Here is a 140,771-nt window from a genome sequence, read left to right on the forward strand (position 1 = left end):
GGCATGGGGAGATGAGCAGGACTGGGGTGCATGATTTGAAACTCAAAGAATAAAAAGTTCAGAAAAATTACATTTGGTAACTTGCTCTCACAGGGAAAAGAATAATGATGTTCTTTGTAAATTTGACTCTTGATTTATAAGTTTTAGTATTTGTTTAGAGGCAGGGTCTCACTCTCTAGGCCAGGCTTCGCCGCCGCCCCCTTCTCAGCTTTCCGTGTGTTGGGATTAAGGTGTATGCCAAAAGACCTAACAGAAATTTCAAATTTTTATGTTAGTTTTTTTCTCAGTGTAATTACAAAATATTTCAACAAATTACTTACCTAATGTTTTATTGATGTTCTATCGCTATACTGATTTATTTTTACATCTGATCTTGCCGGCAGACCAAAAATTCAGCATGATCGGTGCTTTGTTTTTTATTTTACATCTTTTATGTGTAGTCTGTGTGCAGCTGTTCATGTGTGCACATGCACAGGGTCCAGAGAACATCTCAGGCACTGTTCACATTGTTTTAAGGCAGGGTCTCTCTGGAGAAGTGGGGTAGGCCACCTGGGCAGCCAGCCCCAGAGATGCAAATGTGGGTTCTGGGATCAAACTTAGGTCCTTGCAAGGCAAACACTTTATCAACAGTGTCGTTTCCCAGCCCGGAGTTTTGCTTTTTAAGTAAACATGAACACTTGGATTTGCTTATCACTAGCCTGGTTGTGCTAGGGTGTGTGTACGCCCTAGCCTGTGCTCCCAGCCCTGGCTCCATCCTGCTGGTCCACTGGACTCCCCTCAGTCTCCTGTTTACAGGTCAAATGGCTACCCTGAACATCAGTAACTCAGTATTCCCTCACTCCATTCAGCCTGCCTCATCACCTCCCCAGTAGCCAGTAAGATTCTTCACAGAGTATATGGCGTGTGGAGGCACATGCTGAAACTGATTGAACCAAATAAAAGACAAGAGTGTCCTGCCATGCCTGCTGGTGCCCAGGGGCGGGTCCACATGCAGTTTGGGAACCTCGGGGGCCTTAGTTATGACACTTCGATTGCCAGATACAAAACCCAAGTGAGTAAGGGTGGAGGAATACTATTTCAGGGTCACGGCAACACATCGGCACTCCTGTCTCATGTGTGCATTGTCCACAGTGTGCATTCAGGACCCCTCTCACCCTGGGTCACACACGAACAGACCGCCACAGTTCCAGATTCTCCAGGTGAACCCATCCCAGTCAGATAAACTCTAAGGGGAGTGTTGTCTTAGAGTCTAAGCTTGGTTGCATGTCATCGCTGGGTACCCCCTAAAAAATGTGAACTTTAAGAACACCTGAAAGATGGAGCAGGCATCAGAAGTTCCTGTGCAGTCCTGGAATCCTGAGATTTCTTTGCTACCCATCTGCCTTACCATGTGTTCCTTGGTGGACTTAGCTATGCTGCGGGAGAATCCTGATTCCCAGGCACTCAGCTCTCACTTGTATTTCTTCCCTGGAAGGGCAGAGGGCGCCAAAGACACACGCCGCTACAGGTTTGCCTAGGACCAAGGAAGTGTTTACTCTGGCTGGGTCAGCTAGTACGTACTGAGCTGTCTCTGTGTCAGTGTCAGATCAAATGCACATGATCACCAGAGGAACTAACAGAAGTTTCAAAGTGATGAAAAATGGTTATGCTAACATAGCCTGGGAGAGAATTCCTCCCACCCTAGCCTAAAGGTGGTTTACAGAAAGGACGCACAGAGGCAACAGCATAGCAGACAAGCAAAGGAAAAAGGAGGGGGAGAAAGGACAGCTGTTTCGCAACCTGTCTGTGGGTAGAATTTTTCACCTGGCTGGGAGGGACAGATTGCCAGGAGCTGGTATCCTCTTGGAATTACTCAAAAGCTGGGCCTACCTGGGATGTCAGCACAAGCATGAAATAGCTTGGGTGACCTTTCAACCAGGAACAGGGGCTAGTTGAACATCTCAGCCTTTATGAGTCTGTTCATCTCCAGACAGCAAGCCCGTGAATGTGCCTGATGTGAATGGATCTCATTTTGTCTGACAAATTTGGCACAGAGCTTGACACCTAACAAGCATTTAGAAATGGATGGATGGGTGGGTGGATGGATGGATGGATGATGAATGATGAAGGTGGTTGACATCTGAGGGCTGCAGTTTTCCCAGAGATGTAAAAGATGAGGCCTTTTTCTGGCAATTAGATTCAAACTGAGGAGAGGGGAAGATGTAGGTAGTTGCCTTTGGGGAGGCACGAGTCAAAGGGTGCTGCCATCGTCCACATGATCACAGGACTTGTTGCATCAGACTGTTGGGGTGACCCGGTGACAGTCCAGTGTAAGGACTCGGGGTATGGGCTGCATCCCAAATACAGGCATAGATTCTGGCAGACCTTGAAGTTGTTTAACTTAACTAGGAGAGCTTCATAAGCAGCGGGGTTCAGGAGAATCGAGGATTAACCAGAAGTCAGGTTCATGGGCAGAGATGAGTTATGTAAGGGGAAGGCCATGTCCTGAATGTGGGATACTGGAACCGAAGGTAACATCTGTCGCTATCAAACTGTGATGTCACCAGATTGCCGGGCACGTCGGGATGTGGGCGTCAATTAGACTCCGATGGTGAGATACTGGATGTGGATACGGGTGTTTGCGGAGGAACTGTGTCTCCATTCCAAAGAACTGGAAACAGACCAGGATTTCTGCTGAAATGATCAAACTCCTCTGAACGGACATACCAGTGAAGTGCACACATTTCTGTTCTTATGCTATCAACATTTCCTTAACCCAGGTGGGAAAGAATTAGGTGGGGAGGGTGCTGGAGGAGGGAGGCAGTCATCGGCAGAGAAGAAGCTTAGTTGAATTAGGGTTATCCAGGGGGCAAAGATAAGGAAAATTCACAAAACAGCTGTGGGCCATGTGGAGTGTTAAAGTCCACGTGCCGGGGAGAGTGACCCCAAACACTTCTGTACTGTTCCCATCCAGCGCCGAGTTAAGGGTTGACACACACGAATTCACTTTGTCCTTCCAGCCGCCCATTGGGATGGGCACTAGCATCGTCTCCACTTCATTGGTGAGAAAGCTGATGCCCAAAGAACTCGAGTGACTACAAATCACAGAACCAGAGTGGAAATCACAGCAGTAAACGATTTGCCTTTGGATTAGGAAACAGGCTGATCACTCCCTCACCCCAGGGCACGAAGCTGTGGACCACTTAAGGCTCAGCGATTCATGTGTCTAGTCACGACATTTAGTTGTGAAAATTGTCTCTGGCCTTCTCTCCTTGTGGAGCAATGGCTTCAGAAGCACAAGGCAGCGACAGGGAGGCGTTGCTCAACAGGTGTTTGTGGAATAAATAAATGAATGAGGATTACCACACTCCTGGGTGTCACAACTGACTGAGGGGATGCCTTTTCCCAATTCCCCTAAAGAGGGGAACGTGGTCTCTCTCCAGACAGAAAAGGAGAGAACTGGGGACCCTGGTCAGGAGGGGTGCCGGCAAGGCCTCAGACTTCCAGGGCAAGACACCGCTGGCCTTCCTACCTACAGGGCTGCCCTGAAAGTGAGCTCTCCCAACCCGTATCCCTCTCTCGCCAAAGGAACACCAGAGGCCGCGATAAATATTTGTTCAAAGTGTGAATGAGTAAAGGCGAGGGAAGGGGTGTGTTTTGAAAGTCCATTCTCGGTCTCCCTGCCAGCCACACCCCAGCAGGCACTCCCCTCCCTGGCAGGTGACAGATAAAGGCTCTCCCCATCAGGGACTGCAGGGAAGGAGCCAGCCCCGTGGTTGCAGTGGCCTGTTGCTCAGAAGGGCTGTTGTAGCTGTGCCATGCCTAGGTACACGGTCCACGTGCGCGGGGAATGGCTGGCCGTGCCCTGCCAGGATGGGAAGCTCACCGTGGGCTGGCTCGGCCGCGAGGCGGTGCGGCGCTACATGAAGAATAAACCGGACAACGGGGGCTTCACTTCGGTGGATGAAGTGCATTTCCTTGTGCGCCGCTGCAAGGGCCTGGGCCTGCTGGACAATGAGGACCTGCTGGATGTAGCACTGGAGGACAATGAGTTCGTGGAAGTGGGTGAGTGGTGCTCAGGGGAATGGGATGAACTGCTGTGGCATGGCCTGGAGGAAGGCAAACCCCTCCCCCCTCACCCCATGAGAGAAAATGAGAAAAATAGTACTTGCCCCAGGGGAGCCTCAAGCTAAGCTTTACCATCCACCTTTCCCCCAGCCTGCATAGACGTAGCGAGGCAGGTCGTAAGCGACAGAGTCTGGGCTTGAACCCAAGGCTACACAGATCAGAGTCCCCTTGCAATTATAGAATCCTTCTGTGACTGCCAGAGTGGGGATGGAAGCGGGCTAGAACTGATCGCTTTCCTGTATAAAGACGCTAAGGACCATGGGAAAACGTGGGAAGTCACGGTCCAGCAGCCATTTCCATGAAATGCAAGCTCAGTGCACGGAGGGGCCGTTCCTGGGGCCACCCTGTGACCTGCAAGGTCCCTCTCCCCTTCTCGTTTCAGTCATTGAAGGCGATATAATGTCTCCCGACTTCATTCCCTCACAGCCAGAAGGCGTTTTCCTGTATCCTTTCCGCATCCTCTTTGGTCCGTGCTTGGGGGGAGAGGGGCTGGTCCTGACATGGTGGGCCTGGGGCTTTTCCACACTGCTAGTAGGTTCCTTTACCTGGCTTCAGATACAGCAAATACAAGGAGCCTGAAAAGGTAAGCTAGAGCTACTTTTCTTTACTTGGGGAAAGTGAAGTCCTGTCGTGTCTAGTGTAAGCCGCCTCCCCTCTGTCGCACCCCTCCCCTTTAAAAAGGAGGAGGATACACCTGAGTGAACGCCACACTAAAGACAGCTTTCGTCTAGTTCAGATTGGTTCTGCAGGGGGCCTGGCCTCTGCTTTTCTTGCCCAGGGCTCCTGTAAGCCAGCCATGTTCTTGATTAGCACACTAACGCCTCAGAATGATGATAATAAAATATCACTGGGGCCAGGCTGCCTGCCAGACTACCCTTTACAGGCTCCTCCCACTCACTGAGATTCACTCCTTCTGTGCAGTACATCTCCTTAGATGGGGACAGTCTGAGCACCGAGGATCTGGTCAACCTGGGAAAGGGACTTTACAAGATAAAGGTATGCGGGGGAGGGAGGGAAGGACTTTCCCTTCCGTTTCCGCCGGATGTGGACAGCTTTCATGTGTTTGCTCCAATGCTTTCCTAGCTCACGTCAATCGCCGAGAAGAAAGTACAGCAATCCAGGGAGGTCATAGACAGCATCATAAAAGAACAAACAGGTATCTTTACACCTCCCCCCACGTCCTAACATTATTTTTACGGACAAACATAAGACTAAAACCCCTGTTGCGTCTAACCACTAAGGTGTCTGTTATTTTCTTTCAGTTGTTTACGGCATCACCACAGGTTTTGGGAAATTTGCCAGAACTGTAATCCCTGTCAATAAGCTACAGTAAGTCTCAGGTGCATGCCCACTTGCCCCAACCCTGAGATTTTGCTTCCATGAAGATCATTCACTTTTTTTTTTCTTTTAACCACAATGACATTTGTTGAGCACTTGCTTCAGACCAGTGGTTCTCAGCCTTCCTAATGCTATGTTCCTTTAATACAGTTCCTCATGTTATGGTGACCCCCAGTCATAAAATTATTTTTGTTCCTAACTGTTAGGAATCATAAATATCTGATAGGCAAGAGATCTGCTACATGAACGCCCTCCCCACAGGGGTCGAGATGCACAGGTTGAGATCCACGGCTTTAGACCTTGGGTAACAAATTCTCACACGACCCTGGAAGACAGCCAAGTTTCTCGTGTGCTTTGGTGAACAGTGTGAGGCTTGCGTTGCTGGCTTGTACCCAACTCATCATGAGAGAACAGGACCTGCTGTTAGGTTTTACTGCGTGCGGCTGCCCACCTAAAGTCTGAACTGTTGCTCCCTCCGTATTCCCAGCCTAGGTAGCATGTTCAGCCATGGTCTAAGAGGGTTCTCCTCTTTCTCTTCCAGGGAGCTTCAGGTCAACTTAGTTCGTTCTCATTCTTCAGGTAAATAGTTCCTAGCATTGACTGCCTCCTGAGCCATGTAAGATCATATGATTGACTAGCATGGTGTGAGTCCTGGGCCACCAGCCACATCAACTGCTGTGTCCCAAATGTATTCTAAGGGCTGGGTGCTGGGGCCCCAGGAGGCAGCATCAGACCAATCTTCTCCGGCCACTTAGAAGACAGAATGGGCCTGGTGGAAGGATGGGATTGAGGTAGAATTGCATGTCCCATCCTATGTAAAGAGTGGTGCCTTTGGGAAGGAAATGAAGGCTAGCACTGGGGCATGAGCTAAGTCGGATGAGCCCTGGGTCCATCACACTGAAGGACCTGTGCCAAGACCACTCTGCAGTATTCTGAGGGTGTTTGGGAAGGAAGGAATAGAGGAGAGCTGGTCCTCTAGCTTGGTCTGGACAAGGCTTTGAGAAGCAGGATGGGCAACAGGGAGTACCATCCACCTAGCTTCAAAAAGCCAGGCAATACTGGCAAAGTAGAGAAAGACCTGAGGGGGGGGCAGGAGGTGGAGAAGTTTTTTTTTTTTTTTTTTCTCAAAGAAAATGATCGTTCTGCTTTGTAGGTGTCGGGAAACCTCTCAGTCCTGAGAAGTGCCGGATGCTCCTGGCTTTGAGGATCAATGTCTTAGCCAAAGGGTACAGTGGGATTTCCTTGGAGACCCTGAAACAAGTTATTGAAATCTTTAATGGTAAGTCAGTGAATCCTTAGCCTGGCCTTTCAGGGAAGTTGGCTACACCCAACACGGTAGACTTGGATGACTAGAGGCTGAGAGTAAAAAGAAAATAATCAAGATGAATGCCAAACAGAACAGGTTTGGCAAGAAGGAGAACCAGCTGGCAGCCTGGTGGCAAGAATGGCAGCTCTAGTTATCCCCGTAAAGGTTGGCCTGTCTTGTAGCTTCCGTGTAGCACCAGCATGCCTGTGAGTTCAGGTCTACACAGAGCTTTCTATTCAGCGGTGCCCATACGCGGTCAGTGAAATTGCACCAAGTCATCCATGAACATAATTCCTGGATGGTGCCCACCCCTAAGACAATGGTTCCAGTTGGTACCTGGGAACCTGAACTCTTAATGCTCCCTGGATGATGGACAAGCTGTACTTGCACGTGGAAATCTAACTTTGTAAAAAGGTAGGTCAGAAATGTGAAAAGATTAATAATTGACCTAGTCAGGAAGCCTTTGTGGGATAGGACGTGATGCAACGAAACTCAATCCTTAAAGGGAAGACTACATTTTTGCAAGGCTCAGGAGGCTGTCTCTCCACATAGCTGAGGATAGAACATCGGGTCCATGGCAACCCCAGGACTCCTTGGGGGAAAGGAATGGGAAAGGAAACAAAGTCTCTCTCAATCATCCAGAGACAAGCAAGTGCTTGAGTTGCTATGCTGAGGGCACAGGGGACTTATAAATGTGACGTGCTGGCCGGTGAAGGACACAAAATATAGGCTCAAAGGCTATCTGCACAGATCCACCTCAAACCCGAGACAGTAGAACTCCCCCTTGAGCTCACCAGTGCTCTGATAGATAGAGGGTAAGGCACCTGTGGGTCCCGATGCTCTGAAAATTTCTCTGTAAGCTGGCCATGGTTTGCACTGGTGTGTCTACCTGATGTTATTTAGCAACAGCTAGGGAAATGCAAACACTGCCATTGGGGCTTTTATTTTAGGAAACAGAAGCCTCCCTTTTTGGGTAACTTTCGGGGGAATTTCTAAAAAACATAGAGGCTGCTTATGCATAGATGGTAACAGTGTGTGGGGTGATAAACTGAGTGACTGGAGAGAGAGACAGAAAGAGAGAGAGTCCGTGTATTTTGCTTGTCAGTTTATTGCCCTTAAAGAACTTTGTTAATAATACTTTGGTGCACCACATCCTTCTAGAACAGTCCATGGTTAATAAGATAAATACATGTTTTTAAGCATTCTCCAACAACTTTTAATAACTTTATATAATCTGACCACCTGGGTGTCCCTTAATTCTCTATTTTGGTGATTTCTAACTTTTGGGTCTTGTAAAGCAGGAGGCGATGATCAACAGCTGGTTTATAGTTGTGTTTCTGAGATGTTGCTGGAAACCTAGGAGTGGAGTCAGGACAGCCTGAGCACCGTGTCCATCCCTGGATGCCCGCCCTTGCCCAGACACCCACACACACATTTTCTCTGCTCCCTTATTTCTTTTAATCATTCCCTTCCTGCCTTCTGTCTTTTCTTCTCTCCACTCTCACTCCCTTCTTTCATAACAGCTCAGCTGGATATTTTGTTGTTGTTTGATTATTTTGTTTTTTGGATTTTTGAGACAGGGTTTCTCTGTGTAGCCCTGGCTGTCCTGGAACTTGCCCTGTACAGCAGGCTGGCCTCGAACTCAGAGGCCTCTGAGTTCCCTGAAAGCTGGGATTAAAGGAGTGTGTCACCAACACCCAGCTCAGCTGGTTCTCTTAGGCATTACTTGTGCCTGAGAATTTATCATTCTTGGATATTTACTCTACAAAATGACTCTACACTCCGTTGGAAACAAGGGATGACTTCACTGGCAATGCCAAGACAACCAAAATGGCAAAAGCACACTTGGGGTAACTGATGCCTGCTTCTCTTGCAGCCTCCTGCCTATCCTATGTTCCAGAGAAAGGAACCGTTGGTGCCAGTGGAGACCTTGCTCCACTCTCTCATCTTGCTCTGGGACTCATTGGAGAAGGAAAGATGTGGTCCCCAAAGAGTGGCTGGGCTGATGCTAAATATGTAAGCCTCACATAACAACTTCATCCACAGCGATCCTCCTCAGCTGGAGCCAGGAGGCCCTTGCACATGTTGCTATGATGCTTCATCTTTATGGCTACCCAGTCACAGATGAGTCAACTCAAGCCTGGGAGTTGACTCTCAAACTAGGAGATGATATTCACTGGCTTCCATGTCCACCTGCCAACATCCAAGATATGTGTATCTAGGGAGTAAAGTACCATCATTAGTTTTAATTTCAGGAATGTATTCTGGCTCCCAAGACTGCTAGTGCCTACTGGGTCACAACTGTACTTGGGAGCTTATCTCACAGGTACAGAGTCTTGAATGAGTGAAAGACAGCACTTGTTGTGAGGTCTTTAGAAAACATGTTTTCTTTGATGAGCTCTTCGCAAATGCACACTTTATACAAAGCTTTTAATGTTTTCTTCATGTACAAATCCCAACTGAGCAGCCCACAGCATCCTTTAAAGTGTCCTCTCTGAGCAAATGATGAGAGGTAGCCTCAGAGTAGGTGAAATGGATAGAGGACCAAGGGCAAGGAAGAAGAGGCTAGATTGTCCTTTGAGGGACCTGAGTTCAAAGTCATCTTTCCTCCATGCAGCCATCTTGGTTTTGTCTCAGTGGACAATGTTTTCTCAACTACATTTCCATGGCAGCCAGCTTGACATTGGTCAACAGCAAATCCAAGTACATCCTGGTTAAGCTGCTAGCAATTTCCTCATCTTTAGGATAAAGTTCAGATGTAACATGCTTTCAAGGATGCTGTTTCCTTGCTGGGTGGTGGCACATGCCTTTAATACCAGTACGTGGGAGGCAGAGTCAGGCTGATTGCTGTGAGTTCTAGGCCAGCCTGGTCTACAGGGTAAGTTACAAGACAGCAGGGCTACACAGAGAATCCCTGTCTTAAAAGAAGAAAAGAAAAGAAAAAAAAAAAAGAAAAGTGTTGTTTTTTTATGTGATTCCCACGGTCCCTCCTTCCCAAGGCTCTCCATGGTAGAAACTAGAGTTAGCCTGCTGCTATGTGCTCCAGCTAAACAGATGTCCCAATACTTCCTTTTCTTTTCTTTTTTTCCTTTCCTTTTCTTTCTTTCTTTCTTTTTTCTTAAAGCTCCTCTAGGAATCTACTTTCTCTGCACCATGATCTTTTCCAAGTCACCCAAATATGCAGTTCTTTTTTATTTGTTTCCTGTATCTGCCCTCAAACATTCAGCTTGTTAATGGCCTGGTTCCCCTGAGCTCATAGGTCTCTTCTCTTCCTATCCCAGCCAAGACCAACACCCTGCAGTGAGAAGTACTCTGGCTGGAGAAATGGACAGAATGAAGTGACAGCGCTTCGTCTTTCTGTTACTTTAGCGCCATCTTCCTCTCCCCAATCAGACAAACCTCGATTTAGCAAAACCTTTTACTTCTGCTACATAAGAGAAAGAACATCCTGCCCCTTTCTTCTTGGGATTCTGGATCTACTTAGTTGAGGGGGACCCATAATCTCCTCATTGGGGTACACACATTTGCCTCCTAAGGCCTGCTTTGAGGTTGAGTCAGTGACAGCGGATGCAGAAACAAGGGTAGAGGACTATTTGGAGGTCATGCTTTGGATGTAGAATGCGGAAGCATATGGGCAGCTATCTCTGAGCACAGCCTTACTCAAGAGTAGGGCTATTTGGGCCAATCTCAAAGCTTGAGTCCCACTATAGAGGAACTCGAAAGCATTTTTTTTTCTGTAGGTAATTGAGTCCTTGGTTCAAGAGTCCAAAGTTATTTAAACACTAAATCTGCTTTCAGACTAAATAGAGGTAGATGCTGGCCCCAAGAACCTGGTTAGAACACTTTGTGTAGGTTTAATCTTTTATGGGACAAACTTTGAAACTGAAAGTATTTCACTGGGCTCCATATGGAAGAAAAAATAAACTGTATGTTCAGTAGCATCCATGTTCATCCTTTTAATCATTCAACAGGTCCTAGAAGCCCACGGACTGAAACCAGTTGTTCTGAAACCCAAAGAGGTAAGTCAAGAAAAACTTGTTTGTGTTAATAAACATTTACATGCGCTGTTTTCATCCTCACTACCAGCCTCGTTGGTTCCTTAAGATAAATACAGCTTATGTGTCGATTGACAGCTGCTCACTGAAGAAAGGGCACATCTGTGAACATTTAAGTTCCTGCGGGTCCTCCAAGAGCATAAATTTCAAATATAGTTTTTGAAGGAGCCTGATAAGATATGCCCAGTCAAGGCCCGTTAAGATGCTCTCAGCCACAAGTATGGACCAGGATAGTTTTAGGATGTCTCGACTGTGATGGTGAGAGGCTGGTAAACAACACAATCTAGAGGGCTGAAGATGCTGCACAGACGCTGCACTGCAGGGCCACATGGCTGCAGGAGGAACAGTCAGCAAGGACCCTTTGGCCAGATCTGTTCGGATGATTCCAGACATGCTGCCACTCAAGTTCATGAATATGCACGCCTGCCCCCATGCTTTCGCGAACACATACAGAGCTCAGCTGACGGGCTAGTTCCTCTCCGACAAAAGCAGGAGGTACAACATCTGCTTGTCTGCTCTTTACAGCACGAAACCTTGCTCCCTTCTCCCACAGGGCCTGGCACTCATCAACGGGACACAGATGATCACTTCCCTGGGCTGTGAAGCTGTGGAGAGAGCCAATGCCATTGCCCGGCAAGCTGACATTGTGGCTGCCTTGACCCTTGAGGTGCTGAAGGGCACCACCAAAGCCTTTGATACTGGTCAGCAGGTTCTCTTTGGTTACTCATTCAACCGGGGCGAGTTGGTTGATGGTTTTAGGCACAGAGGAGGTGGGTGGCAGAGAAGAGCAAGAAGACCCAGGTGCCCCCAGTATACCCAAGGACTGTCACAGCTTCTTCTACTGCCCTCTAACAACTACAATCTGAGGACAGATGTTGACCTGGAGAGTTAAGCTACCGGCTCCAGGTCACCCAGTGATCTGGGCATGCTAGGCTAGGAATTGTTTTAGGAGGCAGTTTGTGAGACATGATACTCCAACGAAAGGGGTTGAGGAGAGGTCAGCAGTTTATACTTGTGTTGCAACTATAACCTAAATTCAAACCCCAGAACTGACTTTTTAAAAATCAGAACTGGCAGCTGGGGCAGTAGTCACACATGCTTTTGATCCCAGAGCTTGGAAGGCAGAGGAAGATGGATCTCTGAAACCCAGGCCATCCTGGTCTACGGAGCGAGTTCCAGGATAGCCAGAGCTGCATGGAGAAACCCTGTCTCAAAAACCAAAGAAAACAAACAAATCAGACGTGGCAGTGAATGTTTGTACTCCCACAGCTCAGAAGAGGGAGACAAGCAGATCCCCAGGGGTCCCTGGCCAGCTAGCTTACTTAAGGAGTTTTAGGCCAATGAGAGACTCTCTCTCAAAATGAAAAATAAGGGGGAAAATGTGTACAGTGCCCAAGGAATGACACCCACACTTATTCTGTGACTTCCATACATGCATTCATATTCGCACACTCAGGCAGCTATTCACGGGCTCGCACATGCGCAGACAGACAGACAGACAGACAGACACATACATACATGTGCACACATTAGGATTGCCCTGATAAGAAAACTGGGAAGGCAAGAATAACATAAGTATCTGTATCTTGTCTGGAAGTTAATTAGTGTCAAAGCCTCCACATTAATAATAAGTAAATCAGGAGCTGTCCCACAATGACTTGGGTAAATTAATTCACTCTGCATGTCCCTTGTTGTCATCAGGCCAGTTCTTTTAAGGGTGACCCTGGAGCCTTGAGTTAAATTTCTAGTGTCCTCTGCAAACAGTTTGCGCCCCGATATGGACAGTAGAGAGAATAAAGTAGATAAAGGAAAATTTGCCTTTGGGTTGAAGCATCTAATTCTGCATGATGGGTGAGAACTCCCAGGACTTCAGCATCATGAACGAACCATCAGTGGTTCATTCTAATATCACAACTACTCAGACTCATTTTGCCTCCTTCAATTCTAGACATTCATGCTGTCCGCCCTCACCGGGGACAAATTGAAGTTGCTTTTCGGTTCCGGTCACTCTTGGACTCGGATCACCACCCGTCAGAAATCGCAGGTCTGGACAAGTTTGTTTGAGTAGGCTCAGTGGGGCCATGTGTTCTGGGGTGATCGGTAATGTGGTGCCTGTTTTTCTCCCCTCGCCTCTGCTTGCGCAGAAAGCCACAGGTTCTGCGATCGAGTTCAGGATGCGTACACCTTACGCTGCTGTCCACAGGTAAAGTCAAGAAACAAGGAGACCAACAGAGGCTCCTTCCCCCAAATTCAGAAAGGAAAAAAGTAGAAAATCACGTCATGGCCAAATGCAATCCAAACCTCTCTACTGCTACTGTTAAAAAGAGCGTATTTTGTACTTCCATTTCTCCAGTTTTTGTCAACTACTTACTAGGTTGGCTGACTCTCCCACATCTTGACCTCCTGTGTTGATGGACTAAGACAGTTAAGTAGCACTGGAGAGTCTTTCTGGCTCTTCCAGGAGGGAAAAACTGTAGCCAGTCTGAGATGTTTACAGGAAAGCCTCATTCTGTCTCTCAGCACTCAAGGCATACCTTTGTCCTCACTGTACAATTGAGTATAATCAATAATAAATGAATCTCTGAGACAACTTTAAGTAAGAAATGGGTCAGCTTTTTCACATGACCTGAGTGATGAGAGATTACAATCATCTCAAGAAACGATTTGCCAGTCAAGTTCTGGTAGAGAGAATAAAAGGGTGTTTTCCCTAGAGTAAATACCTTCATTTTCTATGACTCAGCACAGAGTCCTATTTAACTGGCTTATTGAACAATACTTCAAAAACATCTATGGGAAAGAACTGCTGGATTCACTGAACCAAAAGAATAAGTCCTGATTTAAGAGCCCCTGCTACTCTAAGAACAACAACCACTGGCTCCAAACGATGGGCTCCATTATCTGTGGCTTCCAAATATTAACTCGCTGAGTTTTTCCAACTGTGCAGTTAGCACTCTGTCTCATTTTCAGTCAGGACTTGTTGAACAGGGTTCAGTACCTTGTGCAAGATCACACCATTAGATCATTATCTCCTGGACTTTTGGGAGAAACCCAAAAGTGCACCATGGCTTTCCCAGGGCAAGATGCAGGGTGGCTACTTTACTCATGAGCATCTTTAGTGTGGCACTTTGTGCTTCATGACGACCATCCCCTTGATGGCTACCATCTGTGTGATCTCTGTGACTCGCGTCCGAGAGATGCCTACAGTATCTTACTCCTTATGAACAGCAACGTAGCCTCCATTGTCTGCTTTCCAAATCTGCTTCTGTTTCACCCAGAAACCTACCTTGCCTTCATCCTACTATTGGCATGGAAGTGAAATTCTTTGTGGCTAGAGCATTCACTTTCCTATATCACAATGTTTTGCATATTAGTCTAATATATTTTTGTATTTATTTTTATGTATTTATCCTAATTTGTTTCACTCAGAACTTATCAGTTGTTTTCATATCCTAAGTAAGCCAATTATACTTTTTATGATCATGACTGCAAAACAGTTACAAGTTGCTGGCTATGGTAGTGCACGCCTCTAATACCAGCACTTGGGGAGGTAGAGGAGGCAGGAGGATCTCTGTGAGTTTGAGGTCAGCCTGGTCTACAAAGCAAGTCCAGGACAGCTAAGACCACACAGAGAACGCTGTCTCAAAAAAAGAAGCAAACAAACAAAAACAAAAACAAACAAACAAAAAGCCACAAGGAAACAAAAACAACAACAGTTATGAGGAAAAGCCTGAAGGTGATATTTTATAAGAATATTAGCATTTTTATTGAGCATTAATCATGTGTCTTATTTTGATTATACTTTAGGTTCATGGTGTGGTGAACGATACGATAGCATTTGTGAAGGGCATCATTACTACAGAACTGAACAGCGCCACAGACAATCCTGTATCTTTTGGATGTTTGCAGTTTTCTCTAGCTGGCTGGGTTAGGATTTGCCTATGCAATCCTTTTGAAAGTGTCTGTGTCGCGCTACTCTGTTTTGTAGGTTGATGAGTTAGTCCCTGAGGCTGAGCCTCTTCTAGGTCAGAGCTGGTAAGTGGCAGGAGCAGACCTGTGACGCTACTCTGAGGTTCTGAGCCTAACATCCTAAGCTTTTGAAATAGGCCCATAAAAGGTTAAAGCAGCACTTCCAGTATTTGTGGATATGTTTCACAGAGATACTGGCTGAAAGCCTACTGCTGAGGCTGGTGGGGATGTGACTGAAGCCTCCTGGGCTGGCCTGGTCATAGTGCTGCTGGATGCTTTAAGCAGAAAACAACCATCAAATAACACATCAAAATGTTTCCAGTGAGGTAAGGCTTCCCCATTCTCAGGTTTCTCTCTGACGTAGGCTTGACTCAGTCCACAGTTTATCTATCTGTACACACAGTAAAGATGCTTTCATTCCTTGTGGAGGGAGGGAGTTCTTAACAGGATCACTTTCCCCCAGAAAGTCTGTTCTTTTCTTTGAAGCTGAGATAATGAGTCAGGGTACAGTCTCCACAGAGGCATTGCTGCCTCGGAAAACAGGCAACCCTCTTAGGAACCCTTTGGTCCCATTCCACAGCTGCCTTCATTCTAAGCACTGGAGAAAGTGCTGAGGAGGCAGCTGTGAGGACAGCTCACAGCCTGGGAGAGCCGGTGGCTGGTTACTCAACAGCTTGTCGGGCTTCTAACCCAGGCTTTGAAGGCACCTTTTCCGTAAGCCTACTTTCAGATTCATTTCCCACTTACCTCAACACTCCCCAAAAGGAACAGTGGTTTCATGCATGTGGTGTGGTCTCAGCTCATGAGTTTGTTCTTGAGTGGTAAAGGAAAAATTCTATACTGGCACAGTTAGACCTCAAAGGGTAACTGAATGGGAGAGGATTAACATGAACTTCCTGGATATGGATGACAGGTTTCTATTTAATTTTTCCCCTGGCTGTAATTTCAGCCAAAAAAAAAAAAAAAAGTCCTCTAATTCTTAATAAAAGACACTTGACTGTGGATGAATTTGCAGGGAGTTGAGAGTCTAGTACTTATGCTGCCTGAGGAAACAGGTTTCTCAGTGTTCCACCACAGGTGACGCGCACCCAGGGAGGTTGAAAGTTGCTGAAACCTAATGACCAACAAAGTTGGGAAACAAGAGGTTAATACAAGTTCAGTTTCTAAATCACAGCATCAGGCAGTCAACGCAGGGAACCAGATGACAGAGAAAAGACTGTTACGAGTCAGGGACTGATTGCAAGACACTCTTCCCGTTGCAAAATCCTTCTCTGCTCAAGTCCCTTTGATGCTTCTTGTTGTCTACCTTAACTCCTCACCTGCTTGCCTGTTACACCCAATACAGTGCAAATGCCACGTCAGCGGTTGTTCTACTGTACTCTGTAGGGAACAAGGACAAGAAAAAGTCAGCGCGCACTCACTATAGACACAACGTTTTTTTCTCTTTTTCTGAGCACTGTCATTCAGAGGTTGGCTGATGCCACAGGTGCAACCTCTGGTGACAAATAGCTGAATACATTAGTTATAAAACCCAGAAGGAAAGCATTAATTTCCAGAACCAGGAAGGAGGAGCTATTACTGTCTTTGCTCTTGTGCCTGCTGGCTTGAGCAAAGTACGTGACAGACTGGGACTCTCTCTGAGGGCAACCACGCTCCGTGAGTCCAGACTCCCCCCCCCGCCCCCCCCCCCCCCCGCCGAAGTAGGACCTGCTGGCTGGACCTGCGGCTGAGCGCTAGTGTAAGCTCTCAGAGGACAGAGTGGGGAAACAACCCAACACTGCTCATTTCAGACATTTGGATGGGTGCTTGTCGGCCGGGTCTTCTCTTCAGCAGCTTCTTCTGTGAGCAGGGGTTCACAGCTCCATGGAGGAAGTAGAATTCAACGTCAAACAAGTGGTTCGTGGTCATAGAGTTAGCTCTTGATTACAAGTGTTAAATTGGCAGATTGGAAAAGCCATGGGAGTTGACATCTCTGATCTCAGGAAAAACATCTCACGCCCCGTGTTTTTTGGCCCCAGTTACATGCGCACAATTTAACTTCAATGTGTATGTTTGTGTGTGTGCATGTGTGTCAGTGGTTCTCAACCTTCCTACTGCTGTGACCCTTTAATACAGCTCCTCGAGTTGTGGTGACCTTCAGCCATAAAATTGTTTTCTTTGCTACTCCATAACCATAATGTTGCTATCGTTATGAATCATAATGTAAATATATTTCTGACAGTCTTTGGGGGGTTGCGACCCACAGGTTGAGAACCACTGCTTTATGAGCACACCTGCTCATGGGAAGATGTGTCCTTCTCCCTGTATCTGTACAGTGACAGTCACCTCAGTACTAAAAGTAAGCAGATGGGGATGGCAGCTACCTTTGAAGTGGCCAGCAATGTGACATGTAAGCCTTAACCTTTTTTGAAAGATGGTCTTTGCCAGTCGAGGCGAGACAATTTCGGGAGGAAACTTCCATGGTGAATACCCAGCCAAGGTAAGCTTTCTAAATGTGCTCCTGACCCCAAAAGTGCATTCCAGTGCAGGCTGCCTGAACTGAGGTGTTCTTTTAGGCCCTGGACTATTTGGCTATCGGCGTTCATGAACTTGCAGCAATTAGTGAAAGAAGAATCGAAAGGTTGTGCAACCCCTCCCTCAGCGAGCTGCCTGCCTTCCTGGTGGCCGAAGGAGGCCTGAACTCTGGGTTCATGATAGCCCACTGCACCGCGGCCGCCCTGGGTAAGGACACTTCCCTTAGCCGGATCGCAGCTCTGTCTACCAAGGGCCTTCCCTGTTTCCTCAGAAGTATCAGCTTTTGCCTTGAAATGATTCCTGTTTCTCCACTTTCATGTTTATTCTACCTCTCATGCTTAACATGGCAGGTAGGTTGAGTCTGAGTGTTTTCTAGAGAAAAGAAACCCTACACAGTGTGATGCTGGAAGATAACAAGGCAACAGTCAGGTGGAAATGGATAGTTGCCCCAGAGAGAGGACTCTCACCTTGCACTTGAATTTCATCTTTGTACCTTTTTTTCCCCAAAGACTATCAGAGGGAAAAAACAAAACAAAACAAAACAAAACAAAAGATGATTATAGTTGACGGCAGAAGTTCAGCCAAACTGAATGATTAAATTTGGAGATATTCTATTTGATCCACTATCCGTTAAAAGATTAAGTTGTTCTCAGAACTTATACAAAATACTTCCAAGAAGCAATATGCCTACTGAAAAACTGAGCTTCAGTGTAGCTGGTTTCTGATTTGAGATTGCAAGGGGCTCATCAGAACAAAGCCTGCCACAAAGTTAGTGCCAATGGCTTTGCTTATTTCCCCTCACTTAATCTTAGCTACCGGAGCAGGTGGTGGGCACTGTTAATCTCCACTGGCCAGATGGGAGGAGACCGAGAGGCTAAGTGGCTTTCCCAGTATTGTACAGTAACTGGATGAAGAGAAGAACTCAAATACAGACATATTGGTACCCAATTTTGTGTATTTACTTCAGTGAACTTTTTACCATTGCCAACCACTGCCACCATCATCATTTAAACAAGAACTTTCAGTTTGTTCACTTAAAAGGAAGTCAAGTTCTAAACTTGTTATAAATGAAAAAATGAAATTCTTAAAGAATCTTAACCAGATATGAAGCAACTTAAAAATATTTAGTGGCTGATTGAGAAAAACAAGGCATTAAGAAAAAACCAAAAATGAACTAAGCAACCAAGCCTATATCTGTCATTACCAAAAAGAGACATCTTTAGGTAAAAGTAATAAAAACTGCATACTTCATAGACAATGCAGATAGTTCTGTCTTATCTGGCCAACTGTTAAAGAAAACTGACCCTTAAGGTCTTCAGCTCCCATCTTCTTACTTCCTGTTGCTGGAATGTCATGTTAATTATGCTCAGTTTTTTCTTGTTAGATGACTAAACTGGTTGATGAAATTGTTGAGTAAGCCGACATTTATTCAGGCCCACCCTGCTTTGCATAAATAGATGAGTCCTCCGTTGCCTGCTTGTATCTCTTTGCTATTTTATGGTTTAGGATTCTCTGGGTGTTAGGGTTGTAGCTGAAGTTGCAACACTTTGAGGTGGCTGCTGATCTTGGATCTCATCTCCTTGAGTCTCCTTCCCATCATCATTGCTGTCTTCTCTAGGCTGTTTTGGGGGAGAAGGGCCCCTACAGAATCATGGCCCATAACCCCAAACACAGTCTGTCTTACTGGTCTACCTTGCTGACTTGCTCTCCAGCTGCCATCACCTTCTGTCTATTCTTCCTGAACAGGAGGGTTAAAATAAGGCTGTCCTAGCATGTAAGGGGAGAATCCCTTTCTAGAATAGGGTGGGTGTTGTTGGGCCTAGCCTTCTAGAGCACTCTCTGATCCGTCAGTCTCACCATTAATTTCATTATTCTGGTAATGCTGCAGGAAACCAAGGGGAAGACCTCTATCACATGAAGGTTGTAATAGACTACATATGTACTGCCTTGGGCTCAAACTCCACCAGGGCCTGTAACATTTACTTCCTCCACACACCTCCATGTCATTCCTCTTGATGAAACCATATCCATTTCTTATACTGAGCCATTTTACTGCTCTGGAAAACCTTCCTTCACAGGTGGATATTAGGGTATGGATATGTCTGCCTGGGGTCTCCGCCTAGCTGCTGTTGGTTGCCATGATGGTGGCTGTGCTGCAGCAGCTGTGGCTTTCCCAGCTGTGAGGGTCGTTAGGCTACTGGGGCCGGGGGACTGCTCAGGGCTCTATGGGTTCCACTCTCTGCTCCTGCTACTGGCTGATATCAAGAATCTTGTGTTCATCCGTACATAGTCTTAAAATAGAGTGGTCATATTCAACAACAGAAAAAGTAGGATGCCCGGTTTTATTTGAATTACTTAGGATCTACCTGTGCTAAAAAACAACAACAACAACAAAAAACAAACAATAACAAATCCCCAATCAAACACTGTTTTTATCCCAAATCACAACTTAGCTGAATATCCTGCATTTTCTTTACTAATGCTACCTCAAAGGGCTAGGTAACAGAATAGTTAATTAAAAGCATCCGGTGGGGCTGGGCAGTGGTGGCACATGCCTTGATTTCAGCACTTGGGAGGCAGAGGCAGTTGGATCTCTGTGAGTTCAAAGCCAGCCTGATGTACAGGCTGTAGCCAGGGCTACACAGAGAAACACTATCTTGAGCAAAACAAAAACAATGCAATCCAATGCATTCTAAAACCCAGACCTGCCATTTATAATCAGTGTGCTTTCAAGACTCTCTAACCTGTTGATACATCCTCAGCTCTTTGCTGCCTAGAGCACAAATGACTTCTTACCTAACAGGGTTGTCTTGTCGTTAAATGAACTAACTCTACATATAAAGTCTTGGGGCTTTGCCTGGTGTCATGAGCACTAACTAAACAGTAATTTTTATTTAATAATATTACCTTTTTTGGAGACAGGTTATATAGTTCTTATGTAGTTCTTCTAGCTAGCACAGAACTCAGACAGAGGTAGACCAGACTGACCTGACAACCTGTACAGATTCACCTGCCTCTAACTTCCCAGTGCTGGACTTAAAGGCATGCAGTACCATGCCAAACAATTCTTAAGCCCTTCCTTGCTCAGGCTTCTTACTGAAGCTCAATATAGTCAACTAAAGAAAGAACCATTGGGTTCGCCTTCTTCTCTGGCCCAGTATTGTCTATTTGTTCGTGACACTGTCTCTAAAAAGCATCCTTAACACAGAGATTTCTCATTTTATGGTGCTAATTGGGCAACAATAATTGGTTTCTAGAGAAAATTATACACCTTGGGAGGACTGGCTTGAATGAGTTCTGCCTCATAAGCTCCTCACTGAAGATGGCTTCCTCATTGAAAATGTTTGCTTTCTTATTTATTCAGCCATTTGCCTTTTGGGTACTATAAGTTTGCTCTTTATTGTACCAGAGCAGTTTGTAATGGCAGAACCTGAGAGATCTTGTACAGACCAGGACAAGCTGCTCACCCTAGCCTAACACTGGGTCCTTGCAGGGTGCTATACCTTATAGCAGCAGCGATCAACCTTCCTAATGCCGCAGCCCTATAATATAGTTCCTCATGTCGTGGTGACCTTCAACCATAAAATTATTTCTTTGCTATTTCATAACTGGAATTTTGCTACTGTAATCAATAGCAATGTAAATAAATACCTGTGCTTTCCGATAATGGTCTTAGGCGACCCCTGTGAAAGGGTCATTAGAGATGCACAGGTAAAGAACTGCTACCTTATAGCACAGAAAAGAGCAGGAGCTATTTCTAGATCTGTGGAAGAGGAGGAAAGACTTCAAATTTGACTTTTCCTAACATCTAGAGCTGGGGACAAGGAATTTGGCTCCTTAAGGTGTAGGCAATCAGATCAACAACATGGCATCATGTAGGAGTTTATTAAAGTGGTGGGAACTCAGAGCCCATCCCAAACTCAGTATCTGCACTGTAGCAAGATGATTAACTAATGTGGAAACTCAGGCTTGAGAGACTCCATTATAGAGGCCCCTCACTCCCCAAACATCACTGGCTATCATGAAGCCTTTGTTCAAGCCAAGAACACCTACACAGTGTTGGAACTGCCCCAGCCACTCAATATTGCCCAAGATCTACAAGCCCAGAATTGGTTCTCGGTGACATCCCTAAATTCTAATCCGCCTCTTCTCTCAAGGTAAGTAAACCATTCTTGAGTAGCCAGACTCATCCATCATCTTCCGCCCCACCCTGTCCCTATCCATCTTCCTGGCATGCTGAATGCTTCCAGCATTTTTGGCATGGTTTATAATAAGGGCATTCCCAAATTCTCATCTTCATCTTAGCTCAGAACTCACCAGGATCGTAGGACCTTTCCAACTTTGGGAGAAAATCGACTTTGGTGTGGCTGTGAACCAGCGAGTTCTTGGTCATGGTCAAGAGCCCCTGGAGAGGGCCATTCATGCTGTGAGACTTTGGGGGAGTCCTGTATGATGTTGGCATCATTTCTTCTTAAGGTTACTGTGTCGTCTGCACTGATCTCTTGCAGTTTCGGAGAGCAAGGCTCTGTGCCACCCTTCATCTGTGGACTCACTCTCTACCAGTGCTGCCACGGAGGACCACGTCTCCATGGGAGGGTGGGCAGCCAGGAAGGCCCTCAGGGTCGTCGAGCATGTGGAACAAGGTAAAGCCAGCAGCGGGAGGTGTGGCTCACTGGTAAACTAGTTTTCTGGGTCTTTCTCGAAATGGAATCACTGCCCACAGAGTCAGTATTCTCTGGAGACTCATTTGAAATGCAGATCCTCTGGCCTCTCCCAGAAACACTAGGGAGGAGAGGGAAGTGTGGCTAAGGCAATTTTCTAGGTGATCCTGATCCTCACTGAAGATTAAGAATGGAGGAGGTCTATAGAGATAATCTGGCCCCTTATATAGCTTTATTTTAAATGGGGTGGGGGTGGAGTTTTTCTCTCCAAAAATGGAGAGAATTGCACCTTGTGCCCTCACAAGCTTTAGCCTGATTCAAAAGCTTAAACATTTGCTTCCCTTTTTGCTTTCCCAAATTAGTCTTGAGCAAATCTCCATATTGTTCATTTAAACTTTCTCTCTTGAATATAAATGGCTTCAGGGTGAGAGATCAATGGGGCATGAAGAGCATCCAACACTCTTGTAAAGAACCTAATTTCAGTTTCCAGAATCCATGTCAAGTAGCTGCCTATAACTCCATCTCTGGAGGCATCTGCCACCTCTGGCTTACACGCGTCCCAGTGCTCATGCATGCATGCATGCACATGTGCAGCACCCACATGCGCACACACACACACACACACACACACACACACACACTATTAAAAGTAAATGATAATAAGTACAAGTATTTTCTTGAGATTATAATTACATCTCTCACTTTCCTTTTTCTTTCCAAACCCCCTCATTCCTCTCTTTCAAACTCATGCTTTCTCTTTTTTTATTGTTATTACAGGCATATATGTCTATGAATATGTATATACATATATATTCCTAAGAATAACCCGCCAAGTCTGAGGTCTGTGTAAGGTCAATTGTATTTATATTTTCAGGCTGTTTGGTATTGGACAACCAGTTGGTGTGGTCTTTCTCGGAGAAGACTTATTTCTTCTGTTCTCAGCATTCCTTCGTGGCCGGTAGTTCTTTGTGTAGGCTTTACCCCCAATCCACATTAACATGTCTTTTGGTGGCGTCCTTATTCAGCTCTTGGATGCTTTCCTCTCAGCCAGGATGTCAGACCACACCCAACAAAATTAACGGCTGAGCCCTGGTATCAACACCAAATACAAATTCAGAATTACCCAGCTGCAACACACCAGCCTTTCCATTGGGTTTGTGTAACCATAGGGTTTTTCCACTTGAGCCCCAGCTCCTGAAATAATGACTCTCAGACTCATAAATGCCTAGGCCATAAGCTTTGGCCTGTTCCCTGACTATCACATAAGTTATAATACCTGTTTATTCTATTATATGTGTGCCACATGGCTGGTTACCTCTCCCCAGTTTCATGCGTCCATCTTCCTCAGAGTCTGGGATGAATCTCCCACCTCTCTCTATCCCAGACATCATCTCTCTCTGCTAGAACTACTTCCTGCCTCAACTAACAGGCCAGCAGCTTTTATTGACAGGTGATGCTTCCATACAGACACAAGAGATTCTCTGTACAGGTTTGTTCAAGCAGGATCCAGACGTGGTTTTAAATTCTGTTGTCATGACTCTAAACATCTTTTCATCTAGCATCATCCTGTGCCTCCCTGTTTTCCTCTGGCTTTTGACTCAGTGGGAGACCAGACTAGATTTCCTGTAGAAAGATGGGTGTTGTGGTGAATTTTCTAGTAGCTTCTTTGGGATATCACTTATGTGTTTTCTTTTCGCTAGGCATCTATGATGCGGTGACGTTGACTTGAAAGGTTTCATGACATTTAGATTCACCCTGCTGTCAGATACCTCACTGGGAGAGTCGTGTTGGGTTATCTTCTCTCTACCTTCACAATTGCTATCTTTGATGACAGTGCAATCACCTTCCATTAAATATAGTATCACTAAGTTCCTGAGATGTCACAGAATCCCCCAAGTCCTGTCCCATGAGGAAAGAATAGCCTAGGCTAAAACGAAAGTATAACTTTTCATTTATACTTCACCCCTCTAAAATGCAACGGTTTTAGTGTATTCACTGATGTGGGCAACCATAAGTCTCAGAGCATTTTCATCAATCCACCTCACACACCCCCAAAAAAAAGCCTCTGAAGTCTTCAGTTTATCACACCCCATTCTCCCTAATTCCCCCAGTGTCAGGCAACCACTGTTTTAGGTCCCTATAGATTTGCCTGTTACAAACATTTCATGTAAACAGAATCACACACTGTGCTCCTTTAGCTTGGCTTACTTTACCCAGCACGCTGCTTTCCAAGTCCATTTGTGTCCTAGCATTGTTTTGCTTTGATTGTCTTGTAGCAACACTCCCATTTTACTTTATGCATTCAGAGTGGAAGGACTGGTTGTTTGGGCTTTTTGGCTAATAGGTAATAGTTTTTATGGGGGAGATGTTTTCAGTTGTCTCTCCGTCAATCTTTATGGAAAGCCAAAGATGGCTTTCCACAGTGGATGCACAATGTTACACGTCTACTGGCAGAGTTTAAGGACACCCATTTCTCTATGTCTACAGCAGAACCTGTCTATCATAGTGTTCATCTGAATGTCCACACACTGGACAGTTCCCCCACTAGATCCATAGCCCTGACCAAAAGTTTAAACAGTTTCCCTTACATATCCTCACGACTTCTGTCTGGTTCATCAAGATACCAACACACAGATCCAGGCCTGTCACCTCTTTCCGATGATTCTCCTGTGCAGTTGTCATGTATTACAAAACAGGGTGAGCACCTGTAATTTAGAGCACACCATGCCCCACCTGAAAAGCTGTCAGTTACTTTCCAGCACTCAAAACTACAACTCCCCTACTTCCTTGGGCCCAGAAGCCTGGCAAGATCTGACATTTGGCTCTCACCACTCCTCTCTCATGCCCTCCCTACCCAGGACCACAGTGATGTCCTTCAATGCCAGGGAACACATCCATGAAGCTCTGGCTCCAAGGACTTCTGGTTCCTTTCTAATTCCATCCATGTAACTCCCCAAACTTCTCATACACCTTCCTTGGCCTCAGATAGACTAGCACCTGCTGTTTTTTTCTTCCTTCATTTTGTCTTGTTTTGTTCTGTTCTGGGAGCACAAAGCACCTTTGATACAGATAGGCCTGTTTGTCTTTCCCCAACGCCAAGGATCTTGTCCATATTGACCATAGCACTAGATGGACCTGGCTCAGATGTATTGCTCAGATGTTTACATGGCAGGAGCATTAACACTGCCGTCCAGATTGTTGCCTAGCTCATCAATGCTGTGCTCTCTGTTTACAACATGGAAGGGGAATCAGCCACAAACCAACAAGCATGTGCTCTATCACAGATGTGTTCATTACCTAAGTTTGTTTTGATTACAGATGTTCAGCAAATACAAAAAGAAAATTGTAACCATCCAGTAGTGCTGGCTCTAAGCGTGAGATATGAGCGTGCGTATCACATGTCCACTCACTATCCTTGCTTAAGTAACTAGAGCGGGAGTGTGGAAAGTGTACAAGGTCACCTGCCACTTGAGCAGAGCACTAAGAGGGTGGGTAAGATGTATCCATCTTCTGCCCTTATGGAAACCAGTGTCTGTTCAGAGAAGCAGACACTGGCCATCTCAACAACTCCGCAGCGACAAAATGCTGAAGGGCAGAGTTACAGGAGGAAAATGCAGAATCTGATCAAATCTGAAGGGACCAGAAATGGCATCCTCAAAGGAGAACCCAAGATTAAGGCCTGAATAACATATGGCCAACTGTGTGTGTGTGTGTTTGTACTGAATTAGTGTTATAAGGGAAAAGTAAGGGAAATGCAAAAAGTCAGTTGTTTTAGGATGCATTGCAATGAAGACATAGGACATCGAAGAACAGATATCAAAGCTCAAGGAAGAATTGCTGGATGACGGTCAATGCTCAGTGTATACAGGAGGTGACATAGGAGTATGGCCTTGATGAAGCAGTTGTATTGGGGATGAAAGAAGACTGGAAGTATAACAGCTGGCTGGAAGGAGGAAGGGAACTGGGTCAAAGGGGACACCTCTGGGAACACAGGACAGAGAGCTCTGAAGGAGGAAGGGGGGCCAAGTCAAAACAACCGTCTTCTAGAGACAAAATCATGCATTTAAATTAGCCCTGTGGTAGGGAAAAGCACTAGATACGTTTTGATACATCAAAGTAGCATATACATTTGTAATATAGCTAAAGAGCGCTGTAGTTTGTTTGCTTAGGATGCTTTTATTTCTTTTTAATTCTGAGTAAATTTTTCATACCATATATTCTGATCACCGTTTCCCCTCTGATCATGGTTTCCCTCCTTCATCTCTTACCAGATCCTCCCCGCCCATCTAACAAAATGCCTTCTTTCTTGCTCTCTAGTAAAAAAAAAAGTCAATAAAACAAAGCAAACAGACATAGAAGAAATAGGAAAAAGAAAAAGCACAAGAGACACATACACATGTGCAGAGCTATGCATACACATGCACATACATGAAAACACAAATTTGGCTCCAACAATACCACTGAGTTAGTTCATTTTGTGTTTGGCTGTGGAGTGCTGGGCACAGTCTTGGTTTGTATACCCGATGAGGTTCCCTTGAATGAAATTAAAGCTTTTCTTTGCAAGCAGTTGTCAAGTGGGTAGCTTCTGGGTTAGGGGTAAGGGCTGTTGTCTACTTCTCAGAGTTCTGGGACCCCATCTGACTTGAACCTGTGCAAGCCCTGTGCATGCTAGCACAGTCAGTGTGAGTGTGTATGTCTGTGTGTCAGTCCTGCTGTATCTGGAAGGCATTGTTTCCTGGTGTCTTTCATCCCCTCACCCCCAGCTCTTACCATCTTTTCTTCTGCATAGATCCCTGAAGCCTCAAGGTGCAGTTAGTGGGGGTCCGCACAGTTATCTCATTTCAGTCTCAGTGTTCTAAGGTCTCACATCTGCCCATTGTCCAACTATGGGTCTCTATATTAGGTCTCATCCACTCCAGGAAGAATCTTCTCTGATGGTGGCTAAGTGAGACACTGATCTAAGAAGTACAGCACAGTGTTGCTAGGAGGGTTTTTTTTTTTTTAATTATAACAACGGTATTTGTTTTTTGTTTGTGTGTGTGTTTGTTTTGCTTTTCTTTTTCTTTTTTTTCTAGGTCCACGGCCTGTCTAGTCTCAGGTTCTTGGCCACCTGAGCAGTGTTGGGCATGGGTTTCATTTCACGGAGTAGGCCGTAAATCCAAGCAGATAATGGTTGGTTTCTCCTATAACTTTTGTGCCACTCCTGCACCAGTGTGTCATGCAGACAGGTCACCATTGCAGATCAAGGAGTTTGTGCCTGGGTCGGTGCTTAGCTTTCTTCTGTGGTAGGATGCGGAGTACCTTGCAGGATTGTGAATGCGAGTCAGCAGGGGTGAAGGCTCCAGTGAGGCCCCGGCTCAGCTCTTCTGTGTTCAATGAGATAGATCGGCGTCATCTGTTCAAGGAAAGCTACGAGCACACTTGGAAACGGCCTGAGTGGTTCAGGGGTTTCTATGGGATCCCTTCGGCCAATGACTCAATTAGACGTAACCCATTCCCGGCACTGGAGGTTTCACTGGTGGTGTGAGAAGTCCAGCTGGGTCATTGTCTCCTCTGCTATTTGGTGATTCCACTTAGGTTTATTTCATATATGTACATATTTTAAGACTCTCTTTTTGTACTAGGTTTCTGTATGATCCTTCAAGTGGCCCTTGGAGTTGCTGAACCTTCCCGTGTTTTCTCCCTTTCTTCCCTTCCTCTGTTTAATTATTCCACCCCATCTCTCCAAACCTGTCTATTTTATTTCCCCTCCTTTTAGGATTTCCTCTCTCTCCAGTCTCTTACTCTATACTTAACATCTGTGGTTTTACGGGTAGGTGCATGCTTATTGAAGGCTTAAGAGCTGATATGCTTAGTATGGTTTTAATTCATGTGGACTTTACTAAGATGAAGAAATTAATCCTAGAATTCAACGACATTGCCATGACTCACAGGTATTTTCAATGTGTTTGAATGACAGGCAGCTTGCCCAGTTAGGGTAGGCATTGGGCTTATTTTCAAAAAGTAAGCATCTCTCTAGATGAAGATGTACCAAAGCCTTGGCACAATCGTTTTTGTGACCACCGGTCACAAAGCAAAATGTGTCACAAGTAGCAACTGAGAGCTTTTCGAAGTGTTTCATGCTTACCTCTCAAATGTGTGCTCCTTGTCACTGTCTGCCCTCGCTGCACCGTTACACCACCACTTCTGTTTGGCAGTGATACAACATGTTACTAGTACATGTCATACATTCTCTACCTGTGGCGATCTGTACCTCACTTAATTTATAATTTAACGAAATAGGATGGTCACCCTAGGAAGGCATGTACAAATCTGGCAACCAAAGCAGAGGTCCGTGTGTCCAAATCTGTGCAGCCTTAATGTCAGTGATGAGGTCTAAACCCAGGTTGAAGTCCACTATCTCCACTACTCCCTGTCAACATAAGAAACGCAGCTCCTACCACAGAAGGGATAAGAGATGAGTTTAATCTGGAGTTCATTCTACGAGTGGCTAGGAGCACAGATCTAGGTTACCCTAAGTTCCATGTTCCCTTTTGGCTAGTTTTTATGGTGCCAGAACAAAAGAATGTCCAAAACCCAGCCATTTTCTAAGCCCATTGGTGGAAGCGTCAGGTAGCTGGGCTACAGTAGAGCAGAGAATTCTCTGCCAGTCTCAGATGCTATTTAGTACCATTCTTAGCTTTGGGGTTGGATAGAGACAGTGATATGCTAAGTTAACATGTCCCAAAAGGTTTCATGTGGTAGTCATAAGGACACAGGGATGGGCAGTGGGTGGCTGTCACGTGGACTAGTGCTAGCCCAAGATGGTTGGATTTGGGTTTGCAGCAGTCCAACCCTCAGTAGTCAGTCAGTCCATTAGCTTTGTAGAACCGTTAACATGGGTGTGGTTTTCTTTTCTCCCTGACAACTGCAGCTCACAGTGGTTAGCCCGGAAGGTGCATTCAAAATATTTGACTTCTTGCCTTGCAGTTTATGAAGCACATTACAAATTCATGTGGGTACAGAGAGGGAGAGAGGACAAATAATCCACCGTGAACCTAAAAGAAAAATCACGTCTTTATTTAGTAAAACTGGGGCTCCAAGCAGAGATTGGGGTACTTGTGCTGACTTCCTCCCTATCCACATGACATAAACCTGGCAGATTGTGCCAGTGAAGTCTATTGGGTAGCTCCCTGGGTAGGTTAAGAAGGATGGTAATCTGTCCTGGTCAGATTCTCCAGCTCATCAATGAAGATACAACCAGGAGGTTAGAAAGAAGCCAAAAACCAATTCAGAGCTAGAGGTGTATGTAGCTCAGTTGGTATACTGTCTGCTCCTAGCATGCCCAGGCTCTGGGTTCAACCCCAGAAACACATAAACTGGTTGGAATAGTGCATGCCTGTGATGCTATCCCTAGTAGGTGAAGGCAGGCGGATCAATTCTTAAAGGTCATCCTTGGCTGCAAAATGAGTTGGAGGCCAGCCTGGGGTACTCCAGGTCCCGTCTCAACGCAAAACAACAACGAAAAGCTAATAGCACAGTGGTAAGGCAGCTTCGTTCCATCAAAACACAGAAAACCAACCGTCTGTGCGGTTGGCTCCTGTTAGTTGCAACTGTGGGTGATTTCAGCCCCATAAGGATAAGGCCAGACTTTAACCAATTTCTGCTGATACATTTTTATTTTAGTGCTGGCCATTGAGCTTCTTGCTGCCTGCCAGGGCATAGAGTTTCTACGCCCCCTGAAGACAACCACCCCGCTAGAGAAGGTGTACGACCTGGTGCGCTCTGTGGCAAGGTAGAGTCAACAGATCTCTGGGACTGACTCCACCTCAGAATGGTGGGTGTCTACAGATGAGGGGTAGTAGCTGATGGCTTGATCTGCTTTCTCTGTAGGCCCTGGATAAAAGACCGCTTCATGGCCCCAGACATCGAGGCAGCACACAGGCTGCTGCTGGAGCAAAAGGCAAGCTGACAGCTTTGCAGTTGCGGGGAAGTGAAGTGGGAGCCAGGGGTGAAGAGACACTGGCTCAGCTGTTCTCTCCTGGCTGTTTCTAGGAGGAGAACACAAAGATATAGAGCTGATCCGCAAAGTGGCTAAAAGACATTTGATAGTCCCAGCTTGGACCCAGATAGTGACTGTGGAAGGATTAGAAGAAGTGGGTTTTAAAAGGAGTGTGGAGACAGTGTTCACGAGGAGAGTATGAGGACAGTGGTTTATTAAGCTTCTGCACGATTGTCCTCTGCTAAAATCCTTTGTCCTGCTGATGTTAGCACAGCCGCCGCCACCAAGGGAAGACACTGTGAAGTGCCTGGGCTCCACTGTGTCCCTGTACCTGACTATTTAGGCAAGATACAGTTTTCATTAGTGCTTATCCCCTTTGGTTATATTGACCATAGACTCAGATGCCTAAAAGGCCAGGTCATCTTTTAAAACACACACACAATGCAAATTAATACAGATGTATATATTACATATGTACTTAAATATGTCTACTAAAGCATAGCACATATTTAATACATATAATACCTTTTATGTATATGTGTATGTGTGTGCACATTTTTTAATGCTTTAAATCTTTTGAGTCATTAATGTCCCATGCCCTAGAGTCACTTGATTTCCCTTAGAACTGTCATTCTGCTCTGGGGGAACAAGCTTTCCTTGAAAAGCGTCACATCTCTTATTTTGAAGTAAGCCCCATATCCTATGATGGGACATTTCTTCCCCGCCACCAGTACAAAGGTATGTGAGGGGCTAGCTTGTGAAAGAATAAACATTCTTTTTTTGGATTTGTTTTTTTAGACAGTATCTCAAGCTATGCAGCTCAGGCTGACTCAGAACGCACTGAATGGCCTCAAGTTCATGGCAATCTTCTTCCCTCAGCATATTCCAGAAACAAGGGTGTTAGGATCCAGACAGGAGCCACCACACTAGCTAAGAATATATTTCATGAGGCCATAGATTCCTTGGCTGTCAGGGGCCACTGGCTTGGGAGGGAAAGTGGGAGCAGAGAGTGGGGGAGGAGCTACAAAGCAAAAAATGGGACCTTAAGAAAATAGGCTGGCAGATGAGGAGGAAAACTTGAATATGCCTGTGGCTCTCTTATCAATGTATACGCACTTAGCTTCCATCCCATAGTTCTCTGGTAAAGGGTGGGAGCCAACTGATGTGCCGTATTTGAATACTCGTGGCCATAGAAACACAGCCTTGGGGGAATTCACTGTACCACTGGTTAGCTTCTAAGCCTCGCACTGTATCATATCTTCCCTATGCACATGGAATTTCACTCTGAGTGGCCAAGGTTTTGTTGTTTTTTGTGGATTTGCTCTGGAGGAGGAAACAGCTTTAAAACTTTTTAAAAACATGAGCATGGTTTTGGACTTTGTATGTAAAAACTCTTTAATGTATCCAGAAACTAATTGATACAGACTCTGTGTCAAATAGATGAAGAAAAAAATAAGCAAAACAAAACAACAACAACAACAAAAAAGCAAGAAAGGTGCTCTGTGTGTTTGGCCAGGTGCAGGGTTGCTTCGATTCGGGGCAAAGCTCATGTTTCATCATAGCATGTAGAAACAACCTTGTCCTTCTTTTGACTCTGTTCCCTCCTTGCCTCCCAGGTTTGGGAAGTTGCTTCACCGTACATCGAGAAATACAGAATGGAGCACATTCCAGAATCCAGACCGCTTTCCCCAACGGCGTTTTCACTAGAATCCCTGCGAAAGAATTCAACCACGATCCCTGAGTCTGACGATCTTTAACAGGCTTCCTCAGGGACAGGCACATCAGAGGAGCATGAGCAGAGCACAGCAGTGGGGTGCTGAAGGAGAGGCCTAGGAACCTCCCGGCATCTGTAGAACTTTTCAAACTTGCTCTGCTTAGGCCTGGGGCAGCAATGCAATCATAGAACCCAGAGCTCTGTTCTTGTTGCCATGGTTTGAGGGGTACCAGGTGCCTTCTGGTTGGGGAGTTTTCTTAATATAAAGAGGCTACTTACCTACTCTTAAAAACAGTCATAGTTTCATAGGTCTGTTTTTAGTCTTAGTATTAGGAGAGTCAGTTCAGAACATTTTTCTGAAAAACAAAACAAAACAAAACAAAAAACAAACCAAAACAAAACAAAATAAAACACATTAGATTTTTGTGAACTTTTAAAAGGAAAAAAAATTGTCTTGGGAAATTCTCTAGTTGGCTGATTGTACTATACCATAATCTGACAAGTATGTTTTGAGTCAGACTGTTCTTAAGCCTCTCCTCCTTCTGCTAATTGAGTCATAGAAAAGCCTTAAGCAAGGGGAACTAGTTCAGGGGGTGCATAAACACGAAGATCCAAATTTAGTTCAGTTCTCCAGCATCGGGGTAAAAAAGCCAAGCATGGTGGTGAGCCCCTGAGCGCCAGCGCTGGGGGACAGAAACAGCTCCTGGGGATTCACTGTTCAGACAGTCTAGCAAAATAGTGAATTCCAGGTTCAGTAAGAGACCCTGGCTCCCTCCCCACCCCACAAACGTGATGTTTGGTGGAGAGGTGATAGAAGAGGACATTTTAACCCCCACCTTTGGGTTCTACATGTGCCGGCATGAGCAAGTCTATACACATAGACATTCATGTACATACACAAACACAGACACACACACACACGAGACATAGGGAGAGAGAGAGGGAGAGGGAGAGAGGGATGGAGAAATGAGAATAATGAGCAGGCAGGAAGCCATTAACTACAGAGGTTATCTATGTCCTATTAACTACAGGGGGTTTAAACCATCCCTCAAAAATGAAAAGGAGTTAGGGGATGAGTATAACGATTGCCCTTGTCTCAGCCGTGACTTTCCTATTTCTCTGATCCCTATACACATCTCTGAAACGCTTGGTGATGTACTCAAGTTGAAGTCTGAAATCAGTCCTGTCGTTTCCCATAGCTTAGTAACTTTACTAAGCAGCCTCTCATTGCACAGATGAGGCATGAGGGTGAAGGGAGGGGGCCAACCCACTGCCTGCAGTAGGTAATCATTAAAATGAGCTTTGTTGACACACGTCAGATGGGGCCCACGGATGCATTGCCCAATCTCTGTTTCTCCCCCAAACACATAAAGAACCTGTGGGAAGGCTTTGCATGATTGTGCAGAAGGGTCACGTGACCTCTTGGCGTCCCGGGGCTGAGGTTGATGACTTCGCACCCATCGCTGTAAACATGCGCATAACACTGCGTGTGCTGGCGTGGCTAGAAAGCCTGCAGCTGGTTAACTAACTCTTGCCAGCATCTTGAGCTTGCCCGAGATGTGTTGCCCAGTCCACCATCATTCTTCAGGGCGTCGCTTGTCCAAACACACTGTCTTCAGCAATTCACGAGGTGAAAATGGTCCCAGGACCGGCTTTACTGCAGGTTATTACTGATGTTAGTTTCTGCTGAATGTTGACACACACACATACACACACAAGCTTAGTCATTCTTGTACCCAAGCTGCAGCAATGGCTGCTCCCACCCCTGTTTTGGAAGTGCTGGCTTCCTGTCCACCTCTGCCTTCCTCTGAGAGATTCCATCTGCAGGTTTTATATATTACTCTGTTAGCTCCTAATCTTCAAAACTCTGGTAGATAGGGGGCCAACCGTGTCAATGGCTTGTTATCATTGTGTTTTTCATTTTGGGGAAAAATTGAACCTAGGGTCTTGTGTCTGTTAAGTGAATGCTCTAGCATCGAGTTGCACCTATTTTTATTCATGTTGAACAAAGTTTAACAGCTCATATTTGCTTTTCTGCTGCTGTGGGAGAACATTAGAGCAAGAGCAGCCTGGTGGAGAAAAGGGTTTCTTTTAGCATACACTCCCACAGATGCTCCATCACTGCTGGGAGTCAGGGCAGCAATCTGCAGGAGCACTGCTTGCCGAGGACCGGCCCCCTCTGGTGCCCCGAGTCCGCGGGAAAATCAGGGAATTCGGATATCAGGAAGGCACAGATAGGCGAAATGACAGTCAGGCCCACACCAGGTGGTATTGGTTTGGATCTTCTGCGCTTTACTGAAATCAAGCCAACACTTTTATAGTAATCTTACAAAGAAGCACCTTAAAGTTGACATATCCCCCTGGAACATTTACAAAGATTATATTTTAACTGAAAGAGTAACCTGGTAGAAGCAGTGTCTACAAAAAATCTTGGCCTAACAGCCTCTTAAGCAGAGCAAACATAGAACTAGTGACTTGTTTGCCAATTTAGCGAGTAGAGGGCCAGGGGCTTGTAAAACTTGTGGTCTGTTTACATAGTTTATTGTTAGTTAATTAGGGGTTGTTAATAATCCTCCAAACTATGTCGGCTAAAGATTTACAATCTTTCCTTAGATAAAATTTTCCTTCTACTCTTATTTGCTAAAGCTTTTAGTGATCTATTAGAAATGTTTCCTTGAATAGTTAATTGTACTGTTTTAAGAATCATAGAGAAACAGCAAAAAAGCTTATCAATTTAATCCTGCGACCAAGTAAGCGTGGGACTTAAAATACGTCTTTTGGCTTAGAGGGCCATGTTAGGGTTCTTGCTAGGGACTTCCAGGAAGCTGATTCCCGTAGGAAACGTGTCTTCTCATCTGTTTGCATAATTTTATGCTTGCATAACACATGTTTATGCTATACAGACTTTTTGGAGTTAGTGTAGCAACTGCCTCCTGGATGTAGACAGGCCCACCCGCCTAGAGATGATGCCACCCACAGTGGGTCGGGCATTCCCACCTCAATTATCAATCAAGATAATCCTTCACACACATGGCTGCAGGACAATCTGATCTGGGTCGTCCCACCGCTGAGGTGTCCCAGTTACTCTAGGCTGTGTCAAGTTGATGAATGGTGCTCACGAGGACACACCAGTACCTCTTTTGAGAAAGCCTTTTCCAAGTTTCTGAAGGGTTCAGTCAGAAAAAGATAGCTGACCTTAGACAATGTGTTGAACCAGAGCCTTTCCTGTGGTGTGGTGGCAGGTAAGTTGACATATCAGGATTTTTCCCCCAGGCTGCTTGCCTGGGTTTCCTCACTTAGGGCAGTAGGAGAAGACGAGACCTCAAGCTTGAGGTCCTCTAAAACTTCCGTTGTTACATTTGCTGATTTCCTAGTGACCAACGCAAGCCAGAGTCTGAGATTCAAGAGCATGGACATATGACTTAGTATACTTGTGGCCATGAGCAAACAATCCCGCCAATTTAAATAAAATCCAATGAATACCTGAAAAGAGATGCTTTTCACACTATGTCATATCTGTACTTACTTTTGGGTCTGGCCATTGTAATATTTTTATTGGGCAGATTGTATTATAAACCAATGTGGGTGCATTTGGGGGTTGAATGGCCTTTTTACAGAGAAAAGGGAAACACAGCTATTTACTTTACTATTCATAACAGTAGCAAACTAACAGTTATGAAGTAGCAACGAAAATCATTTTATGGTCGGGGGTCACCACAGCATGAGGAACTGTAGTAAGGGTCGCAGCACGAGGAAGGTCGAAAACCACTGCCACAGACAATTGATCAAAAAAGTTAAAAAAATAAGCAATTTATCACTTTGCCCTTTCTGATTACCTTTGTTAAAGGTCCTAATTTATTAGGTGTGAACACTGAAATCTAACAAAGGACAAAAAGTAGGGGACATTTACTCTTAGTGTAGATGTCAGTATAAATAGCCTAGGACAGGCCATTCTGCTACCTTCTTAGCTCAAGAAAGGCCTGAGGTTACAACATGGCTAATGACATGAAGAAATTTATTGGCGACTTCTGAGAAAGCATTTTCTTTCCTGAGAGCTGGAGAAGTCATCTCTCTCTCCTGCTCGACCTGAATGAAAACACACAGAGCTGGGCCCATTGACTGACAGCCAGACCCAGGGCCTTGCTGGACGGCTGAACAGAGGCAAGAAGGGATCTGGGTCATCACATGGCTGTGGTGCTATTTATATACTAAAGGGAGCTTGCCCTGTTTCTGAATTCCCAATGGTGAGCTGAAAAAGCTGCTTTGCCTTCCATCTCCATTTCTTTTCTTTCATTCATCTCTTCCTCCCTTGGGATTGAATTTAGGGCATCATACATTCTAGGCAAGTGCTCCGTCCTTTTTTGACTCTTTCATTTTGAGACTATTAAGTAAGGGAAGAACAAGCTAGAGCACTGGTTTGATACAGAAGAATGCCTAGATGTGTTGGAATTTGATAACACCATGCACAACAGGAGAAGTTAGGGTAGGAGATAAAATCACAGAATGAAGAGAACTCTTTAAAGAGTAAACAATCAGAAACCAGGTCTTGGAGAGCATTCTTCATGCGAATTGCACAGCTGGGTAGGGTGTTGTCCAGGTAGGGGTAGGGGTCTCTGGGCTCCTGAGAGTGCCTAGGTAAGGCCAGCCTGGCACAGGTAGTATCCACCACATGGGTTCCAGGTGAACCCTGCCCATGATAGCCTCCCTAGAACCAACCAGAAAACATAGCTTCATATTTTAGACTCTAAAATTTAGAGTAAATTCCCATCAGAAAACAAGATTTCTTGCTAAGATGTATAACATAGTAAAGTTTTCTCCATCCTAGCTGAAGCCACTTCAGGGAAGTTTCTACCCCCTTTCCTGAAAAGTCTAAGGAGAATGCACCCAACCCTGTTCTAGAAACTCAGGGTTGAAATGCCCCAGCTAACTGCATGTTCTTGGCTTCTGTTTAAGTGCCTGCTTGCTTGCTTCCCCTTGCAATGGCCAAGAATGTAATTCTTCCATGTTCTTTGTCTCTAAACAATCCCCGTCATCTACATTCACAAATGCTCTGTGTGAAGTGTTTCTCTCTACACAGTGGCTTATGCAGACTCTCAATTTGGACTTTGGTCATGCTGAGTGGTCTCTGGGTTTTTGCCACACAACAGTGGCTAACATTGCCTTTCTTTCCCTTTCAACTGCTTCTTCTCAGACCAAGAGTTGGACACTTCAGTTTCTAGTAAAACTCATCTAAATATGAAATTAGTGTGTTTTATCAGTGAGTTATTCTTTAAAGGGAGCAAGATTTTAAAGCTATCTGGCATTGGCTTTGCTTTCTAATGTCCCAAGGCTCTAATTAAATCATAAATTTCCTAAAGGCAATGTCAAGCTTAGAATCAGAACTTCAGACAGAAAGGGGGCAACCTCTGCATTTTCCAGAAAGATAAAAAAAAAAAAAATTCATGACAATCAAAGCCTCATGTTTGTCTTTTTTCAAATATATTGGTTTGCCCATCCTGCACAGCACCCAGCCCACACATTCTTACCCCAGAACGGTGATACTGCCTCACAAAGGGCAAAAACTTCTTGACAGGCAACTTCTTGGCAGGCAAAAAGGTAAAACTGAATTGAACTGAGACGACCCTGTGGTTCCTTTTCTTCTTTCTGTGTTTTGTTTTGTTTGAGTGTGTTTGAGACAGGATCTCACCATGTAGCCCAGGCTACTATCTGGGCATTGCAGCAGCAAATCCTCCTGCCTCCACCTCCACAAGGCTAGACTTTCAGGTGACTATCACCATCCTGGCTCACACATGGTGCGGTTTGTCTTTGAAAGAGACTAAGGCACTGGGCAGTGGTAGTGCATGCCTTGAATCCCAACACTTGGAAGCAGAGACAGGCAGATCTCTGTGAGTTCGAGGCCAGCCTGGTCTATAGATCGAGTTCCAGAACAGCTAGGTAAACCCTGTCTCAAAAAAACTGAAACCAAACACACACACACACACACACACACACACACACACAGAGACTGTGGATAGTTGTTTTGAGGCTTTCATTATAAAAGCCTGGATTTGACCCCACGGAGTCCCTCTGTCTTCTGTATGGAGGTGTGTTGTGGATATAAACATGGTTTTGTTTTGATCCCAGGTATAGGATATGGGAATGATTCAGATTGTCCATAGCAGCAAACTATTTGCCTGGTGCAGGCTCTGAGAGGGGCCCTTTGCCAGCTGCAGATAGTTTATTTCTCAGGACTCTGAGGGGAAACCAAGGCCAGAGCCCAGGGAGTGTTGAGGAGGCTGCTGGCGCTCCACCCTGCTGCTCCTGGTTGCCATTGACGCAGTGTGAGGAGATCTTCTGAAAGGAAGATCGGACTTCCGCAAGGAACCCGACAACCCTAACCAGCAGGAAGCAGCTGAGGAAAACTATGCCCCTTCTCCCCATTAATCTTTCTCTCCTTGCCAGTGTTGGGGTGCTGGAAGGGATTGGGGTGGATAAAGGAGAAAGCGGCATAAAATTTTAAATAAAATAGTTTTAAAAGTATGCTTGCTTTCTTAGCCACCACTCCCTCTGTTGCAATCTGCCATGAGCTGACGTAGAACCAGAGGTTGGTGCGGGCCTCTCCAGATCTCATGTCGTGCTTTTTGAGACATGAACATACACAATTGTGAGTTAAAAAAAACCTCTTCATCCCAGAAGTAGCATGCTTCAGGTGCTGCGGCAGCAAAAACTGATTAATGCAGAGTGTCTTGATTTACACTGAACATAGCAACACCTCACTAATTCCAGCTCTGTCAGCCTGATTTTCATGATGGTTTGGTGACTGATGTTTATTTGTGAAATCACTATTTCGCAAATAGGACAACAATCATTTATCTAAATGTTTACATAAATAATCATTCACTCTGCAAATAATTTTGTGATCTTTTGAATCTTTCAAAAAACTCCGTAGACAACACTGCTGATCTACTTCTGGGCTGTCAGGAAACAACAATGGTAATAATTTATTGAGAACTCTAAAACCTTTTCTATGGCTTTGCGATATTAAAAAAAATAAAATGAACTTTTTTTTTCTTAAGGCTGCCTCATTGATGTTGATTAAGATGTGTCCACATAGGGGAGTTTCCATATCTGTGCAAGATATCAAGTCTTGAACTCTGTGGCAAAGCTTTATTCCAAAGGCTGACAGGATTTTAAAGATGGAAGGACACCTCTGGCCCAGAAGGCCCTGACTGACTAGAAAGCATCTTAAAAGACAAACCGTGGAGAGAGAAGAGTCTGTCTGTTCCTTAGGAATTGTAGCGTTGGCCTCGTCAGGCCAGAGCACTAGCCCAGTGTTCACAGAAACAAAACAGAACTCTCAGGCCAAGTGTGTTTCTCCCACAAAGGAATTTCTGAGCGCTCTCATCATGTCTCAGAATATCTGTAGCCAATCTGTGAAAAACAACTCTTCGTTTCACCACGATAGCTTTACCTGCTTACACATCCAGGTATATAACAGGTTCAAGCCAAGTAAGTGAAGAGTAAAGCATTGACACGTGATTAGGCTTACGTGACACAGTTCTGGCAAGCCACGGAAGTGCTTTCACTTACATGGATGCATTTGATGCAGAGACAGTGTCTTCTCTGTTCGTCCAGATCTATCATTTTTCAGGTAGATTTTTATCTTATTACATTATTTCTGTGGAGGTGAGGGGTGTGTCAGGCACACACCACGTGAGTGTGTGGGGTCAGAGGGTGACTCTTAGGAGTTCTCTCCTTCTGCTATGTGAGTCCCAGGCTCGAACTCGGGCCACCAGGCTGAGACTTAACCCACTGAGTCGTCTCATTGGCCCAAATCACTTTTTATAGATGACTTTTCCTTTAGCTATAACGTAATCAATTAATTCATGATGGCCTCCAAACTGGTAAATCAAATGCTCCCATCTAGAAAGAAATCAAACAGTTGTTTGAGTGCATGTAAAGCAAAAGCATCACTGTGTCAGTGAATACTAATTTAAAGTGAATTCTGTGTGAGTATCTGTGTGTTTGTGTGTGTACATTCATGTACGTGTGTGGGGTTTGTCTGCTCACCTGTGTGGCTGTGTGTAGAGGCCAGTGGTCCATTTTGGGATATCTTCCTGAATCACTCCACCTTATTTTTGAGCAGCTCTGTAACTGAACCCAGAGTTCCTCTATTTGACTAGACTGGCTGGTGGGCAAACTCCAGGCATTCCTATCTTTGTTTCCCAGTGCCCAGAGCACAGGCCTGTCCTGCCAAGCCCAGCTTTTCACATGGACACTGGTGCTAAGGGCCAGGCCCTCATGTTTGTACAGCAAGTGTTTTATGAACTGAGCCAGTTCTCCAGCCCCGGAACTTTAAAAAACTGATCCACGAGTGACGCATGCACATTATCTTTGATGGAAAGAGGAGATTCTTCCAGAAGGAAGAAATTATGGAGCTGTTCTCCTTTGTTGGGACCCGAGGGCTGTGACAGGCTGATGAGGGTAAAAAAAGATACAACATTCCCAATACTTAGAATTAGACACTATGACCCAACTTGTAACATTGGAGGCCTAGGTCATAGGAGACCATGGGTGAGTATTAAGAACTCAGGAATAGAACAGCTGAGTAGAGCCTTTGAGAGCCATTTGATTCCATGAGTCAGAGAAAGAATAAGTCAGAACCAGAGTGACAAATAGAACTGAAGAGAAGCAGCAGGTCAGGGAGGCAAGCACCAAACCAAATATACAGGCCAGGGGACAAGTCCCAAGTCCAGGAAAACAGAAAGAATTGAAGGCCCAAGAAAATCCAGGCCAGCTGAAGAGACTTGAGGGCTGGCTTTATTGTGCAGCGGACGGAGGATCTCAAAGGAGAGTTTCTGGTTGAAAGGGGTAAAGAGAGAGGGGCCAGGTAGTATGGCATCTGCACAGAGCCTGACACTTAAATAACAAGTGGAAAGGGACCTAAACCCTGTCTGCACCAAATCGGATAGCTAATGGTTAGTACAGTTAGCACTGGTTTGGGAGGACGCTGACCTGGATGCGCTGATGATGATGAGATCCCCCTGCTTGCCGACCTCCAGAGATCCGTGTGTGTGAGATTTCCCCAGAGCATAAGCCGCATTGATGGTGGCAGCGGCCAGGGCCTCTGGCATGGACATTCTCATGTTCACACAGGCCAGGTGCATGACCATTGGCTAAGGCAAGAAGAGAAAGCATTGGAGGAGAACAGAGCAGCGACTTCTAGTTAGGACACTCTCCACACAGCCCAAGTGAAGGCAGTTAAATGTATGTCTGGAAAGAGTAGCTCAGGAACAGTTTGTGCTTAGTGTGTAAAAGGCTTCAGATTTTATTCCACTCCACTTCCAATATATATATTCTATATTACATAATTATATATAATATATTATATGCACATATATAATAATTTACATCTATTATATTATATTTTACATACATATATGTAATATATATAGCTAAGTTGCTATTGGAAACTGCAAATTTACACATAACATTCTTAAGTTTGGGGCAAATTCCCTTATTATTTAATAGTACTGTGTGTTTAATATTTACCTAGAGATTTTCAAGACCTTTTGCTGTGGAAGAAGCTTGCCTCCACCCTTACTCATTAAATCCTCACTGAGTTTCCTATGTATGCCCCAGAGAAAGAAAATGGCTTAGTCTCAAAGATGATTATCAGAAGATAATTCAAATCGAGATTTATCTCTTCAGACAGGGATGCATGTGTGTGAAGAAAAATTCAGTTATACCCCTGATTACACGCTTCTCCTTTTTCCTCTCAGGGAAATATTTTTATATTTTAAAATACATTTCTACAACTAATGCAAAATTTATATATGCTCCGTAGTTTACTCTGTTCAGAGAAATATCTGGAAAATAATTACCATCGAAAAGCAGTATGCATTGGGGTTGAAATCACTGCCCAGAGCAACTATGACTCCCTCATCTAACATCTTCCTGGCTTGAGGCTGCTTCAGCCTGAAGGGGGAGAGGGAGAAAAAGGTGTCAGTCTCCAACTGGAACTTTTGCAGAATAGATGCAAGAATGAAGAGGACATTTCATGTCCTAGACGAAGAGAGAAAGCTCCAGGGTAAGTAGTGGAGTGGAGGGGAGCATGAACATGACCCAACATTTTATGGAGTTACCTATGGTTTGCACCTCTAGGTGGATGACTTTGTACCACTGCTTCTGCATCTCGTCATCTGAGTGTCTACCATCAGCAGCACTCGAAGGAGGTTTTTGTTGTTATGTTGTTTGTTTGTTTTTACACTGAGCCTCTGAAGTCTGTGTCCTCACAAGGTGTATTTGAAGGCATTGTGTTACTGTAAGGTAAGAAAGGCCCTTACCTCAGCATGTAGGCCGTGGTGGGCAGAAGGACTGCAGAACACCTAGCCGCAGCCATGGCGGCAATGCCTTCTTCGCTTACTTCCTCCAGGTGGCTGATTGCCCGTGCTCCCAGTTCAGCCCCAAGCTAGGCAGAACGGGCAGAGAGGGAGAGCTTTAACAATACAACGAGAATTCAATGAAACACCATGGCATGTCTTCCCCTGCTCTGTGAAGAATTCTTGTCAACTACTTCTGCTGAGTGCAAGTCCCCAAATAGATAGAGGGCTTGTCACAGACAGCCATTTGAAGATTAGCATGTTGGTGGTAAAACTAGTCTTAAAGTGGGGTGTGGTGGCTCACATCTGTAATCCAAGCACTTGGAAGACTGAGGCAGGAGGATTGCCAGCCTACGCTGGCTACACAGTAAGTTCCAGGCCAGCCAGAGCAATATAGAAAGACCTTGTTTCAAAAAGCAACAAAAAAAGCAAACACACAAAATTAATCTTAAACATAATTGGTATTTTCTGAAACAATTTTTTGACTCTCTAAGATCAGCATTAAAAAAGAGAACAATATCAGTAAAAATTAAAAAAAAATCTAATTAATCCAGCGTTCACAGAAACAGATCGAAGATGGCTATCTTGACATTCCATCCACTTTGGAAAAAAAATGTTTAGTTAAAAAAAAAAACAACTAAATAGTTTGAGGCTGTGGACTTGAAAGTGTCTTTTTTTTCTGCAGCAGAAACATTGGGACTTGATTGACATCAGACGGCTCAGAGAAGCACTGCATGATGAGCAGGAAAGCTTTACGGAGGCCCTCTTCTCGGCTTCCTTTGTCATAGACTTTTCATTCCTGACTGCCCAGGTTTCACACACACACACACACACACACACACACACACACACACAATCCCAGACTGAAGACCGGCATGCTAAACAACCCAAGAGAAAGAATGCAGACTGACCCTTGCTGTTACACCATGGCTGGGAGAGGCTGCAGTGCCTTACCGGAGCGAGGTGCAGACCCCTGCTATCCGCAGTGTGCTCCAGTCTTAACATGTCTGGACCCGGGGATCTGGGAGGTCTGGTGGTCCACAGGAAACTCTTAGGGGGTGTTTCTCTCTGACTTTGGAATCTCCCTTGCTTTTCGAATCTTATTAAGGGTACTGGATTCTCTCAGTTTAATTCACGGGTTGCTCTCTCTCTCTCTGACCAATAGTAACTCACAGGCCACACAGATCACATTCATTCAACAGAACTGGGAAACATTTGCTTGCAAAAGTCTTTCTATACCCCAGGCACTGTACTGACCTCCACGGATGGGGAGTTTTAAGTGTTGGGTGCATGTTTAGCCAGTGGGGGAAAAAAAAGCAAGTGAAGCCACAATCCAGTCTTCAGGAGATTTGGGATGGGGTCCCAGAGGAGTGGTAGCTAAGGTGGTGTGTGGATGAGAGTGTGAACTAGAAAAACAGCAGGTGCGGGGATAGGATATTAATGGTACTTTGTCACTGCTGGTTTGTGATAGAGAGGCAGAGGGGGTGAAAATAGAGGAGAGAGGGAATGAAAAATAAGGAAGGCCCAGATCCTGGTGCAACATTCTAAGCTTTGCCTTAGGGTTTTTGTTGCTGCAGTGAAACACTAGCAACATAAAGCAAGTTGGGGGGTGGGGTTATTTGGCTTACATTTCCACATCACTGTTCATCATCAAAGGAAGTCAGGACAGGAACTCAAATAGGGCAGGATCCTGGGGGCAGGAACTGAAGCAGAGGCCAGGGAGGAGTGCTGCTTACTGGCTTGCTTCCCATGGCTTTCTCAGCCTGCCTTCTTATAGAACTCCAGGACCACCAGGCCAGGGATGGCACCACCCACAGTGAGCTGGGCCCTCCCCCATCAGTCACTAATTAAGACAATGCCTTACAGTCAGATCTTATGGAGGCATTTTCTCAACTGGGGCTCCCTCCTTCTAGCCTCTGTGAAGTTGACATAAAATTAGCCATCACAACTGACTGCTACTCAACATGATACACACATGTTAAGTCACAACCTTTCCTTTTCTCGTTCATTCCAAAAAGCACACATTAATAGAAACATTACAATACAAACATTCCAATTTTTAAAAGTCCCAGTCTTTAAAAAAATTCAAGTGTGTTAAAGCCTGTAAGAGGGGGAGAATGGAATGCCTAGGGGAAATGGGTTAGAGGGCTGCATTCAAATGGCCTCCGTGGGAGAGGATACACTCAGTCCTGTTGCAACTGGATGTACCAGAGTGAGTTGGTACCGTTGGGGAGACCTTCCTTTCTCTGAAGAGAATGGGAAGGAGTGGGGAGAAAGGGCCAAGAGGGGGGGTCTGGGAGAAGATGAGGGAGGGGGCTTCAATCAGGCTATAAAGTGAATAAATAAATTGATGGAAAAAATGGAGAGAAGATTGAAGGGAAAGAGAGCAGTGACGAAATCCCAGTAGGTTGCTGGTGGTTTGAGCCGCACAATGATGTCAGGGACAGGGACATAGAGATACTTGGGAACAGAACTGAGCAGACTTGATGACCAGCTGAAGGGAGGGAGGATGCAGATTGATGTCCTACATTGTTTACTTGGCTAACAGACAGCAAACAGACAGTGGTGTTCGCTGAGGTGTGAAACACAGGCCAAGGTTTGAGAGCGACACTAAGACAGCAAGTCAGACGTGCTGAACTTGAGCCACAGGACGGGCACTGCCACTGTTTGTGTCTCAAGGGTGGCGGGTGTTTTATTCAGCTCTAGGCTTACAGCAGGGACTCCTAGACGCAGCTGGGCGTGATGGCACACCTTTAATCCCAGCACCTGAGAGGCAGAAGCAGGTGGATCTCTAGGAGTTTGAGGCCAGCCTGGACTACATAGTGAGTTCCAGGATAGCCAAGTCTATTCCTCATTACCTTCCTTGTTGCTGGAATCTTCCTAGCACAGTGTGGAAAGATGAATGAATGAACCGGGGCAGCATGTACAGTCAGTCATGCATGTCATCCTGTCTTTCCATGCACTGTACAACATTGATCTGTTGCTGTCACAGAGGGTCATAAAAGCTTCGTGAGAGCTGGCAGTACCACACTAGTGTATCTCTGTGTAGTGTGAAAGTTGGTCCTGAGTTTGCCTTCTACTGCTGTCTATAAGATCACCACCAAAGCAACTCGGGGGGAAAGGGCTTATTTCCTCGTAAGTGGTTCCGGTCCATCATCACGAGAAGTCAGGGCAGAAACTCAAGATCTAGAGGTGCAAAGTGAAGCAGAGGCCATGGAGGAGTGCTGCTTACTGGCGTGCTCCCTGTCGCTTGCTTAGCCTGCTTTCTAGCTCCACCTGCCCAGAGGTGGCATCACCCCCGTGTGCTGGATTCTCCCACGGCAGTGGGTAATCAGGAAAATGCCTCTCAGGCTTGCCCACATGCTAGTGTTATGGAGGCCTTGAGAAATTTTTCTCAAGTAAGGTTTCTTCCTCCAAGATGACCCTTCTTTGCGTAGGATTGACAAAACCAAAACAAACAAACAAAAAAACTAACCAGCACAATCATCATCTTGACTAGACTGGAAATCACACTGGAGACAAAGCTCTCCATGCGTCTATGACAGCATTTCCAGAGAGGTTTAGCGGAGGGGTAAAGACTCTCTGAATGTGGGTGACGCTACTGGGGTCTTAGATTGAATAAAAAGGAAGAAGCAAGTGAAGTCCCAGCATACCTCTGCTTCCTGACCGGCTGCAATGTGACAGCTGCCTCACATTCCTGCTGCCACGACTTCCCCACCGTAACAGACTATGTCCCTAAACCATGAGCCAAAATAAGCCCTTCCCCTCTAGAGCTGCTTCTTCCGGGTACTTGTCACAGTCAAAGAAAAGTAGCTAATACACGTGCCAACCAGAATATGCCACTAACTTGGTACATGAGATCCCAGGGGTGCTTCTCTTCCCGTGACTAGCACCAGGAGGTGACTATAAAAGAAATGATCTGGCTGGCGTAGCCCAGTGCTCAAGCACCTGCTCTGCAAGCCCAGGACAATGGCCGCCTCAGGAAGCAGCGGGCAAACAGAAATAAGCTGTGTGTGTACAGATTTGTATCCAAGTCTGTGTGTAGATATGAATACACATGTGCCTGTGAGGATCCTTCCGTGTGTGTGTGTGTGTGTGTGTGTGCAAGTGTGTATGTGTATAAGTGTGTCTATGTCTATGTGTTTGTGTGTGTGTCTGTGTGTGTTTGCATTTGTCTCTGACTATGAGTATGTCTTGTATGTATGTGTGTATCTCTCTGTGCATGTGTGAATGTGAGTGTCTCTATGTGTGTCTGTTGTGAATGTGTGTAAATGTGTGTGTGTGTGTGTGTGTGTGTGTGTGTGTGTGAGAATGTGTGGAGGTCAGAGGATAACCTCAAGTTTTGTTCCTCAGGCATTAGTCACCTGTTTATCTGTCTAGCCTTCCTTCTTCCCTTTCTTTCTCTCTCTCTCTTCCTCCCTTTATTCCTCACAACCTCCCTTTCTTCCTTCCTTTTTTTCTTTTTCACAGGGTCTTTTTTGTAGATCTGGAATTCACCAAGTACTTTACCCAGCTATCTGTTTATCTCTACCTGTCAAGGGCCAGGATTATAAGCACAGAGCATCATGCCTACATGGCTTTACAGGAATCCTGCAGATCAGACTTGGGTCTTTGTACTTGCAAGGCCAGCGTTTTATTGAGGGAACCATGTCGCGGTTCCTCAAGAAAGTTTCTGCAGAAGCCAGGAATTCACAGGCTCAGCCAGACCAGAAACTTCCCATTCTCTATCTTTTCAGAAGGCTACTCCTAACTCGGAACAAATGAATCATTTTTTCTGTGCCACAGGTGTGCAGGAAGCCAATGGTCAGCCATACCTCAGCAGCCTTCATTGGGTGGAGCTCATCCCCATGGAAGTTGATCTGTAAGCCCATCTCTTTCCCGGCTTTGAGAATCCTTTTGGTAGTATCCAGCTCAAAGACGCCCTTCTCACAGAACACGTCTATGTTGTCCACACGTAGTTCCCCATTTTGACCAAGTTCCTTCAGCCTTGGCAGGTGGTTACTGATGATGTCATCAGCAGCTTCAACTGCAGTTTTTCCTCTAATGGAAGAAAATGAGATTATCCTGGGCATATTCTTTATAAATGTGATACTTGGATGTTTTGATATGCATATTCTTTAATATATGTGATATGTAATACATTGCATATAATATGCATGTAATACATATACTTATTATAATAAGTATGTGTATTATATACACATATACTTATTATGTATATATATGTATATATATATACATATATGCACTATATCACATTTAAGAATATATATAGTTCAACAAAGGAAGGATAATAAACAGTATAGGCAAATGAGCTTAAGCTTCACAAAGGGAGGGAAAGAGACTAGAAAAGAACTCAGAAGCCAGGTGTGGTGGCACACACCTGTAATCCCAGCATTCAGGGAGGCAGAGGCAAGCAGATCTTTTGAGTTCAAGGTCAGCCTGGTTTATAGCCAAGGCTACACAGAGAAACCCTGTCTCAAAAAGAAAAGAAAAGAAAAAAGAAAAGAAAAGAAAGAAGAGAAAGAAAAGAAAGAAGAGAACTTAGAACTCAGAGCATTTGGCAGTTGTGCTGTGCTCATTCAGCAAGTGTAGTAGTGAGACTTCAGCTACAGGACCTTATTATACACAGAGGTGTAAACTGCTCAGCTTCACTAGGCTCTATGGCCTTTGGGGATGCCACCAAGGCTGAATCTCCATATCAAGGACACTTAGAGGGCACCCTGACCCCAGCTGTCACACTGCCTTTTCTTCTTCTCTAGTCACATGTTTTCATAAAGCCTTTACCTAAGGCCTTCTCTCCCCCTAACAGGAGTGGAACAGGGAAAAGAAAGCCTTACAATCCTCTGTAAAATTTGGGCGATGTCAGCCATGGGCAAGGGCAGAGCCTTTGACATCAGACAGACATGGGGCACCCCCATTCCTACTCACTCCATAATTTTAGACAAGTGATTTGGCTGTTATCTGCAAATCATGGGTAAATCAGTAGGAATCAAGACACAAGCTTTAGAGGCTCCTTGGCAGCTGGAGATGGTTTCTATAAAACTCCAGCCTTGAATTGGGTGTAGTGGCACACACCTTTAATCCCAGCACTCTGGGAGGCAGAGGCAGGTGGATCACCATGGCTGTGAGCTTGAGGCCAGCCTGGTCTACAAAGCAAGTCCAGGACAGCCAAGGCTACACAGAGAAATCTTGCCTCAAAAAAAAAAAAAAAATTTTTTTTTTTTTTTTTTTTTTCAAAAACCAAACCAAAACAAAAGCAAACTCCAGCCTTGTATTTGTACTTGACATAAAGGCTCACACAGCAACACATGCAGATGGACCAGAGAAGGTCACCAAGAAAGGTGTGTACATAAATTATGTCTGCTTCTCACAACAGTGATGTAGAACAGGGTGCATGCAAGTCTTAACTACCTACATGTTATTCGCGTTTGAAGGCATTAAGAAACGCCCTTAAAAATCACTCTAGCTAGCAGTTAAGCAGCATTTAAACTCAGGATTGGATACTTTAAGAAGTTTAAAAGGCAGGCCATTCCGTACTTTATATTCCACTTGAGAACACCTACCTCTTACAATAGACAGGCTCTTTCAAAAGTCTCAGCTAAAACTTCAATAATTTCAAAAATATAAATTATAAAAGCTTAAAACAAAGATTACTGAAAAATCAAATATTTATTTATTTATTTATTTTTGCATGAGCAGTTGTATATTTTTTCTTTGAGTCAGGATCTTACTATGTAGCCCTGGCTGGCCTGGAACTTGCTCTGTAGACCAGACCAGGCTAGCTTCAAACTTACAGAGCTCCTCCAGCTTATGCCTTCTGAGTGCTGATATTAAAGGCGCCTCTGGAGTGTTTTGTTTTGTTTTTAAATACAAAAACAGCCTTAATTTTTTTGGTTCATCTAATTGAAGGTAGTAAGTGAATGTCAACATTAACCATTATATCCCTATACAACACAGCGACATAGCTATTAGCAGCATGCTGTATTCACTTAAACTACTCCGAAACAGAAAGGAAGCCTTTCCCCACAAAAAGCAGCAAGGGCGCCATGCATATGCCAGTGTGATTCAGCCTCTTCAGGATGTATGCGCATTTCCAAACATCCTGTATAGAATAAATACTCACAGTTTTAAATGTTCAAATAACGTATATTTTAAAGTTCATAAAAGTAAAAAAAAAATTAAATTAAATTATTTAAATATAGGTATTGTTTGTAACAATATAGGTATTGTTTGTGGCAGGTACATGCTCCATTCATCAAGCTCAAGACTGGGCAGGTATTGTTTGTAACATAAGTCTGTGGCAGGTACATGATCCATTCATCAAGCTCAAGACTGGGCAGAGTTTGGAGACACCTGCTCTGTCAACCTTTCAGCTCTGTCTACAAGTTCCAGGGCGGAAAGGAACGGAACAGCCAGGATATAAGCACAGAAGGAGGATGGAATTATTTGCAGTTGAGTTAACAGATTAGCAAACGCCCTTCTGCGGACGTTTAGACTGCTCAATTTTACCTCGTAGAGGAAGTAACTACTAATTTTTCCAGCACTTTATGCTAATGATTAGCATGGGAAAGTATTTGAATTAGCAGCTTTAATTTGAAAGGACTCGCAAAGGGCCGTTCTTTATACTGTCGAAAAGAAGGCTTGGAGTAATTGCCTCCTTTTTCATCCTTAAAGGACTGGGGAAACTGCTGTTGGGACCCTCTTCCTAAAAAAACGCCTGGGCAGCAAGCTTCTCTTGATGGTCTTCTGGCAAAAGCTGTAGTGCTAGCGCGCCTCCACCCTCCAGAGAACACAGCCCTGGCTCAGTGCCTGAGTGACAGCTGGACCCCACCATGGCGATTACTTGGGTATTGAATGAGCCCCGCAGTAAGTGGCAGAGAGGCTGAGGGGCAGCTCCCGCCGGGCGCGCTCGATTACACGCAGGATCTTGAGCTCCGTCTCCAGGTCGAGGCCGTATCCGCTCTTGCACTCCACTAGCGTGCTGCCGGCCCTCATCATGCACCGCAGCCGCTGCTGGAAGGAGCGAGACAGTTCCTCCTCCGAGGCTTGGCGGGTGTGCGCCACCGTGAAGTTGATCCCTCCGCCGGCCTGGTGAATGTCCATGTACGTGGCCCCTGCCAACTGAATGCATGTCTCACTCAGGGATGGTCCAGGTTTGCAGAACCTGCCTCCAGGGGTGATAATAGAAGATGACTAAGGGGTTCAGCAGGAAAGAGCGGGTGCTGCTGTTGCAGAGGACTAAGATTCGGGTCCCAGCATCCATATGGCAGCTCGCAACCAGCTCCAGGGGAATCTCTCTCTCTCTGTGTCTCTGTCTCTGTCTGTCTGTCTCTGTCTCTGTCTCCACCTCTGTCTCTCTCTCACACACACAATTTAAAAATTAAAAAAAAAAGGTAAAATAAAAATCAGTTTTACAAGACAGTTAAGAAGAAGCTGGGTACACTTGCAGGCCTTTGATGCCAGCACTCAGGAAGTGGAGGCAGGGGGATCAGAAACTCAAGGCCTAGTTCAGCTATATAGGGAGTTAGAGGCCAACCCGTGCTACGTGAGACCCTGATTCAGCCAATCAGTGAAACTAGTTTAAGAAACAGTAGGACACGGGCACCAACAGCCAGATCAGAAAGAAGGACACAGTACTTGAAGACCCTCCTAGCTGTGCCGTTGGATACTTGGGCGGTGGAGATGGGTGATGTGATCCCTGGGCAAATGAGCACCTCTGAAAGCTGTGATACTTAACACTCAGATACAGGAATATTTCAGTGTTTTAACAGTGAGGCCAGCCCCAGCAGATAACCAGCCCAGCCTCAGCTCATTCTAGGTCCCTCAGCATGTTTGAGAAAAAAAAAGCTTAGAAGGTTTCAGGAACCCAAAGCAATTATTCAGCTTTCTACCAACCAAGCTCAAGGGCAGACTCATGTCCTTTGGGTACCAGAGTTTGGAACCTAATGTCTGTCACTCAAGCAAATAAAGAGGTTCTTGCTGTAATCCTAGTATCACTAGTTATCTGGACAGCAGGAAGTGGTGCAGCTAAAGCGTGCAAGGCTCTGGGCTAGACTTGGCCTGGCCCTGCCGTCCTCAGCTCGCCTACATCCTCCCTTCCCCAGACCTCACTTTCTCCATCATCGGTATGCTAAGAGCATTTGGACCACAATCTCTAAGACGGCTTTTAGTTCTGAAATTCAGTTCAATAATGAAATTATCTTAAAAGCAGTTCTGATTTGTTGAAGAAGATACGAGATAGCTGAAGAAGCGGATTCTTATCCTATTTTCCAAAATAATGTAATATCACTGCTAGGCTGCACTTTTTTTTTTCCTTAAAAATGTGATCATGATTGCATTTTCAAGCTGACTCCTGTTACTGATACAACTACATTTTATATTCTTCATAAGTCTCATATTTCTAAGGAAATAAGGGGAATAATGTAAGGCATTTTATTTTTTTGTTTAGTAATGTTTTTTTCCAAGTTCATCTACAGTGAACAGTGATTTTCAAACTATTTCTTGAAATCCATTCAAAAGTTACTTATTCAAAATTATAAGTCCTGATTTAGAATACAGGAAGGGAACAGAATCAGCTAGCAAGTTCCTGAACTCTGTGAAAAAAAAAAAGTCTATAGTTGAAAGTCTTCAAATACCTCTTTTCTTAAACTAGTTGCGAGCTGGCATCATATAAAGATTTAGGGCCATTTCAACTAAGTCAATTTTCTTGTCATTTGTGTTCCTTATTAAGAGGAGTAACGATAACTATTGAAAAGATAGGCAGCATAGCTTGGCCACTTAGGTAATCATTAGAAGAGACATCCTGTTTGTGCTTTATTGATTGGCTGTCGTTCACTGCGGTTACCTTCATGGCGAACTCATGGACCCTTTCCCCAGCCCACACTGGATGTGTGTGCGCGTCCACCAAACCTGCAACCAAAGGTGAGAAACAGAAGGTGCTTACACCGTGCGTGCCTGACTGTCCCACACTGCTCTGAGCGAGTAGTGACGGCCATCCAGCTTGGAGGAGGGAGAGGGTGCAAGACTTGGTGAGGTTCCCTCTATGCGGCTGATCTAGAAAGTTCTAATACAGGAGAATAACTCAACACAATGCAAATGTCCCTTAGAGACAGACACCCAGCTCGAATGTTCGGTAACTATGCTCACCTCAAACTAACCTTGAGGCCAGCGTGGCAGAACTGTTAATTGAGCAAACTGAGAATGACATCACCAAGGAATAGAAAATGCACACCCTGCTATTTTGAGAAGAGATCATAAGGGAGGTGCAACTAGCTTCAAGAAAAACTTAAGAGAATCTGTGATCACTTTAGAGTATTAAACACGAAACCCCGTCGGCAAGGCAGAGCTTCAATACGTGGAAGCCACAGATATTTTTTAACACTGTGGTTAAGATTCTTTTGCAAACAGATCAAGGTCCTCTTTACTGTTCTGGAGCCACTGTTAAAACCATTTTCGGAGTTTTATGGAAAAGAGCACCAGTACCTGGCAAGATGCATTTCCCCGAGCAGTCAATTCTTTCCTCAAAAGTCTCTCCGGAAAACTGTCTTTGGATAACGTCAGCAGGGCCAATCGCTTTTATGAGCCCATCACTGAAGGGGGGAGGGGAGGAGGAGAAGAAATAGTTACTATGTTTGGGAAAATTTTTCTGGAAAATCTGATTAATGGTTTAAATATGCTTTGTCTGCCCTAAGGTTAGCCACCATTTCTAGGATCTCCTGTTGGCCTGGGTTTTTAGGAAAGTATGTCCACGGTGAAGACAAAAAGTCAAACCATGTGTACAAGAGATTGATTTTCTCTAAGACATGTGTTCCACTAGATCCCTAAATTATGCCTGAACACGGGCCCACTCAGAGTAAAGACTACATTTCCCAGACGCCCGTTAGTCACTGATCCTTATTTGTCGTGACTTGACTCTGAAAGGCCCTCCAAAGGCTCCTGTGTTGAAAGGGTGACCTCTGATGTAGCAGTGTTCTAAAGCAGGGTTCTGGAAAAGTAATCAGGACCAGAAGGTTCTGGTCTCATCAGTGAATGAAACCATCAATGGCTTCTTTCTTGTTGGGGTACTTGGGAGATGGTGGAATTTAGGACATGGGGCCTGCCTGAAGGGACTGGGCTTTGGGGAGCATGTTCTTTTGCAACTGTATCTTTTCCCTGGCTCCTCCCTTTCTGTGCCTCTGCTTCCTGACCGGGCTGGGATAAACCTCTTTAATCTGCTCTCCCCCTTCCCAACATTTGGCCCATCACAGGCCAGAACAATGTCACACTGAAACACAAAAGCTCTTTCCTTTGTCATTCCCCCCAGGCACATTGTCCCAGTAATGGGTCACTCACAGGACTGTGGGCATTTGGACGAAAGCAAACTTAGGGATAGAGCAAGAAACTAATATATATTTGTTAAAAATTTAATTTGTATTTTGATTTTGAATCCTGACAGCTTTTATCTGGCTGAGTTCAACAACCTCCCCCCTTTGCAGCTGATCTGCTGGTAGAGAGGACCAGCCAGGTTAGAGACTGGCCTATGTATGAATGCAAGGCAAACACGGTGCCCGTACTTGGGACTCCCCTGTTAGGAATACCTTTCTCTTCTTCTGTCATGTCCCGAAGGGCATGAAGCTGAATTTAACCAGGAATCACAAGGCAAAACAGTCTGGCAAAGGGTTGTGCAGAGCGCTATTTGTGTTTTATGAGTCCTAAATGGAGATCTCAGCCTGTGTAGGACGACTCGGAGGGCTCGGGGTTCTCTTCCGGACCACGTTAACCACACAGCTCTCCGAAAGAACATGGGCTGTCATTCAGTGGGGTGTTCCTAGTGCCGTGTTTGAACAAAGCATCCAATGACATGCTTACTCAAGGAAGCTAGAAATCACCTTCCAAAGGCGCTAAGATTTTTGGCCCTTTGGTACCTATTCAACATTCTCAGTGCAATGGTGAGATTTCACTGTTCACTACTAAGTGGGAAAATATAAACTACAAAATGATACATGTTCATTCCTTCTCTTCAAAAGGTGCAGGTGTTTGCACATTACTATTTACTTCAGAAAACAACTGGAAAGCAAAGCACCTGAATGCTAGCGTCAGTTCCCTGATGCAGGGTTTGAGTGATTTTTCTGGTCAGCTGGGGTTTTGTTTGTTTTAAGACAGGGTCTCACTTGGCTGCCCGGAGCTATGTAAATCAGGCTGTCTTCAAACTTCCTACCTCTCCCTCCAAAGTGCTGGTATTAAAGGCATGGCTACTATGCCCGACTATGTGATGCATTCCACTAATGAAGAGGGAAAGAGGAAGGATGTGATGTTAGCGTTATTTAAAAGTGGTTTTGTTTTTTAGTTCTTGCTTTTTTTTTGAGACAAGCTCTGACACGCAAGCTCTATATGCAGTCTAGGATGGCCTTGGACCACTGACCTCGCCTTCTGTCTCCTAAGTGTTGGGATCACAGATCTGGATCAATATCTGGAATTTTAGGGAGAAAAAAAATCTACGGAATCTTCCAGAATCCATACCCAAGCCCACCAGCTAATTAGTAGTGCTTAAGAAGCTACAGGGGGAATCGATGATCAATGGCCATGATGAAGGTGTTTTGTTGGAGAAAGGGCTTCTAGGGAAGCCCACCCAGCCTGTCCCCGGTACTCTGTACTCACGTGCCCACCACCAGGCTGGCGCCCTCCAGCACCGCCAGGCTGCGCAGCGCCGGCCCGGCCAGGAAGCGCTCTCCGCGGGCACACACCAGCACCACTTGCTGCGCGTTTTCCAACAGGAGGCGGTGGCGGCCCGCCATGGTTGTCCTAGCTGCCGGCCAGATGCGAAGGACGGCAGAGCCCGCGGCTGTGGCTCCGGGGCGGGAAGGGCCTGGGCAGCGCGGGGCGGGAGCTCGTTAACAGCCAGTGACAGTGACAGAAGCGGTGCCAACAAGCACGGCCTCTAGGCCGTAAACTTTGCTGTGGATGCCGCCTTTTCAGGTCTCCTTTTCAGGTCTTGGGTAAAGGAGATAAAGATTACATCAGCTTCTCCCTAACCCCTAACTTTTTTTTGGGGAAAAAAAACCAAACAAACAAACTGAAATTTAGACACTGGGAATTGAACTGGGCAGATGCAGTGGCCAAGGGAAGCGTCAGCCAGGGTGAGTGCAGAACCCTGGTGAGTCAGGAGGGAAAATCTCTGCGGGGGGGGGGGGGGGCTAGGGATGGAGACTTGGAAGAAGACTGTGTGCGCGAGCAGGTGTGTAGTGTGTAGACGGGTGTGTGTCAGAGAGAGAGACAGAGGGACACACAGTTCAGAGGCACACCCTACAGGGAGCTGGGACCCGAACCTGCAATGGGAACGCAGAAGCAGACGAGTGTGGCGGAGCCGCGCCCGCGAGGCGACAGGCGCACGGGCGGAGGGCGGAGAGCAGTTCCCGAGTCCGCGTGGCCTCTAAGCAGAGCTGCGGGTGCCGCGCACTGTTCGGTTGGCCAGCTAGGCTCTAAGGTCTGCTACCAGGCGGTCCCCAAAATGATGGGAACCTGGGGGCAGGGAAGGATGGAGCTGAGACACGGAGTATTGGTTTGCTGTCACTGCCTGCTTTGTCCCTACCGCATTCGGGAAGGTTAGGTCTCAGCTGTGAGGTGAAACCAGATTTGATCTGGGCGGTCGCTACACAGACCTCTCCACGCTCAAGGTTATAGATGGAGTCCGATTTCTTTAAAGACAGCTGGCAGCACCAGGGTTTGTTTAGATTCCTTTTAAAATATATTTTTAAATTTTTTGAGGTTATAATTACATCATTTTCCCCTTCCCTTCCCTCCTAAACCTCCCTTGTTCTCTTTCAAATTCAAGACGTCTTTTACCTTGTTGTTACATATATATGCTGTGTGTATATCCCTGAATACAGAAATACAACCGTATTGATCATTCAACCATATTTGTATTTCTGTATTTATATCAGTCTGTATAATGTTACTTGTATGTATATGTTTTTAGGGCTTCTCTCTCCCTCGGTCTCTCTTTCTCTCTTTCTCACTATGTAACCCTGGCTGTGCTGGAGCTCTCTATGTAGACCAGGATAGCCTTTTTACCACCACACCAGCCTAATTTTATTTGGTTTCTATGGTATGTTTCATGCAAAGACAGGAAAGTTACTCTACCTGCTCAGTAAAGACTATACTAGATAGGGGAAAAATGACAGAAAAGTATACCGTAAAAGCACGCTTATTCTGCAAAACCAAAAGGATAATTTTGAGTCACCTTTAAAGCCATTAAAAAACAGAAAAAAAAATCTTTAGACAAACAGATTAGAAACAAATACCCTTTAGATCTACACTAATGCCCTATACAAAATATAGATGGGGTAGAAAAAAAAACAAAAGAAATAATAAGTAGACAATGTGAGAGGAAAAACCCAATGGCTACTCAAAAAGTAGAAACACAATTACAAATGTCTGTGTGATGCCAGTAAATAAATAAATAAGTAAAAATTAGCCCAGTGGGATAGTAGATCTGTATGACTTTGAGGCCAGCCTGGTATAGAAGAAGAAGAAGAAATAGCAGACAATAGAAATACAGTCACTTATGCATAGAGAATTCTTGATCTTTCATAGTACAAAATTTCTGTTAACCTGCAAAGGCACACTGGCAGACTTAGACAGTTACAGGTATGAAGGATGGATTCAAATTGGGGTTCAACAAAAGTGTCTTGCTCCTACTTCTGTTACTTCTCCTCTGATCAGACCCCAGGGAATCTATTAAAATTCCCCAAGGCACCATTTTCCTAGCCTTATATAGCCACACTTGTTTCTATTTTGTGGGTTTGTTTGACCTTCAGATGAAATATGAGTCACTTGGACCAATACTCACCTATACTTGGGTAGCAGGCGTTCCCATTGTTATTAGTTTATTTTAGTGCTGTTTTCCTTGACCGTCAGTTCGATTAAGGATTAGACTTCAGGCTATAGTGCCAGTTCCTCCCCCGGCTTTATAGATGCTCCAGGTACTCTGCATATGGTTTGTACCTTCCTGGGAAGCATGAAAGGAAGTTATTCTCCTTTTTCATGATTATTTGTGTCAGTGGATGGCTTGAATGCATCTGATTGATGATTCAAGGAGGCATTACCCTAAGAAGCACCTGCAAACAGAGGGTCTGTAGACAAAGGAAGCTTAAGGACCAAAAACCTGAGCTTTAGAGAGGCTCTCCCTCTCCGGAAGGAGCCAAGGTCTGTTTACAGCACCCACATTAGGCTGCTCACTCTTGCCTGTAACTCAGCTCCAGGGGATCTGACAGCCTCTCCAGACCCTTCAGTCATGTGTACACACACAGCATTTAAAACTATCTCCAAACACGTGGCTCTCTGCAGCACCCTCATAGTGCTGGCATTACAAAGCTGCTCTAACATTACCAGACTCCTGTGAGGACCCCCTTCCACTAGCCTTCCTTCCACCAGACCCTGACCTTTAGGGTTTTTTCCTCAATTCTATGGCTTTCTTTTTCCTATTCAATTTGCCAAAGGGGCTATCAGAAATGTCAACAGAAAAGTCCACCCAAAGTGGCAAGCCTGACGCCAGCAGGGCAAAAGAGGTCAAGTTGACATGCATTTCCTCAACCTTCTGCTCTGCTTCTGACCTAATTAAAAGAGGCGTGCCATAGAGTAGGCCAAGGACCCAAGGGTCCCTGGCTTCTTGGTAAACAACAAAATGCTGGCTCAGATAGATCTACACCGTTCAAGGCCACAGTTCACAGCTTTTCCTCCTAGTATTTGTACAAGGTGGGTGGGGAAGAGGTGAGGAGAATACTGGAAAGTCATTGGGTCAGGAGAGTTGGTCTGATCTTTAGATGGATGTGGGAGATGCCACACACATACACACACACACACACACACACACACACACAAATAATTTCAGTTATTGAATTTTCACTGGGTTGTAGGTACAGGGTTATTGAAAGCTGAATACAAATTGCTTCCAGTGTCTGGTAATATATGCTATAGCTAATGGTATTAATGGCATATAAATGCCATTAATTAATTTTAATGGTATTCTAAATTAGTCTAGAGCTCTATGATTGGATCTTTTAAAACCCCCAATTTGTTTCCAAGAGTCTTAAAAGTAAAGAGTCTGCACCCAGACATACACTAACAGACCAGTAGTACCTCTTAACCAACCAGGCTTCCCTATTGTCATTTAGGGTGTTTTACAAAGGCCTGTGGTCCATGCTCTTTAAACGTCATAAGACAGGGTAGACCATTGTTTATGTCGGAGGACAGGTAAGCCATCATTTCCCACTCACCTCCCATGAGCAGTCACCTTGCAAGAGTTACTGTTCCTCTGAAAGTTGAAGCAAGCCTGGGAAGGAACGCATCATGATCTACCCTCCTGGAAGAGACTGCGGAGTAGTCTCATCCTTAGGCTTAAGGGGAAGCCCTGATAGGAGTCAGTCAGGAGTCAGGCCTCCCTGTCCCCCAGAGCCACAGTCTCCCTCAGCGCCATTCTGATGTCCTTGTGAGGCTGTTCATCCAAGGATCCAACTTGGAGGCTGCATAGAATTGTGTGTCTGAGGAATGGGAAGGTTGACTGAATCAGCCAGCACAGTATTTGTTTGGAAGAACAGTACCTCACATTCCTGTGTTCCCTTGGGAGGTCTGATGAATGCACCATGCTCCAAACAGAAGCTCTGCACTTCCCAGCAACATATTCACCATCCCCTGCACCCTATACAGTCTTTTCTGTCTCCGGTGAGGACAACTCCTGTTCTTGGCCTCAGTGCTTTATTTGACATGCTACATTTATACTGTCAATGAGCCAGGTAGGCTCTTATAAGAGACATCTAATATTCTTCTGCCTCTACTGCTATCCCAAGGGACCTTATTGTCTCTCTTTTCCCAATGACTGCAGCCTCTTAACAGTTCTCTGTCTGATTTCAGTCCCACTCTTTGGTTCCTCCTCAGCTCAGTTGTCAGGGTGAGTCACTGGCCAATTCTCTGTTTCAAGAGGTATAGATGTAAGGTTATTGTGTAATTCAAATGCTAATTTCTGTACCCCTCCACCCCTGTATCTGGTTGCAGTCCTGGTTCTGAGAATCTACTATCTCAATGTTGTGTAGACACTGCTCTCCAATTGTCCCCTGATATGACAATAAAGCAGTTTACAGTCAATCAATGAGCAGGGGAGAGAACAGGGCTGTACTTCCTGCCAGGCAAGGGGAGGAGGAGTTAGAGGAAGAAGAAGGAGATTCGGCCAGGGGAAAACGAGGCTGGATCAAAGTGCAAGTACCTTTGGGATGTACACTGAGAGGAAACCAAATTAACTTAGAAGTTTAAGAACAGAGCAACAACTGCGCAGTTACTGTGTTGTGACGTTTATTATTAAACAAATATAAAAGAGTCTCAATTATTTGCTTGATAGCTGGGTTAAGAGAGAAACAGAAACAAACACAGTTTTATCAAAAATAATCCTAACAATGAGGTAAATGACTTGCCAACCCCTCACAACCTACAACTTGATGTCTCTCTGGCTTCATCTATCCATGTTTCCTTTGTACCCAAGTCTCACTGACCTCCTTACACACACCCCAAACACATCTGGTATCTTCTTATGGCATTATTATCCATGTGTACATGGGCACTCTGCTATCATGGGCTGGAAATGTTAATTTGCAAACTGCACGAAGAGACCACCATTCCTATTCCTTTTCAAAGGTGGGGATGTTGAAGAATATAAGGAGACTCCATGGTCATAGTCATTTCACCTGTACAACACTCCACAGTGGTAAGCTGTGGATATTTCCGAGCTCTTGGTGATTTTCAGCCACTAGAAACTGGTTCTCAAACTTCCTAATGCTGTGACCCTTTAATATAGTGCCTCGTATCATAATAACCCTCAGGTGTAAATTTTTTCTGTTGCTAGTATATAGCTGATTCATACTGTTGTGAATCGTAATGTAAATATCTGTGTTTCCTGATGCTCTTTAGGAGACCCCTGTAAAAAAGATGTTAGACCCCCCCATCACCAAAGGCTTGTGACCGACAGGTTGAGAGCCACTGCGCTAGATGTTGGATATGAACTGAAGACATAACTTTTGCTAGGTCACTGCAGTGTTTTCTTACACTCGGGACATTGCCCAACTGCCTTTTCCTGAGTGGAGCTAGCTGACTCTCTTCTGCCTCCCTCTGTTCTTCCTCAGACCTCACTAGTCATTGGGGAGATAAGTGCAAAGGAAAGATAGACACATCAGGACTTCCGAAGACTGCAGCATCCATTTGTCATCAGTTTCCCGTGTTAATGTGGGAAATTTTAAAACTTTAATTAGCATGTTATTGACTTTCAGGGCTGAGTTGTTTTCTCTAAAGTTTTGTTTTCGTTTTTTATTTCTATATGTATGTATTTATTTTGGCAATTCTTTAAGTTTTAAAGCTGAGGTAAGTACCCGACTGTGCAGCCTCACCCCGAGGCTGGCCGTAGAGAAAGGAGAGTGTGGCAAACCCATGGCTGCGAGCGCTTCCTTGCCAGCTTTAGGAAATCTAGACTTCACACCCAGTTTTCTCTATCCACAGCACTCCTACTCTTTGGAAATATGTTAATTGATTGAGTGAGTGACTGACTGACTGACTGATAATGATTTTGCATGTATACATGTGCGGAGGTCAGAGGGCCACTCTGGGACTCAGCCTTCTCCTATCTAGTTCCTGAGATTCCAACTCTGGCCGTCAGGCTTACCGGAAAGCACCATACCTTCTGAGTCATTTCGTCAGCACCCCTCCCCCCTTTAACTCACAGTCAATGGACACCAGGTAAAGACTGGCCCCAGCCGTACCCAAAGATCACATTGGCAGTTCAGTGTGTGGTATGCCACAGCTACACAGTCACCTCCTGAATTATTAAGTAGCACAAAGTGAACACCACTGCACATACATTTTTGCTCACAGGGCTGACTATGTTCTAGGGTGCTCATTCCTAGAATTATAGTTGCTGGGTGCAAAAGTTTGTGTGGTCATGGTTCTAAAATCCAGAAAAATTGTTGGGAAGTCACTGACAGTTGAATTTAGCTACATTTGTACAATATATACAGGGTTGTTGTTTTTTCTTTTTTTTTTAATTTAAGGATGTATTTTATTTTTCAAGCTGAAGACATGACTCAGCCATTAAAGACCAAATGTCAAGAGATTTTTTTGTTTTTGTTTTTAATTTGTGTGTGTGTGTGTGTGTGTGTGTGTGTGTGTGTGTCTGAGTGGGCACTCCTGTGAGTGAAGGTGCCTACAGAGGCCCCACCCCTGCCCTGGAGCTGGAGTGACAGGCAGTTGTGAGCTGTCCAGCATGGATGCTGGGACCCTAACTCAGGTCCCTAGAAGAGTGGGTTCAAGCTCTCAGTGGATGAGTTGTGTCTCCAGCCCCTCCAAACAGACTGTTTATGATCTTATTGCGGGTATATGTTTTATACTGAGCATAGTCACTTGTGTCTACAGGATTTTTGAAAGATGTATTTCTTTTTCTTTGGACAGGGCCACAGGACAGAGTGGCATCCCAGTATATGCAGAAACAATTGGATGCTAAAGGTAAAAAAGCCATCAGTTAACATATTCTTCCTGTGTGCTTGATATGATTGTGCTGTGGCTGGGGGTAAGGGAGAAAGCTGCATGCCAGCATAAAATGAAAGTAACTCGTAAAGCCAGCTGAGAAGTTTCGGCTTGCCGGAGTGCGTTAACTTGTCACTGTTTGCTGGATCGCTTCAGCATCTGATGGCTAAAACAGTTAACCTAGTTACTGTCATGATAAAGGACAGAAGGAGCTGTGCTCTGTGAGAATGTGCCATTTTTCTTCCTCCACCTCCTCCCCTTGTCCTCCTGGATTCCCCATAAGATGGGGAATTCCAGTGGCCTGACACAAGGAAGCTCTTGGTTTTCAGTTCCAAATCTGACAATGATTTAACAGCTAAGATGGGTCATGTGCACTCTCTAGGCATGCTCTTTGTTGGAACTGATTAGATTTGATGAAGCTGATTACACACGGCAGATGTGGAAAACAGGCTCAATGTGACAAAGGCTCTGTTTCCTCAGATATTGAGAAGTTCGAAAAGACGGAGAGAGGAAGCAAGGACCATTGGAAAGGAAGGAGCATGGGTACGTCAGGGAAATATCCCAGAAGCAATCCGTTTTAAAATTCTGTTGTCCTTCCCTTCAGAGTATTCCAAGAGCCCAGCCTCTTCTCAGCCAGACTCCCACTGTGGTTTCAATCCCTACCTCTATACCTCCTAGCTGCTTTTCATTCACCTGCTAACTGACCTGCCTCATACTGCCCCTGCCTGGGCCCCTCTCCCTTTCCTACCTCAGGGAGGGCCTTTGCGCTTTCTGTCACCACAGAACTGCTCTTCCACAAGATCTGTCAAGTCATCAGCGGCTCCATCCCTCCACTCAAGGCTGCTCACCCCGGACCTTGTCACTTGTATTACAAAATTGTTCACTTGTTTTGTTTATTTTCATTATCGGTTACCGCTCCCCCACACCTACCGCTTCAGTTCAGCGTAAGGGCAGGGTCCCTGTTTTGTTTCCTAATGTGCACTGCCTGGTGCATAGCCGAGGCCCTTCATGGGTATTTGTTGAATGAATAAATTAGAACCAGGCAAACCATGCCCAGCAAAATGTAGACTTTTAAGATGCGATTAAGTTAAGGACCTTGACAAGGGACGAGTATTCTAAATTATCTAATGGGCCTGGGATAATCCAAAAGTCGGCACAAGAGGGAAGCAGGCATGTCTTAGAGGGGGAAGGCAGTGCTTAGAAACAGAGGATGGGCCCATTCCAAAATGGACAGAGGGGCTGCAAGCCAGGGCATGGAGGCATGCCCTGACAATGGAAGAGATAGTTTCTACCTAGAGCCTCCAGAGAAACACATCCCTCTTTAGCCCATTGTTAGAAGACTCATTTCAGGCTCCTGAACTCTAGAATTTCAAGCCAGCTGCTTTGTGGTGCTGTCCCAGACTCCACAGGAACACTAACGGTGAAGCACTGAAGGCTGCTTGTGGGCTATGACACGTATCTTCACAGCAGAGCCTAGAGGAAATATGGCAGAGCTAGGAGTAGCCTGTGCTTAGCTAATGACTCATGCCAAAGCGGAAAGTTGTAGATCTTGGTTCACCTCAATTTGTAGCCAGTGGAAGGATCAGGCGGGAGGCTAAGGGTGACTTTTAATATACACTGTGGGTATAATGTGTTATTCAGGGGTGCAATATTAATATTGCCTTCCCCAAATATCAGTCTACCTGGAACCTCAAAATAGGAACATATTTCCAAAAAGGGTCCTCAGAAATAATTAAAGGATCATGAATTTATGATCCATCTCAAATACATCTCAAATACAACCATTGTGGTGGTGCACTCCTTTATTCCTTGAATTTGGGAGGCAGAGGCAGGCAGATCTCTGAGTTCAAGACTAGGTTGGTCTACATGGTGAGTTCTAGGACATCCAAGGGCTACATAGTGGGACCTTGTCTCAAAAAATCAAAACGACCCCACCTAAGATGCAACTAGTGTCCTTATAGGAGACTAGACGGGAAGAGAGGACAGATGGGATATATCCAGCCTACTTCCCTCTGAGAATATCAGCAGCCTCATTGGAGATCTGGGATCCATCCTTGTTCTGTGGTAAGGAACACAGGATGGGCTCAGGCAAGGTCATGGTTTTAGGTCCGGAAAACAGAACCACGGGGATGGCAATGCACTTTGAGAAAAGGGCTCATGCAATTATGGAGACTGCCAGAAAGTTGGAGTCTCAGAATAGCTGGTGTTAGAGTCTAGCCCAGTGCAAAGGCCTGAGCCTAGGAGAGCTGACAGGGTAGTCCCAGTCTGTTGAGCATCAGTGGAGATATGAGGCAAACTCTCCCAGCACAAGCAGGAAAGCACCCGTGTGTGTGTGTGTGTGTGTGTGTGTGTGTAAGAGAGAGAGACAGAATAGAGAGAGAGAGGGTGGTTATTTCTCCCACCTCAGTCCTTTGTCCTACTCAGGTCCTCTGTGGTTTGTTTGATGCCTACGCATATAGGAAGAGCCAACTTTCTTTACTGACTCTACCAATTAGAATGCTAAACTCACCTGGAAGAACCCTCACAAACACACCCAAAATAACATCTAATCCGGGCACACCATAGCCCAGTCAAGTTAGCACACGAAGTTAACTACCATGACTGCTCAGCCCTGCACCACTGTCTTCTCTCTCTGCGGAGCCCTAACTTGTTGGCCATGCTTTCCCACACCGCTGCTCTCCTTGGGCCCAGCCTCTGCCACTTAGCTGTCTCTTCTCCATGTATTATGAAACCAGCAATAGCATCTGCTTTCTTGATATCTTTGCGTCCCACAGAGCCCCCAAAGAATCAACCACACTTCCCCTGCTTTTACTGGATGGTGGCCCTCCCTGGCTGACACCCCTTTTCAAGGACCAGCCATATTGCACTCAGTCTTCAGCATATCACTTACCTACTGCATATGGCAACTCTGTGCTCAGCTTTCTAAAGAGCTGGCAGGTGTGAGCCAAAGTGGCCAACACCATATCACATGCCGGGGGCAGTGGGTGGGACCAGGGTCATCTCCATATCACTATATCTCCAAGAGTGATCCCATTGGTCTACAAAAGACTCCTTAGCTATGGCTCGAGTATCCTGAGACACTGATCTCTGAACTTGTGCCATACACAGTAGGCACAAAAGATATGGCTTTTACCCTGGGGGGCCAGGAGCTATATTTCCAGTTTTAACTGGAGGGCAAGATCCATCTGCACCCCACCTTCTCAGAGACCCTGCATCCCATTTCTCTACTCCAACTGGCCAATAGTACTGGCCAAAAAGTAACTGACAATTCCCTCCTTAACTTCCCCCCCACTCTCTTTTTTGTTTTCTTTCTCTCCTTTCAGATGTCGAAAGCAAAACAGAAAGACCCTACAAGATCTTTTTCAAAGATCTCTTCCTTTTCAAAGAAAATGAAGTTGCTGCAAAGAAAAATGTAAGGTTTTAAGATCAGAGTCCCAAGAAGGTTAGAGCCCTGTGCCTTTAGCCATAGTTCTCACCAGGATTTTTTTTTTTTTAAGTGGGTTAGGACATGATGACAGGTATGGATACACCTTGTCCTGTGCTTGGGATCCTTCTGGGGAGAGACAGCATGCAGAGGACAGGGGTGAGCAGGGACCTTCAGAGGTCGCCACCTAGTGGGGGAAGGCAGCTATGCCGTTACCAACTAGTGCAAGAGGCATGGTTCAGCCCGTTGAGTGTGTCTGACACCCATGGTTTTCCTTATTACTACATTTCTGAAATCGGGTCCAGCTTGCACAGGTGGCTGAACACAAAATAAAAGTACATCTTACCACAGGTAGCACCTTGGGACTGACAGGTCATGGAGTCAGAGCTGTGTAATGGAGACAGAGAGGTCTGTTCTGCTGATGGGAAAATGGGAAGGAGAGACAGAGTTCACTGTGGTTGACAGGCATTGAGTCCTTAAGAATTGTTATTAGAATGTGTCAAGGCTGTTATGTGTTTTGGGGAGAGAGGAGAAGAAAGAAGGAGGGTGGTTTAGAGGCCAGGATGATTATTTTTAAAATAATTTGGAATAAAGAATCAGCAGTGGGCCTGAGATTCAGTTTTTCTTTCCAAAGGCAACTGATTAAAGGATGCTCCTGGGCCTAAGTATAATGAATAAAATAGTTAGAAACACTGCACTATGTTCATCTGGGGTGAATTTTTCTATGGCCGTTGTATTCCTTTGTTAAGCTTAACACATATTTAAATTGAGAGAAGTTGAAAGAAATCCAAAGTCTGGGTTTTCACTACCTTCTGTGGAAGTCCGTTTTCCCCCTTAAGTTTTCAGTTCCAGTAAGCTAAAGCCTTTGGAATTTCCATGTTTTCCCTGCATTTAATATGGATAGACATTACCCTGTGTCTGTTTCTGAGATACTTTATTAAAGGGCCAACCTTTAAAATATGTTCTTCCTTGTCTCCACATGAGAAGGAAAAGGATGCTGGGCACATTTCTTCCAGGGTGAGCTCCAGAGCTGCTTAAGGCCAAAGATCTTTGCTATTTACATATGGACACTACTATAACAGTGTGTTACTGTGGTGTGTTAAAATGCCTTTGTAACGCTTCTGTACCTTGGACAGGAAAGACTCATGAACCGCAGCATGAAAATCTACCAGAAGACAACATTTTCATCCCGAATGAAGAGCCGCTCACACCTCAGCCAGCTGGCTTTCTATGCTGAAGCAGGTGGCGGCTCCTACGAAAATCTGGGGCTAGATCCCACTCTTATTCTCAGACTGACAGAAGGTAAGTCAACATTACTCTTACTCTTTTTTAAAATTATTTATTTATTTTTATTATCTACATTGGTGCTTTGCCTGCATGTTCGAGTCAGATCCCCTAGAACAGGAGTTACAGACAGTTGTGAGCTGTCATGTGGGTTCTGGGAATTGAACCTGGGTCCTCTGGGAGAGCAGCCAATGCTCTTAACTTCTGAGCCATCTCTCCAGCCCCTGCTCTCAATCTTGAAATGTTGTTTTGGATAGTTGCTCTTCATCGCAGGCTTGGGAGATTTTCTGGTGGTAAAAGAGACAGAGTCAATTCTACTGTTGCAAGATAAAGATAAGCCCAGAGACCATAGCACAAATACTCTTTTTACTTTTTGGTTTTGGTTTTTTGAGACAGGGTTTCTCTATGTAACCCTGGCTGTCCCAGAACTCACTCTGTAGACCAGGCTCACCTCGAACTCAAAGCGATCCTCCTGCCTCTGCTTCCCAGAGTGCTGGGATCACAGGTGTGTGCCACCACTGCCTGACTCAATACAGATATTCTTAAAGCCAAAAGGGAAGTCTTAGGTGCTGGCCAGTGGGTACATGTGGCACTTGCTTGAATCGTGCAACTCCAAGCCTCAGCGCCATTTGTTTTCTACAAAAAAAAAAAAAAGCAAAATCACAACCACAAGAGGAAAAAAACAAGACAAAAACAAAAACAAAAACCACACACACACCCTAGTTGCCACACTTCAGTTAGCAAGAAGCAGAACTACAGAAGCCGAAAAACAAGGTTAGTACTCTTAGGGCCTTTTTATGTGTAGACTTTTCTAGAACTATGGACTAGGTCTTTGCTCCCATTTTGGCAGGTGTTGGGTCTAGCTGCTGGGTTTTAAGGTCAGAATGATGCCTCTAACATGGTGTCATACACTCTAAGTTCTGTGGCCTGTTAGAATATGGCAGGTAAGATCATTGCAATAGGCTTGAGAACAAGAAGAAAGCAGCTCAAATAAGAATACACTTTACCAAGAAGATCGTTACTTCTGCTTTCAGGAAAGAAGGAAGTCAGTGCCAAAATAATAGTGTTGACGTTGGCAATGGCGAGTAATAGGAAAGCAATAGTCCTAACCATCTCTTCTATTTGAGGTGTGGAAATACAGACACTTCCAAAGGATGGAGGAGCTTTGGTGATCCAAACCATATGACTCAGACATAGAGCATCAGGCAGCTAATGAAGTGAAGTAAACTTGCCTGGCATTGCAAAATCAGGCCTGGTTTAACGACCTGGTTATCAGAAACATCATAAGCATCACAGGTCAAGAAGCACCTACAAATGAAAGGACTTTGCAGCTAATAAGGCCAGAGTGGCTAATGAGAAAAGGGTCTTTGGGTTCACTGACTCCTGTAGAGAGGCAAGCCCTGAGGCTGGGGAAATGGCTTAGCAGTCAAGAGAGCTTGGCTACTCCGGCAGAGCATTGGGGTTCCATTCCCAGCATTCTCGTAGTGGCTCGACACCAGTTGTAACCTCAGTCTGAAGGGCTGTTACGCCTCTTCTGGAAAAAGATGGGCTGTCTAGATAGCTCAGCAGGACCCACAATTTGTTCCTAGCATCCACATGGAGGCTCACAGCTACCTGTAAATCAGTTCCAAAGGATTGGGTGCTATCTAGACAACCCCTCTTTTTCCTTAAGACTTATTCAGTTATTTTTATGTATTTGAATACGTTTGTCTGTAATAATGTACATGGTCCAAATGCTTGCCTGGTGCCTGAGGAGGCCAGAAGAGGCACTCTGGCCTTATTAGCTGCAAAGTCCTTTCATTTGTAGGTGAAGACTATTCTCCCACCCTCAGCTCCTGGCTGTTGACATGATCTGGTCATGAGAAAGGCATGGAGCTATGTGGCTTCCAAGAAGCTTCAAGAACCCTTAGCCACCTCCACCCCCCCACCACCACCACCACTGCAATGCCATAGACAGGGACTGCTCCTACAAAAGAGAGCCAAAGGAGGAAGCAACAAATCTCATCAATAGCTGAGAATTAAACCTCTGGGTTGCTTAGAGATCTGGGCAACATTTTAAGACAACTAGGAAAATGCAGCCCAGGGCAGACATGAGATGGTGTTAAGGGATTGTTGGTTTGTTGGGAGTGAGAATGGTAGGAACACTGTTTTCTAAACTGTCTGGTACAGTTACACGCTGAAGCACTTAGAGATGAACCGCTCCAAGGTGTTTTATTTTTCTCCAAAATATTCTAGCGGGGGAAAAGTTAAGGTGAGACATCAACAGGCAAGAACTATAAAATATCAACAATGTTAGAGTAGGTGAACTTTGGGCTGCACTCTTATGAACTGTAGTGATTTCCAGTGTGCACAATGTTCAAAGTATTAAGAAGATAGCTGTTTCTAAGTGACAATTACTTGGGTATGTTGTATTTAATCTCCAACAAAGTGCTGTTAGGATGTTTTTGCCTCCTCTTTGCAGATGAAAATGGTTAAGAGACATTGAGTCATCCCAGAACTCTAAGCAAATGTAGAATTCAAGTCAAGGCCGGCCTGACTCTGTGGTTGCCTCCCAGTGAATATGTGTTAATGGTTATAGTAATCACTGCTGCTTCTGTGGTTGATCATAAAATGAAATGATTCACCCCAGTGTATTGTTTAAAGAAAAGCAGCTAATAGTTATTGAGAAACTACTGAGGGCCTCATTTTCTTCTCCCGACACCATTGTGAAATAGAAGGTTGTTCATACACAGGCTACAATGTGCTTTCACAATAAGCCACATTGAAATTCGAGTGGCCTCCAACCCAGAGGTTTAATTCTCAGTCATTGATGAGGTTTGTTGCTTCCCCCTCTGGCTCTCTTTTGTAGGAGCAGTCCCTGTCTATGGCATTGCAGTGGGGGTGGGGAGAGGAGAGGAGGTGGCTAAGGGCTCTTGAAGCTTCTTGGAAGCCACATAGCTCCATGCCTGTCTCATGACCAGATCATGTCAACAGCCAGGAGCTGAGGGTGGGAGAACAGTCTTCACGGGGGACACTGAGGCACGGAGAGGGCGAGAGCTTCCTCATCTCCCAGGTAGTTACAGGTGGAAGCCCAGTGCCTCTGGGAAGACATGAGCCTCCCAGGACAGCACAGGCCCACTGCTTGTTTGGGAGTATTATTTCTATTTACCTGGTTATGAGAGACTTTATACCACAGTCTGTTGGTCTCACACAAAACTAATGTGGAAATGTAGCATTTTCCAAACAGAAGAAAACTTGAATGTTTTTGGAATTCCTATTCAGTTTTCTGCAGGTAAAACTGATTGTCATCCTTTTCACCCTAGTTACAGTTCTGGCTTGCAGCCACTAAAGACATCTGACCCTAAGACTCCAGTCTTGTCTGAACATTACAGTTCAGGGCAGTGTACAAACACAAACGGGACCCTGTATCACACAAACTTCCCTCAAAGTCTCAGGGACCATTGCAGAAAGTGTAGCAAAAAGACTGTGAGAGCCAGAGGTCAGAGAGGACCAAAACTAAACAGTGTCCTTTAGATAGAACAGGGCCACTGCACTCATGACCTCACAGCATCTGTGATCGATTTCACAAGACCTGACCAACATCAAGCCAGTCAACATTCCAGCATGGCGGTGGGAGGGTCTCTTAAGGCAACTATCCACAGTTGAAAGCTTCACAGTGGGTTTTCTGTAAGCCTCAGCTAGATCACCCGGGCTTCCGCAAAGAGCCCCACACCCGTGAGGGCGTGGGCAGCACAGACTGGACTGTGAGTTAGTTTTGAAAGAGGACACAAAGCTGGGATGGGTGGAGAGGAGGGGGATGGGTCTGGGAGAAGCTTTAAAAAAAAAAGCGGCTTGGGAGGGAGTTGGGGGTGGGTAGGGGCAGTGAGCATCAGCTCTGCCACTTAGAGCTGTGGGATCTTGGGCAAGAAGTCTGACATCCCTAAACTTCAGGACACAAAGTGGATGAGATAATAATAAAATTTTCATGATCCATTAATATGTTTAAAATATTTAATAAGCTTTCCAAACTATTGGAAGACACAAGTAAGTGACAGCTACCACTGTGGCCGTTCTTGAATGTCAGGGAGACTTTGCGGAAGGCAAAGCTCTTTTGCTAATGCTGGTTACACAGTGTATGTGGTAACTTGGCCCAGCTCTGTTCTACAAAGGATCTCTGAAAGCAAGCAAATTAAACATATGTCTATTTCAATTATCTCTCCAGGTGCGGACAGAAGGAGGACTGCCCATCAGTTTATTAATGACCAGAGGGACAGATTTCTTCTTGAGGTATTTAAAGTAACTTCTTTCTCCCGTTAGCCAGGAGGTTCTTGCCTTAGTGTCATAGTTTCCCACTGCATGCTCCAAATCTACTCACTGAACAGAGTGGCTCGTTCCTGTGTTTATTGGCTTGAACAATATTTATTGAGTACTTACTGTGTGCCAAACTACAAAATTCCCTCCCTCTGGAGAACTTACAATCAAGAAATCTATACCTGTAGCCCAAGAAGTAGTCTGTTTTTGTTTTTGTTTTTATTTTTAGAGGATGTTGGGCCCCCAGATATCTCTCTCTCCTAATTCTGTCCCTCACAGCCTCAATAGCCCTGGAGAAGCCTAGTTAGATTTAGGTTTTCCCGACATTCTAGTTGACTGTGGTAGGGATTAGAACATTCTGGAGTCTTCCAGCTCTCTCTATACCTGCCCAGACCCGAGAAAAATGGCTTGTTAAAAAGGAAAGATGATATTAAAGCCAGCCAGAAAAGCCCCGTGAGGCAGGGTTCAGACACACTCCAGAACAAAGCTCCTGAGGCTCCCTCCCTGGGGAGTCAGAGTGTGGCAGCTTCCTGTGTCTGTAACAATAAATGCACAATACAGCCAACCAGAGAAGGGCTTAAAATAATCTTAAAATAATAGACAGTTTTACGCTATCGTCCGTAACCTTGAACTAGAACCCAGGGCATATGACACATAGTATTTATTATCCTTGTGTGCATATTCATTTGCCACAGACAGGGCAGAGACTGTGAACCCAACAGCAGGAGAAGAGTTACAAAAAGACTCAGTCAGTTCTTGTTTACAGCTCTGTTGTCAAGCCCTAATTATTTAAAGATAGTCTCTTTCTGTTAAGGTCTTGGGTGCTAGTGAGTATACCTGAAAATGCTATTTGATCTCTCCTAATTTCATAGCACACACTTTTGATTACAGGCCAAGGTTAATGGCTCCCTCTGAGGCCAGCTGCGATCAAGAGGAAAGAGCTCATATAAACTACATCCTGCAGTTGTAGATAGAACCCCATGCCTTCACGTGCTAATATTGGTTTCTGAATGTGATTTTGGCCTTCATCATGGAGCCGGGGCTAGGAGAACATGGTTCTTGGCAGATTCTCTGGGGTTTGAATGCATTTGGAGTAAATGTCCTCGTCCTCTGCTCTGGTAGTTTTCCAGTTCCCGCAAGCAGGTTGATAACACGCCCCTAGTGGTATGTAATGAAGTCAACTTATCCCTAAAAGTGTAGCTGACCTTGCCCAAACGACGTCTGGCTCTGGCCTTGTCTTCTAGAAGATGACCTATGCCATACCTCAGAAAGATGTCTTTAAGACGAGGCTGGCCACACCTGCCAGTCTTAGGATGGCCACGTCAGAGGTTTAGGGCCATACTGAGAGGGTCTGGGAACTGAAGACAGGTGAGTCACTTAATCGTGGCAGCAGGATGAAGCTTCATTGGGAACTCTGGCTGGTGAAGCTTAGTTGACTTCCTGGTTGGCTGTACTGTGTGTTTATTGTGACACAAGCCCGGATGGAATCACAAGCTGACTCCCTCTAAACAAGTCGTTCTTAACCTGTGGGTCATGACCACTTTGGGGTTGCAGATCAGATATTTACATGATGATCCAGAACAATAGCAATTACAGTTATGAAGTAGCAACAACAATTTCATATGATGTGAGAAATCGTGTGAAAGGGTCACAGCATTGAGAACCACTGTCCTCAACGCCGCCTCATGGGGCTCTTCCTCCAGCTGATTTTAATGTTTCCCTTCCTTGTCATAAACTCTATCCATGAGCTTTTGTGAGACCCAGGAACCTGAAGCTATTTGAGGAACTCCTTAAATTTGCCAATTGTGTCAGCAGTGAGGGCAGGCTTGGGATGAGTCCCTCAAATTATGCAGCTTGATTAACTTAATAATTTCCAAAAGTGAATTGGTCTCAGCTCGTTGCTTTGCTTCTTTCACCCCCTTTTTCTCTGCTTCTGCTCCAATTCCTTTTTAAAAATTTTATTTGTGAGGCGGGAAATTCTCATTTTAAAATGTTAATGTCATGTGAATTTAATACTGTGCACAATTCTAAGCCAATAATTTGGCATGGATGGGACAGATTTCTGGAAAGTTAAAAACTATCAAGAAGAAAACAAATAAGTAGCTCTCCATATAACTATAAAAATTGAGCTTGTAGGCAAAAGAAAAAAAAATCTGCATTCACTAGTTAATTTTTTGTTTGGTTAGGTTTTGGTTTTGGTTTTTTTGAGACAGGGTTTCTCTGTGTAGTCTTGGCTGTCCTGGACTCACTTTGTAGACCAGGCTGGTCTCAAACTCGCAGTGATCCGCCTGCCTCTGGCTTCCGGAGTGCTGGGATTAAAGGCGTGCACCACCACAGCTGGCTCAATGGCTAATTTTAAGACATTAATTCATAGACATGTTAAGAGGAAACCATTCTAATTTTGCAAACACCATTAAATAAAATCGAGTAAAAAGCAGGAACACTTCCCAACACTCACCAAGGATGTTGTCCTAGTCTCTGAACAGCATACAGGCTTTAGAAGAAAAGAAAGTGCCACGATATGGCTTCATGGCTTGGAGCCACGTGCTCCAAGCCTTTGACCTGAGCTTAAGATCTGAGACAAACGTGGTGGAAGAAGAGAATGACTTCTACAAGTTGTCCTCTGACCTTCTTGTGTTCCTGCCCAACTGGTGAGAGTGCAGAGAGGCACTGCATTAATGAACTAGTTAACAAAACAGAATACATTTTTAGGGAAGAAGAAAGCTAGAGGTAAGCATTCCAAACAAATTTCAGCAAATCAAATAAAATAATACACAAAAAGGATAATCCATTATGGCTAATTGGGGCTTATTCTAAGTATGCAAAAGCAGCTTAGCATTTGAAAATGGATAAATACAATACACACCAACAGATTAGAAATGAAAAGCTGTATAATCATCTCAGCCACTGTAGAAAGAGCATTTGTCTATATCCAAAACTTGTTCTTTTCAATAACAATATTTTTATCCCTTGGGAATGTCATACAATGTATTTTTGATAGGTTCACACACACCCCAAATCATCTCAGATCAACCTTTATCTCCTTAACCCCCAAACTTTCCTTTTTATTTACTACTAATGTATTACTTGTTTAAATACATTTTTAAACTTTTATTGATTTTTTTTTGGAATTTAACATTATGCACCCCAATCCCACTCATCTCCTCATCGTTTTGTATCCATCCTCCATTCTTGCAACTCCCCCCTATAAAGGAAAATAAAAATAATAACAAAACTTTTTTTAAAAGCAAACCAAACCAAAAATCTCACCATGGAAGCTGCAGGGTGTCCCACAGTCTACCCTTTTGTCCACACATCTTTTCTTGCAAATGTTCATTGCAATGAATCATTGGTCTGGTTCGGGGCCTTTAGCTTCTGTTACATTCTCTATACTGGATCCTCACCGGGACTCGGCTCACCGGGACTCCGCTCAGATATCTGTTGCCCTGCAGTTGTGGGTCTGGAGAACTGGCTCCTTTACACGCTCCAGCAGTTCACAGATGTGGTAGCTGTTGGGGGTGGGCCAACTCTAAGCCCTGGATCTGGGCCTGGGTGATAGTGGGATTGGCCAGCCAACCAGCTCTCCTGCACCCACCACCAGGGTGAGCTTTCCAGCACTGACCTGGCCAGCTCACCCAATGCCTCAGCCAGCAAGGGGTGGGACCAGTGAGGAGCAGGGCCAGTGCTGCTCAGCCCTTAGACATCAACATGGTCCCACTGACACAGACATGGCCTTCACTGGCGACATGGGCCTGGACTTTGCTCAAGCTTTTGGTGGCAGGGCAGGCTACTCACACCAGGCTGTTCTTGCGTCTCCAGTTCTACCTCTCTTTATAGTGTTCAAACCACTAGCTTTTCTTTCTCTCCCATCTCTTTACCATGTACTGGCACATCATAGTGGTTCCCTCTTGGGTGGGCCCAATGGTGGGCAGGCCTTTGGGTATCTCCCACCAGAAGGCCTCTCTCCCCCCTGCTTTCATGTTCTCTCTCTCTCTCTTTCTCTCATTGAGTCGAATTTATGTTACCCATGTACTTTTGGATGTGGGGCCTGCCTTAGCCACACCTCTGACTCTTACAATTTTTTGAATGCTCTTATCCACAATGATCCCTGAGTCTCAGGAGAATCAATGTGATAGAGATGTTCCACTTAGGGCTGAGCATTCCACAGTCTCTTATTCTCAGCTAGCTGACCAGTTGTGGGTCTCCATGTTCGTCATCATCTATGGCAAGACGAAGCCCCTCTGGCGGCAGTGGAGCTAATGGCAATATGCCATTAGGAGTTGTTCCAGACACAAGCTGGAGTCAGCTGTAGGCAAGCCTGTGGGGCATCTTCTTAATTAGCGATTGATGGAGGAGGGTGCAGCTGGTCGTGGGTGGGCGGGACCACTCTTGGGCTAGTAGTCCTGGGTTTTTATAAAAAAGCAGTCTGAGCAAGCCAGTAAGCAGCACTGCATCCGCTCCATGGCCCCTGCATCAGCTCCTGCCTCCAGGTTCCTGCCCTGCTTGAGTTCCTGTCTTCCCTGCTCTTGAACTGTGAGTGGAATAAACTCCTTCCTCCTCAAGTTGCTTTTTTCATGGTGTTTCATCACAGCAATGACTGAAACTGGAGTCGTTTTAACACTATGCCCACCTAGCAGAATCACAGTAGTAGGTTCTCCCCTAAGGCCCATCCGGCCCCAAGGTCTTGACCCCCATAACAGGACTAGGTGTAGGTTCTATCCCATGGAGCAGGCCTTAGGTTCAATCAGAAAGTGGTTGGTTATTCAAATTATATTCATGGCACTACTGCACCACTGAGCATATCTAGCCAGGCCAGTCCTTATTGTAGCTCCTAGAGTCCACAGCTGGGTGAGAGTGATGGTTACCTCTCTCTGCCAGCGGAGTCATAACACTTTCCAGCACTATGAGAGTTGTCCAGCCAGGATGAAGCTTCCAGGTCAGTATCACCTTGATTTCTTCACGTTCTATGACTCAGTATGTGGTGTCTTTAGTAATACATTGTCTCAGTTACGTGATAAAATTCCATGACCAAAGGAAAGAGTTTATTTCTTTTACACTTCCAGGTAACGGTACATCACTGAGTGTGGGGAAATTAGGTTGAGAACTCAAATAGAGCATAAATCTAGAGGCAAGAACTGAAGTAGAAGCCATGGAGGAGGGCTGCTTCCTGGCTGCTCCCCATGCTTAGCTCATCATGTTTTCTCATAAACCCAGGGCCACCTACCAGGGGTGGTACCACCCACAGTCAGCTGTGTCCTCCCACATCAACTATTAATCAAGACTATGTCTCACAGTCTTGCCCACCAGCCAATCTTATGGAGTTGAGATCCCTCTCTGATGACTCTAGCTTGCTCCAAGTTGACAAAAAACTAGCCACCATGGAGTCTTATGGCCAAGTTCTAGAGGGTAGCCAAGAGCAATGGCAATAGCCTATAGTGTTTGGGGGTCAGTGGAATTCCTGGCACTGGGCTTTTATTTTTTGGCATGGGGTATCTAGTTGGAGCATTAACACTAAAGGCCTTTAGAGGAAGTCATATAGAACCCTGATACTGTAGAAGCTTCCTACAACCACAACACATACACACACACACATACACACACAGACACACACAAATGGGAGAGAGAAAAACAAACCCATGTAGTCTCATATCTCATATGCTATGAAACTAGATAGTCGTCAAAATCACACTTGGGTATCTGATCAGATCTTTCTAGGTTTAGATAAATAACCCACACCCTCCACCTAGCTTGGAGAAATCCATCATTGCAACTGATTTCTCCTATTAGAGGAGAAGATGGGATGTCTGGTCACTACAGACAGCCTGGTTTCCTTGTGTCCAGAAAACTGGAATACATCCTTGGAAACAGATGGACCCTTGGAAGAGCATCTGTTTTTTGACTGGTAGGGAGCAGCCATTTTAGGTGAAAATAGTGTCTCTTCATAAAAGCTAGTGAGAAGGCTTCACCTGGCTGCCCCTAAAGCGACCTCATGAGATAAAGACCCAGCTCTGTGAAAGCTATTACTTCTGACACAATCGATCTCTTGCTTGCAGGACTCACTAACCTCTGTTGAGACCTGCTTTAGCTTTCAGCATAACCGTAGCCCCTCTGTTTAGACTTGTTTTAGCTGTTAGCATAACTATAGTTATTTTGCTAAGCCCCTAGTGTGGAATTCAATACTTGCTGCTTCAATTCAATACTTGATGCTTACAATAGAATAATAACGGGAAATGAATATCTATGTTCTGCTTGAGTTAGTAATGAGTGTATGTTCTGCTCGAGTAAAAGATAGATGTTCTTTTGGAGTTAAACCACAATACCCTGCTATGCTCCCTTCTCATGGGAAAGGTAGGGAACTGAAAAGTCACCAAATCCCCCAACAGAGGGGACTGGAAAGCTTCCAAGTTCCCCTGCCTTATACCCCAGCCAATCAGCTTACAATGTTTTGTCTAGCTATCTAGGCACAACGTACCTGGAATAGAATTGATTCTTCTTGCTTGGTTGTGGTTTTATTCCTTTAAAAAGTCACTCTGAGAATGGCTCAGGGTCACAGTCTTGGTTCCTAAATCCAGACTGTGTCCCTGACTGGTCAGACTTTGCTAAGCATTCAATAAACATTCATCAATCTGGCGTGAGTGGTCAGTGTGCAGCTATTCCTGAGCCCCAACACCCTCTATGGAGATTATGTTGAAGCATGCCAGTAATGTGTGACAGAATGTTCTTAACACTCTTTGTTTCCTATGTTCCCAGTATGCAGTGACAACCAAGAAAAACACAATTCAAAGGTTTGAAAGGCTCATAGCCATGAAAGAAAGGCAACTCAGAAAAGCCGAGAGAAAGCTGCAAGATGACGCAATGTCCTTTGAAGAGTTCCTTAGAGAAAATGATCAGAGATCTGTAGATGCTCTTAAAATGTTAGTGTCTCCATTCTGGCCACAACTTTCCCCCAAGTTTTTGCTTGTTTGTTTTAGTTTCTTGGGAGGGAAAAACAAACAAATTAATAGATCTGTGTTCCTTTCTTAGGGCAGCACAAGAAACATTAAACAAACTTCAAATGACAACGGAGCTCAAGAAAGCGAGCATGGAAGTGCAAGCAATAAAAAGGTGAGGGCGTGTTATCTATCCTCAGTCAATTCCCACATCCAATTAGAACCTCTTATGCCCAGCACAGCCAAGTGGAAATAACTTCAGCAGCTGGCACCTTAGTATGAAAGATTTTAAAATGAGAAACATCAAGGACTATACTTGCCTAGATATCAGAACATAAGCCTCCCTGGAAGCCTCTGATGTTTGGATGCAGAAGCAGAGGAGTTAATTGAAAAGAAGCAATAGGATGTCAGGAATCAATACATTTGTTTGTTTGTTTGTTTTCCTACATGCCTCCTTTTTATTCATTATATGATAACCTTCACCTTGCATGAAAGCATCTCAAATGGGATGCATTTGATGAGTGCTTTACAATCATCGTTGACAGATCTTGTATTCAAAATCCTTAGTAGAATCTCACTTTGCTGTTAAAATTAAGATCTATACTGAGAAAACCTACAGGAATGGGAATGGGGCTCATTCTTACATCACCAATCAACCCTCTCCAAACCTATGTGTTCCTTCTGTGTTCAAGGAAATTCAGCTGAACAATTTTTAATGTATAAAGGCTCTTGAAACCACTGTGGGGCACTAAGTTCATAATCTAAAATATGAGTTTCAAACAGATCCTTGCTATAGTCACCTCTTCTATTTAAGAAGTCTAAGGTTGGAGATACTTCAAGATAGAGAACTTCCTCCCTCGCTTCTCCCTGTAATGAAATTCTTGGCTACATCCCCCAATTTTTTTTTAACTTTTAATTTCTAGATAGTGCCTTGCTATCTTTCTCAGGCTGGTCTTCAGCTCACTCTAACTCAGACCTTAAATGTCTTGCCTCAGCTTCCCAACCCGCTGAGGTTGTGCAGCCAGGACCATTTAGAGTGGTGGTGCTCAACCTTCCTCATGCTTCGGCCCTAAACCACAAACCCCAAACCACAAAATTATTTTGTTGCTACTTCACAACTACAATTTGGTTACTTTTATGACTTGTAATGCAAACATCTGATATGTAGGTATCTGGAGGGGGTCATGACCCATAAGTTGAGAACCACTGATTTAGATGCTCCTGTTTTTTTAGAGACTTGTGGAAACAGAGCAGAGGCCATGGTGCTTGTATTAATTACTGTGTTCTGCATAGTGTCCATTTGGTGACACCTCCACACTACCTTGCCAGGGACCTTGCCCGTTACTTATAGGTCTCACCACTCTGGAAGAGCGAATGAGATAACGGAGCACACGTTTATGAAGAGCCAGTGAAGGGGAACCTTTTCCTTTTGTGGTAATACGGCTTGAGAATGGAGAGTGTTTGAGAAGGAGAAACAGCTTTCTCTAGAAACCTTTCTACTAAAGCCATGAAGTCGTTTGCCTTGAGGTCTTTGGGACACATCTGGGAGGTGAAATGAGGGTCTTCTACCGTCTCCTAACTCGTGAACACACAGAACAGAACTGTGTATTGACCCTAGGAGACCATTCCTACTGGGGTGAAGGAAGGCTCTGGCAAATGAAGGACTGAGGCCGAGCATATTAGATGACCTAACAGGGATAAGGGTACTAACAAGGTTCTGAATGGGGAAGACTGGCTTGGGCCTTCCTGTTCTGTTTTCAACTTTACCAACCAGTTTGTTAGAAAATGATAGGGATGAACCAATACAAAGCTGGGGAAAGCATTCAGCTCAAGTCTCTAGACATTGTTGGTGAGGACACAGGCATTCGTTTGAGGTCTGCCTAGATGGATGCAAGTCATTTGTTTCTTCTTCCAAAAGAAGAGACCAAGAACATACGCTGTTTTAAGATATATTTTAAATTATGTGTTTGTGGATATGTGTGCTGGTGCACAGGTATCCTGAGGTTAGAGGCATTGGATTCACCTGACACAGGAACTAGGAATTAAAATTGGGTCCTTTGCAAGAACAGTACGTATTCCTTCTCTCTGGCCCATCTCTCTATTCCTAAGGATACCTATTTTTAAATGCTGTACAGAGTGTGCAGTTATGTATGCTGGGCATTCTGCATACTGTTCACACATGCCAGGACTTGGTGGAATAGTAGCTCTCTTTCTTCCCCTTACACTCCTACCATCTTTTTTACCTTCTGATTTCTCCATCCACCTAAAGCTTGATAGAATAGAATGTTTCTGACAGAAATCAACCAGCAGGGTAAGTCTGTTATCAGTCCAGGCTTTATATGCATGTCACTGGGCCTATGGGAAGGGGGGGAGGTCTTCTATAACCTGTGTTTTTTCACCCACACCCTTGTCCCCAGAAATAATGGCAGTGAAACCTTATATTTATGAATATATGCCTAGGCCATAAGTTTTGGCTCATTCCCCAACTTGCTCATAACTAATGTCCTGATTATTTTATTCTGCTATGTAGTTGGTTACCTCTGCTCAGGTTTCATGCATCTGTCCTCCTCAGTGTCCCAGGCAAATCCCCAATTGCATCACTTTATCAGAGCATTCACTCTCTTTACCAGAACTCCTCCCTCCTATTTCCTGCCTCAGGTATAGGTCAATCAGCTGTTTATTGACAAGTGAAGAATACAAACACTAGGCAAGAGATTCCACCTACAGGCCTGTTGTATTCAAATACCAGCTTCTGGGTTTCTTTCTCATATCTTTCAGAGGTGTATAGTTGTGGCTGTGTTTGCAAGTTTTGTTAAGTGTGCTGTTGTACAAACAAGGGGTGGAGAGAATCCTTTTATGGCTGTTTAACCACATCCTCATTTCTTTTGAAGTGAAATAACAAAAACAGAGTTCCTCCTCAAGGAGTACATGAGATATGGATTTTTCCTGATGAAGTTATCTCCGAAACATTGGCAATTGCAGCAATCACAAAAAAGAGCCCAGGAATCAAAAAGTACCCCCGTTCTCCCTAGAATCTTAGGAAGTAAGTCATGGCTTATGTAATTCCAGCTAAGCGAATACCCTTGATTCTAGGGTGTTCTGCTCAAAGTTTCTTATTTATTTCAATAGTCAGAATTTTTAAAAATTGTGTGTGCATCAGTGTTTTGCCTGTATGTCTGTGTAAGGGTATCAGATCTTCTGGAACTGTAGTGACAGACAATTGTGAGCTGCCAGGTGGGTGCTGGGAATTGAACCCAGGTCCTCTGGAAGAGCAGCCATGCTCTTAACCACTGAGCCATCTCTCCAGCCCTCTTCCTATCTTTGTTATCGTATATTATTAATTTGGAAAGTAAGGTTAGTTTCAGATATAAAGCAACAAAAATAAACTCATGGACAAATAGAAAATACATTATTTATAGATGATATAATGGTATCTCAAAAACTATTTGGTATTCTTAAAGGTCTTTATAGTAGAATCAATGCATACAAAGTCAATTATACTTATATACTAATTTAGTAAGCTAAATTTATTCATTGGGAACTGTACAGATACTTTGAAGCCAGGAAAACATCAAATTTAGTGTGTACGACCTAGGGGTTTAACAAATAGAACAATATGTTGTGTTTTCAGATAGAAGAATTGATACTATAAAGTTGCCAATTTTTTTGAAATAAATCTGTGTATTTGGTGGAACTATAATAAAGTGCTGCTACCTAGGAGTTGAGTATCAGAGCAGAGAGGACTTTGTACCATGACCCTGAAGCTCATACAGAGAGATCAATGCTTTCAGCTTAAGACAGTAATGGGGGTGGGGGGGACACTAATACTTCTTTAAATACTATATATTTAAATATATTATAATTTTAGATGAAAATATGTGGTTAAATATTTAATCACATGGTCTCAATAATTGGAACAGTAGTGATGCAACCCATTACACAAACATTTCCTAAATGATCCAAGTGGAGCCGCATCAAAACAGAAAATTTTATTCCCAGCAATACTGCAGTGGCTAGGACCACACTCACTTCCTTCTTGAGAAAATTCTAAAATATTAGATAGATAGACATTGGTCATCAAGCACATAGCAAAGTTATCCCTGGGAGAAGAAAAAAAGCCTCAAAGGGAGCATCAAGATTCTCAGCTACTGCTTAAAGCATTTCCAGAATTCCATACAAGGACAGGAAGTCTAGAGGGAGCCCAGCTTACCTGAGCATTTACACCACAGAAATTGGCAAACTAACAATCAGGGAGAATTTGTTTTGCAGGGAGCTGGCTGTTAGGGACATGAGTGATGACACATGACCAAAGCTCATTAAATGATATTGAGCAAGAGAACAAAAGAGAAGGAAGGAAAGCAGCAATGTGTTTCCATGACAGTTTCAGATTTCGTCACCCTAGATTCCTCATCTAAACGGAGGATACTCAGAACCCAGTATCAGTAGCTGCAATGGGATTTCAGGAGCAGTGATGGACGGACGCTGGAGATGGGGCTCCCCTAGGCCGTAAATGTTCTACTCTCCTCTCTCCTCCCTGTGTCAGGGAGCAGTTCTCACCACTGCAGAGTGAGATTTTAGATTACAGGATCTCATTCTACATCTCCACCCTTGGAAGCTTTGACAGTAATTTGGCTTCACACTCCTTTCTCCCACAAACACTCTCCTCACTCCTTCCTCTTCATTTCCCATTTTTAGGTGTCTCATCAAGTAAAAGTGAGACCAGCGCTGAGTTGAACAAGAAAGCAACTTCAGGAAAGCTCCGTGGAAGTAAAGAGGAACAAGGTGAGAGCCAAAGCCTGTGACTGCACTGACCAAAGCCTCCAAACTGCTGTGTGCTCACAAGGAAGCTCTGATGGAAAACAGAAAGTGATGCCCACATCACCCCAGGCCCCGGGGAGCCAGGCATTCTGTTATCACAATATTATCACAAAGACATGTCCAAGTGGACAAGAATTTTATCCTAAATGTCTCCCCAAATAGGCCTCGCCAGTCCTTTGGTTCAAGTCTGCCTTCTGTAATGAGAGTCTCCTAACCCAGCCTGAGATGTGAGAGCAAGTGTAGATGCTCTATCATAGTCAACCATGAGCACTCTCCATCACCACTGTACATTAGAGATTTGAACCCAGTGTTTAGCATTGCTTGACTTGGAAATCAACACTTAAAAATAATCAGATGCCATAGAAATATCTGAATTCATCTTCCCTTGAAAACCACCAGACCTGTTTCCTGTGGGGACAGTCTTTCCACCGGACCTGAAGTCCTGGCTTTAAGGATATTTCTGTGGGGACAGTCTTCCCTGTTAGGTGATCTTAGTTCCCACCAGGCTACTTTCCCTCCTGTGCCTGGCACCACCCATTGGTCATCTGAGTTTATGATCCCCAATACAGGCTGACTCTTAGGAGCCCTTTCCTCACTTGATCTTACCACTAAGCAGCAGGTGTATTTGATGGTTGGGGCAAAAGTAGCACAGTTTGCCTGCCCAGAAGTGACCATGCTATCTAAGCCTCATGCCTGTGCAAATAGCCAGCTAATTCAAAGTGGATTTCCCCCCACACTTATGAGGCAATTGGAGCCTACAAAACACGTATTTCTCCCTTTGGGTAGTCTGTGATTGTGGGTAGGGATGGAAGGAAGGATGGCTATCACTGGCGTCTTCTAAAATGTTGAGTATGAGTGTCACTCGATTTAAATAGCAACTCTTATAAATGATTTCCGTAATGTGTGCTTGGATACTATTCTGAAAGGGAAGACAGTACTGTACGAGCGACTCCATCCCTTTTTTCTTCTTCCCTTCCCTTTCCTTCATTCAATTCATATTTAAGAAAGGCATGCAATGCCTTTCAGGCACTTTTAAAGACTCATTGTGCACAAAGACAAATGGAAGACAGTCCTGCACCCCACCATCTGCACTATGACGAAGACACTGGCAGAGTAGGGTTAGGCTGTGAGGGTTCTTTGGAAAAGACCCAGCATGTGATCCTGTACATCCATGTAGGCCAGGTCACAGTGGGGCTGGATTTCGAGGAATGAGTAGGAGCCTACCAGGTAGAAGGTGACAAGGATGAGGCCCACTGTTTATTCAAAGTCGAACAGGGGATCATAAAGGTGTTGGTATGTCCTGGGTGGGTAGATGGAGACTCTCGTGGACAACACTGGCCCAGCTGTTAGTTTCAAGTGAGGGTTGGACCTGATCTTGATGAACACACAGAAGCGGGGAAGCTAAGTACAAAAGGCCCCCAGCTGGAAAGTAGGTCTCCCCACACGATGTTGAGAACAGAGGTGGGCATCCTTTCAAACACGGTGACTAGAAATAAATGTTCCTCATGTAGGGGAATCAGAACCATTGCTTACACCTCACCATTTTTGTCCCTCATTTGGTAATTTTCAGTAGTCAAGTCCCGCCCACCAGCTGTGTTTTCAGTTGGACACTTAAACTTGGAGTCCAATTTTAGTGGAATGAAAGAGTTCCATTTTCTGTATGATCACTATTTTTGTAACAAAATTGTGTTTTTGAAAAGAAAGGGCAACAAAGTCTCATCTTTAAAGGGGTTCTCCTTTTTCTCTTCCATCACCAATGATGTGGACCTCACCTGGGCATTTTGAACAAGAACAGGACAGAAGAAATCTGCTTTTGGCATGGACGTTATACAGTCAACCATTTTCAAGTATGGTACAAACTTAATGAACTCTGATGAAAACTCTCTTTGGCCTTCCCCCAGCATAGAGACCTGGACGGAGTCAGTGGTGGCCAAGTCTGGGCACTCCTGAGATGCCCCAGAATTGTGCTCTCTTTGATAAGGACCCACCACCCCCAGTCACTACAACCAGCACATCCCAGACCCTCAGGGTCCCTCCTTCTAGCTGTTCTGCTGGCCTGGCCACCTGCAGAGTCACCCTCACTTACCTACTGCAGTAGGGCCATAGTGCATTTTTCTTTTTTCTTTTCTTTTCTTTTCTTTTCTTTTCTTTTCTTTTCTTTTCTTTTCTTTTCTTTTCTTTTCTTTTCCTTTTCCTTTTCCTTTTCCTTTTCCTTTTCCTTTTCCTTTTCCTTTTCCTTTTCCTTTTCCTTTTCCTTCCCTTCCCTTCCCTTCCCTTTTCGTTTCTTTTATTTTCTTTTTCTTCCCTAACTTGATTGCTAACTCATGATTTCATAAATTGTTCACCGTCAGCCCTAGCTACCCAAGAGGCGCTCTGAGAAGATACATGACTGTCTGGGTCAAGCATGCTAGCCTCAAGGAAGGGTTCTGAGCCAAGACTGCCATATATGGGACAATCACCGAGGGCCACAGAGACATTTGACTCTGATTTCCAGGGATTGTGGGTCAGCCCACTTCTGTGGCATTTAGCCCTTGCTATTTTTTTTTAATTAAAATTTTATTTTTTTGAGATCATTGTAGATTCAAATGCAGTTTTAAGAAGCAATATTGACTCTTGACCTAGTTTCCCGCAACAGGAATCCCGTGCCAAACCACAGTGCGATGCCACAGCCGGGGTATCAACCTTGGACCCAATCAAGTACAAAATGTCACCACTGGATTCTTCATGTCTTTTATAGCCATGCTCGCCTCTCTATTCCCCAGGCAGCCACTACTCCGTTTGTTTCTCTGATGTTGTCATTGCAAGAATTTGACACAAGTAAAATCATGCAGTGTGTAATCTGGGTTTTAATAATAATTGCCAAGATATCCAATCATGTTAGAGTGTGAGTAGCTGGTTCTCTTGTTGAGAAGTAAGTACTCTGTGCTCTGAACACTGTATGCTTGAACTGTTTATCTACTGAAGAATATCCACCTGGTTTCTAGTTTGGGGCTGTAATGAATGAAGCCACTTTAAGTATATTTGTTCAACTTAAAAATGTTTTATGTATCTGGCCTGCATGCGTATATTTGCCCCGTGAGCATGCAGTGCTCCCAGAGGTCAGAAGAAGCCATTGGGCCTTCCCTGGAACTGGAGTTAGAGACAGTTGAGTTACCATATGGGTGTTCTGCAAAGGCACAAGCACTGCTACCTACTGAGCCATCTCTTTAGCTCCTCACACGGCATTCTATGTGAAGACAGTTCTGAAGTCTCCAGATGAGTGTCTAGAATGCCATTTTACGCCAGCAGTGCAGAGGACATCTGTTTTCCCCAGCCTTTGCTCCATCGTGTGTGCGTGCGTGTGTGTGTGTGTGTGCAGTGCCAGTGGAGGTCAGAAGAGGCACTGGATCCCTTGAAGCTGGTCTTACAGGCAACCGTGAGCTGCCTGATGTAAGTGCTGGGAACCGAACTCAGGCTCTCTGAAAGTGTGTCGAGTGCTCTTTCACTGTTTCTTATTTTCACTCTTCTGATAGGTGCTAACCTCCCTCCCCTCCCTGAGCTCATTTATTCACTTTTCTCTCTACTACAGCCATCTTTCAACCTTCTCTCCTTATTTCTGGTGTATTAAAATTTCAATTTATCTTTTATAAAAGATTTTTTCCAGAGCCAATTTCCAAGACACACATATTACTTTTTACCTACCCCCTTCTGAGTGTGTGTGTGTGTGTGTAGCACATTATACATGTGGAGGTCAGAGAACAACTTTCATGATTCAGTTCTCTCCTTCCACCATGTAGGTTCAGAGTATCAGACTCAGATCATCAGGCTTGGTGACAAATGCCTTCACTCCCTGACCAAGCTTTTATAGGCCCAATGACATTATTCCTTAGGGTTTTATCTTATCACTTAGCCGATGCGTCCACTCATGATTAGAAACTATTACAAAAAAAGCAACTCTTCTCTTAAAGAGAGAGGTAACTGTTTTACTAAAAAGCACTCAGAAGACTGCGTCAGTCTTGAGTGAGTGCTGGAGCACACATTTTGAAGTCGTGTGTTAATCCTCTTTGACACTCACAAACTGGACAGATGTTCCTTTAGAGGGAGCAAGCTAATTTTCAATGCCTCCCAGCCCCCAGGTCTATCCTGTGGCGTTTAGTGCCTCTGTATGGTCTCACGGCATGTGTAACTCTGTCTGGGACTAAATATTATTTTCTCTTGCACAGTTGTGGGATTGTGGGTGAGCATTCCCATAAAATGATAAACAGTTTAGTGAAAAGAATTCTGTGATGGGGGGGCTGTGGAGGTGGTTCAGTGGTTAGAGAACTGGCTGCCGACATCCATATGCTGACTCACAACTTCCTGGAGCTCCCATCTAAGAGGCTCCAACCCCCTCCTCTGGCTTCCATGGACACCAGGCATGCACATGACAAGCTGACATACAGGCGGACAAAACGCTCATACACATAAGTAAAAATTAAAGAAAGAAAGAACTCTGTAGTACGGTTTAAAGTCAGTTTAGGAACAAAGAGAAACACCCTAACAGAAAATGACTTGGAAGTGATTCTTCTTACTCTTTTTCCTTATAGTCCAGCTGAAGGCAAGAGCTCTGAGGACAGCCTGGAGCGCATGGTGGAGGAGGAGCTGCTAGAGTTGGATCTGGTAACCACATTGTATTTCTCAACACCAGCTGTGTGGTCTACACATGCACCAATTTTTTCTGAGGCACTCTCTTCCCAACATATTGAATCAGCCATCTCTTGTAGGTTAGGGTGGCCTCCTACTTGCTATATATCTGAGGATGACCTGGAGACCCCGAGCCTCCTGACTGCTTCCCAAGTGCTCAGATTACAGGCCTGCTCTGCCCTATCTGGCTTTCTGGCCTACAGTGTACGCTTCTCCTGTCTCGTTCTCAAAAGGGCTGACATACTATCTTTTGTTTTTTATAGATGGCTTGATGACAGATATTGGTAATAGGCAGGATTTAAGAACAGTATCAAATCCAAACCCAAAGCAATAACAATAGCAACAACAAAATTCAAGGCCAGCTTGGGTTACATAGTGAGTTTTAGGCCAGCCTGAGGTACATAATGAGTCTTGGCATGTGTGTGTTTGTGTGTGTGTGTGTGTATACATGTGGAGGACAGAGCTGACACTGGCCGTGTCAATTAATTGCCAATCCACTTTATAGACTGAAACCAGGTTCCTCACTGAATCCAGAGCTCACTGATTTTTGGCTCCCTAGCCATCTTGCCTTGGGAATCCCGTAAATCTGCCTCCTAGCCACTAGGATTATGGAGGGTTGGGAGGGTTTGGGGTCAGCTGTCACACTACGCAGCCTTTACACATGTCCTCCACACTCTGACTCTCAGCACTGCACAGCATGTGTTTTAGCCACTGAGCCAGCCCAGGATTTTGTTTTATTTTATTGGGTCGCAGAACCACAAATAGTCCTCTGGCAAAACACCCCATCATTGCTGCAAAACTGACTGCAGTCTTACCTCAGTCTTAATGCGATCACAGAGCTTGGAACTGATCTTAAAAAGAAACAAAACCACCCCGCCAAACACAACCCATTACTACACAGGACATACCTGACCCAGGTCATCCTGCTTCTAAAACTGTGCTCAAACACACGGTTGTCCGTCTTAACACGTCCAAGGTGCAATACAGCAGTGTTGACCATACACATTCTGTTGTGTAGCAGATTCCACATCTTCTTTGTCTTGCAGACCTGAAGCTCTGTGCCCGTCCAATACCCCTCCTCCAACCTCCAGCCCCTGACAACTATCTTTCCACATCCTGTTTCTAAGAGACTGGTTATTTAAATACCTACTTAAGTATTTAAATAAGTGGATTCTACACGTGTGTGTGTGTGTGTGTGTGTGTGTGTGAGACTGGGATCTTTCACTTAGTATAATAACCCTCAAAGATAATTTGAATTATGCTGTAATGGGTCTGGGGAGTGAGCAAATAGGTACAGTGTGTTAGGTCTAAACATGGCTGAAGGAGGACCCCAGACTCAAGCAGTATGTAAAAACAAAGAGCGTTTATTCTGCAGTGAATACCAGCATGCTGGGGTCATCACCTTCACAAAATGGTGGTGACCCTAAGGGGAACTCACAGCCCCCCTTTAAAGCCCGAAAGGGGAATTTTTACTGTAGCTACATGACCTTGGTTGGGATTGGCTAGTGTCCATGGAGGCTATGTGACGCCCACTGGGACCGGCTGGCTCCTTGGAATTAAGTCCTCTCACAGTGCTTGCCTTGTGTGGTGGTCTGAGTAGATGTGGCCCCCATAGACTCACATATGTTTGGCCCACAGGGAGCAGCACTATTAGGAGGTGTGGCTTTGCTGGAGTAGGTGTGGCTTTGTTGGAGGAAGTGTGTCACTGGGGGTAGGCTTTGAGGTCTTGTAAGCTCAAGTCTAGCCAGTGTGTCTCAGTCTGTCCTTGATAACCTTGGGTCAAGATATAGAACACTTGGCTACCTCTCCAGTATCATGTCTTTCTGCACACCGCCATGCTTCCCACCATGATGATAATGGCCTAAACCTCTGACCTGTAAGCCAGCCCCAGTTAAATTAAATTCTTTCTTTATAAGAGTTGTCGTGGGCATTGTTTCTCTTCATAGCAATAAAACCCTAACTAAGACACCTTACAAGCATGAGGACCCAATTTCCAGCCCCAGAACCCATTAAAAAAAAAAAAAAGGTCAGGCATGTTGCTGCATGCTTACAATCCTAATAGCTGGGGAGCAGAGACAGGCAGATCCCTAAAGGCTTGCTGGCCAGTCAGCCTGTCCTACCTGGTGATTTTCAGGCCTGCAAAAGATTCTGTCTCAAAAACACAAAACAACAACAAAGCAAAAAACCAAGACAGAACAAACAAAACAAACAAAACCAAAAAATGGTGGGCAGTGCCGAGAACTACATCTGAAGTTATCCTACAGCCCTCAACAGTGTGGCGTGTGCACACTGCCTGCACACACACCTGTCTAACCACACAAATGTACTGTAGGCAAGGAGTTCTCCTTAAGACTGAAAGGTCCACTGTGTGTATGTACTGTGTTCCCTTTACCCACCCACTTCGAAGCATTTTTGTTGCCTCTGGGTCATGGCTGCTGTAAATAATGATGAACCCATGTATTAATATATAAGTCGTCTTTCAAAATGCTTGCTTTGGGGCTGGAGAGATGGCTCAGAGCTTAAGAACACTTCTGTTTGCTGCCCTTCCAGAGGTCCTGAGTTCAAGTCCCAGCAACCATATGGTGTCTCATCACCATCTATAATAGATCTGGCGCCCTCTTTTGGCGTGCAGGAAGAATACCATGTACATAATAAATAAATCTTTAAAAAAAATTAAAAAAAAATCTTTAAAATGCTTACTTTAAGTAATATTTATTCTGTTGTTTTGTTTTGTTGTTGGTTTTGTTTTTCAAGACAGGGTTTCTCTGTGTAGCCTTGGCTGTCCTGGAACTTCATTCTGTAGCCCAGGCTGGTAACTCACAGCGATCCACCTGCCTCTACATCCCTGAGTGTTGGAATTGAAGGTGTATGGCACCATGCCTGGCACACATGTTCTTAAAAACCCAGGGCATAGGAAATAATTAGTACTGAGAGGAAATGAGCTGAATCAGTTTCCTATCTCTCCCTCTCATCTTTTCCTTTCCCCCTTTCCTGCCCTCCACTCCTCTCCTGATACAGCTTTTCTTATTTTCCCCTCCTCTTTTTCCTCTTTAATATTTTCCCATCTCTTCCTGTACTCCAAATCATCTGTTTCTATTTGCCATCTCTCCCTGGGAACCAGGTGTAGCTCCCTTACAATTTCTATCTCCCCCATACTCAAAATAGCAGCATGGACTCAGGACATTTTTAAAAGACCATTTGTGTTGTGAGTGTGGTCCCCAGCTATTGCTGGGGAGGGTGGAAACACCACTGTGGACCTTGTGATGTCTTTTGGAGATAGGGCAGTGGAAGGAAATTAGGTCATTGGGGGTGTGCTCTTGAAAGGGAATTGGGGTCTGTGGTGTCTTCCTCTCTCTTTTCCTCTTGGCTAAGATGAAGTGACTAGGCCTTCACCCTGTGATCCTGTCATTAGGTACTGTGCTAGCATATGTGTATGATAGTCCCAGAGCAGAAATAAACAGTTCCTCCTTAAAAGCTGATTTTTTTTTTCCTTAAGTAGTTTGCCACATGCATGGAGAGCTGATGAGCATGACAGCTCCCTCCCTATACTGTCTAGACAAGTCACAGGAACATAAAGGTGAGACACTTCTCTTCCCTGTTGATTGATTAGATGCCGGAGCTCTACTTCAAGGAGCCAGAGGAGTTACTGAAGGTCCTCACGGAGCTGGAAGAGCAGAATCTCACCTTGGTCCAATATTCCCAAGATGTGGATGAGAATCTCGAAGATGTCAACAAAAGAGAAAAAGTTATACAGGATAAGATGTGAGTACTTGTCTCCTGTTCAACAGGTACCAACCAGAGGCCTCATCCAACTCACTCGTGAGGTCTCTTCTCCGGGTGTAGATGGGGTTCTAATCAATGATTTACTTGATGGGCAGAAAGGTAGACTTTACATTTGCATAGAGAAGGCTGGTCCTAGTTTAATTTTCTTCCTGCTTCCTCTGACTCATTGCAGTCTTTTTCTAGCCAGAGTTGTTGAATGGCGCCCATTGCCTTCATTTGCTCCAGGACAGCTGTCACCTGGCTAGCTGTCACCACCTAGATTGAATGGTAGTAAATGCAATTTCCTTGGGTGTGAATCTCAGCAAAATGACTTTCTGTGATTTAATACCATATCATTTCATAATGTATCTATCAGTGTACCCCAGTGCAGAGGGGACTAGCATCACAGAGTACCTCTACCATAAGATTAAGAATAAAGCTTTATAGCCATTTGTTTACCAAATGTGTAGACTTGTTTGGAACAGTTGTCTGGATCAGAAGATGGCAAACTTTTTAAGCAATAGGTCAAACTACACTTAACTTCAGAACCAATTAATCTGCCCACACAGCAAGAACCTGAGAACAATCAATGCTTCCCAGCAAACTTCACTGTGCCCTCAGTTTCCTCCCCCAGCCACGATTCTCCAAACAGGCTGGACATGTTCAGAAGGGAACGGGATCTGTGTCCAAATCTTTCTTTGCAAGATTACTTTTAAAACACAGACTCTGGAGGCAAGCTAGGCCCGAGGCTATTCTGATGGTCACCCAGAGCTGAGGGAACTCACAGGGTGGACACACACAGCTTGGGGTCCTGATTGCTTTACCCGGCTGCTTTCTGTTTGGAGTCTTGAGGGGAAGCCCAGTAGCAGAGAAAGGGAAGAAAATGTTTTCTAGTGAAAGTTAAAACCTGCCTGTTAGCATTTATTTGCCCCGTTATAACTTGTCTGTAGGCCTGAGAGACAACGGGGATACGACAATTTTTGAACAAGCATGAGGATGTGAGTGCAAATCCTGGAACTTGCATAAAAGCCAGACACAGTAATGCACATCTGCAATCCCGGTGCTCCTTATGGGAGGCAGGGACGAGACTGTCCAGAAGGCCATGGGCCAGACAGCCTGGCATTTGCTTCAGTGAACAACAACAAAACAGAAACCCTGGGCCACTGAGACACTTCAGTGGGTAAAGGTGCTGGCTGCCAAGTTTGAGTTGAATCCCTGGAATCCACAGGGTAGCAGAAGAGAGACAACGCCTCCAAGTTGTCTCTGACTTCCACATACACCATAGCATTCATCCCCAACTAAAACAAACAAACAAACAAACAAACAAACAATTTTGGAAGAAGGCCTGTGGTAGAAGTGAGACTCAACAGCTGAGGTTGTCCTCTTGACCTCCATGCATGCATGGCAAGAGCCCTCCTGCTGCTCCCCCCCACCCCCACACACAAGGTATGCGCTTTGGCCATATCTTCACACACTGACTTCCTGTGTGGCTGCTGGGTGCCAGATGCTGACATGTGCCCAGCAAGAGAACTGAGTCCCTTGACCTTGAGTTGCAGACAAGGGTCCCCCCTTACTTTTGCAATAGAAACAACAACATTGAGTTCCTGATGGAGCACAAGCAGATGCTTATGGTGAACTGTGAACGAGAGGAGGAAAAGGCGGCGGAGCTGGAGCTGAGGTCCAGGCTCTTTAGTTTTGGAGAATTCAATTCGGATGCTCAGGTACACCTTTAGCCTGTAGTGGCTGTTTTGTCTCCTGGTAATAATCTGGCTTCCCTGTGCGCCTAGCACCTGAGAGGGGAAGTTAAGGCAAGCCACAAACTGTTGACAGGGGTGGAAAACCAGCTTGGAATTTTTCTGTCAACATGAGTCAGTTTCCTCAATAGGAGCCATTCACGTGCCCTTGGGGTTCCCGTGAAATGTTCTAGTTATTTCAAACTGCCTTTCTTTGTCAGTGTGTGTTAGCATGAAACATTTCACTGCCTTTGATCATTCCCGTGGCAATTCAGGTAACCAGTCAGTAACAGTCGATGCAGCGAACCCACCCACTTAACGCTGAATGGAACATTTGCCCAAGCATCGAGCCTAGACTATGTATCACCTTCTTTTGGCCTAAATCAATGGGCTCATTTCCTGGCGCCTGTGACATGTCCTAATACCCTTATTTTTTGACAAGTTCATCTTTCCCAGCTGCGTGCAAACCCCTCCACACAGGGACTATCCTAGCTTCCTGCTTGTGAGCTCAGCACAGTGGCCATAGTGTCAGTGCTCAATAAATGTTTGTTGAATGAATGATCAGATTAGTTTGCAGGTCCACAAGGAACTCCAACAACCATTGTTTTGTTGGGAAAAACTCAAATGAAATAAGAGTCCAAAGCTGCTTCATTGGGGCTAGCATCACATTTACGGCTGTGAACCTGACTTTCAGACAGAGGTAGAGTTAAGGAATGGGCTGCATTAGAGAACAAGTGACCACCCTGGCCTACCTACAGATGGGGCAGGGTTGCTGAAAGCAAAAGCTGTTTATGGCTGCCAGGCACATGCATGTTTCAAAGTATGACAGCATGCTGTCTTAGCAGCGATGGCAGGAAGTGTGTTGGTTGTAACAGTTCAGCTCTTCATTTTTGTTTTTATCAACCATTTCTTTTTCTCACTGAGCTACCATACACATAAACTTTGCCAACTAACAAGCCTGAGTCTGTATTAAGTACACTCATGTAGCGTCACTGTTACCACGGTCTATTTGAAAAACTTTCCCATTGTCACTTAAGCATGAAATTTAGCATCTTAGCTGTTTTTTTTCTGGAATGTACAGTTTGGTGGTGTTAAATACATTCATGTTGTTTTGCAACCAATCTCTAGAATGCCTTTCATTTTGTACAAGAAAAGCTGCTCATCCATTAAGCATGAACTTCCTGCCCCTTCAGCCCAGCATCTGCTATCTGTCTCTTTGAGCTTGAGTCTTCTACATATCGCATGTAAGTGGGTCTGTGCAATACATGCCCTTTAATGTCTGGCTTGTGTCACGCTGTGGCATGTATCAGAATTTTGCCCGTTGAGAGGCTGAATCGTATTCCATCCTATGTACTGTCCTTTGACTCATTCATCTACTGATGGACACTTGGGTTATTTCTAGCCTTCAACTCTTACATAGTTTTGAAGCTGACGAACCTATAAAATAAAAGATGAATTACCTGTGATATCAAACAGTATCCCCATTGCAATAAAACCCCTTTAATTTCAGTTTAGGGCAACTGAAAGAAAAAAAAAAAGAAAAGAAAAGCCTCTTCAACGCTTTTTAAAACATTGAGTCAGCTAAGAGAAGGGAGAATCTAGTTTGTGAAAGGCCCAGGGCTCAATGCTCAGATGGTAAGAGAACACAGAATTGGTTTGAAAACCTCTTAAGATTATCTATAACATATCAGTCACAAGTATAAATTTGGTGTTCATGTACAACTTGCAGGCACTCTCTGGAGCATGGGGTTAATAACTCATGGTCTTCCAAAACTATGAAGTGTGGGATATGGAAAGGGGGGAGAACCCCAAAAGTTAGGAGAAACACTTTTGGTGGTGGTATTTCAGGATTTTGTTGTTGTTGTTGTTTGTTTTTGTTTTTGAGGCACGAGCTCATTATCTAAAGCTGGGTTCATACTCACTGAGTAGCAAAGTATGGCCTTGAATTTCTCCTCCTACACCTCACTTTGGAGGCTGGGATTAGAAGCACAGGCCACCATATCCAGTGTCTTGCAGTTCTGGAGGTGCCTCACGTGCTAGACAAGCACTGACTGGGTGCTTCTCGGCCTTCCTAACACTGTGACCCTTGTGGTGACCCCCAACTATAAGATTATTTTTGTTTCTACTTCAAAACTGTAATTTTGCTCCTGTATGTAAAAAGATCTGATATGCAGGGTATCTCCCATGTGACCCTGTGAAAGGCTCATTCAACACCCTCCCCCAAAAGGGTTGAGACCCACAGGTTAAGAAACAGGGAGTTAAACCAATTAAGCTGCACCTCCCCAGACCCACAGAAAGTATTATATTCTTAGTTTTTCTGTTTTCTCGACCCAATTTTCTCAAAACATAATCCTTTATGAATAAACATCCATCCCTAATTTTTAAATTCCCTGCCCTTGCCCTTCAGAATTATTGAGGACTACATAGCATATCTAATTTTTATATCCATAAATAATTAGAGACTTCAAACCTATAGCAATAAAATAAGTATTTTTATTCTTTCAAAGCCTCCACAATTATAGATCCCTTATTCAGTTTCTTAAAATTTTCCTGATTCAGTATTTTTAAAATAAAAATTTCACCTCCAGAATAACGTAGCATGGAAAACACGTAAGTTGTAAGTTTACCTCTTGAGGAATCTTAAAGTGAACACGGACCCAGCAGGCCGCAGAGCGGGAATAAACTGACACCTACCCAAGCACCATCCCAGCCTCCCACCCTTCAAAGGTGATCATTGTTCTGACTTCCGCACCATGAATTAGCTTTGCTGTTTTGAACTTTATAGATACAGAATTATGTCCCGTGTCTGCTTGTGGGATTCATCCATGTGGTTTTCAGGAGCAGCGGTTTTTAGTGACCTTGGAATGGAATGTTTGCTGGCCCACTGTGCAGTTTTCTGAATGTGTTCATCGCTGGCTTTCTGTGCGCGCATACGCGAACGGGTAGCGCTAACAGTTCAGAGGGGAAGTGTATAGTCAGTACACCACAGAAGGAGACATGGACTGGGGTACAGACTCCTTGGAAAGAACTGGGATGACATCCACACAGCCCTGCAGTTTGAAATACTGCTCTGGTCCCATCAGAATCCCGTTCCGTCACCTTGAGTGCAGGCACTGTACGTCATCCTGGTACCCAGTCTTGGGTCCATCTTCCTGCCTACTGGCCCTTGTAAACTTAGCCTGCTGCCAGGGCAGCCAATCTGAGTAGCTCCTTCCCTCAAAGCACTCTGTCTGAGCCCGCCCTCTAGTGGCACTTTAAAGGACACATCTGCACATCTCTCATGTCGCCTCAGCCTGGATCGCAAATCCCATTTTCATAAGCCATCTTTTCATTTCCTTCTCTTAGTTCCTAACCTGTTCTTATATTTTCCTCTCTTGTTTGATGAGGGAAACTAAAAGATGAAATACACCATCAAGAGTGTCTATCTGTTCATCCCCAGCTCTCAGCGTTCAGGTCTCTTTCCGAAACTTCTATCAAAATGGTCATTTTCCGCTCAGCCTTTCTTAAAACTAGTATTAAATACTTGAAATTCCCATGCACATTAGAGCAAGATCATTTTTTCTTCTTCTTCTTTGACTTCCTCCTTCTCCTTCTTTTTCCCTCCTCCTCCTCCTTCTTCAAGATAGGATGGATCTATCTCATTCTACCCAGCTGGCCTAGCCCAGGTTGACCCACACTCATGGTAATGCTGTCCCAGCCTGTGCTAGGACTTGAGACATGAGCCGCATCCTGCGGCAAGACTTGTTTGTTGTTTGTTTTTAATATGCAGTGTATTGCCTCCGTTGGTGGGGCACTTCTGATTTTTATATGTTCCTGCCCTTTAGCTGTCTCCAAGGCCTCTAAGTAGAAATGTATGAGTTTATAAATAGTAAAAACTTTATGGCAAGTAGGATTTATGGTTTTCTTTTGTATTTTATATTTTTGTACGTTTTCTTTAAAAAAAGAAGGACTGGTCTTTTACTATCAATGGAAACAGTAAATATTTAGAAAGCGAGAAACCAGGAGCTCTGTAATCAGCAGGATCTTTGGAACATTTGTTAGAGCAGGAGATGGGAGCAACAAACTGTTGGAAGTCACACACCCTTTAAGTGATGGTGGCTCTGTAAGGCACTTGTGGTTCCGGGATGGGTCTCCCCAGTGGTGGGAGTCACATAGGCCTTGGGTGTGTTTTTCTTGACTTTATGGTGATTCTCACCTCCCTGAGCAGAAGAATGCAGCCCTGAGGCAGGACCCTACACGGAAATCCATTTATTTGCTGAGAAGTTTATTGAGTTCCTCTTGGTGAATATCAGCCACCCAGTGGAGATAGAGGATGGCCCTTTACATACCCTGCATTACATTATCCACCAGCTCAAGAGACGCAACAGCAAGGAAACAGTGCAGTGGTGAGGTACAGGGACCGGCGGGCTTCGGCCTAAGTTCTCTTTAGACAAGACTTAGAGCAATGGCTTCCCTGTGAAGATCACTAAAACTAAACTAAAAGGCTCTGTTGGGTCAGCTCAGGGATCTGTTTGTACACACATTTCTCTGAAAGAATACACTCATTTATTCAGCAAACATTTATTAAGTGTGTAGCTATGTGCAAGGCACTGTTTTATGTGGTATGGTGGAAGCATAAGGCGTGCCCCTACCCTCCAGCATCCTCTCAAGAAGGGGACTGAGCACATACGCAAACAGCTACCACGTAACATTATAGACTTTAGTGAGTACAGTGCAATAACAAAAAATGTGGAAGGAACGCATCATACCATTGGTGGTGCAAAGTGATTTGAAATGTGCATTTTATCTGCACTTGGAATATGGAGAAAATCTGGTCCACAGAAACATCTGAGCCAAAAGATAGAGTCTTATAATTACTTTACACAAATAGTTATATAGACTAGATATTTTAGCACAATCCAAGGTGTCAGTATAGTTATGATCTGACATAAATTACAAAACAAATATCCCATGCTATGTGATCTCACTGATGTCTTTGAAAGAAGCATTTGGGGAGCTGGGGAGTGTAGCTTAGTGGTAGAACATTTGCTTACCAACCATTAGGCCCTGGGTTCTATCCCCAGCACTAAATAATGACTCTTAAAGGACTTTCCATTGTAACACAGTAGGATGACTTTTACATCTATTGACAGTGAGCCATGATGCAGTGGTGGGATGTTTTCTGCTCTTTCTTCTTGAGCTCAGGAAAAGCTAATAGAGTCACTCAGTAAAAAGATTAATCAAGTCTACAGAGTCTGCATCGGAGACGCTGAGGTTGGCAGCCTGACCCCCATTCAAAAGCTGGTCAAAGTAGAGTCTCGCCTGGCGGAGCTGAGCGACCTCATCGACTCCATTCCCAAAGAAAGCGTGGAAGCCATCGAAAGGATGAAACAAAAGGAGCGTCGGCAGAAGTACGTGACAGAGTGAATGGCTCGAGTGGCTCTGTTCTGCATGAACCCTGCTCCACTGTTAGCTGTCCCTGTGTGGCAGGCACTGCAGAATGGGGTTGCGCTGGAGGGCTCAACCCATCCCTGCCCTCCCACAGAGTATATTCTCATGAAAAAAGTGTGTTACTGTGACTGCAGGTAATGAGCACTGCGAACCAAAGGAGCTAGGCAAAGAGTTTAATAGGGACAACTGACCTAATTGGGATGGCTGTGGGGAAAGGAGGGGATCTCAAGTCCTAAGAGCATTTCTCAAGGATTGTCATGTGCAGGAACTGTACTGTGGCAAAGGTTCCATCATTAGAAGGCCACAGGGCAACTCGGTCTATGAAGGCTTGACGTTCAGAGGTACATGAGGGTTCCTCTCCCAATCAACCCTCCCACTCCCCGTAACAACACTTAGCTTGCACTCATACCCCCACTCATTTATTCCCACAGAGAGCCTTACATGACTGTCATCCCTGAAACCTCATTCTCCCACATTTTACAGGTTAAATTTTTTTTTTTTTTTTTAAGACAGGGGTTCTCTGTGTAGCCTTGGCTGTCCTGGACTCACTTTGTAGACCAGGCTGGCCTTGAACTCACAGAGATCTGCCTGCCTCTGCCTCATAGGGTGCTGGGATTACAGGCGTGTGCCACCACACCCAGCTAAGTAAAGATTTTTATAGGTATTTTGTTTGGAACAATTATCACTATAACTTGGTTGATACTATCACATGACACATAGGCAATGCTGGTAAGTGAAATGATATTAACGTTCTAGCAAAGGAAAACATTGAGGCAGATGAGCACTGTGGCTCCAGGAATGGGTATGAAGCCTGCCTGCCCGCCCTTTTAGCTACAACTACTGTAACCTAAAGGAGGAAGCGCCTGTCTAGTCCATTTCATAATGTTAAAAAAATAAAAAGAGGCTGTCATCACAATTACTTCACAGGGCTGGTGTGTCAAATAACCAACGTAAAAGCACTGAATATGTCTGAAACATACCAGCCATTAACACTGTTACATTACTGATGCACGGAGATTATCTCATGTAAAAATGAAGGCAACTCAAGATGGCTCTTACAGAACATAAAGCAGACTTACTCTGAGCGGAGGACGACTCCTTCCAGATGACCTCAGGCTTTATGGTAGCAAACAGAGTGCAATTACAACTTATTTTCAACAGTAATATGCATCCAGCTCGTCTTCAAAATAATTTTTTCTCCATGGTTTGGAGCAGTGGCTCTCAACCTTCCTAATGCTGAGCGCGTTCAATACAGTTCATGTTGTGGTGATCCTCAACCATAAAATTATTTTCATTGCTTCTTCACAACTGGAATTTTGCTAGTTATGAAGCATAATGTAAATATCTGACGTGGTGCAGGATATCTGTAACCCGTGAAAGGGTTATTGACCCTAACGGGGTCATGACACATGGGTTGAGAACTGCTGATACAGAGGCACCTGAGCACCCGACTCTGTACAAACAGGGTTCAGTAAACATCACCGTTCCCTGAAAACCTTACACTGGGACATAGTTACACAGTCCGTAAGAATCATCGCTCACCACCTTGTCAGAGCCAAGGCTTACACTAAAAGACAAGACAAATGGCATGTATTGGTCTTAAATTGAAAGTAACATGTCAAGTGACCTGAGCAGCGTGTGGCAATAGGGTGATGTGCACACTTTCCCTACCGACACTTCAAAGGCAGGTCAGGGAGGTGGCTGGGAAGTAAAGTGGCTGTTTATAGAAAGTGCTTTGGTGGAATGGAGAGGGAGGAGGCACTTCTCCAACATAGTGAAATTAAATGTCTTACCACTGACTGAATAGTTAAAAGCCATCATTATGGCTTCTTTTTTCCTCTTCCGGTTTTCTGAGATAGGGGTTTTCTGTGTAACAACTCTGGCTGTCCTGTCACTTGTTCTGTAGACCAGGCTGGCCTCAAACTCACAAAGATCCTTGAGCCTCTGCTACCCGAGTGCCGGAATTAAAGGCATGCAACACCACTACCAGGCCTTTATGGGAATATTATTCTTGGATAGTTTGCTACCAAACAATAATAATGAAGCTGTTTTACTTCTTATGAATTACAGAATTTCTAATAAGAATATTCCACCTTCCCTACTACAGGCTGCGTGAAGAGAAGCTGAAAGAAAAGCAAAGACACCAGGAGGAGCGGCTAAGAGCTGCTCTGGAAAGAGCCGTTTCACAGCCCAAGAAGAAGGTTTGTGTTCTGCTGTTATGGGTCCCTGTCCCTGTTCAGTCCAACGGAATGTCCAGCCAGAAAGGCTGTGTCCCTTGAGAAATACACTGGGCATTCAGACCTCACCAACAGAATGGGGTTCTTCCCTAAGTTACAAAGCACAAGGCAAAGGGAGGATACCGTCCAGAAGGGAGAGGCATGGATCACAGGTTTCTTCAAGCCTCCTGATGCAAGCACTTTCAAGAACCAACAAAAACACTGATGTCTAAAATGATCTCAAAATTGGCTCAACAAAGCATCCTCTCCTAACCATGAAGGAACTCAAGGTTAGCGTCCAACACAGTGTTTTCTAGGATGGCCTTACCTGAGCCACGGGCTACTGGATGAGAAGCCACTGCTGCCTTCTGTATACTACGGGTGCTCAACTTGCCAAGCATACTGGACATCTACTAGGTTATACCAATCCCCTGGAACTGTATTTACTGTTTTAAAACATTTGATTCATGTAAAAACCCAAGGTAACATTGACATGATACATACTGCAATAAAAAAGTTATGCTAAAGAAAATTGTTTTTCCTGTTTCAGGTGGGAAGACGACTGATCTACCGCTCGAAACCTCCATCTGCAGGCAAGCAGGAGCTACTCTTAGTCAGTGACACAAGAACAAAATCACAGGAGGAAGAGTACTTTTTTGGAGCATGAAGACACTCTATTAGCAAATGTTTTATGTGGATGTTGGATTTCAGTGATGCAACACTGTCCTAACAAATTTTGGGAAGGCAGGCCTTTATCCAGAAGTTTATAGAAGGAATGACAACTGTTTCCTTATGATAAAACTCTCTGTAACGCATCAGTACCATTCCATGAGATAAGCAATATTATATGTTAAGTTATCCCTATTGGATACACACACCCAGTCAATTTATTGATACAATGACAAAGAGTGACTTACAGTAGAATGGTCTCCTTCAAAGCATGAAAATTTTGTGTTTTCTAAAGCAGTAAGAAAGTTCACGGCTTTGAATATAATTTTTAAAATGTGTCATTAATACAACTGGATAGGTTTAAAATGTACAAATAGACTATAGTCTCAGAACAATCACGAGACTGGTTTTATTTCACACTAAGCTCTGAAAACCTTATCAGAAAAATTTAAGTGAACAAAACCTAGATATGAATTTGTATTATGCTCTATCTCCATAATTATGTCAATTTTCATGTTTTGACTTAGCTACAATATGTAGATTTAGTCTATACTGATATAGAAATAACATAATTTGTTAATATATATTAATACTAAGAAAATGTTTAACTTTATGCATGTTAAAAGTGATTTGAAAACCTTAAATGGCACACCTGCTTTTAAAAGGTCTCAGTTAATATAATTATAAGGGCTAATTCTAAAGCATAGAATCATGCTTCACAAAAAAAAAAAAAAAAAAAAAAATTAGAGGTGGGCTTACAAAGAAACTGGCGTAAATGAAACTGATGGCTTTTAAAGCATCAGTTTTATTACCTGTTTCAAAATGTGCACTTTGCATATGAATGTCTGCATAGAAATAGTTCACAAGTCAAGTTGAAAAAAAAAATCTTTATTGTATAGAAATACATATATATATAAAAAAAAATCCCCCCATAGATGCTATTCTCTCATTTCCCCATCTTCCTCTTCCTCTTCCACACCTCTGATATAAAGAACATTATTACACCTGTGAAAAGAAAATGGGGTCCATTGTTAGGTCCAGAAAGCATGGACAATCAAAAAGCATCACTGCTCCATTTTCAGACTGGCTAGACACAAACTGTACAGCTGACCATTCTTCCCATTAGTGTTGTCCAGATGTGCTTGAAAGCACAGTGCACACGCTTTCACCACCATCATCACAAGCACACCTCTCCAACTTAGAATGCAGGTGGCTGCTCACACTAGAGAGTGAATACAACAGAGATCCTGAGCAGCGGGACTCAAAACTCCATCTAAGCTTCCCTAACACAGGACACCAAAATGGGTTACAGCTGAGAGCCAGGAAATGCATTATCAACAGTAGAAAACCCTGAGGTTAAACTGAAATCTTCTAACAACTTTAGTAATTTCAAAGGCTTCTGAAGTCTAGTTGTAAAGTTGTTTGCTTTTTTTTTAAGTAATCCTCAAACTAAAGGGCTAATGTGTGTCAGCAGGTATTTGAGGTTAACTAGTAACCTTACACACAAACAAATGCACTTGTTACCTTATTAGAACTTCACCCAGATGTCCAGACAATGCCCCATCTATGTATTCTTCTGTATTTGCAAGCTTTAGATAAGAAGAAAAAAATTAGTAAACTACACAGGAAGGAAACAGTGCAGCTACCACTCCTGGTGAGCACACATTAACTGAGACCACTCTCCACCAATAACTCAAATTGTATCCGTTAAGTAGTGATTATAAGATTAGCTTCTATTACTCTTGTATCTTTGGATTTCATATATTCATTAATACATCCATGGGTATAGAAACAATGTATAATAAAGCTTGTTTTAAAATTGTTATGTCTTCTAGATGTTATTTCTGATATCAAAGTGTCTCAAAGAAATCCTCCAATTTGAATGTTAGTTTTAAAATTTTCTGAAAATTTAGTTTCAAAAAATTACATACTAACTTTTCTCAGGGCAAAACATTATGAATTATATTAAGTTATTCAAATGGGCATATAAAAGCTATGACTAAAATATATTAGCCAACACCCAAAACAAAGATAGAAGATTTTGAAAATTTCATGAATGCAACAGGGTTTAAAAAAAATTAAAAAATGATCTTTAGGATTACTTTGGCAACTCTAATTTTTAAGTTTAAAATGTTTAGTCACCATTGTTATAACTATGTTAAAAAAAAAAATCACAACCAGTGCCATATAAGGTCACTAAGGGCAGAACAAGAGAAGGAAGCTTCTTTCATAAGCAGGTGGATGAACAAGGCAAAGAAAATTACACAAATATGGCACAGGCATTTAATACTTGCTAGCAATAGTTTCCCTGGAGAATAGCAAAGCAACCAGAGAACATGTTATCACTAGAAACACACGTTTGTGAAATTATTATTTTGTCTAAAATCGCTATCCATTAAAAGCAACTAATTAATTTTATAACTTTTTTTTGGTTTTCGAGACAGGATTTCTCTGTGTAGCCCTGGCAGACCTAGAAATCACTCTGTAGACCAGGCTGATCTTGAACTTAAAAATCCACCTGCCTCTGCCTCCTGAGTGCTGGGTTTAAAGATGTGCCCAGCCTAAGCAATTACTTTTGACAAGTCCCCTAATACTTTACTGGCTTATAAGTTATCTACAATATGTCTTATTAAACACAGCCGTCACCCCTGCAGAAAGTCTCTCAGTATCTACCATCCCAAACCTTCTACTCCACCTTCTTGCTGTACTGTAAACACACCACGCATGCCCTGTGGACAGAAGCTTTGCTGTTCCTCCAACTAAGACACTCACCGTCAGCTCACCGTCTCCCTAGAGAGACAGCGCTTATCACCCTGTTTTTGCTTCGCTGTCATACCGTGGACATACCTAATCGCTGTGTCCCATTCCCACCCTCCAACACTGGAACAAGCTCAAGGATACGGACTTTGTTTTGCTCACTGTTACAATCACTGCACCAAACTGTAACTTTTGACTAACTGAAGCAACTCAGAATCTGGGCTCATTGGGAGATATGTTCTGTAATTCACGGATGCTACATTAACTGGAAGATCAAATGTTAGGTACTTTGTTTTGTTTTTTTTTCCAACGGGGTCTCATGTATTCCTGGCTGGCTTTCAACTCTCCATGTAGTTGAGGATGATGTTTAATTTCTGATCCTCCTACCTCTATTACCAAATGAATGATGGAATTACAGGCTTTCATCACTACACCAAGTTCTGTGGTTCCGGGGATGGTATAAAACTTACTTTTAAGTCAAACATTCTGTGGTGTTCAGCACATTTTTACCATGATGGGTATACTTTTCTGAATTTTTTTCTACATCCTTTGTCAAGACTTTTCCAGACTAAAAACCTCAGTATTCTCATTTGCTGAATTTCTGGTTGATCTATTCACCTAAGCAACCTTTAAAACGTGGGTAGAAACTACAACTAAACCACCACACACAAAAATTAGAACAGACAAAGCTGCTGGGCATGGTGGCACATGCCTTTAATCCGAAAATTTGGGAGACAGAGGTAGGTGGGTCTCTGTAAGTCCAAGACCACCCTCGCCCACATAGTAAATTCCAGGCTACCAGGGCTACAAAATGAGATCTTATGTCAAAATCTACAAATAATAAATAAATATAAAAATAGGTGAAGGATATAAATACACATTTCTCCAAAGATGGTAAGCGCATGGCTAATAAACATGTGGAAAGGTCATTGGGGAAATGCAAATCAAAGAGTCACCACTCCAGATCCAAGAGAGTAGTATTTCATACATAGAAGAACCTCATAGAAAACAAGTATAAGTACAGATGTTAACAAACTGGAACACCACTCGAAGCAGCTGCTATGTAAAACAATATGACAGCCACTCAAAATCATTAAATGGCAAAACGGTAATCCCACTGTGTATATACTCCAAGGTTAAAAGTAGACTTGAAAAAAAAAATGCTTGTTTGGGGCTAGAGAGTTGGCTCAGAGGTCAAGAGCACTGTTTCTCTTCCATAGGACCTGGATTTGATTCTCAGTACCCACATGGTGGCCCACATCTCTAACTCCAGTTCCAGGGTGTCCAAAGCCCTTTTCTAACTTCTGTGGGCACCAAGTACACACATGGTACAGACATACATGCTGGCAAAACATACACAAAAAATTTTTAAAAACAAAAATGAAAATAAGTGGGATATTATTCAGTCCTAAAAAGCAGTATGATAGTCTGTAATACCAATGAGTCCTGAAGACCTAATAAAACCAGACAATAGAACAAAATACCTGTGCCAAGGTATTCATGGGGGTTTGGTTCCAGGGCCTCTGACAGCTAAAGATGGTCACGTTCTTAACTTCAAATAGCCAAGTGTTTGCATATAACCTGATGTCCATCACATAATTTCTAGATTATTCACACCCAGTGCAGTGAGGATAACAAAAGGATTGTGTATCTTGAGCACAGAGTGTTTCTGATCTGTCGTTAGCTGAGGTTCTTAGAATAGACGGATTCAAGAGACAGGCCACCCCCAAGCATGGGACTGGACAGGAGGAGGCAGGTCACAGGGAACTTTTCAATGGGTAAAGTTCCACTGCGAATGATAAAAACATTCTGGAAAGGAACAGTGATGACCACAGGGAAATGTTAATATACTAAAGCCACTGAATTACAGTGATAAGTGCCTAAACAGACACACTCCAGAATATCCTTTATTACAAAAATAAAGACTTGCTGAATCATTTATAGAAACTAAGAGGCACAGTAGTTAACTGTCAGTTCCTTTTGATCCGTTTGATGACAAAATACTTTCAGTGAATTACTTTTATGATGTGTCTTTAAAATTCATTAAAGCAATTTAAAATTTTCCCTTGAAAATTCTTTGAAGAAGGAAGCGCTGGGAAGTTTTGCTTTCTGTAATAAATGAGTTTTCCCTGGTGGTTTTAGAAACCAAACGCTGCCCCGTACAGTGGCTGACTGGACTCTGGTTTAGTGTGGGGTTTCAGTACTCCTAAGTACATCACCGTTTGAGCATCCTCCCTAGGGTACACTTTAATCCTCAACTCTGCTTTTTGTTGGTCAATTTAATTGTGTGTTCTTACCAGTCACAGCAAGCCTTTGAGGAGTACGGGGAAACAACAGAATCACAGTGTTAGGCCTCATTTAGCAATTTAACTTACCTGCATGTTCATGTAGCCATCCACAGAGACCAGGTAGCCCTTGTACTCCATTCCCCACTTCAGTTTTACCATCACTGGCTTTCCTGTCAGCCCATTGAGAAAAGGCTTAGGATTGAGGGGTAAACTCTGTATAAAAAACAAAAACATCATTTAGTAACTTTTGCTTAGCCCCGTTTCTACCACCCACTCGCTACCAAAACACCAGACTGTATGGCATCTAAGTTAGGGCAAACTGTAATTCAGTGTCACTTTATAGTAGTAGAGTGTCAGAGAAATTTAAAGACCAACTGCGTCAACTTCACATTCAACTCACGGAAGCGAAATATTAATCACAAAATTAAATACCGAGTGCCAAGTGGGGTCTAGGGTAGGTGTCTAGCACAATGGTAGAGCCCTGCCCTAGTATGCATAAGTCGTTGGTTCTGTTCCAAGCAATGCCAAAACAAGCCTTGAGTACCTACATCACTGCTCACTATCCAAGCTCTACAGAAATAAAGGTAAAGGTAGGAGGTGCTCTCTGCAGTCATAAGAAACAATTCCATATTGTCAGCGAGAGTGCCAGATGCAAAGCTGCAGAGATGCTGAAACAGAGCACATTTGGCAGGCTTTCACTGTGGGGGTGGGGGGCAAGGACAGGTCTCCATTTTTTTATTATGAGTTGTGCCTCTTAATGCAATCATATTGTGTCTATCCTGTAAGAGTATTTAAATTCAGAACACCCTCCTCCCCAAATCTACTCATACATCGTTCCAAAGAATCTTGGAGGGCAAAGGGTCTAAAATTTATCAGCCACAAATCAACTACTATTTTCAAAGCATTTATCAAGTCATGTAAATATCTTGGCTTAAAAATGCGCCAATAGTCTCTTAACTGCACTTGACATAGACTCAAACTTCCTAACAGGCCTTGAGAGGTCCCAGTCTTACATTAAAACCACTGTTCTTGCAAGTAATTGTTATTTCTAGTTAATTCCAACTAGTCAAACCTACTTTTTAGTTAGAGCTCATGCGTGAAATACTCTTCCACCCGCTCTGTCGCTTAGATTTCTGGCTAAATGGCACCTTCTACAGAAGGGCGCTCTTCCAGGGCTATAACTTAGCAACGCGCCTCTCCCGACATCCTGTCGGCTTCCGGCTTAGCAATCACTACTGCTTGCAAACTGCTTATTTCTGTTACTTGACTGCTGCCTACCTCTCACACCTGAGAAAATGCAGGGTCTGCATCGGTGCTTTGCACCCCATCCTCCTGGCGCCTCAGTATTAAATGAATGGGAAGGTAGCCTGGGCTTTCTGTTCCAGAGGACAAAGAGAGAGGATTGTCGACATCAGGGAATGAAGGGCGCACTGTGGGCTGTGCTAAGCAGAAAAGCGGGAAACTAGCCTCAGTGTGACCCTACCCGGTGGCCCCAAACAAGGCTACGCCCCGGGCTCCAGGTCAAAGCAAACGGGGCACGGCGGCCGGCGCGGGGCTCTCGGGCGGGGGAGGGCTCCGAGGCGCGCGCCGCAGGGCCTCCGGAACCGGGAGAGGGGGCGAGCGGCCCTCCGCGCGGCGCCCCGCGGGGACGAATGGGAGGCGCTGCGGCCCGCAGGGCTCATCCTCCTTACCATCGCGAACACCCGGGAGTGCTGCACACCACTAGCCGCCGACCGCGCCGCTGCCGGCCCCTCGTGATTGGAACAGCTGCCGCTAGCCCGAGCCGAGCAGACGCCAAGAGAAATGGCCGCCAAAAGGAGGCGTAACCTTTCACCCCCCGCCTCGTTCTCTCGGCTTCCGTGATTGGCCCCAAAGACGCACTTGCTGATTGGAGGAGATGGCGGAGCCGTCTCCTAGCAACCAGAGGCAAGGCGCGCGGCCGAGTCTACCGCGAGGAGATGTGAGCGACTCAGCGACCCCAAGTTTCTCTGCCTCGCTGCGAAGAGAAGCCAGGCTCGCTGGAGAGCGGACGCGGTTCTTAGCTAACACAGGTTTAGTCTGCCCTTCAGCTGAGAGAAGAGTGTGGGTTCTGGAGGTCCCTGCTCATCCTCCCACAGATCCAGCGCTCGGGGATCGCCGCTGGCACGGTCACCCAACGCACGAGTGTTCTCTATGCTAGAATACCCACTTGAGGGCTTTAAAAGGAAGCTGGGGAAGCAAGTGCAAGGCACCCAAGGGGGTCTGTACAAAAGTTGAGACCAAGTCAAAGCGAGTGTGGGATACTGTGTGGTGTGCTGTCTGTCGTCCTGGAGTCTGAGCATTCCTAGACCTGGAGGCCAGGGGCGGTCCTTTTGCATGTGTTTGTACATAAAGGTGTGGGGATTATTGACGCTATAACGGGTTAATCTCGATGGTGGAAAGCTATCCCATTTAATTTCTCCATAATCTCACTATTTCAGGTGTCGGTTCACTTGAGATGTGAAACCCGTGTAAAAAGAGTACTTTTCTGTATCGGCAGACCTAACCCTAATGTGAACCTGAAAAATGTTTAGCAGGGATTCCCCGAGTTATTTAAGATATGAGATTGGCCTAGACCTAAAGACTGCCATTTCTGTTATTAAAGTATGCTGATACATGCTAGAGTGTTGGCTCAGCCAAGGACTGGGTTCAGTTCCCAGTATCCACATGGTGTTTCACAACTATCCAACACTTAAGTTCCAGGGGATCTATCTCTGTCTTTTGATTTATGTGGGCATCAGATATCCGTGTGACGCACATACACACATGCAGACAAAATAAGATGAAAGAAAGAAAGAGGGAGAGAAAGAAAGAAAGAAAGAAAGAGAGAGAGAGAGAGAGAGAAAGAAGAAGAAAAGCCGGGTGAGGTGGCACATGCCTGTAATCCCAGCACTCAGGGATACAGAGGCAGGTGGATCTCCGTAAGTTAGAGGCCAGCCTGGTCTACAAAGCAAGTCCAGGACAGCAAATGCTACACAAAGAAACCCTGTCTCGAAAACCAAAAGGAAGAGTAGAAGGAGGAAAAGGAGGAGGAGGAGAAGAGTAAGAAGAGAAGGAGAAAAAAAAAAAAAAGAAGAACAAGGAAGTACGCTGCCCAGCACAGTGGCACATGCCTTTAATCCCAGCACTGGGGAGGTACAGACTAATGGATAAATCCCTGAGATCAAGACCAGCCTGGTCTACAGTGTGCATTCCAGAGCATCCAGGGCTACACAGAGAAACCCTGTTTTGAAAAAGAAAAACAACAACAACAACAACCAACCAAAAAGTATGCTGTAATCGCAGAGATACATTCTGAGCAAAGAACAATCTTAGCCCTAATTTTTACATGGTAATAAAATAATTACTGGTCTAGCATTCAAATATGCTCTAATTATTAAGTACATTAAAAATCTGTGAATTTTAAACTCTGAACCATGTAGACACCTAGTCTGACTTTCAATTTAATATTGTGGTGATGAAATAGTGGGACTTAGTCTCAGAACAGACTCATGTTAGTATTTTTCTCATTATAGTAAGCTCTCTGCTGTATTCTGCAAAGGACTTAGAGCGCCTTGTAAAACATACAAGGAGAAAAAAGTAAAGTAAACAAAGACAGACTGCACTTTTGTTTCCGAAGTTACAAGATTGGGGGGTGTACCAGTTACAAGATTGAAAACTTCTGCAGTGCTTGAACAAATCCAGTCACCCAGAAAAAGAAGTTGTCTCAGTTCCACTAACTTAAAATTTCTCAGCATTTGAGTCCCAGTATTAGGGAACAGACTCTAAAGCATGGTTCTCAACCTGTGGGTCAAGACCTCTTTGGGAGGGTTGATGGACCTTTTCACAGGGGTCACCTAAGACCATCATAAAACACAGATATTTATATTATGATTCATAACAGTAGCAAAATTACAGTTATGAAGAAGCAACAAAAATAATTTTATGGTTGAGGATCACCACAACATGAGGAACTGTACTAAAGGGTTGCAGCATTAGGAAAGTTGAGAACCACCATTCTAAAGAGCCATTTAAATGAGAACATTTTGTTGGCAGACAGAATCCCAGGGTGGTGAATGAGGCAAAAGTTTATGGTTTTGAGTCTGTCATTGCTTCTTCAGAGATAAAACTCATTGCTTAGCCATATGAAACAATATCTGCACAGGTCTTATGGAAATAGACATTGGAGAACATCAGGAGGGGAAAGAAGGAGGAGAAGAGGAGAGGAGAGGACAAGAGAGGACAGGACAGGACAGGAGAGAGGTGGGGGAAGAGAAATTGGGAGGATTTTTCTGTTCCTCAGTCGTCCTCTGTCTCCTAGTGCTCGGTAGAGAGTTCCCACGTGCTAAGGTGGAGGTGAGAAAATCAAATTAAAAAACAGTTTGAGTGTGGATGTGGCAGAAGCCTTGGTTATCAGTTCCAGGTAGAGAAACTTGGAGACCACACTGAGTAGCAGGTCACTGCAGAGGCAGCAGCTGTCCCCTTTGTAACCAAGCTCTAGGAGACAGGTGGCACTGGGAAGATCCATAAATTGTGTCCACATGCAAAGGCTATAGAAAAAGCAATATACGAGGGAGGAGAAGATATGAAAAACACGGCTATATGCTACTTAATAGGATGTGAAACTGTCGTCATGGCTTTGCACCACTGTGACAAAACACTTTTAAAACACAAAGCAAAGTTTTATGTTGGCTCACGACTTTCAAGGTTTTAGTACACAACCAGCTTGTCCCCATCCCGTTATTCCTGTAGTAAGGCAGAACTTCATGGTGCCAAGATTGTGTGGTGAAAGACGCTGCTCACCTCGGGCAGCCACGAACCAGAGAGGTAAAGAGGGGTGAGGGACAAAGGCATGTCCTCAAGGATCTACTTCTGGCGCCTAGGCCCCTCGACCTGCATGATCACCAATGCCACCTCAAGTGGAACCTTCCTGCATCAGGCCATCTTCCTGTGTGCATACCCTCCCTGTCATCCTCAAGCACTGGGATCCCACACTGGGCTGGGCTGCCCTCTGAGAGCCCGTTCTCAATAGCACCACCAGCTGGATGTGTGTGTGTTGGTACTAATTTGAGCCACCTTCCTGTTTGAGGAGGTAGCTCATTGTGGTTTTGACTTGCATTCCCTAGTGACTAATACCATTAGGCATTTCTATCACACCCCTTTACATCTATTTTATTTACGTTTCTTAGTATCTCTTTCTCCCTTCTCCACCCCAGTCCCTTCCAACACCCCATCACCAGGTACGAGAGAAAGATTAGTGTGAGAGGGGTTGTAGTTTTCCTTAGCTACTTCCTACGTTCAGGGTCTTCGGGTTCCTTGGGCCAAGTACAGGCCTCATTTCAGGATATCTGACTTCTTCACACTTCATCAACAACAACCAGGAGCAGCAGGGGAGGGCATCAGCAGCATTCTTCTTCCTTGGTGCCCGTTTATCTTTCGGGGCCCTGACATTTATTCCCTTTCCAGTCCTCAGATTTAAACTATCTGCAGCTGGCAAAGAGCCCCTTTCAGAGCCCACACGAGGCAGATAGCTTGCTGCTGTGGACAATTTGAATCAGTCCCATATCCCACATCTGGAATTAAAACAAACAAACAAACAAAAAACATGTTTATATATCACAAACCAAAACTTCCATGACACATGTCTTCTTGTGTTTGTTGGCCATTGGTACAACAGTTCTTTGAAGAAATACCCACTCGTCTTGCATACATTTTTGTATGCTGTATCTTTGGAACACTTAAAGATATTGGTTAATAAACTAAAAAAAGTCATTTTATTTCTCATGATCTCAATTTCTTCACTTACACAGTGGAAAGTTTCGACTACATCATAGTTTTAAACCTCATTGCTATTATTTGGGGCCAAATACCTATTTATTTGTATTTGTGTGTGTTATGGGTTTGGGTACCTGTGTGTGTGTGTGTGTGTGTGTGTATGTGTGTACCAGTGCATACTTATGGTGACATTTGTGAATCCTGCTCTTCAGTCCTCACCTATGTCTTTGAGGCAGAGTCTCTCTCACTGAGCCTGCAAGCTCCAGTCGTCCTCCAGTCCCCCAGCCCTGAGGTTACAGACATGCGCAGCCATGCCTGGCTTTTTATGTGGCTGCTGGAGATTTCTGGTGAGCCATCCCAGTCTCCCGCCAATTATTACTGTGGATGTTGCCTTGTGCACCGTTCATCAGTGTCCCCAACTTCTCTCTAGTAGATGCCAGTAGCAACTTCTTTTCCTTTTGTCAGAACCCCCCCCCCCCCCCCCCAGCTATTCCCTAGGGGATTCAGTTGTTACTGGAGACTGTTTATAAACAAAAAACCTGGGCCTGAATTACTTTGCTGATCGTATTGCAGCTTTGAAACTGTTCTCACTATTAGCGAGCAAAAAGCTGGCATACTGTGCATTTGTTTTAATAGAGACACTGTACTCTCCTGATGCTTTTTTGCTTTTTATAAATTCCGGTTGATTATCATGGGTCTGGTCAGAAGTTTTGAGCAGCAGTTAGCTGATTTGTAAAAATGGGAAAACAAACCATCAGTGCGTTGTTTTTATATTGTAAGTTACAGATTTGGTTTAGGAAGCTGGTAGCTGGCAAACGCGTTTTGGGGGAAACAGGTCCAGAACCACTTTGCTGAAATACCAACTTTGAACTCAGCTCGGTTCTTTGCCTCGTTTCCGCAGGGTGGCAGTGGCGAGTCTGGAGTGAACCGGCAGTTGTTGGTTGGGTAATGGGCGGAGGACCTGCACTTGAAACACTCCATAGCCCAACACCACGTACCAGTCAGTTCTCCCACAATCCCCGGTACCACCTGGTCTGCTACCTCCGATGTCTCCAGGGAATGCAGCTTTTTTGAAAAGAAGCTTTTTTGTTTCGGCGCGGCATTTACTGTCACAGACCGCCCCCTGTGGTCGCTCAGCTCCCGGACTGCGAAACAAGATGAGGATCTAGACCTGCTTTGGGATGTCCGCGCTTAGCGGCTTCGGCGGGCCATGCGTTACCGCAGCCCGAAGGGAGACGTTTTATTTCGTCCCACAGACCGCAAAGCCTGCTCTTGCACCACCAGCCATGCTCTCTGCACACTTCCATCACTTGCTCATGCTGGTCCCTCCGTCCAGCGAGCCGATCCTGCTTGCTTTGCCTGGAAAATCAGTCCCATTTTTGCCTCCGTGTTTTTGCTTATATGAGCCTCCCCGCTTCTAGGATTACAAGCAGGAGCTGCCACCACCTAGCATCTGTATGTGGGCTCTGGAGATTAAACTCAGGTCTTCATGTTCGTGAGGCAAGCTGCACTCCCCCCTGACCCCCCCCCCCCCAAAAAAAAAGGGCATTTTCTCTCTGAGCTGGCACGGATTCTCAGTTTCTTATTTTGTTATTTGGACACTACACCATCACAATGAATCTTATTGTAACACTAGACTCCATTGCAGAGAAGAACTCATCTGTGCCTACTACTAGCCAGTCCCCAACACACAGCAGAATATTCCCCCTCCCTAGCTTTTCTCTCTCCTCAGTACATAACCCAGGATGGCATCACATTCTTGCCTCAGCCTTCCAAGTGCAAGGACTGCACTCTCCATGATGTAGCAATATATTTTATTTTATTTTATTTTATTTTATTTTATTTTATTTTATTTATTTTTGGTCTTTCAAGACAGGGTTTCTCTTTGCAGCCTTGGCTGTCCTGGACTTGCTTTGTAGACAAGGGTGGCCTTGAACTCACAAAGATTCACCTGCTTCTGCCTTCCCAAGTACTGAGATTGAAGGCGTGCACCATCAGGCTCAGTAAGGCAGCTATATTTTAATGGTTAAATAATATTTGTTCTTAGGATTATGCCTTACTTGTTGAACATTGGGTTGTATCTGATTTACCACTTTCAACACCAATCTAGGAATATTAAATATGTATGTATGTGTTTCCTCTTCACCCATCCACATCTGTGCGAGTCTTTCAGGAGCATGGATTACCTGGTTCTATTAGAGGTGTCTGATTGTCCTGGTTAGGACTCTGGCAGGATCCCAGAGTGAAGCTGGCTTTGGGCTTTCTGACTGGGCTCCTTGTTCATAAACACAGGCTAGTGACACTTTCTCCCTCCCAAAGTCTAGAACAGGTTCTTCATCTTCCTGATGCTGCAATACTTGAATTCAGTTCCTCATGTTGTGATGACCCCAAGCCATAAAATTATTTCATTGCTGCTTCATAACTGTAATTTTGCTGCTGTTATGAATTATAAATATCTGGAAGCAGAATATTTGATGTGTGAACCTGTGGCGTTATTTATTTTCAGGACAGGGTTTCTCTGTGTAGCCTTGGCTGTCCTGGAACTCACTCTGTAGACCAGGCTGGCCTGGAACTCACAGAGATCCACCTGCTGCTGCCTCCCAAGTGCTGGGATTAGAGGCGTGCAAGCATTCATATATAAAGCACCAAAAAAAGCTGTTGTTTTTTTTTCTTGAAACCTTCATTTATTCAAAAAGTATTATTCACTCAGTGTCACCATGTCCCAGTCATTTATGGAACTGGACACAAAAGTTCCAAAAGAAAAAATGATACACAAATTGTTTCCTGACCCATGGTGACTAAATGTGGTGACACAAACAGAAATGTCTGTGGGATGACCCTTCTAAGATCTCTGTGGGTAACTTGGCAAGGAACTGGCTGGGTTCTTCTTGCCCTCTACAAGGCTTCCAAGACTTGCAGTTCTGGGCAACTGTTGTTGCCTGCACCTTCCAACGTGACTCCGCTGAGTAACTGGCACCCAAGCGCAGACCGTTCATTCTCCATTCGCAAGACTCTTCCCACATGGCTGAGGCAGGCATGGCTGGTTCTGAACCAGAGGCTTTGAAGTTCATGCCACCCCCAAGCAAATCTGTCAGGGAGGTGCCAGGCCTGTGGAGGACTTGTCTGCCTGCAGATTCCTGCCAGGGTTTGTATGGCCTTCCACTCAGTTGGATGGTAGCCAAGGTAATATTACACCTTACCCATATGGATGGATAAACATGAAGAAAAAATATTACTTAGGCTCAGCTCTGATCTAGATTATTCTATGGACATATGAAAGAGTAGGGGAAAAAAGTGGAAAAAGCAAAACAGTGCCATCCTACCAGACCTCTTCTTGCAATCCAGGGGCTTAAGAACAGGTGCTGCCTTTTGCCTGACACCGAGAACACTTGCTTGGTGTCATCTTCATTTAGAGTCCCATGATGCTCTCAGTGACTTTTTCATTTGCCTTTACCTAGAAGCTGAACACTCATCCTCTCCTTTTCCCTTAGAAAAGGAATGAAGTAACATTCATGGAAGTGGCATCCTTTTTATTTTAAAATAATTTCAAACTGATAATAATGTTGCAAGTACAGTACCTAAAACCGTTATTTGTCCGGAATCATTTGAGAGCAAGATGCCAATGGGGTGCTCTGCCATCCCCGAAATACTTCAGTGTGTATTCTACAAATGAGGTCATTTTCCTACTTACACACATATAAAGTGGAAAGCAGGAAACACAACATCATGTTGTTACCATTTTCATCTATGACGTGGATCCAAGTTACTCCATTAGTGTTCCATCATCAGGATGTTATTCCTTTAATGCCCTTCACAGTCGAAGTGTCCAGTCCAGGATCACTCTCCCATGTAATGACTTTGTCCCTTCAGCACCTTTCAGCCAGAAAGAGTGGCCTTGATGCGGCCTTGGCTTTCATTACTTTATGTTGTTGAACATCTGTCTACTTGGGTTTACTTGGTATTTCCTTAAGATCAGATTCCAAGTACACATTCTTAGCTGGAACATCATGGAAGCAGGACCTCTTTCTTATCTTGGATTCGATCAGACGACATACTTTTTTTAATTGAAAATAATTTTATTTTGTACAATGTGTTCTGATCATGGTTTCCCCTCTCCCACATTCTCCGAGAATCTCACAAATTCCCACCCATCCAACTCCAAGCCTTCCTTATCTCTCTCTTTTTTTTTTTTTTTTAGAAAACAAATAGGCAAAAATTAGTTAAAATTGAGGGGGGAAAGCACAGGGAATACACACACACACACAAACCCATCAAAACCACAAAGTCAGAAATCATAATATTCAAGAGAAAGACCAATGAGATTTTAAAAAATGCCCAAACAAATTAATATGAGGCAAAAAAAAGAACCCCCCCCCCAAAAAAAACACAACCAACCAACCAAACAAACAAACCTGTAGAAAGTAAAATTGAACTCATTTTGTGTTGGCTTTCTACTGCTGGGCATATCCAACTGGCAACTGCTTGCAAAGAAAAAACTGATTTTCTCCAAACCAGTTTGGAGTGACAAACCAGTTTGGAGTAAGGGTGACAAGCGTTTTTATCTGTAGAATTACTGGTGATGTCAGCCCAGACCTCTTAGTTGGGAAACTATATTGTCAGCCTTCCTATTTCAGTTTCTCTTTCCCTTCTGTTGTTGGTAAGTACTTTGTGAAGGTTCTCTGATGCTATGTAGATTTCTTGAGGTTACATATATCTTTTCCTCATTGAACTTTGACCCATTATAGATTAGCCTCCTGTGTGTTCCTTGACAGGTACCATGATGATTGACAAATGGTGATTTCCTGACTCTAATTCCTTCCGCATTCATCTGTTAGTAGTCAACTGCAAAAACTCCCTTTTTTTTCTCACGTATTTATTCACTTGTTTATATTGGTATGGACTTATGGATTTTATTTATTTAAATGGATTAAAATGCCAGAAGGGATTCTTTAAAATGAAAAGAAAATGCCTCTTAACTTTTAAAATTTGTTTGTGTGTATGTGTGCCTGCTTGTGCTTACAGTGCTCACAGAGGTCAGAAAGGACATAGGACTCCCTGGAACTGGAGTTACAAGTAGTTGTGAGCAGCCTGATGTAGGTACGGGGAACCAAACCGGGTCTTCTGAAAGAGCTGTAAGTGGGGGGGGGGGTACAGAGATGGCTTAAATGTTACGAGTACTGGCCATCCTTCCAGAGGACCCAGGTTTGAGCCCCACATCCTACATGGCAGCTCACAGCAAGCAAAGACAGTATCTCAGAAGAGAATATGAGCTGCTGCCCCAGGGGCTGCTGCTAAATCAAGGCAGATGAGGACCTGGGGAGTCAGTGTGCTCACTGGATTAGGCAATGTCGGGCCATCGGTCACTTTCAGAAGAGCATTCCAGTGGAGCGTTGATATTGAAAGCTTAATCAATGTGGTCTAAGAGGGAATACAGGGCGAGGCAGAGAAAGACACAAATGAAATAGTAAGGAGTTGAGGTTACTTGCATATTTGAGTGCATAAATTAAGATCATTTCAGGTGGTAATACACTGTAAGGGCCAGAAGGAGTGGGCTCTATTTCTCTCTCACCTTCCCTTCTCCTAGTCTCTCTTGAGACAGGATCGCCTACAGTCTTCAAACTCAGATAGTCACATCTGCATGCCTGGTGCCTGTGGAGGCCAGAAGATGGTGTCAGGTTTCTCTGTAACTTCAGTTACACACAGTGGTGAGCTGGCATGTGAGTGCTGGGATCAGTCCCAGGTCCTCTGGCCATCTCTCCAGCCAAAGGACCCATATTTTACTTAATATCATTAGGATCTTGTTATATATTTTGGCATCATATTCTTTTCATGAAATTAAAGTCACTTGCAAATATTATTTTAAGTTGATTTATATTTTATCATATAAAAGTATTCTATAGGGATGTTTCTTAGCCAATCTACTGTCACTGACTATCAACATTGTTGTACTCATATATAGTATTAAAAGAGGAGAAACTAAAATATAAAGAAGGAAAACAGATCCTGTAAGTTTTGATAAAGCATTGTTTTGTTTAGAGGATTCTTATCAACTCAGCCACACACGGGTAATGACATTTCAGTTAACCGTGGGTCATGGTTATCCTGTGAGATTAAAATAGTGCTGAAATATTCCTATTGCTGAGTATAGCCACTGTGCCCTTCCCGTGTTTAGATTGAGTCCCACAGTTCACAGTCTTTGGTCCAAGAATACGTCATACAGGTTTCAGCTTAGCAATCTGAGGATGGAGTAGGTGCTACAGTCTTGCATTGTGTGAGTGTACGCTATGATGTTTGCACTTTATGCTTATTAATATCTGTGCCCATAATTCTTTCCCCAAAGCTATGTTCCGTACAAGTATCCACGATAGAATATCATCCTTAATTCACGTATACATACAGACATCCTGGCTTACACAGAAACCTCTCACTGCAGACTGCGTCCATAGAAGAGGCTAAGCAGTGAATTGTTCCCTGACAGGTGGCAGAAACGCATTCACTCTCTAGGTTAGCACTTGTATGTCTGTAGTGTGCCTGTAATCCCAGCTCTAGGGAAGCAGAGGCAGGAGGTTCACATGTTTGAGGTCAGCCCTCATCTATATAGAAAGCCCCAAGCTACCCAGAACTATATAATGAAGCCCTGTTTTAAAAGAAAGAAGTTAGCGCTGGTACTGGTATAACAACAGTAGTACACACTCATCTAGGGTTTTATAAGCAATTAACATTAGCCACTTTCTTATAGTCAAAACCAACCCCCCAGATGGCTCAGTGCTTGCTGAGCCACAGGTGCTTGCTGCCAGGCCTGACAACAGGAGTCAGGTTCCTGGAACCTCCATGGGGGAAGGAGAGAATAGATTCCTGAAACGTGTCCATTGACCTCACATACACATTGTGGTGCAAATATGTGATCTACAAGCCTGCACAGCTACATGCTTGCTTTATGAGTAATTCCGCCTTCAATGACGTATGAGCTAGTATTGACAAATACTGAGAATTAATATGAGATCAAAGGGAAGATTTTGTCACAAGATGAGTTCCGATGATTGTGGTGTACTGTGGGGAGTGGGGGTGCCCTGTTCTTGTGCACTTATCCTGGACCGTGATTAAACCCGCACTGATGCAAACATGACTAATTTGGAATTTATGGGAATTCCACTCAAGCTGAACTTAGCCATTGTTCTCTGAAAAGAAAAAACTTATTAAGAAAATTACTTGCATAAAAAAGAATGCCAAATGACTCCCTAGCAGGCCACAGGGACTTTCTGACTGCTAAGAGGCATCCCGGATACCATTAAAAAGGAACGAGTGTGAACAAGAGCCCATGGCTTCCAGTAAGGTCACCCCACAAACGTATCGGCACCTCATTTTTCTATTCTCAGAGCAATGCTCTGATGAGCCAAGTTTGTTTATTTCATGTGTAAAGCGTAAAGTGAGGTTTGGTTTTTGTTTGTTTGTTTTAATAGGCTACCTTTATCTTCTGACAACTTCATTCATGTAGACAGGGTTTTGATCATATCCAAACCAAATTCCCTTCCTTAGCATGTTCCTTCCCAACTCATGTCCTCTTCTCTAAACACACACACACACACACACACTCGGATGTTGACTGATCTTGTAGGGTAACTATAGCTGCTATAGTAAGATCGTAAGTACAATGGCCACGCCACGTCCAGAAGATGGCATTTCACGGCACTGCTCCTCACCCAACAACTCTTACGGTTGCTCCACACACCCCTCCCTGCTTCTACGATTGCTGAGCCTGGTGGTGGGCAGTTGATATAAATGTCCTGTTTAGGGCTGAGCATTCACTAGTCATGGACTCTCAGCACCTCTGACCAGTTATGAGGATCCGCATGAAATGACCAAGGTAGAGAGAAACCGCTGGCCAGCATGGAGGGCAACACATGTCGTCTGTGTGTAGGTCTGTGTCTATGTCTATGTTGTCTGTGTCTGCTTGTCTAGCTATGTGAATAGACAGATATAAATATGTAAATGGTCAGCATGCCCACTTAACAAAACAATGGTAGTAAGTTCTCCACCAGAGGACCTGTGACCTCCCTAGCCGTGATTTAGCACATTTATAGTACCAGATTGCCCTCCTGTGGCAAGCCTCAAACCTGACAACCTGTGTTTGATCCCTAGGACCCACATGATGGAAGGAGATAAATACACACGTGCCACAAGATGAATAAATAAAAACACGACTAAAATCTATATTAAACAATTATGATTTTATAACACTGGAGAGGCCGAGGCAGGAGAGTTACCATGAGTTTGAGGCCAACCTGGGCTCTATAGTTTGTTTCAGTCTGGGCTACAGAGTGAGAATTTGTCTCAAAAAATCAAAAAAGCAAAAAGATTATTAACATCACCATAGCCTGTTTATATAGCCTGCATATAGGGAAGTTACAGTAAACAAGACATTGTAGACACACTCATGAGGCGTGTACTCACTGCATGTGGGACCTTCTAGAGCCAAACATTGCCTGAGTGTAACTCCTCAAGATATGTAAACTGAGGGAGCCTGGGCAGTGTTTTGCTGTCCAAGACACCAGAGGACATTTCCCCGTGTGTTGTAGAAATGATATGGGTTGGAACTGTAGAAAGACACAGCATTTAATCTTAACTGTGATGTTCCAAAGAGCTGATCTTTGTCCTTGGGTGCTGAGAACCAGTTCATAAGGAAAACGTAGTTATCATTCTATTCTATTATTGCTTTCTACTAGCTTCCAGGCTGTATTATTTCTTTTATTAGCTTTTAAAGGCACATACAGAATGATGGGTTTCCTTTTGACAGTCTCATGAAATTTTTTTTAAGATGTATTTTAAAATTCTTAAGTGTATGTACCTATGTTCCCACAGAGGCCAGAAGAGGGCATCAGAGCTCCTGGAGCTGTAGTTAGAGGCTGTGTGAGCCATGATATGGATGATGGAAAGCAAACTCAGTTACTCTTGGAAGATTAGCTGGTGTTCTTAACCACTGTGCCCTCTTTCCACATCTCATGTCCCCAGCCCTGTCTTTCTGGTCCTCTTCCTCTCTCCAATAGTCCAATAGTCACTTTTCCTTTCCTGTTACATGTATTCCATTATCTTTTTATTTTCTTTATGATTTATAATTACAGCAATTCATGCAGAATATTTTTGAATTTGTAGCTATGCTTTTAATGATATAAATAGCTTATACAAAGGTCCTATTTAATAAGCTACTATTTCAGTTAATGAGATTTTATTGCTTTGTTTTTGTTTTGTTTTTTACAGATAATGTTCTCATTTTCTATATCTGCATGTGTTAAGGAGAATACAGTTTTCTCACACTGTACTCCATGAGGCAGAGCTTTGCAATCCGGTTACACTTGCATGCAGTTATTACAGCAGAATAACTGGAAATGCAATACATTAAGGAGACCAACAATTAATGGATTATCTCTCTGATCATATTGCATGATGACATATCTATGTAATCATAGTTAGCAGGCTAGATTGTATTATTGCCGTTAAAAGATAATGTTCTATAAAATGTTTTATTTGTAATTCCTTGATCCATGATTATCTGGATTTAACAAAAGTTTTCGTCTCTACATAGGTACACCTCTTGGGGGGGAGGAAGTCTAGACTGTTCTTGGAAGGACACAGTAACAATATCCACAGAAACATCGCTATATTGGTCGGTGCTGACACTTGGCACACACCGTCTCACTTAAATCCTCACACAGCAAGTGTGTGAAGTGAGTGGTATTGTGTAGTATCTCTAAGTAGATACTTAGCAGGGGACAAGCTGCAGAACCAGGATCTGTCTGTCTGATCTAAGGAATAACGCTAACACAACTGTGAGAACTTCTGGGGTGGGGGGAATGCTAACGCCACCCCTAAACCTTTCGTTTTAAGAGTCACACATAACTAAGTAGCCCCACTAAGACAATGGCATCCCTGTGGACGGGCAGCCCAATCTTGGATTATTTTGAAATATGTGGTAGTGGGCATCATCGCCCAGACACATGACACGTTCAGTATCAGATGCGTCTGCACGTCTCCGAAGAACGCTCATAATTAAGACCACTGAAATGAAGTCTGCGAGGCTTTATCTCACTCGCTGTCTGCAAGCAGACAGGGCCCCGCAGAACTGGAGCAGGACTCTCTGAGCCTCAGAGAAGCCCGCCCCCTCCTTTGAACGTCAGTCCATCAAACGGGGCTTGAAGAATAGACGTTTTCCCACGGGCCCCTGCTGCTTCTGAAAGCAGACTCTCGGCCTCCCGCCGAGTGCTGACTATGTTGCTTATCCCCATACTTGCTCTTTACTGACAGCCTTCATAAAAACTTGCTCACAAGATAAACGGCGAGGCAGAACCCCTGACAGCTCATTAGGGAAGGGGTGCCGTGGCCTTCTGCAAAGCGTCCCCGCCATTTTAACATGGCCTAACAGCAGTTTTGTTGTATTAGAACAAGGAAAGGGTGCTGCTAACTGTAGCCTTTGGTCCCAAAAAGCCTAATGTCTGTTCGCTCTGTTCTTCAGGAGACAGCTAGTGAAGGCTCAGAGAATAGACTATCGGTAGCACATGCCTTTTATACATTCTGTTTTCTTGGCGTTGAACACTTCCTCTATCTCCCCTGCCCAAGTTACCAGAGCCAACCCTGAGGGGACAACCAACAAGAGCCTATTTCTTATGGAATTGCTCTATTCCCTGGATGCCAACACTAATTTATGTTTTGTCCACAAATTGTGCCTATCTTACTTTATGTTAGGCTAAGTGCACCGTGTGAAACAAAGGTGTTTATTGAACCTTTAAATTATGATTACAGGGATGGAGAGACAGCTCTGCGGAGAGTGCTTGATGCTCTTGCAAAAGACTTGGGCTTGCTTCCTGGCATCCACACAAATAGCTCTGATGCCCTCTTCTGGCCTCCGTTGGCACTGCACTCACCTGGTGGACATAACATGACACAGGCAAACACACATAAACTAAATGACAATAATAGTTTGACAAATGTTGTGCTGTTCCTTAGATGAGTTGTTGCGTTTAACCCTTACAATGATCCTGCAGCTACTGCTAATATCTCTGCTTTATTGGGTTAGCATAGATTATGAAACTTGCTGTCACATGCTTGAAAATTACTTGGACAGAACTTGATCCAGTCATCAGAAGCCAGATTTGGGTCTCTAATTGATCTTGAAACTTTAAAAACATTTTTTTTTTTTGATGCTTGAGTAAATGGATGAAACTTCATGTTCAGAAAATTTTATTTATTGTTATCAGTATTCTTCCTGGAATAAAAGATCTCTGCATCTACATGTGTCTTCCTAAAGGAGGTACTACTACAGTACCTAGAAGAGTTATTTTACTCTGTTTCAAAGGTGCACCATTGTTGTATGTATTAATTGTGTGTTGGTTTTAATTGCAGACACGATTGAGGGCAAAATTTCAGAGATAATAAAATGTGTGTCTTAGGATAGGAAATATATGTAAGATTGCAAATACACACATTTTCCATATGGCAGTATTAATTTTTCTACAAGTTCTGAATCTACCTCAGTGTTTAAGCACGTAGACTGGAGAGCAGGTTTTGCTTGATACCAAGTAGCGCTGGGGAAAGTGCTTAATTCCTTTAACTTTAGATATTTCATCCACACAATGAAAGCAATGGTAACATACTTATGAGAATCACTCAAGATACACTCATGAGGCCTAGGTAGCTATTTTCATTCAATCTCTAGATCCTTTTGCAAACCATGGATCAGATAAATTATTTAAAACATTTATCAGTTTCTGTAGGTACAGCTCAGCTCAGTGGTAGAGTGTTTGCCTAGGTGTGCAAGGCCTCAGTTTTAATTCCTCAACACTGAGAGAAATATACACACACGCACACACATACCAACATACACAGTCTATCAGCCACCAAAGGGCTGCTAAGCCCCTGGAGAGCAATTTAGAAGTGATAACACATATTTCTGTTTAAGTTTTATTTTCAAAGACTATGTTTTATTTTGTTTTGTTTCGTATGTGTGTTTAATGTATCCAGGTGGGCCTCAAACTTGCTAGGCAGAAAAAGGGTGGTCTTGAACCCCTGATCCTTGACCTCCACCTCCCAGATGCTAGAATTACAGGTGTGTACAGCCACATGCCTGGTTTATATAGTGCAGGGCATTGAACCCAAGGCTATGTGCATCCTAAACCAACTGCAACACATCCCCAGCTCTTCAAAGCCTGCTTTGTAATTAAAAGGCTTTAACCTGGCTTCAGAAGCTCTCCACTCATAGCCTATCCTAAAAGCTACCGTTTTGCTAGGCTGTTGACAGTAACTGAGCTGACAGCTGGGGTGGGGTTTTAGGAAGGCCCAGTTCCACGCATTCACTTCCCACCAGAAGCCAGTGTAGCTTCCATGAGGAAAAGTTCCTTTCTCTAGCTCTGGCCTGCAGTTCTCCCTTACCTGCCTTTGCAACGGGAAGGGAAACAGCATTAGTACTTGTCTGTGCTACTTCTGCTCTACCAGCCTTCCTGCAAATAAGCGCCTGAGTTCTACTCACATAGCAAACAAACAGACTTCGTTTTTGTTTGATGTGGCCCTCATCCCAGTGTACCTGCCCGGATTCGGATGAACTGTTAACTGAGGTGACCCTGCAGCACATTCTTGAAGGAAAAGAAAAAGGTTCCTTTCATTGTCAGATGACATGGGTTTGGTTTCGTTTGGCTCTGCTGCAGGCAACTCGAAAGGTTATGAGAGAACAAAGATGCTGACAGAGGTTACGTTTGGGCAAAGGATGGAAGAGGGACTGTTTTCTGTTCTGGATTCTCCTTCACTGAGAACATTTCTCCTGGGAAGAGAAGCTCGAATTCCCTTTTTCTATAAGAACGTTAGAGGACGCTTACCGAAAGCATTATTTTGGCATCTTTGCTCAGACATTTTACCACGGAGTTCTCGCCCCAGCCACTGAAAATCTTTTTAAAAAAATCTCCTGCTGGGAGATGGTTCAGTGGTTAAGATCACTGACTGTTATCTCAGAAGACCCAGGTTCAATTCTCAGCACCCCTATGGCAGTTCACAACTTCTAAAACTCCTGTTCCAGGTCATCTAATACTCTCACACAGACATATAGGCAGACAAAACACCAATGTACATAAAAATAAAGAAATTACAAAGAAAAGAAACAAACAGAGTTGTTTTTTTTTTTGTTTTTTTTTTTTTTTTTTTTTTTTTTTTATGTCATGCCTGGAGCCAAACACAAAAATTCAAATGTCATGTTCTGCAGGGAGACCTAAGCATTGCTAGGGTTTGAACACAGACCCACAGCATTTTAATACGTAGCCAGGAGTGAATAAAATCAATTGATGATCTTATCTACAGGGTTCCCCAGTCTCGTAGTAAGCTTCTTGGGGGCCAGACCTTGTGCTAACATTTCATTTTATCTTTAATAAAACATTTGATCAATATTTGTGTTTGAGAATAAGAAGAAAAACCAGCAACATGAACTAGACATCCCAACACAACACACATGGTTGTTACCAGTCTGCTGGCTGAGTCCCTTTCAATTTTTTAAAAAATTTCGATATGTGTATTGCAGGTGTGCTTGCACGCATGTCTGTAACATGTGCATGCCTGGTTCCTTCAGAGGCCAGAAGAAGTTGTCAGATCCCCTAGAGCTGGTTGTGAGGAGCCATGTGGGTGCTACAAACTGAACTCATGACCCCTGAAAGAGCAGCCAGTGCTCTTAACTGCTGGGCTGTCTCTCCAGGCCCCTGACTGGGTCCATTTGTTCTGTCTAGAAATCATGAGTAGGGGAGGAGAAAAGTCTCCTGCTGGCAGCCCCAGGTCTCTGAGGGCCTGGACCTAGGCGATGTCTAGCAGACCTAGGTGGCCCAAGCTCCAAGCACTGTATCCATTAGTGCTTCACTCTTAGCCAAAGCTCTAGAGAGGGAGGGGCTTTCTGCCTCTTACAGATGTAGTTCAGAGGCTTGATTTGGCATATTATATTTCATCACCGGGCATTTATTTCTTTGTCATTACTGAACTAAATGTTAATGCCCATCTCTTCTATACGAACCAGAAACTTTTGTGTCTCTAACTTAATAATAGTAGACCATGTTCCAAGGACCCTCATCAAACTAATCAAAGAACAAGTGTTTGGCCACAAGCCAAAGGTGTGTGCTGCCCTTTAGAGAGTATTGCGCTGCACTGTGTATGTCAAGGAACATAGGAAGGTAAAAAAAAAAAAACAATCTTTTCAAGATCAAGGAAAACTCGTGGAAGCCAATGAATGTAAACAGACCAGATGGAAACTGAAAAATTACAACTCATGTCCCACACTGATATCCTCACTCTTCTGCTCATTTCATTTCTGTCAATATTTCCAGAATGAATCTCCTACAAGTAATATTTTATGCCCATCACCTACAAATAACATTTGGGACACAGTGAAAATAAGAGGAAAATGTGAGGGTTTCTTTACTAAGCTATAGAAAGGGTACCCCCATGTAGTGGAGTTCCAAATGGGGTGCAGTCAGACACAGAAGGGTACCGCTGTGCTGCGCTGCTCCTGTCTGTCTCCCCTAGATTTTGTTCAAATGACACATTAAATAGCTCACACTGTTAAAAACAGATGGAACTGAGAGCCGAGCTTTCTGACATATAAACTCCACAGTCATGCTCTTCATGTGTATCTGTCTTAGTTACGCTTTCTGTTGTTGTGAAGAGACACCATGACCATGGCAAGTCTTATAAAGGAAAATGTAGGCTTCTATTTTTTTAAACCTACTTTATTTGGGGTTCCTTATGTCTCTTCTTCACCCTGGTCCCTTCCAACACCCCAACACCAGGAAGGAGAGAAAGATGTTAATAGGGACTGTGAACATGGGCCTTTTTAGAAGTAGTTCCTTGGGGCAAATCCTCTCTTTGTCATCCAGATACCAGCAGTCCAGTCAAACAGCAAACCAGCAATCTAGAAACAGCAAAAGCAGCAACAAGGTCCAGCAACAGCAGCAGCAGGGCTCAGCAGCAGCGGCATGATTCAGCAGAAGAGGCATGAAGAGTTCTCCAGGGCTTTTTCTCTCTGAGAGTGAAGCCAAGTGTGCAAGGCATTTCAGTGCAAATCTCTGTCTCTCTCTGTCTCTGTCTCTGGGCTCTTATTTACATGTTCTTAAAGTCCGTACAAGGATGTTTTTCAGGTGGTCAAAACCACAGCCCCCCACATACACATGAGACAGTTTCCTGTCGACAAGGGTCATAAACCCTTTCAAGAGGCTGCTATCAACAATTGCAGAGCATTCCCATATCCCACACTTGGAACTACAACATATTCAACACAACACAAACAAAACTTCCACTACAGGAAAACATTGAACTGGGGCTGGCTTTCAGTTCAGAGGTTTAGTCCATTATTGTCACTCTGGGAAACATGGCCACATGCAGCCAGGCATGGTGCTGGAGGAGCTGAAAATTCTACATCTGGACCAGGCAACAGGAAGAGACACAGTGGGCCTGGCTTGAGCATCTAAGACCTCAAAGCCAGCCCCCACAGTGACACACTTCCTCCAGCCAGGCCACGCCTACTCTAACAAGGCCACACCTCCCAATAGTGCCAGTCCCCATGGGCCAAGCATTCACACACATGAGTCTATGGGGGCCATTCCTATTCAAACTGCCACAGCACCACAAATCATATTAAGCCAAAAATGATTGAAAGTCTGTAAAAGGCCAGACATATTGAGCTCCGCCAAAAGTTCAGTTAGTACAGAGTGTAAGTCCTGTATATGCAATTACAGCAACGCTCACCTCAGAAGAAATGAAAAAAGGAGAGGGTTGAGAAGTAGGATTTTAATTCTTTTGTGTAAGCAATTTTACGGTTCTAGCCAATGAAATAAGTATTTTCCCTCCCCAACTCTGTGGAAGATTCACTCATAGAATTGTAACTGTCCAACAAGGTACTATATGAAAGAGCTGTAGAGACGGCTCACTGAGTAGTAGTGCTTCCTGTGTAAGCATGAAAACCTGAGTTCAGATCTCCAGCACTCACTTAAGCTGAGCTTGGTTAAAAACGCCTGTAACCCCCAATGTTGAGGAGTAGAGGCAGGAGTATTCCAGCTGCCTGTTGGCCAGCAGCCTAACTAAAACAATGAGCTGCAGGTTGGAAGAGAGACCTCCCTCAAGAGAGACCACAACGGAAGGCGTCCAGTCTTCTCTTCTGGCCTCCACATGCATTTGTCATGGACACTGGCATGCACTCACATGGGCCCATACACACATATACCACATATACACAACATAACTCTGTCTCACACACACTCTCTCTCACACATACACAAAAAGAAACTATATGTAAACTCAGCATTTGACATATAGTAGTTGCTCAATAAATGTGAGTAACAGATTAATGAGCCTAGAGACAGCCTATAAGGAAGGGTCAGAAGGTCAATATGGAAGGCAGATGAAAGTGGAGGTCAAAGTTAATGTGACTACTCATCCCTGCCCAGTTTATTAGGCACATCACCCTGTGTGCTTTAAAAGATCACTCACCATCATCTTGGGAAACTCCTCGGTCTGGGTTGAACAGGAAAGGCTAGTCACCATAGCTCAGAACTCAGGAAAGGGACTGAAGGCACCCTTAATGTTCACTTTCTATAACATGGACACTGTGATACCCTTCATTCAATGAGCAACTGTCAGGCGGTGGCTAAGCAGCCAGAGCTTGATGGCCAATGCCACCAGCCTTCAGAAGCACGCTGAGCCACAGGAGGCAAGCTGTGGAAGGATTTGCACAATGTGGCATCATTTAAATTACATGTGAAACCACAACATGATGAATATCTGTATGCAAATATTTAATACAGGCACAAAAACAGCCATGGAGGCAAAAGTCAGGAAAGAGTTCGGATGGCGTCAAATGCGTTTATTTTGTTTTATTGTTTAAATATCTGAAGAGAATGAACCAATGGATTAAGATGTGCCAAATCTGGGGGATAGGTCCATGGAGAGATGGGTACATAGGCAGATAGTTACATGGGGGACAGGTACACATGGGGACAGGTACACAGGGAGACAGGTACACAGCATAGGGAGATAGGTACATAAGCATTATTTTATTCTCCATGTTATCTATAAACTTTTTTACTTGGGTTAAAAGAATCAAAACAATGGCATTCCCATTTACATTCAGGTTACTTCAGAATCACTCTAAAGAGGCAAAAGTTAGAAAAAAAAATTACTGTGTTAAAGAATTGCCCATGTAACCAAGCCAAGCAGCATGATTTATAGAAAAAAACAACAAACAAAAAACAAATCCAAGCACCCGGTGTTCTGACAGAGATCACTGACACTCAGCCAACACTAGATGTCACCTTACTTCATGCATTGAATTTAATGTGGGACTTTCTGGTTGAGAGGAGATGAGCCGAACTGTCCATCAGTTTCTCCGTTCATACAGAGAAATGAATTTTCAGCTTTCTCTAGGTGGTGTGTAAAGACACTGGGAATCACAGAAAAGCTTAAAGCCTACTCAGTGTCTTTGCCTCAGGCTCTTTGTTAGAAAGAGGACGTGAGAAAACGTTGCCGGTTCTGTCTGCTGTTCTTTCTGTCACACAGGAGAGTGACAACTGGGAGGAATTTCCGCAGCTACTCCCTATTCATCCTGCTAGGACCCTAGTTTTAACAGATAAATTGGACACGTTTGTTTTATGTTTTGGCAGGGCTTATTGTGTAGCCCAGATTGGTCCCTAACTTGACATTCCCTGTCTGAGTCTCATGAGTGCTGGGAGTAGGGGCCTGTGCCACCATGCCCGGATCCCAATGTTAAAAGTAAGTATTATTCTACTCAGTGTACATTACATCAATGCCATCAATAAGATCGGTACGATGGGGCTTATTTTCCTCCTGCCATGCAGCCTTGCCGTATGTGCAAGGCTACCTGAGTCCCCGAGTGCTGCTATTAAAAGTGTGTGCCACCCACCATGCCCAGCTTTTTACATCAGTACCTGGGAGACGGCATTCAAAACTAAATGGCTACTTTCTAGTTACGAATATGTTTGTTTGCATGCTCAGGAAAGTTAACCTAAGAGGCCTTTTGGCTGACAGTGTCTATTAATTCCACAAGACAGAGCTACCAAATGTCCCCTGCTTATGCCTTTACACATGCCTTTGCGAAAGATCTTTCTTGCCACTTTTTAGCCTACTCAAATGTCACCATCTTATCTACCAATCCCTTCCCTAGGCACTTCAGTCTCGGACACATTTCGTTTTATGGGCCAGGTTTTATTTGAGGAGTTGTCCTACTTTGTTTTGTGGAGACAACATCTTACTAATACAGCCCAGGCTGGCTTCAAACTGACGGTTTTCCTACTTCGGTCTCGAGTGCAGTGGTAACAGGTGTGCGTCTCCATGTCAGGCTTATACACAAAGTCTTAAACACCAAGCCACACAGCCGGCTCTCTAACAACCGTTCTGATGATGCCCCCTGTGCACTTCCCAGCACACAGGCAAATTCTTCCTGAGTGAATAATCATGTAGGAGAAATTAAAATGGAAAGTGTTCTTTAGTTGAATGCATCCACACTGTTACTATGCAATCTCTACTTCCAAAGAGGCTTCAAGGCTCTATCCGCCCACTGCAGGTCTGATCTGCCACAGGAGGCAAAGCGTTTGCAGATTAGCTGGTTCCCCTTCATTCCTTCTCTCCTGAAACGTGTGGCAAAGAAAAAAAAAAGCCTCGAGCAATCATTTGTGAATAAAAACAGCTGCACATGAAAAAAATAATTGATGTGGTTTAAAAATTACTTGAAGGTGGAGAGTAAAATGCCTTTTCCAACCGATGGTCTAGAAAACAGTGAAAAGCTAATTCCTTATGAATCACAGCATGGAAGCAAGGCAAGGCACATTTTTGGACAGTCACTTGAGTTTTCAACAAGGGAGGCTTTAAAAATTGTGTCTAAATAATCAGTCTGCTGAGAGGACATAGTTGGGTTTTAAAAACGGCATCCTTGGCAATCAGAATTTAACGTTTGCCATAACTGTAAGAAGGAAAGCTGATCTCCTTGGCTTCATTTTGTTGTTACTGTTGTTGATTGTTTTGTTTTATGAACAAAGGTCTTGCTGTGAAGACCCAATTGTACTTACACTCACCCTCTTCCTGCCTCAGCCGCCGAGGTCCTGGGATGACAGGAGTGCCTGCCATGCTGGGTATTTCTGCTTCTTTCTAAGTTAACCTTTTTCAAGAATACTTCTGCAGTTGTAATCCCATTTTTCTATTATGCTTCTGGAATTCTCCTGGAAGTTAACCAAATGGCAAACATTCCTCATTGTATTTCCCAAAGTGCTGTAATCACTGATATGTGGCCTTAATGCCACCTACACCTGGCGTGCAGGTGTGTGCTTGATGCTAGACATTGGATTCAACAAGATATTATTGCTATATTTCAACAAAGGTGGTATTTGATTGATTATTTTGGTTGTTGTTCTTATGTAGGTCTATGTAGCCATACCCTTTTCTTCCTTTTCTTTTTGTTTTGAGGCTGAGTCTTGTTATGTAGCACAGACTGGTCTTGAATTTGTGATCCTCTGCCCCAGTGTTTTCAGTGTTGGGGTTATAGGTATATGCCAGCACATCCAGATGTTTTGTCCCTTTCAAGCTTTTAAGATTTATGTGTGCATTGAAGGCCAAAGATCTTTTCATTACTTGTGTCCAGCTGTCATGTCATGCCTGTAAAATATGTCTGTGAACATCAGCTCAAGCTCCTCTCCATTAGTTCTCACAAATCCTGCCTTTTCTGGGCAGAGAGAGTACTCTGATACCATAATGGAACTTGGGTCCCTTTCTCTTGGCTTGCTTGCTTTCTCTAATCACTTCTTGTATTTTAGGAAGCTATTTCTGCTCTCAAAATGCTTAGTGCACTCAAAACACATTTAATTTTGCTTGTGAGATCTTTGCAACTCACTTGTTTCTTTATGACAATGCCAATAGCATTCTGGGTAGCAATCAAACTTTCACTTTTGCCATAGTGATTGGTGGTTACTCCTTTTTGAATGAGACCACTCCCTCAACATTACATCATAATCTCACTTCCTGCAGATTTGTATGTAAGAGCAGAACACCATGTTTCCTTAAAGACATACAGAACATACCCCTCTTCTTTTCTTTGTATGTCATTTGGTTAATTACTGCAAGATGGGGTTTCCAGCTAAAAGGGACCCACCCCACTTATTCTTAACTTATAAAAGTTTTGTGCTGATCTCGTTTCTTTATTTGTAATCTTAACTCTAGAATATATGGTTATTAAGGCAATTCTGACTCCCTAGTCTTCTTTATATAAAATGTGTCTGAGTATCTTTTCTTAAAAGCACTTTGCTTTAAAAATACATTTGAACAGGAAATAGAGGAGATTTTAGTCATTACCCTTCAAAAATTGCTCTATCTCTTAGCTAATTCACACAGGAAGCCTGCAAATTAATCAGCATTAGAATGTGGTGAGTCACTGGCAGCCTTCACTGTTTGGTTTCAGCCTGTTGTTAATCCCCGCACTTCATAAACAGTAGTTACACATGGAGACTAAAAACACATACATGTGCTCTTTAAGATCTGTAAGCCCTATGATTTATGATGCTTAGCAAGGTCTGTGGAAAAAGATAGGAAAACATTCTAAGTATATACCAATTTGCTATAGTATAACAGTTTTCTTTTGTTAGTTGGGGAATTTGCCTCTAAATTATACAAACATTGACATTTAAGCCTATGTCTCGATTTTCAGAAAGGAAATAGACTGGAGCCATGCAAGGGAATGAACCTAAATATATGGGGATTAAAACAGAGTTAAAGAATACAATATCTTGGGGCTATAGAGATGGCTCTGTGGTTAAGAGCACTTGCTGCTCTCACAGAGGAGCCAGGTTCAGTTACCAGCGCCCACATCATGGTTCACAAATGTCATGTGTATATCTACTTTTTTAAATTAAAGAAGTTGAAGATGAGAAAGCTTAGGCATATAGAAAGTCTCTGTGGTAGTGAGTGGGTGCTACAGTTTGGGTCTGAGATGCCCTGCAAAGCTCATATGTTGAATATTCAGCTCCCAGTGTTTCGAGAGGGAATCTTAAGATTAGATTATGAGGTCACTGACCCTATGCATGGATTAAACCACCTATAGATTCGTAACTTAGTGGATACTGAAAAATGCTGAAAACTTCAGGAGGTAGGTCTTTGGAGGAAAGAGGTCATTGATGGAATGATCTTGAAGGGTGTGCTTTGTCTCCAACAACCCCCCCCCACACTACTTCCTGGCTGCCATGTCAGGAGCAACTTTGTTCCATCCTATGCTCCCTGTCATCATGTTCAGTTTTACGACAGCCCCAAAGCATGAAGCTAAGTGACCGTGGAGTGAAGGCCCTGAAACCGTGAGACCAGAGAAACCCTTCCTGCTCTGAGTTGGTTTTTGCAGGTGTTTTTCACAGCAGTGGCAAATTAGCTAATACAGATTCTAATCTAAAGTTAGCATGATTGAGTTTGCTCCATCCCGTTTTGAAACCTGATCAGTAACCTTTCTATTCATTTTGTTCCAGCCATCAGAACGACCGGTTAAAACAGCAAGCTATGGTAAGTTGGTATTCTCTTGCAACATACAAATGCACTGTGTATGGAATATACAAAAATGCTAGCGCCTATAGTTATCACACAGTGTAGGAACTCAAGACCCAGTGAAATGCCAATATTGAAATTTTCTATAGTCTAATAAGGCAAGAAAGAGAGAGAGAGAGATTCCACTGTACTTGGTAGAAGACATAAGTAGTCATTAACTTGTATTTAAACCTTGCTAGGTGCCAAGTATCATTCTAAATGCTTTAATTAACGTTATTTAATCTTACCACAATCTGATAAGGACCTGTATTATTATCCTCATTTTATGAATGCAGTTAAATGGGAAGTAACACTCTCACCTCATCTCCCTCTATTCTTTATCCATGGTATTTCCAGATAGTGTTTCTTTTTTTTTTATGCTCATGAGTGATTTAGAAACTTAGAGTTGACTTTTTCAGTGAAAAGGGTTGGGGTGTTTGAGTTAGAAATGGTTTGAAGGATAACGCTTCTTCAAAACAAAATAAAAACAAAGCAAAGCTCTGAAGATCTTTGTGTCAGCCACCGCTCACTAACACACAATAAAGTTTGATGAGAAGATGAGGCCAGTTGTTTCGCTCCTCTTCTGTCTTTACCTCTTCTTACCGGGTCTCACTGCAATGACAACAAACAAACAAACAAACAAAACCCAAAAAACCCCACCTCAGACTCACACTATATACAGCAGGATTCTATTTCTCAGGGTGCTAGAGAGTCTAAAATGCAAGTGCCAACTGGAGTCATTGCTTCGAAGATGGCACCTTTACAGAGTATCCCCCAGATGAAAATGGCTTTTCCTTGGTCCTTCTATAAGGACAGTAATCCCATTCAGAAGGTGATTTCATCACCTTTCGAAGGTTCAGCCATGAACATGAAGAACCCATATAACAATGTCTTTTTCTAAGGTGATCTTCTGCACGTTCACTTGCAAAGATAGTGTCTTTGAGTGGATATGGAGATGTCCCTGCCTTGTTTGTGCCCCTGAGGAGGGAGGGTTGGAGGTCATTGTGAAGGGCACCAGAGAGGCAGTATTCTATATTCCTATCACTCATCTGACGTTTCTATTTGTGTAGTGGTGAAAACAGACTTCTGTGCACTTCTGAAGCATGCAAAAACTTTCTAGAATGAATGTGCTTGCATGAGAACTGACCTCCAGGCCCACCCAGGCTGTTATGGTGAGATCACTTGTAGCCCTTGTTCTGGGTCTGTTTGCCATCTTTCCTGATGCGTCACCAAAGCTGTCTGTGAGGCACACCCACAAAAACAACTCAGAGGCAGATTTTTCCCTTCAGCACTGATGGCACTGGTGGACCGGGGTATTTTTAACTGGGTCACATAGCTATCTAAATGATCATTCTTCCTCTACTTTAAACAGATACTTCCTGAGAATTTATCCTCAATACACTCTCTTTTGGTGCCTGGTACCAGAAATAGAAAGATGAATTAATCCCCGTGGTATCCTTGGTTACTTCATAGCGGCAGCAAGCCTTGTGCTTTAAAACATCCTTCCAAGCCCTTCTTCATCATATGACCCTTGGCCCCTGATTAGCTCACATACTTTCATTATCATTAGCAAGTATTTCAGAGCATCCAAACTTCGTCTGTCGCTACCCAGACCAGCCTTGATTTGCACTCTGGCTTCATCCAGTAATAGAGTTGCATGCACTTTGCACACTGCGCCAGTACTCCCTTTGTGGTATTACCCCCTTGTGAGGACGCGGTCTGTGCCATCCAGTTCTGAATTAACGAGTGAATGAAATGGCACACATGTCTTTCAATGTGCATGTGTGTGTGTGTGTGTGAGAGAGAGAGAGAGATTTAAACGTCTGTGTGTGATTTAAATATGTGTGTGACTAAGTGTTAGAGCTGTGGCTACAGAGACAAATTGCTGGGCCTCTTGCCAATCTCAGTTATGACTTATGCTCTGCCTTTCTGAAGAGACATTAATGGTTTTAGTCCAGAAAAAAAAAGTTAATTTGACACAGAGTCGACATGGAAAGAAAGTTCTATCTATCTGTCTGTCTGTCTATCTATCTACTTACTTACTTTGGAGGTGGTGTGCTCTTGTGAAAGCTAGAAGCCAATTTTAGAAACTTGATCTTTTCACTCTATGGATCCTGAGTATTGAACTCAGGTCTTCAAGCTTGGCAGTGAGCAAACTTACCCACTGAGCCATCTCACCAGCACAGAATAAAAGTTATAATATAATTGAAGCAATTGTGCTGTATGTATGGTGACACTGTGTATGCCTAAGAGTGGCTTTTTCTTACCAAGAAAGCAGCAATGTCACTATGTAATCCCCCCAGCGTTTTATAGGAAAAAGAGGCCACCACTAGGCTTATTTAAACTTGGAACTCGGCCAAAGAATTACGATTCAGGGGTATACCATCATCTCCATCCTTACCATTTGCTATCACCTCAGCAAAAACATTAATTTCAGTACCATTAATGGGAATCATTAATTATATTATTATTATATTATTATTAATTATATTATTTTTATATTGTTTCTTGTCTCCAAAAAATAGCTCCAACCTTTCCTGTTTCTTTCCCCAACCTGATTGTGCTTATATAAATGGAAGTAACAATTTTCTTAATTGCATAACATATTCCAGATATTTTCCTCTTGCAGCTGGCAATATAAACCTTCTTGACACACGTTTAGGGGTGCTTTTGTGCAGGGATAATTTTTTACATACTATGTAAAGATTATTCTTGCATTGTTCAAATGCTGATTTCTGTTCTGACAGAGATCTGGTTACAGTCTGGACTTTGCTATTGTCATTATTATGAAGCATCTTCTGTCTCAATATTTTGTAAACATTGTTCTTTATCATTTTCTGATTGGTTAAATAAAGAGCTGAATGGCCTATAGCAAGAGCAGGAGGGAAGAAGCAGAACTTCTGGGTTAAAAGAGAGGGTCTCAGGAGGGAAGCAGAGAGGCTGTTTCCAGCAAGACATGGAGAAAGAAGCAAGAACTAAGAGACTAAGAATGAAAGATAACAGGCCACGTGGCAGGACCCTGGCCAGACCAGTATTGCCAGGTTAGAAGAGCTCAGAATCTGCTCTGCTAATAATAAATACAATAACTCTCCATGTCATTATTCAGGAGCTGCGCTGGCACAGAAACCCCTTGAGGTTACACTTTTGGAGTCAGGCCTTAGCAGATTGTAATTATTTGCTTGCAAGAGGCACCAGAGTTGTGATTAAACATGTGAGCCGCACAGGTTACAGCTTCCAGCTTCATAGATTGTGTCCTGGAACGTTCCAGGTCACACCACTCACAGAGACATAAACAGCCTTCCCAACGTCGCTCTACAGTGAAGCCTGGAGAGTACTCATTTCCACCCAGATGCACCACTGGATGGGAGGAAAGCAGATGTGAACCATCAGCGTGGGAGACAGAATCGAACGGTCGGGAAGGTCAAGATGCAGGGTGATTTGTGGGGCGCAGGTGGCACATGCCTGTAATCTCAGGACTTGGGGAGGCAGAGGCAGGTGGATCTCTGTGAGTTTGAGGACAGCCTGGTCTACAAAATGCGTCTAGGAAAGCAAAGGGTACACAGAGACAGCCTGTCTTAAAAAAAAAAAAAGATGCAGGGTGATTTAAGAAAGAACTGACTCAAGCAAGTGTGTGGATTGACATCTGAATCTCTCAGCCCCAAACCCTGGGAGCTGGGTAGAAACGAGCATGATTTTAAGCGCTCTGTTTACTTCACAAGACAATATGAGAAACCAGAAGTCCCCCAATGCCGTGCCTTTTCAAGACACCAAATGTTCTAGACAGTATAATTAGGAAAGAAAAACAAAGACGCTTTAAGACATTTCCAAAAAGTCTTTAAAGATTGGAAAAAAGCAAACTGCTTAATTACATGAGATATTGTTTATACAGAAAAATAATCAAGAAAGTACAGATAGTGCTGGAGAGATGGCTCAGAGGTTAAGAGAACTGGCTGTCCTTCCAAAGGTCCTGAGTTCAATTCCCAGCAACCACATAGTGGTTCATAAGCATCTAAAATGAGATCTGGTGCCCTCTTCTGGCATGCAGGCACACATGCAGGTCAAATACTGTATAAATATAAATAAATAAAATATTTTTAAAAAAGAAAGTACAGATAATCAGAACTAAAAATTTAGACAGTTTGCTGATGTAAGATGAATGTACAAAATCTGATAACTTCCATACACCAAGAACAAAAAGTTCTCAGACATAATATTTTTTTAAAAGACGCCAAGCCTGGCAAGCTGAGTTTGATCCCTGGAACCCACATAGTGGAAGGAGAGAACTGACTCCTTAACCCCACATGGGCACACGGTGGCATACTCCCTCCCCAACACAAAATAAAGACATAATTATGAAACTGAGCCTATATCATTCATGAAAAGCAACCCAAAGTAGGTCTAAAGTCAATCTAATGAGATGTTGGTACTACTTTTATGAAGAAAAATATATAAAACTATTGAGATGTTTTAGAGATGACCTAATTGCATGCATGAAATTCGTGTATACATTCCCTCGGCATATAAGCCCTCCTGAAACTGCAAATTTATCGAAGTCCCAATTCAACCCAACCCATGTGAACAGGTAGAGCTGGCACGATCTGTCAACATGAGAAGTGAATTGTGACTTCTTTGGAGAGCCTAGTAAAACTGACGGCATCTCTCATAGAAAGCTATTTCCTATAAATTCTGTTGCAAAAAGGATGAATGCAAAGTATGTTGAGAAAAGAAAAAAAACATGCTACTTATCAAATATTTTTATATAAATATTTTGTCATATTTATGCCAACATTGGAAAATTAATGTGATTTCTTGGCAAAGGGATCGCTCTCTCAGGTGCAAGAGAGCATTTTTCCAACCATGACTTGGAAAGAGAAGTCTTGAATCCCTGCTAGTACCCAGTAGGCTGCCCGGATCTAGAGAAGCATGTGGTTGGGGGGTCACACTGCCGCACACGGGAGCATCCAGGGGGTGTCTGAGTGACCGAACCTCACCCAAAGGCTCCTTGTTAAAGTGTAACAGGCAAGCCACCTGTCCCTTCAGAGGCCGATAAGTGATCTTTGAACACAGTTGGAGTTAAAGAGTAAACCCAAGCCCCACGTTTCTGCATTGTTATAGCTGAAGGGCTGTGACAACTGACTTGGTGTCCGTGTGCAGTCAGCGTTTGCTGCCGAGATCGGCTCACTGTTTGCACTCTGATGGCCGAGCTCGTTTACTATGAGAAAGGTTTCCCCCAAACTCTGATTGCTGTGGAAGCAGCTCTTGAAACCGTAACTATACAACCAGACGGACTTCTGTAGTGCCAGCAACACTGGGGTTTTGGGTGTTTGAGAGCGCAAAGAGGATCCGAAATAAAAGGCTATAAATGTTCTTTCTAAGAATCTTATTATTATTTTCCTATTATGAACTATCAAGAACACAGATAAAAGTCTTTGGCGCATGAGAGTGACATAAAAGCATCGTGTAGCGTATGGAGAAAAAAAACAGCTGGTGACGTGACTTGCCCTTAGCCCTCCTTTCCTTGCACACGTCCTTCTCATTGTTGGAAAGAGATGTCAGACACAAACTGAAACCCTGGTGGAGAGTGTGTCCGGCAATCTGCTTTGGATTTTAAGTACAAAGTGAGTTTTATTTGCTTTTCCTTGCCTTGTTCACCTACTACTAAAAGTATCACTTGAAAAGGATGACTCTAACAAAGCTGAACATGACTAAGCAGATAGATCAATTTTGTCCACTTGAGCTATCTAGAACCCTCCATTCCGGACACAACAATGTAATAATGGAATATACAGCAAGATGGAGCATTCGAAAGAACAGGAAGCCTACAGAATTTCTTCAGAGACCGCAATAGAATTAAACCAGAAACAAAATTTTAAAGAATAGCTGGAGAATCCTCAGATGTTGGAAAATCAACCCAGAACAGCAGACTGCCGAGCAACCTGTGGGCTGAAAGTCTCAAGAACAACAAAAATGTTTTGAGTTAGCTGGATATAATGGCTCATACCTCTAATGCCAGCCCTCCAGAAGCTGGGGCAAGATCTGCACGAGTTCCAGGCCAGCCTCAGATACAGAATGAGACCCTGGCTCATTAATAAATTATTTAAGTTAAATGGAATACAAGTATAATTTAAAGCTTGTGGAGCATAACAAGAGTAGTAATCAGAGGGAAACTGGGGGCGTTGGGAGCTTCCTTTAAGAGTGGCGGCTCTCGGCCTTCCTAACCCTTTAATGCAGTCCTCATTTTATGGTAACCACCCCCAACCATAGAATTATTTCACTGTTACTTCATAGCTGTAATTTTGCTACTGTTATTTTGCTACTTCACAACTGTAATTTTGTCACTGTAATGAATCGTAGTGTAAATCTCTGATAAGCACGGTATCTGATATGCTAACCTTGTGAAAGGATTGGTCAGACCCGAGAGGGTTTCGACCCACAGGCTGAGAAGCTTTAGACTGTAAACCTGCAGCCTTCTCAGCAGGTCAGGAAGATTGGCCTTCAGAGGTTAATGAAAGGGCAAAATAAGACCAGTTAGCCAGCACAGGAAAGAAGTTCTGCTTCAACTATAATTCAATCACACATAAATAAAATATCACTTTCCTCATTTTGAGTTAGGAAACATATTTTGAAATATAATAATTATGCTGGTGTGGGTAAAGAGGAAGCAGACACATACATCAGAGACGACTGTACAAATATATTGTACAAAACATTTTAATAATTGTGAAAATGTAACGGCTATTGTATAAATTAACAAAGGTTATAAAAGGTATATAACCTTCTTGGAAATTTTGAAATGTAGCCTAAATATACTTTTTCCTTTGACCTGGTATTTCCAATTTAATGGATTATCAGGAAACAATCCCAGGCTGAGAAAATTTCACAAAGCAATATATTCAGGTATTATTAATAAACTGAAAATAGCCGAGATTTAAATAACTACAGTACTCAGGAGATCTGTTTACACATTGGAACAGTATTTAGCCATGAAAATTGATGTCTTAAAACAGATACGTCAAACTGTGGGTCACGACCCCTTGGGGGTTCAAATTACCATTTCACGGGGGTCTCCTAAGACCGTTAGCAAACACAGATATTTACATTATGATTCACAACAATAGCAAAATTACGGTTGTGAAGTATCAACAAAAACAATTTTATGGCTAGGGCGGTCACCATGGCATGAAGAGCTGTATTAAAGGACCATAGCCTTGGGAAGGCTATGATTGTGAGCAATCATCTGTTTCTCCAGTTCTTGGGGATTCAATGCACTCTTCAATCCAATGCACTGAGTCACTTACACACAGCAGTACCCATGAAGTACTGTCTTAAGAGAATTAATAGTAACTTAATTATATGAGGAAAAAAAATGGCAAGGAGGAGCTATACCAAAAGAAAAGCTTGTTTTTGCATTTAGTGGGTTTTCCTTTCTTACAGCTTTTCCATATTTCCCACGGCTGTCACAATCGGTCAGCTCACGAGCTCTGGGTCTGGATGAGGGCCTCTTTTCTGACATTCACTTTGTACAACCTATTCTTCCCAGGTGACCGTTGGGTCTGGAGGTTACATTTGCAGGGTACTTAGCACAGGGCCTGCTGGGCACCGAGGCACGTTAAATG

General features: G+C 44.0%; 4 protein-coding genes and 1 long non-coding RNA gene across 10 annotated transcripts; 2 read left to right on the plus strand and 3 right to left on the minus strand.

The window, feature by feature from the left end:
* Positions 1–3,698: 3,698 nt before the first annotated feature.
* On the plus strand, positions 3,699–32,960 carry Hal (histidine ammonia-lyase). Its single transcript, XM_021655465.2, has 20 exons — positions 3,699–4,044; positions 4,490–4,550; positions 4,663–4,690; positions 5,029–5,103; positions 5,191–5,263; positions 5,370–5,436; positions 5,987–6,024; positions 6,599–6,724; positions 8,628–8,767; positions 10,723–10,770; positions 11,360–11,507; positions 12,755–12,850; positions 12,951–13,009; positions 14,611–14,691; positions 17,186–17,251; positions 17,328–17,493; positions 21,795–21,929; positions 29,613–29,721; positions 29,820–29,889; positions 31,545–32,960. Exons 1-20 carry the CDS (start codon positions 3,798–3,800, stop codon positions 31,683–31,685), a joined length of 1,974 nt encoding a protein of 657 aa, XP_021511140.1. The 5' UTR covers positions 3,699–3,797; the 3' UTR covers positions 31,686–32,960.
* A 5,814-nt stretch (positions 32,961–38,774) lies between these two features.
* Amdhd1 (amidohydrolase domain containing 1) lies at positions 38,775–54,832 on the minus strand. 2 transcript variants are annotated; one of them, XR_009589983.1, is made up of 10 exons: positions 54,643–54,832; positions 52,489–52,595; positions 51,851–51,915; positions 49,850–50,127; positions 46,818–47,043; positions 41,968–42,092; positions 41,506–41,599; positions 40,637–40,797; positions 39,692–39,775; positions 38,775–39,544 (listed from the first exon to the last, which is right to left on the minus strand). XR_009589983.1 is itself a non-coding variant. In XM_021655472.2 (9 exons), the coding sequence occupies exons 1-9, from the start codon at positions 54,777–54,779 to the stop codon at positions 39,457–39,459; spliced, it is 1,281 nt and encodes a 426-aa protein (XP_021511147.2). In that variant the 5' UTR covers positions 54,780–54,832; the 3' UTR covers positions 38,775–39,456. The 2 variants fall into 2 exon arrangements, 1 of the variants encoding a protein (XP_021511147.2); XM_021655472.2 differs by lacking the exon at positions 39,692–39,775.
* A 156-nt stretch (positions 54,833–54,988) lies between these two features.
* On the plus strand, positions 54,989–102,582 carry Ccdc38 (coiled-coil domain containing 38). 4 transcript variants are annotated; one of them, XM_060377928.1, is made up of 17 exons: positions 54,989–55,121; positions 61,468–61,521; positions 62,023–62,085; positions 64,866–64,954; positions 66,103–66,268; positions 70,452–70,516; positions 77,291–77,454; positions 77,564–77,644; positions 80,361–80,512; positions 82,165–82,251; positions 84,083–84,134; positions 86,853–86,925; positions 90,560–90,711; positions 92,297–92,432; positions 97,629–97,834; positions 99,982–100,075; positions 100,641–102,582. In XM_060377928.1, the coding sequence occupies exons 2-17, from the start codon at positions 61,497–61,499 to the stop codon at positions 100,755–100,757; spliced, it is 1,722 nt and encodes a 573-aa protein (XP_060233911.1). In that variant the 5' UTR covers positions 54,989–55,121; positions 61,468–61,496; the 3' UTR covers positions 100,758–102,582. The 4 variants fall into 4 exon arrangements, 3 of the variants coding, with proteins under 3 accessions (XP_060233911.1, XP_060233912.1, XP_060233910.1); XM_060377927.1 differs by lacking the exons at positions 54,989–55,121; positions 61,468–61,521 and having other exon boundaries at positions 61,766–62,085; XR_009589982.1 differs by lacking the exons at positions 54,989–55,121; positions 61,468–61,521; positions 100,641–102,582 and having other exon boundaries at positions 61,748–62,085; positions 97,669–97,834.
* Positions 66,290–74,043, minus strand: LOC132652425 (uncharacterized). 2 transcript variants are annotated; one of them, XR_009589984.1, is made up of 4 exons: positions 73,811–74,043; positions 72,999–73,188; positions 66,702–66,886; positions 66,290–66,537 (listed from the first exon to the last, which is right to left on the minus strand). It is a non-coding gene; the product is annotated as an uncharacterized LOC132652425 (long non-coding RNA). The 2 variants fall into 2 exon arrangements; XR_009589985.1 differs by having other exon boundaries at positions 72,999–73,223.
* Positions 102,280–107,629, minus strand: Snrpf (small nuclear ribonucleoprotein polypeptide F). The gene is made up of 3 exons (XM_021655474.2): positions 107,496–107,629; positions 105,892–106,017; positions 102,280–102,348 (listed from the first exon to the last, which is right to left on the minus strand). Exons 1-3 carry the CDS (start codon positions 107,496–107,498, stop codon positions 102,280–102,282), a joined length of 198 nt encoding a protein of 65 aa, XP_021511149.2. The 5' UTR covers positions 107,499–107,629.
* Positions 107,630–140,771: the final 33,142 nt, after the last annotated feature.

This window comes from Meriones unguiculatus, chromosome 2 (assembly GCF_030254825.1).
Source record: "Meriones unguiculatus strain TT.TT164.6M chromosome 2, Bangor_MerUng_6.1, whole genome shotgun sequence".
NCBI lineage: Eukaryota > Metazoa > Chordata > Mammalia > Rodentia > Muridae > Meriones > Meriones unguiculatus.

What these genes read in the sequence shown, in the direction of transcription:
- Amdhd1 (XM_021655472.2), bottom strand. Translation starts at nt 54,779, where the DNA reads ATGGCGGGCCGCCACCGCCTCCTGTTGGAAAACGCGCAGCAAGTGGTG. An exon ending in GGGGAAATGCATCTTGCCAG is followed by an intron (nt 51,916 to 52,488) that starts GTACTGGTGCTC and finishes CTTTGGTTGCAG; the next exon opens with GTTTGGTGGACGCGCACACA. An exon ending in ATCATCATCAGCGCATCCAG is followed by an intron (nt 39,545 to 40,636) that starts GTCAGCGTCCTC and finishes ATTTCTTTCTAG; the next exon opens with ATGGGAGCATTTGATTTACC.
- Ccdc38 (XM_060377927.1), top strand. Translation starts at nt 61,956, where the DNA reads ATGAAGCTGATTACACACGGCAGATGTGGAAAACAGGCTCAATGTGAC. An exon ending in AAGTTGCTGCAAAGAAAAAT is followed by an intron (nt 64,955 to 66,102) that starts GTAAGGTTTTAA and finishes TACCTTGGACAG; the next exon opens with GAAAGACTCATGAACCGCAG. An exon ending in AGCTGCTAGAGTTGGATCTG is followed by an intron (nt 86,926 to 90,559) that starts GTAACCACATTG and finishes TTGATTGATTAG; the next exon opens with ATGCCGGAGCTCTACTTCAA.
- Hal (XM_021655465.2), top strand. Translation starts at nt 3,798, where the DNA reads ATGCCTAGGTACACGGTCCACGTGCGCGGGGAATGGCTGGCCGTGCCC. An exon ending in AGTTATTGAAATCTTTAATG is followed by an intron (nt 6,725 to 8,627) that starts GTAAGTCAGTGA and finishes CTTCTCTTGCAG; the next exon opens with CCTCCTGCCTATCCTATGTT. An exon ending in TTGTTCTGAAACCCAAAGAG is followed by an intron (nt 10,771 to 11,359) that starts GTAAGTCAAGAA and finishes CTTCTCCCACAG; the next exon opens with GGCCTGGCACTCATCAACGG.
- Snrpf (XM_021655474.2), bottom strand. An exon ending in ATGGCTACATGAACATGCAG is followed by an intron (nt 102,349 to 105,891) that starts GTAAGTTAAATT and finishes TCTTATCTAAAG; the next exon opens with CTTGCAAATACAGAAGAATA.